The sequence below is a fragment of the Chamaea fasciata genome, unplaced genomic scaffold (assembly GCF_029207755.1).
Source record: "Chamaea fasciata isolate MVZ Bird 193981 ecotype frontalis unplaced genomic scaffold, bChaFas1.0.hap1 SCAF_14, whole genome shotgun sequence".
NCBI lineage: Eukaryota > Metazoa > Chordata > Aves > Passeriformes > Sylviidae > Chamaea > Chamaea fasciata.
Window position 1 is genome coordinate 3,604,609 of NW_027094099.1, and position 138,118 is coordinate 3,742,726.

Genomic DNA, 138,118 nt, shown 5'->3' on the forward strand with positions numbered 1-138,118 from the left:
TATCTTGAAAAACTTCCCCAAGAAAGCTCAAGAAATTGTTTTGCACACTCACAAAAAGAGGGACAGGACTGTAGATGCTGGCACAAGGTCAGTACATGGTACAGGCATAGCTGAGGGGTGAGTGGGATGTTTTTCCCAACAGGAGGAATAGGCAGCCAACATGACCATGTTTAAGGTAAGGTAAGAAAAGTCAGTAGATTAAATTCTTCTGCTTCAAATTATCTCACAGAGCTAGCAGAGGCATTTAGGAAAATATATGAATATGTTTCCAGATGTTAAACATGGATTAAGGGCAATATAGCCCCAGAACAAGGGGCTAATGTACGGAAGCTGGTTACACTGCTAGAGTACGGACAAAACAACTCAGAAATGAGGGCTTCTGGTGAACAGGCTCCTCCCCTCACCGCTTCATCCCTGGCCCTTACACACTTAAATACCTTTCTTCATGCTTCTGGTTGTTGAAATGTCCTCTGGCACTTTCCCAGGTGCTCACAAGGAGCCCTGCTGATCCTCCCTGTGGCACAGTAAAAAGGTCATGGGGGACTGTGAGGCATCTGAGCAATTTATTATGCAGCTGGGCGCGAGTGGGGTGGGTCCAGCCCCAGGCAGGGTGGCACATGCTGAGGCTTTATCCCACGAGCTGTGCTGAGGAGCTGAAGTTTAAACTGTTCCAAATCTGGGGCAGGGGTTTTTCTTCATAACTGGGGACAAGACGATAACTAGGAACCAGAGGATTTTTCTTCTTGCTCTCCAAACCTTCAAGTTTCTAGGAGTCCCACAGGTGAGGCAAAAAAATCCTCCGCGTTTGACTTCCACCCTGTCATATTAATGTCATACTAATGGCATACCAATGCATTTGGATCAGGAGCTGGGATCTACCTGCGTGGTGTCCCAATGCAGATCCCCTGAGCAAATCAGGGTGTGCTCCAGGGCACTCTGCTGCTTTCACTCCCTGGGTAATCCTTCCACCAAGCTCTCAGTCAAAGGAAAGACCAGCAGCTTGGAAAAACTGCTAAATTTTCAATTTGGTTTCGATTTTGTTAACACAAATGTTTTGCCTTCAACTTTGTGTCTTGCATTGTTTGACACATGAGGGCAGAGCCCCCCCTATCTACTGCAGGGGAATAAATGTAGACAAGTTGGTGCAGCCTCAGCCTCCTACATGTCCTGTGCCTCCTGCATCACCTCTGCCTCCACCTATTTCACCTGCACCTCCCCTTCCTCCTGCATCTCCTGTGCCTCCTGCATCTTCTCTCCCTCCTGTGTTGCCTCTCATTCCTGCCTTGCCTTTGGCCCTTGTATCACCTTTAGTTCTGCATCCTCTGTCCAATGGGGCAGCCCAGACTGGTACCACACAGGACACTGTTCCATGCCCCTGTGAAAGACTTACTGGAATTAATCAGCAGGAATTACTGCCCTGGAGAGGTCACAGCTGTCAGCCACATGTTGCAGGGCTGCAGCTCCTGAGAAGCAGTATTAGATGCAATATCTATTTCCTAAAAGTTAGAAAGTCATAGAACCCCAGAATAATTTGGGTTGGAAGGACCTTGAGGCTCATTTTGCTACACCCTCTGTCACAGGCAGGGACACCTTCCATAAGACCAGGTTGCTCCAAGCTGCATCAGTGCACAGGATATCATAAGAAGTGCAGGCTTCTGAATACTTTCTGTTCAAAACAAGCTTTGAGAGAATGGAAAAAAAGATAGGAAAATATAAGGGAGTGTGACAAATGGGCTTTTCAGGAAAAAAAAAACCAAACAATTGTAAGACTTGTTAAGAAGAAAATTCTTTTTATGCCCTGAAAACATGATGGACTGTGCATCTGAAAATGAAGTTTTCCACTGTGGGCCGCCTTTGGCCCCATTAACTGCGGACATTAGAGCATTTCCATGTCCTTTTTTATCCTGTTAGGCATCCATGGGGCCTCAGTTAAGCAGGGCTGTCACTCAGGACACTGAGCGATGGGCTGTGGTGGCTCTGCTGTGTCAACGAAAGATGTTTAACTGTAAGACAAACAAATGTCTCTGGCCTTCAAGAAACAATTTTCCAAAGGTTGAATTCATATTGACTCATGCCAGCCCAGCAGAGAAATGTGCTCAGCCCTCTCATTGCAGCCTACCGGGAAACAGCAGCATTTCCTGTGAGGGAAAATAGTGGAGAGGAGCCAGGAATGAATAAGCAGCCTTATTGCATTGTGGGTCATAAAACCTCTTCCTATGAAAGGGCTAAGTAGGGCTTGTTAAAACATTGATGAAGTCAAAGAATGAAATTACAATGAGGTATACAGGATAAAATTATAACCTCCAGGTAGGTAAGTTGGTTGAGGTAGGAAGGAAACAGGTAATAAAGGAATTAGCCTCTTTGGGAGGTACCATATGTCATCTTCTCCTGGAGGATCTTTCCATGTCACAGAATGTCCAGTGAAGAAATCTTTCCTAAATCCAACCTAAACCTCCCCTGGTGCAACTTGAGGCCGTTTCCTCTGGTCCAACTGCTAGATTTCACATTCCTCAAGACGGACATGCATCACACAAGGACCTCAGAAAGAGCTTCTGCACTTCTGCCCATGACACAGGGACCATGTGCGTCTGGAACAATCTTTTGTTCCAACCACTGAAGGAAGGTTGCTTGAAGGAAGTCACTGGAGTTTGCTGATGTGCTGGGGGTTGTGATACGTTTCTGAATGTCCTATGGGAGGAGCTGAGATGGGCTGACTGGGCTGATGCTAAATCATTGCAAATGGATGAGCATTAAATAGGGGCTTACTTTGTCTCATGGAGTGTGTGTTAATTTGGCACAGCCTGGTTTTTGGTAGTGGGGGAGGGCCACAAGGGTGGCTTCTGTGAGAGGCTGCTGGAACCTTCCACCATGTCCGATGGAGCCAGTCTCTGATGGCTCTGAAGGTGGATGTGCTACTGGGCCAATTGGAGAGGTTGGTAACTCCTCTGTGATGACATATTTAAGAAGAAAATCAAAATCCTGCAAGGATTTTTGAATTAGTGGAACTTGTTGGCAATAGTACCTACAAACGGCAGGTTTTTTGTTAGTCAGAGAAGAAGAGGAAGTGAGAACATGTGAGGGAAAACAACATGGCCGCTCCAAGGTCAGTGGGGAAAAGGAGGGGGAGGAGGTGCTTCAAGTGTTGGAGCTGAGATCCCTCTGCAGGCCATGGTTAAGATTGTGTTAAAATATTACTGTCCCCCTGTAATGCATCAAGTCCATGGGGGATGCAGAGATCCACTCACAGCCCATGGGAAAAGTGCTCACACCAGAGTAGGAGTATGTTAGAGTAAGCTGTGGTCTAGTGGGAAACCAAAATAAAGAGAGAAGGCCTCTGCTTCCAGAGACAGAGAAAGAAGGCCCTTGCTTCCAAACTAAAGCAGCCCAGCCTTTAGAGGACTGCAGCCTGTGGACAAATGACCCATGCCACAACAGTTTTGGGATGACCATTTGCCCATGGGAGGGACTTCATGCCATAGCAGAGACAAGACTCCTCTCCCTGAGTGAACAAAAGATCTCAAGTGACGAACTGACCAAAACTCCCACGCCTTGTCTCCCTGTGCTGTTGGTGGGAAAGAAGGAGGGCCTGGGGGGAAAAAAGTGTTTCAAAAGCTTATTTTACTTCTCATTATCCTCCTCTGATTGCTAATAAAAAAATTTGCTTTATACCTTTAAATCTGAACCTGTTTTGCCCTTAGAGTGTTTTTTCTCCCGGTCCTTATCTCAACTCATGACCCTTTCATTAATCTTTTTCCCCTCCCATCTGCCCAACTCTCTGTAACAAGAGAAGATAAGTGAACGACTTCTGTGGGTGCCTGGCGTTTGGCTGGAGTCAAACCACAACAGAGTGAAAGGCATCCATGACCCAAGGAGCTCCAGACCTTGACAGACACAGGCATGCAGATCACTTAGAAGGGTTGATCTTATGCTTTCAGTAAGTCTTCTCTTCTGCCCAAAATCCTTCCATTCTTCCTTCCAGATTGATTATAATTTTCAGCATGATTTTTGATGTTCTCCATTACATCTTTGGCAGAACTGTCCCAAACCAGTGCAAAGGCTGGACCCTCCAGGTGAGATCTCACTTTTGATGCAAAGTTACTAAATCTGACATTACCATTTCACAAGCAGCAGATGCTTCATTCAAGGGCTATAGCACAACAGGGCTGAAGAAATCTGTGTATCCAGAATTAAGGCACTGGCACAGGTTGCCCAGCCCTTGGAAGTGTTCAAGGCCAGGACGGACAGAGCTTGGAGTAACCTGGGATAGTGGAAGGTGTCTCTGTCCATGGCAGGGGGTGGAATAAGAGAAGCATTAAGGTCCCTTCCAACCCAAACCAGTCTGTGATTGTGATTCACCAAAGTTCAAGTCCAGGCTGGGGCTTCTCCCTGCCCGCAGTGGAGCTGGAATTTGCAAAGTCCATGGTTACAACTGTGGGTCATTCTGCTTCTTCTCGTGATTTTGGCCACCACAGTGGGGCCATGGCGACTCCACAGCTTTCAGGACAGGGAGACTGGGGGCAGGCAGTGTCAGGGGCAGCCCAGCAGCAATGCCCATGTGATGGTCTGTGCAGGTGGGCACCCACGAGGCTGCAGCAGCCCTCAGCAGGCCCAGGAGGGACTCCAGAGGCTCCATTATGCCAGCAGTGCACTGAGAAAGACTAACCCCAAACTGGAAATGGTATGTTAATGATTAAATTGCAGATTTTCCCTAATTAACACAGATGCCAGAGAGACGTTTTTAAAAGCATGTGAGAAACTCAACAGCTGTTGAATTTGCATAGCCAATGTGCATGCAAAAGCCCCATTGGCAAGAGAACACGGTGTTCCAAGAGGAGCTGCTCTGCACTGTCTCTGACCTCTCAGGCACGACCCTCCAGGGACACCTGCAAAATAACCTCAAAAAAGACAATTATATCTTTGTGTTATTTGCGTCTCCACCCAACGCAAGGGATACACCACCTTCTCTGCCTCTTCTCTTGGCTAAATGCTTTTGTATTCCACAGGCAGTGACAACCACCTTCTCTTCCCCCAGTAGCTGTGAAAGACGTAAACCTGCTGTCTCGGCTAACCCACTCTCTGCTCTCCAGGAACAATTTCTCTTTCCCCTCCAATTACTCAATCCATTAACACAATAAAACTATGCTTAGAAGGATTTTTCCTTGTGAGAGTCGTGAGACCCTGGCACAGGTTGCCCAGAGAAGCTGTGGCTGCCCCATCCCTGGAAGTGTCCAAGGCCCAGTTACATGGGACGTGGGTGGAGTTCCCTGCTGAGAGCCAACTCTTTGCTGATGTTTCTTTGTTAGAAATTATGACAGGCTGCCTCATTCTACATTGGTGCTCTGCTTTGCTCTGGAAAGCAGGGAGGTTATCAGGCCACCACAAGCTCCCTGCACAACATTGGAGCTGTTTGGGACACAAGGTATAGCAAAAATCAAAACCTGGGGAAAAGACCAGTAGCAACAAAAAAATTAGAGGAAATCATGGGCTTGGGAGGAACTTCCCAGGGGACAGAGTGAGCGGAACGTTATTTCTGTAGCTTTCTCTGGATCATGAACTGTTTCTTACCCAGCTAGTCACGCCTGCACGGTGTGGCAAAGGTCCCTCTGGACTGGAGGCTGCAAACTGGCTGTGCCACACACTGAGCTCCTCCTGTGTGCAGCCTGGCACAGGCTCACAGGCAGGGGACTCGAGGGAAGGACACAAGCAGAGCTCCACGGGTGCACTGGTGCTCACTGCTGCAAGCACTGCTGCATAGACACAGTGCAGGAGCTTGTTGGACCTGTGGGTGCAGCTCCTGACCCTCCCGCTGCAAAATACACAAGCGCATCAAAACCTGCATATCAAACCCTTGCCAGACTCCCAGAGTGCTCCACCACCCCAGCTCTCCTCCAGACTTCTAAAATCTTGGGCACATTTACCTTCCTCAGGAAGTTTCCACAAAAAAGCAGTCCAAGGACTTCCCAGAGGATCACCTGAAAAGATGCAGTAGCCTCAAATAGCTGAAGGTAAAAGCAGTCATTAAAAAGGCATAAACAAAGGGCATCATGATTGTTTTGCCACGTCTCCAGACTTAAAAGGAGGCTGAAATAACCTTTATATAATCCCATTAGCATTTTCCAGCGAAAACAAGGCATTTTAGGAGGCTGAACAATATCTTTTCTTATCATCCAGAAAGGTTAGAGGTATTTATCTGATTTAATATTTTATAATTTATATGAAGTGACATAGAAGAATAAAACAGGCAGGCTGAGAGGTGGCTGCAGTGACAGAGCAGAAGCCACCCTCTGCTCTTCCAGCAATGCTCAATGGCCTGGGCATGAGCCAAGTCTGGGAACAACATCCCTTAACCATCAGCTCTTCAGAAAAGTGGATTTTGTGTTGTGCCCTGCTGTGTTGAGGACCCCAGATACCAAGGTCTGCTCCCCGACACTTAAAATACTGACACTTGACCCTATTTCAGTGTCACATTTGCAGGAGCTGGTGCTCTACCATTGCATTCCCAGGGGATGAAACATCTTATAGAATCATAGGATCATGGAATTATTAAGGTTGGAAAAGCTCTCTAAGGTCATTGAGTCCAGCTGTCAGGTCCACCACTACACCATGTCCTCAAGTACCACATCCACATGTTTTTTAGAACACTTCCAGGGATGGTGACTCCACCACTGCCTTGGAAGCGGTGCCAATGTCTGACCACTTTTTCTGTGAAGAACTTTTCCCCAATATTCAGTCTAAACTTCCCCTGGTACAACTTGAGTCAGTCTCCTCTCATCCCATCCCTTGTCCCATGAGAAGTGTTCAATCCCCACCTGGCTGCACCCTCCTATCCAGGAGTCATGGAGCACAAGGTCCCCTCTGAGCCTCCTTTTCTCCAGGCTGAGCCCCCCAACTCCCTCAGCTGCTCCTGCTGCTCCAGACCCTTCCCCAACTCTGCTCCCAGCTATGGACACACTCCAGCCCCTCAATGTCTGTCTTGGAGTGAGGATGTCTTGCAGTGACTGCATCTTCAGCCTGCCTGTCCCCTGTCCTTTCCCTTGCTGGGAACACAGCCTTGACCAAACTGCTGCATCCTCCACAGAGGGAAGGAGTGAAATGCCCCTTCTGTGGAAGAGGGAGGGAGAGTGAGAGAAGCGGGAGGATATAGGGGTCAAAAATAGGTTCCAGTTCCCAGGAGGGCCCAAGGCAGTCACCACTCGTGGTCAGGCACCGATGCTCTCCACAACGGTGACTTTGAATCTGGAGGAGCAGCAGGTCAGCACCAGCACCCCTCTCTGGGACCCCAAACTGCCCCATCTCACATGCCCTGAGGGCAGGTGGGGACCAGGGACCTATGGGTGTCCCATTGCTCCAACCATGCGGTCCTTGAGTATTGTCTATTTTTCATTCTGGTAGGGAAGGGAATTTAGGAGGTTATTCTTTGCTGAAACATTCTGGAAAGTCATAGCTGAAATCTCACACTTGTCTCTTCCATCTGTTTATTTTTACCACTTAATAACACGTCTGTCTCGTCAACTATTCCTGACACTGGAAAGAAAATCCAACTCATTGAAGACAGATTTATCAAGGAGACATTAGTTCTTCCTTACTGTGTGACACCACGTCAGTTCTCCTGCGCATGAAGTCTGGTCTGTAATTTCAAAGTGTGTCTCCTATGTTTTTGAGGGGGTGATATGACCAATATATTTGAAATTGTTGCTTGTTATGCAAAAGGTTATCCAAACTGTGAAGATAAGAAGCAATTTCAAGCGCTTCAAGGCGCCTCCTTTTTTTGATGATGTGTTTTTCTCTTCACTGCCACATGCTGTTACAGACCTAATTTCAAGGGATTTGTAACAATGGCAAAAGAGTCATTGAAATAGTCTGTGATAGAGGACAGAACTCTGGGACAACATGAGAAGTCTGTGCGATAAATAATTACTAAGAAAATCGTGGTCTGCAAGTTTCACCGTGACACCAGACCTGCTCCTGCCTCTGCCTTCCAAAGAGGTGCCCCAGGTCTCTGCAGAGGTGCTCAAATGAAGGTCAGCAGTGTGAATCTCCTTATGAGTCATCGCGGGCTTACTAGCTTGACACTGGATGGCTTCACTCACCTCTTTTGTTTCAAACTGTGCTCCTGGTTTCATTCCTGACCCATCAACCCCATAGGGAGGCCTGGAAGAACTGAATCTGAACCATCTGACATTTTCAAATGAACTGTTTTACCACTTTTTCCTTATTTTTTTGCCCTGCCATGAGTTTCGTTCTGTAAGTTTTGAATCCAGCTAAGCTGAACCAATGTCCTTGTTTGCTTTTTGGACAGGGAGCAGGGATATTTCACTGAAACAGTCTTGAAACTCCCAGTTTGGTGTTCAGAATCACGCAGAACAGAAGCACTTCTCTGGGCATATTCTGGTAGCGCAACCCCAGCATTGGTTGGGAAGGACATAATCCAATGTTCTGTTGGAAGTGGACAGTTGCCAGCCTTAGGAGAGGAGAGCAGAGCTGTGGATGTCTCCATGTGCAAAACATGATGCATAAAGGCTGTCTGTGACACACTGGCTGTGAGAGCAGCACCTGGATTTAATGATTCCCTCCTCACTGGTACTGAACCTGTGTCTCCCATTACTGTCTTGTGCATGGTCCTGTTGTGCTCAGAGAAAACTGACTTCCAGTACCTGGTGTTCCAGAAGTGACCCTCAGCTAATGAAAGCAACCCTTAGCATTCCACAAAACAGGTGATTCCAATATCATATCAGTTCACAAGATCATCCTCTTCACTCCTTGTGCCCATGAAAGGCTGCATTAACTTCTAGAGAACATGGTAACCTGCCCTCTGGGGAGCTCCTTCCTTTCCTGGGAGTGAACAGCCCCTGAATGCCTTTGGGATCTCTTCTGCCTGTATGAGAAGCTACTTCCAATAACCAAGGAAAGACCAAAATTGTATTGTTGAATCTTGGAATTTCCCTGCGTGTTCTCCATATGTTTTATTACACTGCAAGCATATTCCATCAACAGCACCATGCACTCTGCCCTGTAATGTGGAGTAGGAAATGATCTGGCAGGTTCTGTACATCAGAAGCCTACCAGTTTCTGAAGAGTAAATTCAGATTTACTCCTGTGAGGGAGAAGGATTTGTTCCAAAAAGATGGAAAGAGTTAAGAGAGCTGGTAAATGAAATTAGTCAACATTGCCCCATACTGATTTCTTCCCCGCTAGAAATGACTCCTGAAATGAAGGACCTGTCTTGTGTTTCTCTCTTTGGTTGAGGCTAGAGTGTGGACGATGTGAGACAAATCCACCTTTTCCTTCCTTTGATCACAAAAATGCCAACTGAAAACAAACCTTCAGGAATCTGGTGCAAACAGAAGGGTGCCAGGTTGGGGTGGATCTGCCAGTGCACATGTAACACACCCCTTGACTGCATTGGGCTCAGGGTTTTCCAGTAACAGACTGAAATGACATTTCCAAGATCCCCTGATTTCTCTGACTTTTCACTGCCTCGTTTTCTCAATCCTTTTGGGTACACTTGTCTTGTTTTGTCAGGAACTGCCAAACCCCACTAAATGAGCCGAGAACTGCATCCCAAATGAATTCTGTAGCAGAAGAAGAACCTATCAGGATGTTGTCCAAGGTCCTTCCCTTCAACACATCTGCCCTAGCAGAGAGGAAAAGAAGGGCATCTATCTAAAAATAAAATTATTGAATATTTAGGTGCTGCTATTTTTGTCATATATTGTTTTAAGCTTCAGTTCACTTGGTGCTTTTTGAAGACTTGGGTGAAGGAAAGCACCGGTATTACCTACAAAAATTGTTCTAAGAGTTGTTTGTAGCCTCTGGGCACAGAGTGGCCCAGGAAGAGAGGAAGTGGAGGGCAATGGCTGTGGAAGGTAAGGAGGCAGAAAGGGAATGTGAACTGGAGTTGATGTCTTGATCCCACTTTGTCTGATGCTGCCTGGGCACTCCTCCCTTCCCACCCTTCCAGGTGACCCAGTGGGTTGTGGAGCCCAAGGTGCAGAATGGAAAGGATGTGGCTAAGAGACACATGGTAACCTTGGGATGCCTTGTCTCTCCTGGATGCTGGGAGATGGAAACATAAATTTCCAGGAAAATTTACTGGCACTAAACAGTTTAACCACCATGAGGGAGTTAGGATTTCACATGTAAAGTGGGGGTGAAGGACCCATAGTTCCATCCCCTCCTACAATGACTCCAGCTGAGGCTCAGGGCACCAAGTCCACCTTTGCAATTCAGCAAGTTCCCAGACATGACAAACCACCATCTCAGGGAATGAACCACCACGGGAATGTGGTGGTTCCCCTGGGCTTGGCTGCAGGGTCTCCTTGGAGGAGCAGCAGAACTGATGACAGGGACAAGTGCTGTGGTTGGCACCAAGACAGGAGACCTCGTAAGCCACCCAAGAGCCACACTTGCAAAGCAGATGGACAAATCACAATGAATGAGGACTTTTTTTTCCATCTACACATTTCACCTGACATAATTTCATCCTATCTAGTCACTTGATCCAGCTTCTAAATTCAAACTTCAGTATTTTTAGTTACCTAAAAAAAGAAACAATGCTCACCCAGAAGAGCCTAGAAGCTCAAGCTGGAAGCATGAAACCCCAGCAGACCAATATTAAGTTACACCCTGGCAATTAGAGGGAAAATAAACACAGTTAACTCAGAGCCACGTGGAGCTTTGTGCATTAAAAACACCAATAGTGTTTTATTCAAAAAAATAAACAGCCTTGCTTTGAGTGAGAAAAATAGTCACATTAGATGACACTTGGCATGATAATGTGAGCCAGGAACAAGCCGTGCCTCAACAGCACAGGAGGGTGTGAATAATCTTCACAGAGGTGAGAGCCCCAGCTCCTCCCAAATGCCTGCTGAGCCATTCCCACTGACCTGTCCCCAGTGGCTGCTGGTGTTGAGTTGATCTTTGGTTCTTCTTGAAATTAGTTTATTTTCTGGTTTAACTTCTCTATCAGCCCATCTTATTTAAACTAACATCCTCTGAATTTTTTATTTTTTGAGCTCTCTAACTTTTTTCTAGGAGACTTTCTAGTCTGCAGCCAGCTAGGGCCCATCTTCTTTCCCTTGGCTCTACTCACTGTGAGAATAAAAGCCTCCTCTGTTCTCTTTGGACAGGTTTCCAGCACTTGTAGAATGGTTTATCTGGAAGCAACATTTCAGATTTTTCTATGCTGCAACTGACACGACAGACAGGGATGTATCTTCACTGCTGAAGGAGAGCAAAACTAAGAAAATTCTGCCTCCAACCCAAAGCAAGACAGAGCTCGGGCATTCTCCCCACCCTGCTACCCTTGACCTCTCAAGAAGCTCTGCCCTCCAACCTCTTCCTTCCACAGGACCACAGCAGCCAGAAGGGATTTCCAGTGGTCTCTGGTCCAGCCCTCAGCCAGCCTGGATCAGGTCATTGGCACTTTCTGCAGTCCAAAGTTAACTGTCCTCCAAAGATGGAGAGCCCACGCTTCCCTAGGGTCACTGGCTATCACTGAGCAATCACCTTTATCAAGTATGTTAGGGAGGGGCCTGTGCCCACCCAGGCTGTACTTTGGGCCCTGTTCACCTGTGGCTCCCCCTGGACAGCTGGCTCTCCATGTAGTGCTTGAGGTTGCCCACAGCACAGACAGGCACACAGACAAAACAATTTGTACTAATAATAACATTTTTGAGGTTATCCTTTCTCAATCCTGGTACGTTCTATCTCTCCTGTAGGCCATTCTGCTCTTGAAAACTCAGAACTGCAGAGGGCTGAACACCCTTTAATGCCCCTGTACCACGCTGGAAGGGGCAGGTGTCAGTGCACCTGCCTGGACACTATTCCTGGCCAGTGGAACACCAGCCTCCAACACACTGGATAAACACACACTGCACGGAACACCTGACCTTCCTTTTCCTGGCAAGCCCTTGTCTCCCCTCCCCATGATAAATGCATGCTTCAGAAATACATAAATGCTTAACACCTGCTTTGACACAGGCATGGGAAGGAATCCACACTGGGACTCTGTGCAGAGCCTACACTATTTCACCTGCTCCCCAAGGTGCAGCCCTGTGTCCCCTGCACAGGTTGGTGAGATCCAGCAGTCGTGGCTGGGATTTGAGCCAAAGGGGTCTGTAGTGTTTGTGGACTTCTCATCACATTCAATGCAGCAACATTTGTTTTCAGGCAGAAAACATCAGCCTGTGCCCGTGCCTTGCAGCAACACCATTTTTGCCCAGCCATGTTATGATTGCTGGGTGCCCGTGTCCTCTGCCAGACACCACAATGACTCCCCACTCATGCCGACACTCCCATGGGACAGGGAATATTCCCCATGGGAATTGAGGCCCTGCACATCACAGGGTGCAGATAGGAGAAACCTTTCCAAAAAAGCAGCCTCGGCCTCATTCAGACAGGGCGATGCCAAGGCTGGGAAGCAGCTGATGGATTCTGACAGATTTAGCACTCAAATCGAGGCCTCAGTTAAAAGAGCAGCTCCCCAGGCTGAGGTTCAGGGCCCGTCCTGCCCTGGGCCAGCCCGAAGCAGGGCCAAGCAGAGCTCGTCCAGGTCGCTCTCATCGTTCTCTTCAGGCTCACTGCTGAAGGTGGAGGGGCTGCTGCTGGGCAAGCTGTGGCCAGAGCCTGTGCTCAGGGATCCCTGCCCCTTCGGGTCTGTGCTCAGCACCAACGCATCTTGCAGGCACACGCTGCCTGTGCAGGCAGGAGCTCGCTGGGAGTCTGGCTGGGAGTCATTCCTCTGGCTGAAAAACTGTCTCAGCAGGGATTTGTGGAGGGTCACTTGCAGGCTTTCACAAGTCCTCTGTTTTGTGCTTGGCTGGATGTAATGCAAATCCAACTGCAGGACCACATCTGTCTGGAAGGGGAGAGCAAAGAAGGCAAAGTGAACGGGAGAATTAGATTGGAAACAGAGCTTTCCTACTGCTGCTGCCAAAAAAAAGCCTTGGCTGGCTGCTGTGCAGGCTCACAGCCCCATGCTGTGGCACGATGGAGCAACACTACTGCCAGAGAAAATGAGCTGTACATACTCATACAGCTCACAACGCTTGCAGGCCTCAGCCATGGATTCTGGATTTTAGGACTTCTCCTGGAATCAGGCCATGTGGGATCCCATCAGCTCCATCAGGGCACTGTCACTGTGAGCATCCCCCCTGGGATTTGGGCACAGGGGATCAGGAGAAGCTGCACCACAGCCAAGACTACTGCACTTGGGAGAGGAAAGCATGAACCACTTACAGCCCTGGAAGTGTTCAAGGCCAGGTTGGATGGGGCTTAGAGCACCCTGATCTAGTGGAAGGTCTCTCCACCCACGGCAGGGAGTGGAACGAGATTTAGTTCCACATGAGCTTTAAGGTCCCTTCCAGCCCAAATCATTCCAGGATTCTATGAACTAAAACACACCTCACACTGTAAAAGCCAACAGCTTTAACCAGCAGTGCTCCACAGGGATCTACTCACAGCCTAGCACTATTTTAGAATTTTATAGAATATGAAGAAATAAGAGAATAACCACATTCATTGCAGTCAAACCCCTGAAAACAGACCCCCAGCATAGCACTGTGCCTGAAACAGCTGTAAAGAGCAGGAACATGTATAATGGAACAAGATGATTCTGGCAGGCAATGCCTGGTCCAGGTCTCCTGTCTGCACTTAAAAACAATGCAGAACAACTGAGAAAGGTTAAGAAAAGACCTCCAAGAACAATCAAGAACTGAAAGCACTGCCATATGCTGAAGCACATCACATACAGACCAAGCAGAACTTGCTGTAGGCAGATCCAGACAGCAGCATGAGAGCAGCACTTGGTGTAAGATCCACTGGTTGTGTGTTAGGGGAAGAAGAAAAATCCAAGTATAAACAAGGTGCATACTGCTGTTTGAGGAAAGACAAGCCAGGAGACAAGCAATTCTGCTTCTCTCATGGTCTTTAAATAGTTTGAGGGTGTTTTGAAATGTGCCAAAGAGGCACAGCTTGGACCAGGCTTGGCAGTGTTACTCTGATGACTGGAGATCCTGGCCAGCCCATGAGCTCATCTCTCAGGCAAAGCACACAGCCTAGTGAGACATTCCTTCACCTGAAATAACTGGGCAGGTCTGACCTCCCCGTGGTTGATGGGGCAAAGAGCAGCCTCCCTGGCCAGGCAGCACAGAAAAATAGAACAATCCATGACCAGTGACGCCTCTCTCTGCTCCCAGCAGAGGCTGCTGTGGGTCAGCTTTGATAGGAAGGTCAGGCAGGGGAGAAAACACAAAAGCAAAGAGCATCCACACTCAGGTTCTGCAGCCTGATTGTAAACCAAAGATTTTGCTGAGGTGGAAAAGGTGAGGTGAAAGGACAGTGCTCTCCTATGGAAACATGCTGGGAGAGCTGGGTGTGTCCAGCCTGGAGAAGAATCCAAGATGACTTCAGAGCCCCTTTCAGTGTCTAAAGGGATCCAGGAGAGCTGGAGAGGGGCTTGGGACAAGGGGCTGGAGTAACAAGACAAGGGGGAATGGCTTCCCACTGCCAGAGGGCAGGGTTAGATCAGATATTGGGAAGCAATTCCTCCGTGTGAGGGTGGGAACGCCCTGGCACAGGTTGCCCAGAGAAGCTGTGGCTGCCCCATCCCTGGAAGTGTCCAAGGCCAAGTTGAATGGGGTTTGGAGCAACCTGGGATAGTGGAAGGTGTCCCTGCCTATGGAACGAGATGAGCTTTAAGGTCCCCCCTTTACCCCAAACCAGTCTGTAATTCTGTGATTCTGTAAATAGGGTGGCTTTTGCGCCTTGGAGATCAACAAGCTCCTCTTTGGTCTGGATGTGACACTGACACAGACAGGTGGTCAGAGAGGCATATCCAGCTCCAGCCACGCGGATGGGGACACCAGTTCCGTGAGAGTGCAGGAGAACTGTGGAAATTTGCACCTGGCTACTCTCTACCTGAATTTTCTGCAGTGCACAGAGCTGGAAGACACAGTCCAGCTCCTCCCGCTTGTACACAGAGGCGAGCAGAGTCTCCACATGGTCCAGACAGCTCTCCCTCTGGATGGCCATGTCATCCATCTCCTGGGTCAGGAAAACAAGAGGAAATGCAAGGAAATTTCAGCATCAGCATGAAGCACTGAGGCACAACTGCCCATCAAACGTGCTCAGGGCTTTGATTAACACATTGCCTGGTGGAAATGCTGTGTATCCTAATGGAAGCACTACAGAAAGCAACAGGAATGCAGAGGTTTTACACACATGCCTTGTGCATATCAACGAGAAGATCCTGAGTACATCTTACTGTGAAAAATGGGGTACAGTGGGATTTTCAGCAGAGAAGGAAGCAGCACCAGCTGTATCACAACCACCGGTAGTGCCAGCAGTGCGTCATGGAGGGAGCAAGTTTTCCAAAGCCACAGCTGGAAGCTCTGAGTTGTGCTGTGCTGATTTAGCCCCTCACCATCTACAGAACTGCCAATTCTTGCTGAGTTACTCAAATTTAAGCAAAACAGCACTGTGTCTATGAGATACTCTTCAGTACCAATTGAATTGTGGAGCCACTCATACCCCAGGATGAGACCTACAGAATTAAGGCCTTATGAAGTTATAATCATGGAATATTCTGAGTTGGAAGAAACCCACAAAAGTCATTGAGTTCAACTCCTTGCCCTGCAAAGACACCCCAGCAATTCCACCCTGTGTTTGAGAGCATTGTCCAAATGCTCCTGGGAGCTCTGGCAGCCTTGAGGCTGTGACCAAATCCTTCTTGCTTTCGGTTTGAGCCCTCCAGAATGGGTGACAGACCACAGTCTACCAGCCCCTTGCAGAAGGCTTCCCTTTGCCAGCCAGCTCTGGAAACCATCCTAGTGTGATCCTTAGCAGAAGTTGTGCTAGGCATGCTGGTGAAGGAGGCTGTTAGGGTATTTGGGGAGGTAGAAGTTGGAGAAGCCCTGGAAGCTCTTCCTGGCCTTCCCTGAACTGCTGCCTGCAAGCAGCCGAAGCGATTTGGTTCTGGCCAGCAGAGTATGAGGAAAAACATTGGATCCCAAATGCTGTCTGGGATCTGCAGGAACCAGGATCACCCCTGCATGCAAGGCTGGTGGAACAGGAGTAGAACCATGGATGATGCAGTGGATCACTGGAGGCTGAGGAAACATCATTTATCTCTGTGCAAGAGAAAGCCAAATCCATCTCTGCACTTGGCAGCTCATTACTGGAAAGATAAACTGGAGGGAGCTTGGGGAAGATCAGGCTAGTGAATGGAGACTAAACCTGGAGACCAAAGAGGCAGGAAGCAGATCAGCCAGATGCTGTTGACACAGGGCTTTGGCAGCATGGCTGCAGAAAGGAGGGCGTAGCCCTGCTGTATCCAGCCAGCTCCACGCTCCCGCACATGCTCTGACCTGCACTGCTGCCTCCAGCCCAGGGTCCAACAGCAGCAGGACGTGGAGCTGCTAGAGCGAGTCCAGAGGAGGCCACAGAGCTGCTCTGAGGGCTGGAGCCCCTCTGCTCTGGAGCCAGGCCGGGAGAGATGGGGATGTTCAGTTGGAGGAGAGGAGGCTCCAGGGAGACCCCAGGGCCCCTTCCAGGGCCTAAAGGGGCTCCAGGAGAGCTGGAGAGGGACTTGGGACAAAGACCTGGAGTGACAGGACAAGGGGGGAATGGCTTCCCATGCCCAGGCGGGGTTAAATTAGATTTAGGGAGAATGTCATCTCCCTGCAATTCAAAGCATGACTTACTTGCATGTTGGAAACAACTTTTTATAGATTTTAAGGCCCCGTAAAATCAGCATTTTTGCTTTTCTTGCATAAACACTACAATTGCCTTGCTCCTTCCTTTCATTACTTTGTCTGTGTTTTAGTTGGCACACTTTTTTTTCCATGAAGCATGGACCCAAAACTGAACCTAGTGTACCAGCAATAGCCAGGAGAGCCAGACAGGATCTCACACAAATCTCAGAGCTCTTGTTTGCAACCTTGCCAGAGTTTTGTGCCCTGTTTTTGTTGCTTCAGCTGTTTTGGGGTCTGACCAGAACTGGTTCTCCACTCACTCCCCATCCCATGCTGACACTACTTTTTATTCTTGCTCATGTTCAGGAACTTGCATCTGCTGAATAACAGCCTTGGCCTCGAATTGTACCAATTGTACCTTCAGTTATCCAAATCCTTCTAAAATCTGCTTTGTAACACCTTGCAGAGGCACTTGGTGCTATGGGACCTGTGTATTTAATAAGAACATCAGTGAAAATAAAAACCAATCCCACAGCCCTCATTTTCCAAAAAGCCCAAGCATATTCAATCACCCTCCAAGAAAGAGAGCTTTCTCTTAGTTTTAAGTGGAATTTCCTGTGTATCAGTGTGTATCCATGGCCTCCAGTCCTAGCACTGGGCACTACTGAGAAGAACTTGGATCCTTCCTCTTCGCACCCTCCCAGCAGGTATTTGTAGACCTGGATGAGTTCTTCCTGAGCCTGTCCTTCCACAGGACAAACAGCCCCAGCTCTCTAAGCTTTTCCCTACAGGGGACGTGCTTCAACCACTTCATCATCTCCGTGACCCTTTGCCAGAGTCTCTCCAGTATGTCAACGTCTCCCTTATGCTGAGGAGCTGGAATTGGACATAGATGGAGGATACACAATATCCACTGCCCTTGCCTCGTCCCCTGAGCTCATCACTTTGATGCAGAAAGCATCAGGTTATCAGGCATGGAGGCCCTTTGCAATCTATTTTAGCTGTTCCCAGTCACCTCCTTGTCCTTTCTGTTTAGGGGTTATTGGCTCTGTCACGTTCTCCGAGATCACAGTGAGGTTGACCCTCCTGGAGCTCCCCAAATCTTCATTCTCGCTCTCCTGGAAGGCAGGAGTGACACTGGCTTTTTTCCAGGATGCAGGAAGACCATGAGGAGGTGGAGAGTGTACTCACAGTCTCATCTCCAGCTTCCTCAGCAACTCATGGGTGCACCCATCGGGTCCTGGGTGTTTCTAAACGTCCAGTTGGTTTGGCGCTCCCCTGACCTCGTCCTGCTCCTCCTCCAAGTGTCTACCTCGCTCCAGACCTTCTGCTTTGTTTCAGGGCTCTGGGAGTCCTGAAATACTCGTAGAAGCCCTTCTTGTTGTCCCCAGATCCTGCTCCATGTGGGTTTGGCTTTCTGAGCCCCATCTCCATGGTCCTCTTACACTACCTGCCCCTGCTTCCACCTCTTGCACACCTTTTCATGTGTGAGCTCAGTTAGGAGCCCCCAGCAAATCCATGCAGGCCTCCTGATGCCTTTGCTCGACTCCCTGTTCATCAGGATGCTTGAAAATACATCAGCTCCCCAGGGCTGTGTCCCACACACACATGGTTCTCCAGCCTACTGACCTTCAAGACATTCACCTGGAGGAGCAGCCTGGTGTGCCTGCTTTAACAGGAGGGTTGGACTGCATGATCTGCAGAGATCCCCTCCAAACCCAAACATTCCATGACTCTGATCTCAAGGGATCAATTAAAGCCCTGACACCTGAGATTCAAAGCCTGTCAGCTGACAGCAACTCATTATCCACAAGTATCTGCAGTCTGCTAAATTCCCAGCCGCCACAGCCTCCTGTTCCACAAACTAAATCCCTACCATACTCCCCTTTATAATTTTTAGCTGTATAGGGAAAAATGGAGAAAAGGATTTTCTAAATTAATTTTTTAGACAATCCATAATTATTCATAAACCTTTCCCCATGATGGGATGTGTTTTTTAATGAAGATAGTGCCCAGGAATTGGCAAGGCCAGGTTTTAGCTGGCCCAGAAATAGGGATATTCTAAACAAATTGGGGGAAGGTTGATTGGCAAGGCCATTATGTCAAACAGTTTCAGATCAAGTGTCTGGAACACAAGGAGATCCAACATAAAGGTTCTTAAAAAGTAAGGATTCAAAGGGTATAGAGGAAAAAAAAATGGGAACACCTTGAGTCATACACTAGAGCAGCTTCTCCCTCTAAAGGCAGTGCTTGTCAGGTAAAAATGGAAGTCAGGCAAAACACAGGATAGGAGGGAATATGGGACATCTAAAGAAAATGGATCAGTGCTAGAAAATTCCATTGTAATCATTCCTGGCAAACCCACAGTAAGCCCATTTAAGTCCCTTTGATAACTAGAATGTGGAAAATGGTGGGAAAACTCCCATTTCCTACACTCCCCGTTTCCTCAATGAAACAGTTCTCTGGGATCAATCCCCAGGGCTTACAACCTCACATACAGCCTGGTGTGGTTGGCCTTCAGCCTCCAGCTCCTGCAGCTCAGCCATGCACGTGGGGTTTAGGGGGCCCCCAGCAGCCCTCAGCATCCCCCAGGAGCGCTGGCAGGATACTAGAGGGAGCCCAGTGCCCCCCATGGCATCTCAGGGATCCCACAGGGGTGGGGTGGCTGCTGTGATGTCTGAGGTGGGGCAGAAAGGACATGTTGCTGTCTGCAGACAGCACTGGAGCTCAGTGTGAGCCAGCTCCACCATGCACTAGGACAAAAGAGGGATCTGGCTGTACTGGGGTCCCTTTTTGTCTCCCTGATCCCCCTTGTGACAGCTCCAGAGGCAGGAGCAGGCAGCTGGGTCCCCCCTTCCCTCCAGTCGCTGACATGGGGCAAAGCACACAAATACAGGCTCACACACACAGACACAACTTTCATGCATGATGCTCACAAGGGGAAGCGATGCTGCAGCTTAGGAATCAGGAATCAGGGCAGGATCAGGCTCCAAACCTCCTGGATACACCACACTGCGTCAGTGACCCCAATGTGCTGAGGTGCAGTGTCCCTTCACGAGAAACAAGGGCCAAAAAATCCACCACAAATGAGCTATGCTTCAGCAGAAGGACTACAGAAAACAAGGAAGGTGGTTACAGAAAGGAGCAGCAAATTAAATCCGTAGAAGTGGCATGGAGACCATCAGTAAAGCCCACACTGGGCACTTGGTCTGTGAGGAAAGGTTTGAGAAAGTGTTCAAGGAAGCTGGTACAGCTCAGCTGGGAACGAATATATATTGCTGCATTAAGATATATTAGCACAGCAGGCTAAAGAAGACATAACTCAAAAAGCCAGACCTACTTTCTAACACAGAAAACAGAGTAGCTCTTGGCCTCAATCAGATTAAATGCAATAATTTAATCAGGCAGGCCAGAATCAATCTGAGGAAAAACTGGTTAAAGGCATCAAACTGCTGCCAAATCTTTTTTGTGATGCATGAGGAGCAAGGTAGGGAATCCACTGAGATGTGGAAGGAGCCTCAAAGAGGTGTATGCAGGGAAGGGGATCCTTTTTCACCTGGGATCAGCTATTCCCAGCCCTCAGGACTCAGCCCAACCACCCTCCCCACCTCTGACCTGGGGAAAGCAGCCCAGGAAGGGGCCTGGCCAGAGCACTCACGGCAAGCTGGTGGAGCAGGAGCTGGGGGTCAGTGATGTGGGCCAGGGGTGGCTGTGGCTTGGCACACACGAACATCAGGTTGGAGAAGAGCCGCAGGAAGTGGAGCTCCACCTGTGCCCCACATGGAAAGGTCACCGTTTTGCTCGGTAGCTCTGGAAAGGAAATTCAAGCACAATCAACTCCTTGGAGGGTCCTGTCAACACCTCCCTGCACAGCAGTGTCCCTCAGGGGCACAGGCACCCCCAAGTTCCCTCCTCTCCACACCCTGCATGGCTCACCTTGGCCATGTCCCCAGTGCTCAGTGGCCGCTCCCGAGGGACAGATGGGGTCCGTCAGGGACCGAGCTTCCTTTAGAGTGTGCTTGATCTCCATCACCTGCTTCCCAGTGACCAGGGGATCACGGCCAATGTCTGTGGGAAAGAGTTGGAAGCACAAGAATCACTCCAGGTTCCTTATTGATCTCCCTGCCTTTCAGGCCCTAGATGAATGTCTCCATGCTGCTCGCAGGCTACTGAAAGCTCCCATGGGGCATGGCCTGTGTTTTGGACTTTAGGGAAGAACGGTGGGCTGGCTGGAATGGGATGGGATAGGATGGGACGGGATGATGTGGAGCCACTCAGTCTCTTCTGTCTCTTCTGACCCCTGCCACTGAAGTGAGTGGTTTCTAGCTCCTTTTACCTTCTAACACATCCTCCAGCATGTGTGTAACCTTCTTCTCTTGCAAAATATGTTTCTTCAGGTATTTCATGAAGATCCCAGAGCTGAACTCTCCATCCTGCAATTCATAGGCTTCTGCATCTTCGCTCCTGCAAGAGTAAGGAAATTTCTTCAGAGTCCTTGCAGTTCTTCATTGGGCATGAAGTCCAAGGTGAGTCTGGGGTGGCCAACTCTATCCAGACTCTATTGGCTGGGTCTAAGTGAGCTTCTCAAGGAATAACACAAAGTGCTTTGGTTGTGCCCCAGAGAGGATGGGCAGGCCACAGGATGGGAAAAAGCAGTAGAAGAGAATGGGATAGGACAGCAGAGTCTCCTTTGCCAGCCCAGGAGGGTGATGAAGGTGAAAAGCCAGTGCAACCGGCACTAGACCACTAAATAACACCCAACATCTCAGGAGGCTTTGGGTGGGCTGCTCATGGGACATGCACCTGGGGTATCAGGCAGAACTGGTGACAGGAGCTGATGTCATCTTCACATGCAACTTGTAACTGAAGCATAGGCTGATGGCAGCAAGAAGGACAGAAGTGCCTGAACAGCAAACCCAGCAACGGAGGGTGAGAGCCAGATAGAGCATGAAAGAAGCCCCCTCCACCATCCTCCCCATGCATGAAAGATGAGAGGAGACAGGGCTGTACCAGAGTCTGGTCTCGTGTGAGGGTGTGGGGATGGTGAAGTCACTTACGTGGAATAGCCATAGACAGTGTTTCCCCGGGGCTCCAGTGGCTGCACCTGGGACAAGGCACATCCTGGGTTGTACCTGGAGAGGAGGCAAAGGCACAAGTCAATGTTGAGGACATCTGACAACTGGAGGGGACAAATCCCACACACTCCTCATGTCCATCTCTTAGGGACGACAGTAACATCAACTCTCACCTCGGATATAACCAGAGAGACTAAGGCGGGGAGTCCCCCAAGAACCCAAACCACAGGGAAAGGAGTAGGTATATCCAGCTGTGATTTATCTGCACTGGTAAGCTGCTCCCTGCCCTGAGCCTGAAGCTGTGGTACAACCTGGAGCTGTGAGTGCATGTCGCCACCTCCCTACAGAGGCTGGATTTTAACAACTCCAGGCAGCACCACAGTGCAAAGAACACACAAGTTCCCCGCGGCCCAATGGACAACTCACTCTCAAGAAGTCAGAGGTACACAGCACCATGGTTACGGCTCAATTGTCTTTGCTGGGGGTCTGGAACACCCCACGGGCTCTTCCAGACCATGCACACACTTTCACCTTGGGGAACCAAAGCAGATTATGGATGATACACCCCCAGATCTCCCTGAGAGACAGGATGAGGACACACACATGAGTCTCAAAGCCAAAAATTGCTCCTGGCACCTCAGTCCAGATGCAGCTGAATGAGCACAGCCCCTATATTATTTCCAAAATCAGGTAGATCCCTGATGACAGGATCTCATTTCCAACAAAAAAAGACATCTTGGTTGCACTGAATGGTTAAACCTTGCCCATCTGACTGCAGCCAGACTGACAGGTGGGGACAGGCTGCCTCCAGTTCACACCAGTGACTCGGAGCTGTTCCCAGTCACATGGCGACAAGAACCAGGCACAGAGGCAGAATTAGTCCATGTAATTCATGCGTGTCATTCATCCAATTCCAGTGTCCTGGGGCTGGAGCTGGCACACTAAGGAGAGCAGAAAGGACAGGGGTATTGCCAGCAGCCAGCATGTCACCTACTGCTGGTGGCATAGTCTGGACATGTTTAATGGTGGAATTCAACCGGCTTGTCTAAGTTGTCCTAAAGATGATCAGAAGAGAAAATGTGAGAAAGGAGACATGTTTCTAAATCTGAATATTGATTTATCTGCTCTTCAACTGCTCCTAATTTAATGCAGAAATCTTTGGTTCCAGGTCCAAGGATAAATCAGGGAGCTCCTGGAAAAGGCAATCACATCCGCCCAAAATCAGCATATAAATGTATGAGGCTACACACAGGCTCTGTGCTCTGATTCCTCCCCGGCTAAGGCTGAGCATCTGCTCCCACTTGGCAAAGGGAGATCTGTTTCTCACCACCCTGACATTTCTGATGCCAACACATGGGGTGAGGAGAAACTCTGGGTGAGCTCCCTGTTAGCACAGACACAGCTTCATGAATGAGCTGCTGACAGACCTGCAGCATCAGTCTGACCAGGAGGTGTTGGGACTGGTGTAGGGAAAGGTTGACTGGTGTAGGGAAAGGAGGCCCTGGGAGCTTTATCTTACACAGTGGTGTGAACACACAGAGCTATGAAATCCAGATGCCTTCCTGAGCTGAAATGGTGACTTCTCGAGAAAAAAATGAGCTCAGGAGAGAGCTCCTGCCCCCGCAAGATCAGGGTTAATAACATCCACTGCATGAAGTGCTATGCTTGCTGTGGAAAAGGGGAGGTGTGAACTTTGGGGAAGAAGGGAGAAAACCAGCTGCACGACTTTGCCTAAATATAACAGCAGATCTCACACTGCATCCTCTTCCAGAGCACCACTGAGACTCCACTGAGCAAAGGAACCAATGGCAATGCCAAGGAAGGAGACAGCACCTCAAAGGAAGACAGCAGCTCAAAGGAAGACAGACAGCAGCTCAAAAGCTGTTTTATAGATTGTTAACACTTGCACTGGTGGACCCTGTGCAGCCTCCATACTGCCTCCCCATCACACACCGCCCTCAGAGGCACACCAGCAGCCCAGAGCTGCACCAGTCCAGCTCCAGCAGAGTATCCATGAGAGCCAGGTGTTCCTGCTTGGCCGCAGGCCATCCCCTGCCTCTTATCATCCCGGAGAGGTGTGCCAGGGAAGCAACACACTCCGCTCTCAGCAGCCAGCAAGAAGGGAGAAAGGGGATGCACCACTCTGGGGAGTTCAAGGCAGCATCAAGGGACATCAAGCTCCTGCAGAGCTGTGGGACAAGTCCCAGCACAGCCAGCTTTAAGCTATTCAAAGCAAGCAGTCCCACAACTGCAGCTAAAAGGCATCAAAAATTTATCATCTCTCCAGGGGCTGGCAGCTCTCTCAGGGTATCAAAAGCCCTGTTGTCTTTCCAATTCTTAGGGCAGGAACCACAGCACAAAGAGAGAGATATTCTCACATTTGCTCTCCAGGTCTTTTCTGACCTGTAAATCTGCCTCAGGGGCACAACTAAATGAACTAATGACAGCTTCTACTGCAATAATCCACCCGCCTCTGCTGAAATTGGACAAGTAGTAATTTCCTGCAGCAGGACAGAAGTCTGCAGGCCATGGGAGGATGATGGGTTTTCCACAGAAAGTGGGAAAATGCTGATCTCTGACCTCAGCAGCAACAGCTTCACAACATGACCACTTCAGAAGGATTTAAGGCCAGTAAAAGACAAGTAGCGGGGCTTAAAATACTTTCCCTGTCATGTTCCACTTTTCTCACACATATTAACAAGAACACAGCCAGAAGAGAGGTGAACTGAACACTCCCAGCCTGAGCATGTGGGAAATATGGACCAGGAAAGCACACAATCAGCAAGATCAGGTCAGATGGGTCAGGCTTGAAACACAAAAGACAAACCCTGTGCTGAGTTTCAGCCAACAATGCCAGGCAACTTATGCCAGGTAGAGCCATCCCTCCACAGGCTTGAGGAAACCTGCCTGTATTTGCCAGGCTTCTTCACCTCAAGAAACCAAAGGAGGGTCTCCAGTCCCTTCTCTCCAGCAGGTCTCAGACCAGGCCTGATGTCCTCTGCACTAATACATGATTGACCCATCCCCCAGGACACCCTGCAGGACCTGACAATGTGATTGATTTTATGGCACAGATCAATAACCTCTGACAGAGGCTCAGCAGTACCACGGGGCACACGGCAACCACAGGAGCTGCCAAAATCCACAGCTGAGGATGACCACCCTCCCCCAGCCCTCAGAACACCCAGCCCAGATGAGGAAGGGGGAAGAGGCCCCTACCACTTCCTGCAGGTGTCCAGCAGGATGATGTTCAGGGCTGTCTGCTGCTGCTGCATCTTCTGGAGGATCCTCTGCACGCTGATGCAGTTCTCAGGGGCATACGGCTGTGGAGCATCAACAGGCACCATGTAGTTCCTCCCCAGATGTTCGTACCCATGGCCAGCGTAGTAGAATACAGCTGGGAACAGGGAGAGGAGAGGATGAATCAGGATGCAACCTGCAGGTCTGTAACCAACTCCCCATGGCCACGTCTCACCTCCTGTCCTGAAGGAATACTGCTGCAGGGCAGACCTAGACCAGTAGCTTCTATGGAGCTTGAGCTACACTGACCTCACAATTTCAACTTTTTCCCAATTTATTCCCTTCATCAGAGTTGGAAGCAGCCCCAAGACACTCTCCCGTACTTGTGGATTCCTGCCTTGTTTGTGTCCTGAAGGCCCTGGGTTTACAGGCTTCCAAACCCTCTGTGCTACAACATCCAGGCTCAGTACCTGCCAGGCGGAATTTCACCATTGTACAATGTTTACAATGTTTTGGCTGGTGCTCAGGTCTTTGAAGGAACAAGACAACAGAATGGATGGAAAATACATCAACAGCCATTAAAATGAGAAGCTCCTCAGTTTCTTAGTTTTGGAGAAGAGACTTATAACAGATTAGGTGATGGGAAACATTCTCAATTTCAAAGGTCTGCCTGTATTCACACACCTATAAGCTGGTGAAAAATTAGACACAGAGAGAGATGAGTTCTTCAGATGTCCAGAACAGGAGGATCATGGGCTTCAACAACCTCAAACCAGGCACCAGCCCTGTTAGGCAGGGGAAGAGTCAGACTCATGCAGATGCTGACGGGAAGCCCAAGACTGAACAAGAATTTTGAGTTTTACTCTTAAGCACATGAACCTGTAGTAATAGTTTCTGCCTTCCCAAGAGATGGGAACACAAGAGCCATCCTGGTGGGAAGCCAGCACTGGGGAGCTTGGCATGGCCTAAGCTGGGGCTCCTCTCCAAGCCCTGTGTTCAGCGCAGGGCTGGCACGGGGATCCCCAGGCAGGCTGGAGCTTCTGAAAAGGAAGCTGCACAGTGGCTGGCTACCCCTCCCAGGAACCAATGACACTGCCTGCAGGCTGTGAAAGCCAACTTGAGGAATTGAAATGGGTTAAAAATAGCTCTGCGAGGTGACGCGGAGTGCTGTGCAACTGGGGGACAGTGAAGAGTGAGAGGTCAGAAATGGAAAGAAGCAGCTAAGAGCCAACAGCAGGAGAAATTCTTCACTCGGACTCAGTGCCAAAGCCCACACCTCAGTGAATAACCTCTCCTCTATTCTTCCTCCACTGTTCCTGCCCCTGGACTTGGCAGGACACTCACTTTGGTCTGATTCTGAAAGGATGCAATAACAGGGGCAGAAGCTGAAGGGCTGAAAGCATGATCTCATCATGTGGAAAGTGGAAAACATGATCTCATAGTCAGAAAGACCTTGAGTCACCTTTGGTTTCTATTCTCAGGGGACAATGGAAAATTTCTCAAATGGCCATTTTCACAGGTGCCATGAGATTTGGGTTCCTCTTCTTGCGGATCGCCAGCCAGAGACAGCAGGCTCTGATTTGCAGAAGCTTTAAACTTTCATAACTTGCAAACCAAAGCCACAAAACCCTCCCCTAAGAGGAGAGCAGGAAGCCGTCTAGAAAAATTAGATGCAGGTTGGCGCCCTTGAGCCACTGAGTGTAGCCCTGGTTCATGCCTAAGATGTTTTGGTTTTCTAAAATTCTTTTCCCAGGGAATTTTCTGTAAACAAGAGAAGTGTTTTTGTAACTACTATGTTTACATTCTTTTCCCTAGGAGGGACTTCTTGATGTCCCTCTGGTCTGACAAATGCAATTGAAGAAGTTCATCTTCTTGTCACCAATCAAATTGGTCTATGTAAAAAAAGTATATAAAGGAGACACATCCCAAAACAGAAGAGTCATTTTCAGCCTTCTGAAGTCGGAGTCTTGTGCCGTTGTAATAAACAACAGCATCAACTGAGCACTGGTGGCTTTTGTCCCTCTGCCTGTACATGCAAGGGAAGTGATGACATCTCTTACTAGGCAGCACCACTGAGGCTTGGAAAAAAAAGGAAATATAACAGGAAAGCCCACAATGAATGATTAAATCCTTAAATCTTCTAACTTTTGAGGTCTTGTTGGGTACCTGAATGTACCACCAAGTGCTCCCTATGCTACATAAACCACAAAGACTGGTGTTCAAATCAAAAAAAGTGAGTTTCACATCACCTGAGCAACTTCTCCAACATCTCCTGGACTGAATCTCTCCTCCTGAAGAGGAAAGTCAACAATTTGCCCAGAGAAGGAAAGGGATGTTTTATTCTGAGTTCTTCCCACATTGTATGAGTCAGAACTGCTCATCACAGAAAAACTTCTGAGTACCAAAATAAAAAGGGGAAGCTCTAAGCATTGCTTAAAATGCAAGAAATGTCAGCATGAGGCTTAATAAAGGCATGACTCCATATTCCTAGTATTCCACTCACAATTTTCTGCTCTCGTAGCATTTCCAACGTAATTTTTTTTTGATTTGTGACTTTTTAAGATGCTCAAAATAACATCCACGGGGATTCCTCATTTGCCTGAGGGTGGAATAATTTAATCACTTGGAGCATGTTTGGGCCCTTCAAATATTCTATGCAGCTTTTCTGAGATAAGATCTGGAGGAAAAGCAGCCCAATAACCCACCACCTCCATACAGTGAATTGAAGAAACCTTTGGATTACAGAATCATTAGGATTGGAAAAGACCCCCAAGATCATGAAGTCCAACCTTGGACTGAACCTCACTAAGCCACATCATGCTGTGCCACATCCACTTGTTTTTTGAACACTTCAGGATCCAGGCCTGGGAGCTGCACTGGGATGGTCTGGAGATGTGGAAGAAAGTCTCACAAAAACCTACACTTCCTGGAAGGACAGTCAGAGAGATCAAAAAGCCCAACTGCTCTCATCAGCATAGACCATACAACAAGGAGCGATAAGCACCAACCCATGGAGGTTCATGTTCACCAGTCAGCCCTCTCCTCCCTCTGCATGTCTACACAAAGCTCTCCTGACTTCAGCTCTGCTGGTTACTACACAGGAGGTGGCACCTCCAGATTCCTCAAGCAAGAACACTGGGATGCCACAGGAGCGTGTCCAACACACACATGGATGTACAGGACTGGCTGTCACAGGCACCTCTGGGGTCTTTAACAGGTTGGTCCTGGAGCTGCTATCTCACCACAACTGGGGCACTCAGTAGGCACCCTGAATTAACGTCCCACCATTAAATTAGGATTCCAGCGAACGTGGCAAGAATCTTGAACTCAATCACTGCTGGATCCAGCCCACACTGGGGTTCACTGTCTTCAAAGAATAGAACACCACTCAGCCTGCAGAGCTGCTAAGAAAACCTCAACCTAAGCAGGCGTTGCCTCACAAATACTCAACTCAGCTGTTAATGTTTTCCCTGACAGCACACAACATCAATTTTGTCAGGATCAGAGACCATGAATACAGAGAAGCTCTAGAAGTTTAAATAAGGCATGACAGTATGAAAGGTTTTCTGTTTCCAAGCATTTTTTTTTCTCTCCAGTGCTTAGGAAGGACCATGGATAAAATGCCATTTGGACCTCACATGCCATGGATAGAGGGTAAGAATAGCAGCTGGGATGACTCTGGCCTGGGAGAGAAGGTAAAGCCTGGGATACAAGAGGATTTCAGAGAGCAACTACAAAAGGAAGCTGCAGGTGAAGTCATGGGAATACACTGTCATAGGTGATGCACTCATAGTGCCAGGACTGTGCATGGCCCTTCCTACCGGCTCAGCTTCTCCTGATGAGTCACTGCTTCCCAGAACAAGGTGGTTGTGCAGCATTTACCTCGTGGCCAGGTCCCCATCCATTGCACAACCTTCAAAACTCATGCTGAATGCTAGCCTGAAGTCAGCCCACACTGACTTTCACTGTCTGGGTGGCACCCAGCTGGCATGTAAGCCTCACACTGAGGTTTGGAAGCAAAAAAATAAAAACCACCTGCACGGTGTTTTCAGGCTATCTGTCAGGCTGGGACAATCTCAGGGACCCCAAAGATGCTACTTTCACCACGAAATCTGAACACCTGTAATCCACAAGATCTGGTTGGGTCTCTGGTTGACGAACACTTCCTTACTGAGCACAGTGCACAATTAAGCACAAAGCCCAACCTCAAAGCCACCTGCAGCTGGGAATGCTCTTCTGCAAAAGGGTTGTCAGGGGCCCAAATTAGACCTTCGGGAAAGAGAAACAAGGAAATCATGACCAGATGCAGCAGTCAGGGCTCAAATGGAGCTCCCGTCCTCACACATGAGTGGGGGGCTGGGAGGGGAATCAGTCAGTCTCCTCAATTCTTTTATCTAAGGAAAAAATCAGAACCCCCTTTTCCCATTCACTATTGGAAGCACTGGCTCCCCAAAAACTCAGTGTGAGCCAATGCTGTTGGGACTAGAAGTGAGCCATGTGTTGGAGAAACATCCACTTCACCTGACTATAACCTGCCAAAACTTAACTACACTTATTCAAGGGCTCCTGCCAAGCCTGGTACTGATGCCGGTCTCCCCTGAGACAGCAACGTTCAATTTCTTCTCTTTTAATTCAATAACTGTCCAGAAAATTGCCTAACCCCTACTCAGCACGGGCAGGTGGCCGAGCTGGCTTGGCCTTACCATAGACTCCCTTCCCCAGGAGCTGCAGGAACCGACTGACCGCTGTTGCCATCTCAGCCTTGTTCAGATCCAGCAGGGAGACAACCTGGAAGCCCAGATGTTTCAGAAGACGACTCAGCTCAAACACATCCCTCACTGGAGCCATGAGGTTGGGGTGATGCTGGTAGCGGTTGTTGCCCACTAAAAGTGCTATTTTGCCTGTAGCTAAAACAAACACCAAGTGAAAAAGCTGAAAATGCTCAGTGGGAGGCAAGATCTCACCTCCTCCTGTTTAAGTCAGGATATGGGCCATCTAAGGGAAGAGGCAGCAAGGATAGACCCTAGGCTGCTGCAAGCCTGGAGCACTCAACACTTTGACAAAATACACAGTCATTTTGACAGAAGGGCTTGAAAAGTTTTCACTTGACAACCAAGAGCCAGGCTGAGGTGTCCTTTCCCTCACAGGGCTGAAGGAGAGAAACTGATGGCTCCCGCTTTGATTTTATCCCCACCTCCCACTGTAAAAAAAATGGGATTTACATTGCTCAGCGGTGGTGGGAGCAAGGAACTTTGCCCTGCTCTGAGGAGGTATTTCAAGTAGGGATAAGTTGCCATTTGGACACTCTTAAAATCATTTCACAGGCACAGAGCTTAAGACTCAGTTACTCATTAGGAATAATCTTACTCCACTTGCTGAAAAAGATCAGGGCTTGGCAGAGGATGGAACTCATGCTGTGCAGCTCTAATCCAAAAGTGCAGAGCCTGTGGCAATGTGGTCATAAAGGCTTTTCTCTGCAGAGAAAGCACTCCCATTCCTTGTCCTTCCATCCACCCTGGAGCCTGGCTTTTAATTAAGGGAATAATTGCTCAGGAGGAAAAGATGATAATACTCACCAAAAAACTTTCCAGAGCCACACGTACCTGGGAAAGAAAGGGGGAAATTATAAGCCTGGGTTCAGTGAGCCTGGGCCCAGCACCCAGTGCCAGGTCTGAATTCTGCTCTAATATCCCCAACAATGCACAGCTGGATCAAACACACAGAGGATCTGCACAACCAACATTCCTCAAGCAACTCCTTCATAGCCTGACTACTAACCTTGAAGACACTGGTCTGATGTTAGGAGGATTTATGAAATCTAGCCTGATTTATGATATCCTGAGCAGCTGGGAAGCAAAGCCTGGAGAAGTGGCAGACCAGGGAAGGAAGGTCAACATGGAAAAGCTCACACCTGATGTGATTCACCTGCTACCTCGCTGCAGCAAAAGCAAGCACAATGACTCAAGGTCAACAAAAGCTCCAAAACAGAGTTTCTCCCCAGAAATGTCCAGTGCAGAGAAAGTTGCCCTATTTGCTTTTGATTGCAATAACATTCCCGGAGTTTTTCATCTCCCTGTTCTGCCTTTCCCTGTTGTTTTAGCAGTTCCGGCTCAGAAAAGCCACTCACTTTGGTCCACAAGCTCTCCTGCCTTGGTACTTCCAGCCTCTTAAAATCATTATTACCCTAACAGCTCCAGCTTTTCCTAGTTCCATCAGAAACAAATTTTATAATCCAGCCCAGGAGAAAATTCTAGAACCCTACATGCTGTAAAAGAAGAAATTAAGGATAAATTGCATAAATCTCATGGGTCTTCAAGACCTTTAGCCTCTGAACCAGTGCTGCTGATGCACAAGAGATGCCTGAAAAGCTGCACTCATCCTTTTCCACCTCTGACAGAGGCACCTGTAGAAGTTCCCCAGCAGTAACACATTGAACTCAACCCAACCTGGTGTCCTTTTCTCACTGTCTGTCTCCCCAGGATGTGTCTCCCCAGCTGTGAGGAGGCAGGCAGAGTGTTTCCTGGATACACAAGACCAATTTGCACTTTGGAGAAATTTTAAAGCCAGCCTAAAAGGCAGGATAAGAAGCTTATGGCATAGAAAAATCTCTAGGTGGAGTAAAGAGCCAGCAAAGTCAGCCTGAGCTATTCCTGCCTCACATAAGGTAAAGGCAGAGGGCCAAAGCAGCCAGAGGTGGAGCATGCCTGAAGCTGTGGGAACACATTCTCTCCCTGGGATCCATCATTCACACAGCATCAGCCCTGAGCTGCCAGCCCAAGGGGCCTGAACCTTCCCAAATAAACACCATCCTCTCCAGCTCTGTATCCGAGCACATCCCTTCACGTCATTGAGACTGGAAATGAGTATGGCCACAGGAGCCCGCTGTGATTTGGCCTGGAACTGTGAAAGCAGCACCTTGGCATGGCAAGAAAACGGCAGAGAGCAGCTGAGAGCACTGAGCCTGCCCTTACACAGCAGGTGTCAGACACACTACAGGGCCCAGCAGCTGCCCACCTGTGGGACAGCACATCACTGCATTTAGGGGGTTCTCCAGCTGCTGCTCCCTTTGCTCCCTTAGAGCCCCAGTATCAAGGAATCCTGCTTATCATGGTCCTTGTTCACCAGCTCAGCACCTCCAGAGAGCATCAAATTCCTCTGACCCCTCAAATTACCTCTCACACCAGGTGATTTGCAGCAAAGTGATGTGGGCTGGCTCTGCTCACCAATGTGAACATTCACGGCGTCGGTCCAATGCTCTCCATGCCTGTTGGAGGCACAGCAGAGGTACGTGCCAGAGTCACTGACCTTGGTGTGGGTGATCTAGGCAGATCAAAAGTTAAATCACATTATTTATGGTGAAAGTTTGAAGCACCCTGCCAAGATGTGCTGAAGGCACTCATGTTCATGGAATAAAAAGTATTTTTCCTGCTGTTTGCAGAGACTTTGCCTCACAAAGAATCAGGACAGGGACAAGAACCAGAGCAGTACCAGCTGGCAAAGATTCTGGTTGTCTAGCCCAGGATCCTTCTCAGAGAGGGACTAAGGCCATCACTGAGTCTGGGTGGCCATTGCTCTGCCTATTCAAGCCCTGAACACCTCCAAGCATGTTGCTGCCTTTCTGGCTCCAGCACAGCACCACCCACCTCCGAAAATAACCACTTCTTAGTGCTCAGACTGAACTTTCCCATCAGAATTGCAATCTAAGGCCACCATGTAATACTGTCTAAGACCATCTGTAATACCATTGACCACTACTGAGAAGAGACTTGACGTCTTGTCCTTGTGCCCTTCAGGTGATGCCCAGGAAAGAACTCTCCTTTCTTGATTCAAGAAGACATCACTGGTTTACACTCAGCCAGAGACACAAAACAAAGCCAGCCCCTCTACTGCCTTCCTGACTCTTTTCTGTCAGGACCAACCACATTTCCTTCTAGGTCTCCAGGAGGCAGACATCATTCCTGCAGCTCCATCAATCCACAGCCCCCTCTACACACAGACAGTAACTGTTCTCATGTCTCTGCATAAAAGGGTACAAGGGATGTGCTGAGAGCCCTTGATGCATCTATGGATTGGTTACCTCTTAGAGGAATACCCACAACTTTGAAAGAAGTCCATAAAAGATATTCCCCCTTCACACAGAGTCATTCAGCCAGCGACCAAAGCAGTGGGATGATACATGGAGGGCTTTCCCACAACCCTGCAATCAGCTTCTTCCATTGCTCACCTCAGCACCCAAAGCTCCTGTACTATCCCCAGAAAACCTTACCCAGAGTTTTCTTCTCTTCTGCTGCTCCAGCAGGTTCCCATTGCGGTACCACTGGTAGCTGGGGGCTGGGACCCCCATGGCAGCACACTGCAGCTGCAGCGGCTGCCCCACCTCCACCCGCTGCTCGCTGGGGTTGAGGACAATGACTGGTTCTCCTTGCCACAGCCGAGGGGGCAGACCTGCAAGGCAGCAAGACAAAATTGGTCCTCCCTCCATGGGAACAGCAAACAACACTATTTTCGACTATCAGTACCACCCCTTTCTCCTTGGGGAGCAGAAAAACCTTGGGAGTAATGCCGATGATAGTAAAGGCCACACCAAAGCTCTGCCTCTGGCTTCCCAAACCTGATCCTCGCCCTTTCCTGACAAAGGTGCAGTCAACATTCTAAGGTAAACCACACCCCAAGTTATTTTTGGTCAGCTTTGAAGAAGCCAGATGGTTTCTTCCAGTCCCAATATCCAGAATAACTCTGGGAAACCCACAGCAAGCATGAGGTGCAGGTGCATGTGGACAGGACTTGGAGCAACCTGGTCTAGTGAAAGGTGTCCCTGCCCATGGCAAGGGGTGGAACAAGATGAGCTTCAAGGCCCCTTCCAACCCAAACCATTCTGTGATTCCATAATACATAAAGAAAGTAAAAGACAGCCTTGTACCTCTGGCAACACACTGATGGACCTCTACCTTCACCCAGTCGGAGAAGACAGCATTTCTGTGGAGGTCATTGACTCTGCAGGTGTACAGCTGGGTCTGCTTTGCAATGATGGGCAAGTCTTGGTTGGTTGCTCCAGGAATCAGGCGGCAGTCAGACTAAAGGGAAAACAAAGGCAGTGGGGAGCAATTCCCTCCTCACTGCTGGCAGTAGAAGGCACTAGGAAGCCCCTTGTAAGAGCAACAAAAGTGGAAACCCCTGGTTTCCTCCCTTCCTTCAGTTCCCACACCGTGTGCAAGGACCCAGCCTGGTGCCTTACACAGGGCCACCCCATCCTTACCTGGTACTGACAAAACCACTGGTACTGCAGTGAGGTGCGTCCCTGAGCTCGGCACCGCAGTGTGAAGGAGTATCCCACCGGGACAGAGACGGAGACTGGTTGCTCGGTTATGGCAATGGCTGTGGAGAAACAGCATGCGGAGGTGGGAGCAACACCGCAGTCACAGCCCAGCATCTCACTCTCACCCAGTGGCCAAGCACGGTGGGCTTCAAGAGGGACACCCATCCCAGCAGGCAGGGAAGATTGGAAGAACAGGGATGCTCTAGCTCAGAGAACGTAGGGAAGGATGGATGGTGGGTGTGTAGGTGGATGGACAAGAGGATGGGTGGATGGATGACATGGGGCTCTTCTGGGTAGTCTCGCAAGTGCCTGGGGGCTGGCACGGTCACTCTGCCCCGTGGCCACTCACCTTCCTGCATCGCTTCTCCGGCGGCTCCTCCCCGGCCTGGGCGGCCGCCGGCCGGGCCCGCGGCGGTTCCTCTCCCCGGGACGCGGAGGCGGCACCTGCGGCAAGGGACGGCGGCGCTGGGGCGGGTCGGGCCCGGACAAGGGGCCGCTCACCCGGCGCGGCGGCCCATGGCGGGCTGGGGGCTGCGGCGCCGGGCCGGAGCCTGCCCTCGGCTGCCGCCGGCCCCGCGGCCCCGCACTTCCGCGCTCCCGGCCCGCCCCGCGCCCGCCGGCACCGGGGGCGGCGCCGCCACGCCACGGCACGGCACGGACCGGACCGGCTCCGCATGGCCCGGCACGGAACGGCACGGCACGGACCGGACCGGCTCCGCATGGCCCGGCACGGAACGGCACGGCACGGACCGGACCGGCTCCGCATGGCCCGGCACGGAACGGCACGGCACGGACCGGACCGGCTCCGCATGGCCCGGCACGGAACGGCACGGCACGGACCGGACCGGCTCCGCATGGCCCGGCACGGAACGGCACGGCACGGACCGGACCGGCTCCGCATGGCCCGGCACGGAACGGCACGGCACGGACCGGACCGGCTCCGCATGGCCCGGCACGGAACGGCACGGCACGGACCGGCTCCGCATGGCCCGGCACGGAACGGCACGGCACGGACCGGACCGGCTACGCATGGCCCGGCACGGCTCCACATGGCACGACACGGACCGGCTCCGCATGTCTGGCCCGCTCCGACGGGGACCCTGCAGAACGCGCCCCTCGCCAGGATGCCAAGGCTGCCCGCACCCCCGTGCCCATGAGTGACCTCTCCCCCTCCCCAGGGGTGTCGTCACGCCCACCCCCACTGGTGACCTCGCCCCCCTCCCAACCGTCCCTCCTTCCCGTGGTGTCCCCCTCCCACACTCCTTACAGGTGACCTGTCCACCCCCACTGCTGACCTCACCCTCATTCACACGGGGGTCCTTCCCTCCTCCCTACAGTATGTCGTCCCATGTCCCCACCCCCCCCCGTTATTTGTCCATATCCCACAAATATCCTCACCCCCCTCCCCACGCATGTTTTCATCCCCGTCCCCACTGGTGACCTTACCCAATCTCCACAGTAGTCCTTGCCCCTTTGCCAGAGATGTCCTGGTCCTCAAGTGGTGACCTCAACTACTTACCAGGAGTGTCCTCCCCCCCTCCCCATAATGCCCCCTCCACTCTTTACAGGTGTACCTGTCCCTCTCCTCACAGATGTCCTCCCCTCCTCCCCACACTTATGGGTATACACACCTTGTGGGTACACTTGCCCATATATCCCCACGGGTGTCCTCACCTCCTTCCCCACTAGTGTCCTCCACCTCATCCCCACAGTCATCTTCTCCCACATCCTCAGTGGTGTCCTCACCGTGTCCGTCCAGGTGTCCTTGTCCATCTCCCCATGATCACCCACGCTCTCATCCCCACAGCCACTGTTGCCCCCTGCCCACACCCACCATGCCCACGGCCCTCACCCCCCCAGGCTCCACGGCTGCACTCATGTCTCTCCTGAGGACCACGACCTGAAAGATTCATGGTGGAGCCAGCACTGCCAGGGGTGGGAGAACCCCATTCCTCTGAGAAGTCCCCGCCAGCTGGGCCCCAGGGGAAGTGGCGCTGGGCCAGCCCTCCAGAGGCTGCACAAGCCCCTCTGGTAGAGAAGGGACGGGTGGAGGAGTGCACAGCGCTGTGCCGAGACTTGGACTTGCAGGGTTAGGGCAAGGTCAGGCTCGTTAATCCAAAACTCATCACCTTTTCAGAGGCAGCAGGACTACAAGGAAATTTGCTGGAAATGGTGAATGGAGAGGACAGACGGTGGCCAGGGAGTGACTGTCATCCCCAAACTTTGAAGTGACTGGGAAGGAAGTGTGACAGAAAGCTCAGAGGAATGAAGCAGGTCTGGGCTTAGGATGTGCAGCGACAAGGTTCCTATTCTCAGGGCAGAGAAATTTGCATCTGGCTGGCTTCTCCCCATGTTAACAGTCCTAGGAAGCAGGTTCCCATGGTGCCAGGCAGGGACCAGGACTTCAGCATGAGGGGGACCATGGGCCAGTTAGAGAAGAGGCTGTGAGAGACTCTCACTCTGCTGCTGAAATTTCTCTATCCTGTAGCTATGGGCTGACCAATGAAAAGTGAGGCCATCAGGGATGTCACTTCCAGGGGGCAGCATGGAAGGGCGCAAACAGGGGCATCGGGATGGCAGAGAAGCAGTTGTGGCCAAGTGCACATGGATCCCTGCCCTATGGAACCCAGGGTAGGCCTGAGCTGTGCCATAGGGTCAAGGGACCTGAGCAAGGCTGAAGGATGCACCTATAACTGCTGCTCTTCTTTTATAACAGATGGGGAGGAAGGTGATAGGAGAAAGCCAAACCCAACACAACTGGTGGATCGAGGAAAAACTTTCTCCCTCAATGTCCTTTCCTTTGTGCAGAATGGGATAGTTACATTGCAAAGGCAAGAAAACCTGCTACACCTTGTCCATTCAATCTGACCCAGAACAATCCCTGCTCCAACAAGGACTAGTCCTCTCCTTTCATGGATACAGGAAAGGTGATGCAATGCATAGGACCTTCCTTTGTGCTCATCTCCCCACCTGTCAGATCACACAGACCCTCCCTTTTCCTATTTTCTCCAGGGTCCAGCTAGGCATTTGGAAATATACCCTTGCAAGTTGAAAACCTGTGATTGTAAATGAAGGTTCTGGCTGAGTATGTGCCAGCAGCTCAGTGGCACAAGTATGCTGCAGAGTTATTATCTATGGAACACACATAGCTAATAAAAATGATCATTAAATTAACCCCAGCACTTTCCCATAGCTAAAGATGACACTTCTGGTTGATGCAGAATCTCTTCAAACAGCTGGAGCTTGCTGTGTTCCCTGTAGACTATTTCTCCAGGCTTGAGAGGAAGAATCTTCCTCCAAATACCTCCTCAGAAAGCCCATTGTGCTCATCCTCTGTCAGAGCCCTGCCCTGTCACCATCTGCTAATATTTGGGGAAGAACCAGAAGTAAGAGTTTGTTGGTGGAATGCAGGAAGAAGCCTGTCATTTTAGAAAGGGAGGAACTTAAGGGTGCAGGATGGGAAAGGGAAGGATAAATTGTGCGAGAGGAGTGAGAAAACATCTGTGACTGTGTGAGTCAGTGCTGGATTTGGAGGCAGAGGAAGAAAGCTTTGCTAACAAGGTCTGAAGCTTCATTTCTGGCTGGCTCAGGCTCCAGCAGCTGAACACGTTCCCCCGGAGCCAGGAGCAGAGGGCACTGTCACTCTCTGAGCAGACTGACGGGAGAGCAGATGCTGTGAGAGGAAGCTGTCTCAGCAGGCAATGGGCACAAGAACCATTCAGAGCTTGAAAGGGCAGAAAAAGAATATAACCCCTGTGCATCTGGGGGGAGGATCAAACACCACAGCAGGCTCTTTCTCGTCACATCTGAGCTAAACCTGCGCTCACCATCCAGGCTTCTCTCCACTGACGAGGTGCAGCACTGAACCAGGGCATGACCAGGGTGGGAAGGGAGCTCTGGGGATCCCTGGCCCAGACCCCCACTCTGAGCAGAATATCAATCAGCTACTCAGCACCCTGTCCCATCCACAGTCAACTGTTTCACAGAATGGAGACTGCCCAGCTCTTGGGTCCCTGTGGTACTGCTTGATTCCCTTCATAGGGCGAGTAATTTTCCTAATACCTAATCAGAACTTTCCTCCTTGCCTTTTGCATTTTGGTCTCTTTTTCCATCACTCTGCACCTCTGAGTCTGTGCCCTCCTATGAGGTAGTGAAGAAAGCAAGGAGGTCTCCATTTAGCCTTTCCCTGAAGCTTAAAACCCAGTTTCTCTCATCCTCTTCTCCTATGTCAGGTGTGTGAGCTCCTTCAATCTTTTTGGTGGCCTTCACTGGACTAGATCCAGCATATTGGTGTCTTTCCCGCATTTGGGACTCTGAAACCAGACACAGTTCCGGGCCCAAAGCAGAAACCTGCCTGTTCTGGACACCCTTCTTAGCTAGTCCGGACTCTGTTCTGGGCTTCAAGAGACTGGGCCCATGCTTTATTATGTGTAATTCGTATGCTGGGATTTCAGGTTTCCTGAAGCTGTGGGACCTGAAAGTCCTCTTTCTCCTTCCAGAGAAAGGGATGGGAGCAGGAGAATGCCAGCTTGGGTCCTCCCAGCCCAGCATCCTGCCTCCCACATTTGGGCAGCGGCCAGGGCAGAGCAAAGAGTGTGAGATCAGGGCACACACACACTGAATGTTCTTATGCAGCTCAAACATTTCTTGAACTGAAGGTACTATCTTCATACTGCATGAGCCTCAGGAGATTTTTTTTCCACAGATTTGTCCTGTGGATTTTATTAATCCCTGTTGACACTGAACAGCCACAGCCATGTGTGAGAGTAGCCTAAAGCCAAGGGGAGAGAGAAAGCATCTCCCTTTCACTTATTTTACCTCCTGGTAATTTGACTTGTTCTCCTTGTCCGTCTCAGATGTGTATACCTCAGCCATGGGCACCTCAGTAGTTTCTTCCAGCCCCCACAGTTACTCTTCACGCAGCAGCCAGTCTGGACCTTGGATTGTCCTTGCTGCCCTTCCCTGAGTTCTGTGTTTGGGGTTTTTGGGGGTCTGCTGTTTTCTGTTTGAGATGGATTATTTCTAAGTGACATTAGCTGACACAGAGCCCACTGTTGCCTACTGAAAATGAGTATTGTGGTTTCCCCCATGGATCATGCTATATTTGTTTTATGCAATTTCATCTGCTATTTCACTGCCTGGTGAAGGTGGGGCCTTTCAGTCAGCCCTCTGGGACCACCCTTCTCCATATTTCCTAGGACCACTTCCAAATGTCTTAGGAGGTCCATCTCCTCTGCATTTGCCAAGATCAAGTAATGTGATCACCTGCCATGATCGCATACCTGTTGTGTCACCTGTATGGGTGATGCACACACTCTGTGTGTCTGTGCATACCCTGGTGCCAGTCCCTATCCAAAGTCACATTCCAAATCACAGTATTTGCTGAGGAAAAGGAATCAGGAGTGTCCTGCACCAACTGATCCATCACCTGCCCTGCTGCCTGCTGCCCATCTGCTGCCTCTCCTGCCCAGTGAGAATCAGCTCTAAACATGTTGTATTTCCTGGAATGGAGCAATTTGCCATCATTTCCCTGCTCCTGCCATAATCACTGCAGCCATGGGCAGGCAGCTAATCCACAGTGAATCTGCTCCATCCATCATTCCAGTGCTGGAGGGATGCAGTGCCACCAGTGACATGTCTGCAGCACATGATGCAACAACTTGACAGGCAAGAGAAAGGTAGAATAAGAAAATAATTCCATTTTGTTACTCATTATATTTTCATTTGGTATTAAATCACTGCTAGTAATTGTTTGTGACATGCCTCCACCTTTTACATCTCTCTTTTGTGCTGTGTTTTTTTACGGAGACTGAATAAATACCATCACAGACCTCCTCTTGGGCATTCTGGAATAAAAAACAGGCTGCCAGGCTCCTGATGTGAGGATGTGACTGCTATGGCCACACTGAGTAGTGCAGCCAGCCAGGGTCGGAACCTTGTGCCTGCAAGGAAGTAGAGGATGTTGTAACTGATCCTAAGAGATCACAGAATCATGGAATAACCTGAGCTGGAAGGGATTCACAAGGACCATCGAGTCCAACTTCTGGCCCTGCACAGGACAGTCCAACAATCCAACCTTGTGCCTGAGAGCGCTGTCGAAAAGCTTCTGGAGCTCTGGCAGCCTTGGGGCCATGACCATTTCCTGGAGAATGCGTTCCGTGGCCGACCATCCTCTGGGGAAGAAACTCTTCCTGATACCCAGCGTAAACCTGACACAACTTCACTGCCGCACCGTCGGATTCTGTCAGTGGTCACCAGAGAGATCTTTGAGGTGTGAGAAATCCCCCGTGGTGGGGAGGTTATTATAAGGAAAAGTTCACTCCACTCTCAAAAGCTGGACTCGAGCTGGCAGCGACGGCAAGAGGAGGAGGAGACGGCCGGGCAGCCGGCCCGGGGAGGCCGGGCAGTGGCCGCTGCGTCACGATTGACAGCGGCATGTGCGGAGCGTCTATAAACGGCGGCGGTGAGTGACAGGGCGGGCAGCGACGGCCGCGGGGCAGGGCAGCCGTGCTGCGGCCATGAGCTCGACCCGCAGGGCCCTCGCGGGCCTCTACGGGCGGGGAACGAGCCACATCGACGGGGCGGAGGAGGCCGAGAACGCGGCGTGGGCTTCGCGGCCGGACCGACGGAGTTACCTGCTGGGCATCCGGCCCCAGAACAGGTGAGCGCCGCCCCAGGGGAAGGCGCTGCTGTGGGTGCTGGCGCCGAGCTGGCCGCTGCCGTGGGTGCGGGTGACAGCGGGCGCGAGGCTTGCGGGGGACACGCCGGCGACAGGCGAGGGACGGGGGCGCGGGTGCAGCGGGGAGGGCGGGCTGGCCCTCACCCAAGCCGTGAGGCTGCGCCGGCCTCAGAGGGAACTCGAGGCCGGCCGGCTGGAAGTGGTGTTGCCAATGGGCCTGGCCATCCCCGGGAAGCTGCTCCAGGGGACAAAACCAAGCCGTGGCTCGGGCTCTCCAGAGGAGCTGCTGCGCTGTAGACCAGTCCCTCGCCTCTCCAAAGAGAGCTGGGGGTGTCGCAGCTATTGCCGGGCAGGGCCTGTCGGCATCGCACATTGTGTGTGGCTGGGCAGGTGTGTGAAGTGGTGGAATCGTAGAATAGGTTCATGGAATATCCTGTGCACAAGGATCATCGAGACCAGCGCCTGCACGGGCCACCCCAACAACCCCACGCTGTGCCTGAGCTGGTTGTCCAAACACTCCTGGAGCTCTGGCAGCCTTGGGGCCATGACTGCTGCCCTGTGGAGTTTGTTCTGGTGACCCACCACCTTCTGAGTGAGGAATCCTTTCTTAATATCCAATAATCTAATCTATTTGAACACCCCTTGTACAGCTTCGTGCTGGTCCCTCAGGTCCTATCACTGGTCACCAGAGACCAGAGATGATCGGTGCTGCCTCTCCTCTTCCCTCCATGAGAAAGCTGCAGACGCCAGTGAAGTCTCAAGCCAAGCTGTCCTTATGAAATCCTGACAAACAAGAGTGTCTCTAGTTAAACTCAGGGGACAGCTCTGACCTTCCTGCCTTCATTGTAGCGAAGTGGCTCACCAGACAGAGCGAGGGGCCCGCTGGGCTCTGTGTGCGGGTGCCTTATCTTATTGCCAAAAAGGCATTTCTGCTCTGTAGATAGGGGCTGAGCAGCAATGAGATCAGCATTCCTGGGTCAGGAATGGCCTCCAGCACAGGGTCTGGGGTAGGAATAAGGCATTGTTCACAGGGAGAAAGTATGATAAACATGCTGTCAGCTGAGCCTGTCTGAGGTTAGCAAACACAAAATTACTCGGTGATGTGCCAGCAGTGCCCGAGGTGTCGGTGACTGTATGAGGTATTCAAAAAAGCCTTGAAATTGCTTTGAATTCACTGGGAATGCTCTTCAGTCTATAAGCTCTCCAAATGAGTGTGCCTTTTCCTTGCTGATGGTTTATAAATAATCCATTTCCAGCATGTCAAGCACTGATGCCTCAAGGAGTCAGACATTCATAAAAATAAACGCAGGACCAAAAAAGATAAAAAAGTGCTGCTCGGAAGTCAGGTGTTAAAACTGGGGCAACGTCAAAGTGAAGTTGCCTGAATTCAGTTCCTTTGTGGTGGTATCATGTCGTGCTGGGGTATGAGCTGATGGCAGACTGGCCACACACAGTGACATCTTCAGCACCATCAAATGCCCATACAGGGTCCTCAGTCTGTGGCCTCAGATCATACCATGAACTGGAAATCACTTAGCAGAGTCCAGTGACTCCATTCTGCAGATTACAAGCAGAGGGAGGCTTTATTAAAGAAGATATTGAGGTGCTTGAGTTGCCTACAGCTTAACTTTTATTTTCCTTGACTACGCTCAAATTGCAGTTTTAATCAGTTTCACCATAAAGGAGGGTTCATCTATCCTGCAAGTAATACCTTCAGTGTTCCCAGCTGGATTCCCAAAGTTTCCTCTGTTGAGGAAGGCATGGAGCAATGTGGCACCCACGCAGGCAGTGCGCCTGGTGTCTTCTGGCAGCACCACCACTTGAGGCTGTGGCTCAGGCATGGTAAATCTGGCCCATGGCTGCAGGGCTTTGTGCCCTGAACCTCTTGAACTTGTCAACCTAATTCTGCCGTGGCTGCACCCCAATTTCTGTCTGTGGGTGCCCAGTGCTGGCAAAGGGACTCTGTGCTGCCCCACTTAAATCAGCAGCATGTTAAATTTCCACAAATTCTCCAATCATTTTTCCAACCACTTATGTACATGATTGTCAAAACCTGTGGCAAGGCAACTTCATTTTGTCTCTTAACTCCACTGTCTGCCCCTTCTGTTGTAAGAAGCAGCAACTAAATGATCACTAAATGGCAAAACTGACCTTTCCCTGAGCTCATGGCAACTTCTAGGTTTCCTAAAAAGTTAGGGAGGAGACATAAAAAAAAGTCTGGTTCCCTGCAGAGCCCTACAAGTGCTGAAGATTGGAACCAGGATTTTTGGAAGCTGTTGTCTAAGATGCAGGGCAGATGCAACTTGAATGAAGTGGGGCTTTTTGTGTTGTAATTAAATAATGTATCATAACAATTCTGGAAGGCAAGTGAGTGGAATGGTGTAGCAAGGAGACTGCAAAAGCAATTATGAGTTTAATTAAATCCAGGAACATCTGGAGAGCTTGCCTGGGAGAACTTGAAAAGCACAATGGGCAACATGCAGAACAGCAGATAACACTGAGCAGCTCTCTTTAACACAGAATGGGTTTGGATTTGCTGGGTTTGAAGCTAACAAAGGCAATGTGACAAGTGACACAGATACAGGATTGTTTTGGGAGAGTGCTGTAGTGGTTAGAAAACTAAAATGGATATTCTAATCCATAGAAAATATGGGTTTTTCCAGGTTTCTCTGTTTCTGTCTTTATATGTATATTTCGAGTATGTTTAACCAAAATATTTGCCTTTTCCCTTCACCGCTTCTTAAAGCAGTAGAAAGTGTAGCAACATGGTAGAAATACACAAAGACATGGAGAGATCTTTAAGAAAAGAAGCTGAAGTTGGAAATCCCTGCTTCTGGGGTAACTTATGAACACATTCTGCTCTGCAGTTCCCAGCACAGGAATGGAGCTGTTGGAGCAAGTCTAGAGGAGGCACCAAGATTGTCAGAGGGATGGGGCACCTCTGCTATGAGAAAAGGCTGGAATTGTTTTTCCTGGAGAAGTTTTTGGGTAACCTTGTCACAGCACAGCTGGTCTGTAGCTGGACAGACACATTTAACGATAACAGAAAATCTAATTCAGCTAAGCCTAGTTTGTTCTAGAAAAGTAAATAAGTCCCTGAGTGAGCAATGATAGGATGGATTTGAACTCAAACAGGGACCCTAACTAATTCTATTTAATCCTGAATGCAGACATATCACTGGCTAGAGAGCTGGGTGGTGCTGAGACCCTGACTAATCAGTTGTCCAAGCTTGGGAATTTTGAACTTTCTATAAAAGGAGGCAACCATAATAAGGCTTTGCTGTTTGGCTCATGATCATCAGTGAGTCCAGTTGTGAATCTGTCTCCAACCTACAACCATAACGTAATATAACTTAATTGTGGCCTTTCAGTACCTGAAGGCAGCCAAAAGAAGGATGGAGAGAGACTCTTACAAGTGCCTGGAGTGTCAGGACAAGAGAGAATGGATTCAAACTGCCAGAGGGCAGGGTTAGTTGGACTATTAGGATGAAACTCTTCCCTTTGAGGGTGGTGAGGCCCTGGCACAGGTTGCCCAGAGAAGCTGTGGCTGCCCCATCCCAGGAAGTGTTCCAGGCCAGGTTGGATGGGCTTTGGAGCAACCTGGGCTAGGTGAAGGTGTCCCTGCCCAAGGTGGCTGATAGAACGAGATGAGCTATAAGGTCCCATCCAACACAAACCATTCTGTGATTCGATGCTGAGGGCAGTTTGGATGGTCTTACTTGGTGTCCCTGATCCTGTTGGAGGAAAGGGATGTTATGTAAGTTAAAGGACATGAATTAGGTAACCAAAACATGATTTTTCTGTGTTTTAACTTGTAGAATTTTCCAGAGGTGGTGCTAAGAGGGCCAGAAGAATAGAGGTGTTGAAAATGACCATAGAACATAATCCTTTTATTAAACAGAATATTCAGGATATTTACTCTTCCATGTGTCCTTGGGAACTAGTCTTTTGTAAGGATTTTCCCTGTGAGCAAACAGCTCAGTTTCTTTCCTTTGCTGGTCTTTTAACATACCTGATATTGGACAATGTGAGGAGCAGCTTATGGCCACAATGACTTACCCTCTGCTCTATCTGCTGCCAAGATTTTTTTTCTTTTTTAAACAAACCTGTTATGTCTCAAAGCACTTGGCTATAATTATTTCACGAAGTGAGAGGAGGAGCTGTCAGTCCTGTCCAGTGTCTGCCTTAGACACTGTCTTGCATTCACGGGCCACAACTCTCCAGACATCTTTTTAGGTGTCCTTGTAGTGAGTCTGGAGAGTGTATTGTGCAGAGAGATGCAATTTTATATAAAACTATCATCTGAGTCCTAGGCAAACCTCTCTGCTGGAAGCGATGTGCACCTCTTACCCCATGCAGGTGTCTGCTCCTCAGTCTCATTAGAGCTTTGCTTCCTTGCTTAAATATCTTTTTACTGTCATAGCTGTATCATATACAGATATTTATAGAGTGTAGTGACTTTGCCTCTGATCTTTTCTTGGACAACTCTGCTCAGGGTGGCAGCTGAGCTCAGGAGAGGGCCTTGCCACCTGGCTCTTCTGGCAGGAAACCATTCCAAATTTTGTCCCTCTTGCTTTGTATATAATATCAAATGAAGGAGAAAGATCTGTTGCTATAATAAAGTGTGCTGGAAGCTGAGGAGCACTTGGTTCCTGAAAAGCAGGTTTAGTTCAGTTGAGTTCCCTCTTTAGCAGCTGGGTGGGCACCTGTAATGTCCAACGGGACTTTGCTTTTGGTGAGGAGTGGTGTAACCCCCTGGTCAGATGCCAGCTGAGCCACCTGAGAGCACTCAGTGAGTTTGATTTGTGGGATGGAAATGTCCCAAACTCTGGAAGGAGGGACAGGCATTACCCACTGGAAAGGCGAAGCTAAAGGCATCAATGACTCATCTCCACACGCTGTGACCTGTAGGACAGAGGTATCTGTTTCCCATTGCTGTGACTACCTGCACAGCGGTGTCTGGTTTGAGTGGGGCTCCTCAGCAGTTGTGCACTCTGAATAACAATCCTCAGCAATTCCAAAGGGAGATTTTTCAGCTCCCTTTCTATAGCCTCCTGTTCATATGTCCATATCCCCTAGAAAGCCTAGTGGAGCTTAGTGTGTAGGCTGGGGAGCTGATGCCCTTCAAGGCCACTGTTAAGGCTTGGACTATATCATATCTGAGTACTGTGCTCTTCTCAGGAAACCTCATAAAAGGGGATGTTTCCTAGGCCAGGGATACCATTGTGTGGAGGGGAGAGTGTGGTCATCTCCAAACAAGGCACCTCTCATGCCACAGCAGAGGTGGTTCCCAGGAGATGGAATTAAAACCTGCTCTACCCTTGTTCTCTTTCAACAAGGAGGGGAAGATCTTGAGTGGATGACACACTGACTGAGTCTCACACTGACTCAGTCTCACACTTCACAGCATCGCCTGGTCCAAGAAGAGGAAGATGGAAGGGCTGTTACACGCAATTTTATTTTCAACTTTTTCTTTTCTCTGCAGAGTGAACTGCCAGGAGGATGTCACCTTTCCTGGACATCTCATTGCCCAATATTTACTTTGCCTTTTTTTGCCATTTCTCATTCCTTGGTGTGTTTCTGAGTTTCATTTGGCCGTAGAAGCAGCAATAATTCAGTTAAAATGCACAAATCTGAGCAATCTTCAGAGCATTACAGAGGCTGGTACAGGAATTTGTAACTTAATTTATTGTTGTCCACCTTCTCTGTTAATGAAATCTAACCTGAATTGTTACAAACAAGTCCTTGTTCATCTTAGCAAAAAGTAAATTACCTGCAGAAAAAACCTGCCACATTTCTGCATCTCTGACATCGATTCGGTCTGTGACCTTGACAAGCAAAGACTCAATACATCTGTTTTCCAGTCAGTGAAATAACAATGTGTTTTGTATAGCAACACAGCACTCAGAGCTGCTTTATCACGGGCGTGCTGATAGCTCCTGCCATGGTATATGAACACCAGCACATTCATTCTGTGTGTGCAGGGAGTGCTTGATAAGGAGCAGGACACATGGCAGGAAAGCAGCTGTGAGCAGAGCCATGCCTACATGAAAGCCTCAGTATTTGCTTTTAAATGTTGAAAAGGGTTCACTGCTGACAGCTGAGGCAGGATTCCGAGTGGCTTGTATTTGTCTCAAGTAGTATTAATCTTGAAGGCAGGCAAGTTCATAGGAAACATTATACATGGAAGTCTTCATGTGCAAAACTTGCCCAATAATGCCGTGGATCAGAGAACCAGCGAGGGGGAATGTCTGTAGGAAAGTGCCAGTCCCTCTGTCCAGCGCCCAGGATGGACAGGCTACCCAGTTCAGCTCTCCATGGGCTTCCCGAGGAGCTTTGGTGCAATGCTGATTCCCTCAGAACATAACTTGAATGTGTCAGCTTTGCTGTCATGGACACGTTTTGCTATTTTTTTCCTTCACTGGACAGCTTGTGTGGGTCAATTTTCATGCTGTGAAAGAGCACTGAAAAATATTGATCACTGCTGCAGCTCAAGCAGCTCAAGTCCAGGTGCTTGTCCATATGAGGATGGAGACACTGTTAAGCCTATTTCAGGGTCTCCTGAGCTCTTGTTCAATTCCATGTGAGGGATGAACTGGAAGGAGAAAGATTTCTTTATCTCAGTGATCAGAAATACCGAAAGAGAGTAATTTCATGGGTGATTGCGTGAGAGGGTTAAAAAAGGTGCCAGACTGAAAAGCTATGTTTTTCAAGCAGTTAACTTTTAGTGCTAGTGGATGCCAGCCCAGACCATCAACTTGAGAGGTTAAAAAAAGTGAGCGGTGTTGACAGTTCTGCCTCCTGCCCTTGCAAGACTGAAATCTGGCAAGTGCATGAAAAACGAGGAAGGCTGTCTTCACTTCCAAAGAAAATTATGAGTAGCTGAAGGGCTAAAACCTTTAAGATGATGATAAATGGCCAAAGGAGATTGAAAGCATATGATAAAATGGAATTTAATGAAGAACTGAGACTGATAGAAGGGACGTGGTGGAGAGGTATAGTGCCATGGTCCAGCACTTAAGAACAGTTTTAGTATTTTTAGAACTAGCTTATAAAAAGCTGAGCTTCTCTTTGTCAGTGGGAAGTGCCTGAGGAGGCTTCATCCCACCAGTGCTGGATATGCCTGGAGCAGACCTTTTTGAAGTCCACTTTTCCAATAGAAGGAAGGGTTATACTTGAGGCCTTGATTGCCTACTTTAGATGTGTTCCTCAGGATAACATAAGCATTTGCATTTATCCAGTAACCGTAATGGCCCCGAGCTTGCCCGGGGGAGACACATCTGCTGCTGATGCTGCATTTCATTAGCAGAGCTCTGTGCTGTGTGTGCTTATAAGTCCCTGGGGTGCCTGGGCCACAGACAGCCCAGTCCCAGAGAGGATCAGACCAGGCACGCTGCAGCATCTGGTGCCCTGCTCAGGAGCTCCATGTTTCCAGCAGGGTAGGTTGGGTTCTGATGTAGCTGTGCTGTCACAACTGTACATGGATATGCTGGAACGTAATTGAAGTGAAGCGCCAGCTGCCTGCAGGCAGGGCTGTGCTGGCTGCAGGATCCACAATTTGATCATGCTCTCTGGGGCTTAAATCTCTAGTCTGAAAAGCAAATGTAGCATATTGAGGTTAAACTTCAATTAATGCATGATGGCCTTTTTCTTCTGATAATATCAAGAGACCCTCAAGAGACCCTCAGTTCAGTGTTCAGCACTTTCTCAGGATGTGCAGTGAATAAAGCCCATGTTGTCTTAATACTGGGGATTAAAAAAAAAAAAAAAAAAAAGCACTGTCAGTGCTTACTGTTTGATCACATCCGTGAGCACAATGGGTTCAAGGCACAAGCAGCCTTTGTTCTGACTTCTGCTATTTTCTTTACGTCCAAGCCGAGACACATTCCAATTTGTCTTATGCAAGAAATCTTGATTAAGACCACAGTATTGCCTGCACTAGCATTCTAGCAAGGATTTGGGGGACTTCCCTTTAAGAAGGTCTTTAGTATTCCCTGGAGGGTAAAAAGATGTTTTTCCTTTGCAGTGGTAAGCAAAATGTTTTGAGACAAGTTAAACCTGCGCGTTGTGTTGCCAGACAGACGGAGGTGCGCGGGAGCAGCGCAGTGATACAGCTGCCCCTGGGATCACTTGGGGTGGTTTTGCTTGGGAGGAGGAACCTGGATCCCCAGGAGGTCAGGACAGGGTGAGAGCAGCACGAGGTGCAATTTGAACTCTAGAAGCTCTGAGAATGTGAGTGTTGAGGACAAGGTGAGGTGCTGGTCAGTAAGGCAGGTAGTGCAAAGTTGTGCCTGGCAGGGCCAGAAAGGGCACGGAGCTCACAGGGATGTTGCAAGAGGTGGAAGGACACAGCTCCTCTGTCTGACTTCTCCCATGGACCAGCACAACAGATGAAAGATGGATCAGGTGAGTGACTGATCCTCAGCCTGTTATTGTGAGCATTTGATTTTCCCAGCTGGATCACACCCAACCTGCACATCCTTTGGCTGCATGACTAGCAGTCGGCACTGGGAATGGACCAGGATTGTGTGGCTGGGGGTGCAGAGGGTGAAGCTGCTGCCAAAAGGCCAAGCGCCACCCATATTTGTTGGGTTAAAGCTGCTCCTGAGCAACAGTCCAAAACTTCTGCTGTCTTTGCTCTCCCTGAAGGAGAAGAGTCAGTGAGCCCTTCAGGTATTTCTTCTCAAAGGAAATATGCAATTATTTGTGTAGACTGTTAGGACTTCAACCTGAACTACTTTTTTTCTTCATGTTCACATGGTGGTTCTGCCTCCACAGGTGGAATGTACAGTTGGCAGGAGCAGTTTTCAGAGTCTCTCTGTGATCATTTTTAGGGCAAGACTTGGAGTCCTGCTGACTTCCACGTTACTGGGACTCACACGTTGGGGTAGGAGACATGAAGAGGTGCCCCTTCAGGTGGCCCTCCATGTGGTTCTTTCTGCTGTCTTGTGCAGCACCATCCTGAAGTTTGGGGGTTCACTGATCTTCATAACAGAGTCTGAGAAGGTTTGATCTCTCTGCATGTAAGGATGTGGTAGTCTGGCTTGGTACATCCCAGAGGGGATGCTCATGCTGCAGTCAGTTCCAAGGCCATGTGGTGAGGTTGTTGCATAGGCGTAACATGTACCTCAGTGCAATTAAATCACTGAGCCTACATACTGCTGACTAGCTTGTCCCTGTTAGTTTTAGACTTTTTGATTGCCATGTGGGTGAGCTCAAGGCTTGAGGAACTGTTCCTGGCTGCTGCAGGTCAATGCACAGAGGTTGTTTCCTACAGCCTGCAGAGGGCTGCTGCCACAGTCCGGCAGTGTGGCTCTTTGGCTAGGACATGAGTCCCTGAAGACACTCCTGTGGGAGGGCTGGTGACCACTGGTAAGTAGCTCATCAAGATATCTTGTGCAGGACTTGTGTGTTTGATTTTGTTCCCTAAATTGGTGAATGCTACTACGTGTTCCCACAAAGAAAGCAAAATGTGTAGGTTCTTGTAAAGTTTACTTCTATTATTTTATTTTAATGTTTTGCCAGACCTTAGTGATTTGATTGGCAAGCAATGTGATCAGAGAGTTTTCAGCTTCTCCCAGGAGCTGTCCTTGGAAGCACAGAGGGCACCCAGCTGAGGCCACCTGCTTGCCGGCAGAGAATTGGGCTGGTCTCGTCCGTACTCCCACCTGCGTTTAACTGGACGTCTCCTGTGGTGGAGTTGCCTGCTTTAAGCACAATGCTGCGGATGGTGCATGAAAGGCTCAAGATGCTGCTTCTTGGAAACCTACTTGTATAAATGTCCTGACACTGATTCTCTGCGGTTAGCGACCATTTCATTTTTACAGCCTTTGATTTCAATTGACAATGTGGCTTGCTCGTCCTGGCAGGCAGCCTAAGGCAGCTGTACCTTCTTTTAATAGGAACTCTGACCTCTGCAAAATGACTCATCATTAATATGTCTCTGTAATGGTTTGTTTATTTCAGCTCCTTTCCGTGCTTCTCTCTCTAATGGTTTTTATGCTGTTTTTTGCTTAGCTTATCAAGCAGCAGATTCTCTCCCTCCAGTTTAGGAAGGTAAAACTACATTGCATTAAATTGCTCTGACCAAACACTTTTCTGAATCTGTCTGCACACGGTTAACCTGTAATGCTTTGGTACTAATTAATTAATCAGTCGAGAGCCCTGAAGTGATCTAACAGCCTCATTCTGCATGATTTGATCCCTAATACTTGCTTGAACTGCAGAAAGAAAAGTAAATGTTCATTATAATTCTTGTATTAAGGTGCAAAAAATATTCCTCTTTCTTAGCTGAAGGATGGGTGTTCAGCTACTTCTTTATATTAAAGTGAGACTTCCATACAGAGACATTAAAAATTGGATGTGACTTCCCTGAGGCATCCAGAGAAAAAATTTTCTTCCCCCTGCCATTGTTGTGAGCATCCTCATTCACTTGGACTCTGCCCCAAGGTGCACTTGTACACCTGTACTTTGCCTTTGGCAAAAGAACACATCTGGAAATCAGTTAGTATTTCTGGTTTACTGGAGTGGCAGGTAGAAGAAGGACCGTGGAGGGAAAGGCCTCTCCAGAGCACTTCTATAGCTCTGGGATTTCTAACCAAAAAGTCAGAAAAAGAAAATCATGACTAGAGGAATACAGTTCTCAAATCTCCTTTTCCAGCAGGCTTTTGTATGGAAATCCCTCTTTAATTGAAAAGGCTACTGAATTGCCAGGGGTCTCTTCTAGGCTCCAGGGCTTTTTCTGCCCCAAAGCTGCAGCTTCAGGAAGGCCCAAAGAAAAAGTGGCTAGTGTTTTTGTGTCCAGTTCCTCGAATACTCTGAATGACTGGTTTAGAAAGCAGTTTGAATTGGACAAGCCTCCTTGCAGCTGGAGTGAGTCAGCTGAGAGCCCCACAGTGCCGGAGCCTTCAAATTCTGCTGTGGCCAACACAATGGTTTCTTTGAAAGACTCAACAGACCTTCCTGCCAAGTGTCATTGGGCAAGTCTCTGATTCATCTGCCAAGCCTGTGGAGTCCCCAGCTGCTGACCACAGCTGCTTTCCAAAGCCATTCAGTAGCCTTTGCTGTATGTATTTCACCTTGTTATGGGATTTGCACTGAGTGGACCAGACTTATTCCTGGTGCTGCCTGCTGGTGCTGGTGGCATGGTGCTGGGATTAAACTGGGTCCCAAGAGCCACTTTGTGTGTGTGCATCACTTGATTATAAGATGCTGATCCGGTTGCCCACCTGCTGGGGTATGAAGTGTTGGTTGATGCTTGGGAAATTCTTTATGTGGATCTGAAAGGCATTTACTGGTATGGGGCGGGGGATTTGTATTGAAAGGAGCATCAAAGCCCTACCAGTAACTGCCTTGTACTGGATTGTCTGCCTTGCTCCGTGGAAATGGGCATTTTTTTCCTGGGAATGGAATTTAGAAAGGTTGCTCTGGTTTGAAACATCTTTTGACTCTCACAGCCTATTCCTGGCCCCACAGTTAAGCGAAGAGTTGCTTGCCGGGGCCAGTGTCCTAGTAATCACTGATTTCCACAGGAAAGAGTCTGAGCTGTGGAATCTGTTATTTTTATACCATCCGACATGTGTTTGGAAACAGACCATGGTTATAAACCTCATTCAGTGGATGAATCAGGTTTGCAACATCCTGAGCTTCCCCTGTCCTGACCCTCATACAACACAAGGTGCCTGGGAGCTGGGTGAGGTTCCTGCTGAGTCCCAGTGGGTTGTTACTCAGGGTTTCATCTCCCTGCATCTCTTATGAACCCATTCTAACAGAAGGCAGAGGGAAAATAATGACATTGCCGCCTCCAGGTAAGTTTTCAAGGTGGATGAAACAGGCAGTTGCTGTGGCTGTAGCTCTCCTGACGCCTTCAGCCATGTGCGCTTAGTCCCTGTCAGTGCACTTTCCCTTGCTGGGTCATGGTAAATGTGGGGTTTTTTGGTTTGCCCTGAACCACTTTGCTTTCTTAGCAGGTGGAGCATTAGTGGCAGCAGCAACAGCATCCTGCCTGCAAGCTGGGGCTACTTGTGAGGCTGGGTTCCTCCTCATGGAACCCTCACCACACACTGAGCCCTTCTGCTCATGGTAGAGCTGTGTCAGGAGTGATTTGGGCATTTGTTCCACCCCTTGCATGTTTTTGGAAGCTGATCACTTGTTTAAGGAATGTCTTTCACTGCTGAAAATTATATAAATAGAGCTGCCAGCTACCAGGTCTCTTGCAATGTTAGCTGCTTCTCCAAATGTCTTTGCACTTGAGACCTTGGGATCCGCTCTCCTATTGTAAATATGTAGAGTTTTAATTGCGGAGGGAAAAATTAAATCAGAAGCTCTTCCCTTCCAAGAGCCTCAGCATTATCTGAATGAAAACCCAATTTGGAATTGAATGATTTCCCTTTATTTAAGAAAGCCCAAATTTTCTGGGATCTCTCTCAGTGATGCTGCAGCAGGGTTGGCAGTGCTGGATGGATGTGGTGGTCCATTGCACTCATTTAACAGTGCTGAAATACCTGGGGAATCCATGGTCTGCTTTTGAGCATTAGAGATTGCACTGTTAGGTTGGTTCTGCCTATTTAGGTGTCCCAGCACAAACTTTGGGGTCAGAGCCTGAGCCCCTGGAGTAGGGAGTGTGCCTACCTGCAGCAGTAAGGGGTTAACCAGGGAACTCCTTCCCAGCTAATTCCTGGGTTCAAAAACCTACCCACACTCAGATCTTCCTCAGTGAGCTGTTCCACAGCTGGCAGGTTTTCTTCATTCTGAGAGGGCTGCTGTGTTCAGGAGACCTGTTCAATTCACACTTGGCCTGAAATGACACAAATTCTTCACAAACAAAAGAAAATTCCAGTGAACAGAACAACTCTTGAAACAATTATGGTTCAGAACTGGGAATTGACTTCATTAGGCAGAGCTCTAAGCTTGCTGGCTGGCCAAAGAGATGTTTTGGTATAATTAAGAACTAAAATGGGTCTTCATTCGTCGAGTGGGTCAACATTCATTGCCCTGATAGCCATAAGGGCTAAGACAAAGGGAGTGGCTCCCAAATGTCACTTTAAATTGACAGTCATCTTAGGAGGGAGAAATCATTCAAATGCTCTGACGCTGGACTGGACTTGAGAGCAAGTACAGGGATGATGGGAGGGGAGAGGGCATGGACGACAAGAACACAGGCTGCTGAAGTGAGACACAAGGTGGACCCTTTGATTTTTCTGGTGCTTTTATCTCTAAGAAATGCTTCTTGAATCTTCCAGGAGCACCTTCTGCGCAATCATTTCTCAGCTGACGGAGGAAACACAGCCACTATTTGAAACCACTATCAAATCCCGTGCTGTGTCCGAGGACTCTGATGCTAAATTCACGTGCATAGTGACAGGTAACAGTGTCTTCAGTGAATAACCTGGTCCTGCCTCACCTGCTGGACTTGTGCCAGTTAAACTCTGCAGCAAGTGATAACAAGCCCACTGTTAGAATGCCAAGCAAAGGTTCAGCAGTTGCATGGTGATTTTAGCTTCAATTTAAGGGAGGTGGGAAACACATGAGAGTGTCAAGAGGCAAAGGCATAAGCTAACATCTCAAACAAGGCAAATGAAAGACCATAAAATGGGATATGCTAGTTACTGCTTCGACCAGCTACATTTTATTGTCCTAATCTCTGCTTCTCTAATCCTGTACTCCATAACTCAGGAACGTGCAGTTTTGAAGACAAAGGCTGTTGTGCTGGAATCAACACTGCTGGCTGTAGATGGTTAAAGCACATCTAAATTTGAATCAGTAGTAAACTTCTGTGTCTGTCAACATCTGCAATAAAAACTGGTCACTGCACAATGAGCTAAAATCTCCCATTGGGCAGGAAGTGGTTCAGTCAAGAAGAGGAGGAGGAGGAGGGAGAGGCCAAAAAAGAGGGCTGGTGGTAAGGCATTGTGGCATAGCAGCACACTGGTGTAGAGGCAAGTAGCTCCTTTGCTGATGAGAGTTTGTTCTTTAAATGTGGAGACTCTAAAAGCTCTTCTCTCAATGTACTTATTAACAACTCCATGATTCTTCCTGACTTCACTAGTATTAATTATTCCAAGACATTACTCAGTGAGAGACATGAAACAAGTTTGTAAGTTTCATAAGAGTGTATCCAGTGAGCCTCTCAGGCACAAGGACCAAAGCTTTTCTAAGGAAATCTGGTTTGCTGTCAGAAACAGGCTGGAAATAAGGAAACACAATCTCAGTCCATCCAAAAACTGCCAGCTGTTAATTCTTGGCTTTTCTCTTATGGATTCCCTTGTTCTGAAGGCTGACCTTCTGAACTTGAAGGCGTACAACTGATGTGTTGATTTTATTGAGGCTTAACTTCAGCAGACCCCTTCTTACTGCTTCTAGAGCCAAAGAGGGCAGCTACGAGATGCCTCCAAACGACTTAATTTGGGAAGTCATTAGAAGGGTTCTTCCCAATTTCAGTTTTCTGAAAGCAAAAGCTTGGCAAATTGTGCAGTACCATAAAACGCGCCATTCTGCAAGTGTCAGAGATGAGAAAATGTTTAGGTGTATTGGGAAACCCAGAGTAAAAGTCCTGGCTTCTCTCACTGGCTTAAATCTTCACCAGCTGCACCTTTGAGGTTGATAGTTCCTTCTAACAAATTCCATCTCTTGATGTGTTGCACCAGGCAGGCAACTTGTCCTGATACTGGCCTCATTTCCTGCTCGAGTGAAGGAAATTGTCAATGAGTCTCTTTCAGCATGTGTCACAATATTTTTGTGCTTGGTAAACTAGGTTGGGGGATGTCTCTATGCGCTTAGAAATTTTCATGGAAATGTTTTTAAAATCATCCTTGGACCGCCTTTGCCAGATAGGCATCTCCTGTATGTGGTCCTATGGACTGCTTTTGGAGCTTGGGATCTCTTTGGGAGAGAGGGACAGGAGGTGGAAAGCATACTCTGACTGCAGAGTCTGGTTGGTAGGTCAGGTAGCTTGCCCTGCCATGATGTTTGTGTTCAACTGGGAGGCGTTGCTGGGAGCAAGGAAATGGCAGTGATATCCCTGGCCAGTGACCAGAGTGGAACCAGTTCAGTCCCAGCACTGTGGCTGGAGTCCAGGGACACTCTGATGGAGGCAAAGGGCAGACAGTCACCTGCTCCTGTTTTGACGGTCAAGCCACAAATATGGATACGTGACCTACAATAGCATCTTACTAATTTTTTTTTCTGCTTCTTGACCAATAATGAGAGTTACAGGCTAGTTCCTTATCTGGGAATACTTGGACTAGGACTTGCTGGGCCTGTCTAGGAACGCAGAAAGATGCAAATGTTTGAAGAACCAATCTCCAGAATGTGGTGAGTGGTGCAGGCAGGGGAAAAGCAGGTCAGGCAGAGGCAGATTTCTGTGTGTGGAGGCACAAACCTCTCTTTCCTCCTGATGCCTAATTCAGCCTGCTACTGGTATCCCTGCTGTGTCTGATTTGATTTTTTTGGGTCAAATCCTGCATCAGTTATGAGATGTTTTCTCTTTTCAGACAAAATTAGTTTCATCGTTTTTTCTCTAAGAGATGTGAAAAAGGAAACAAGAAAATTTCCGTTTACTGTGCAGCTTCATCCCACATCCTCTGCACCAAGTGCTTTCCTTGGTTGATCTGTCTGGAGTTCAGGGTCTCAAGGGTCATGGATACTGGGCTTCTCTCTTCAGAGTGGCCCTTCATGGAGGTGCTGCCACAAGGATTTTCCAGCTTTTTGGTCGCTTCTGTGTAGCATTGCCTGGAAAGAAGAGATGTCAGATGATGAAATGGGAGGAGTTGGATGAAGGGGCCTAGGTCTCTGGCTGCTTGTTAGAGGGTGAATCCAGCCAGGACAGGTGGTGGCTGGATACAGCCAAGACCATTGTATGTCAGCACCAGCCCACTGTTGTACAGCTGCCTCTTCAGTGCTGTTTCAGCCCTCCGTAGCCAAGTTCACCCCCTCTGATCTGGCTTCACAATCATCATCTCAGGAGCTTGATCCCATCACTGCCTCCATGGTTTTGTTGCAGAGTACAGAGGGGAAAGGGCTTTGCCCATGGCTTGGGGCAGATAGTTGGGGTAGGGTGAGCAGACGGTCACATGCTCAGTGGATGTTGTTTTTGATCAGGTTAAAGGAGTTCCACTTGCTGCATTTGTGGTGACCCTCTGAGGGAAGTGTTTGAAGGATGAGACTGAAGTGCTTGGATGAAGAATGTCTGGAGACGTGCAGGGGCTGTGAGAGGGGTTTGGGGGTGGCATAGTGACTACAAGAGCAGAGAATAGGCTGCTGGGAGATGAGGAGGTTTGGCTTGGGGGTGGAGGACAAAGGAAGGATGGTGAATGAGCACTGCTCACAGTGGCTGGGGAGCTACTGCTCTTAGTATCTGTCCCTCCTGTGAGCATGGCTAGAAGCTTCCTTGTCCTTGCATGCTGGAGGGGTTTAAATCCATGATGCCAGGAAGGGTAACATCTTACTATGAATTGTATTCCCAAGACTGTTGAAGCCCCTTCTCCATGTAGCTTGTGTAAAACAGAAACTGTGGATATTTAATTGTTCTAAACTCTTAGCACCTTCCCAAGTTTCAGAAGACTGAAACTTCCCTGCCCCCAAAAGATAAAAAAAGAAGAAAGTGACTTGAAATAGGGTTTTTCTGGGTGATTTTGGATAGATATATTCAGAACTGTTTTGGATAAATATTTTAAGAATTGTTTTGGTTACAGTCACCAAGCTTTGAAGACTTCTCAGATTTTGACAGTTTTCAGAAAAAGAATGTTTGATCTAAACCTGGCAATCTCCATGAAAAAAAAAAAAAATCCTTGCTCTGAAAAGTCTCCAGGATCCTGTGGTGGCTGGCCATCACACTGGAGCAATGCTGCTGGAAGACACACATCTTGAAGATGTGGAGGGATGCCTGCTCTCTTCCCTGGAGTGCCTGGCACCACTCTGTCTGCAGCTGCGGGGCTCTGCCTGTGGGCTTCAGGGGCGCAGCTGCCAGCAAATCCCTCTGGGCAGCAGCTGCACGGGGAGGCTGTGGCAGTGGCAGGTTTCAGAGGGATGAGTGCAGGTCCATGAGTGGCTGCTCAGGGTGTCTCGTGCTAAGGGTGGGCATCTGGTGCCTGCAGCAGGGCAATGCCCACAGGTGGAACCCTCAGTTCCAGCTCATCCCACTGTGCCTGCAGGGGATGTGCCATGCCAGGAATGATGCCTGACTCCTCTTCACCTCCACCCCAGAACGGGGGAATTTACTCACTCAGCAGCCCAGAGATGGATGTCAGCAGCATCAGCAGCAGCTCCCCTCCCCGTGCCAGGGAGACTCATCCTTGCACAGGCATCTTTCCATCCACTGCTTGGCTCTGATTACAGCCCCTGGGAAGGGATGGATGGTATTTGGACAGGCAGCTGGGGCCACTGTACCTGCGTGGGAGGTGGGAAGCCTTTCAGCATCCACCTGCCAGCAGACTTCCAGCTAGGACTTCCCTGCAGCCCTCTTTGGCTGCAGGCTAGGGCTTGCAGTGTGAGCTGGTCTTGGCACTGGGCTAGCTGGGCCATAGCTCCTCAGAGCGAGTGGGCAGCCTCAAGGACACAAGTGCTAAAGGTCAAAGCGAGTTTAAGCTTAGCAGGAGGAAAAGCCTTTCCTCGAGACACTGCATAGCTATGGAAATTGCAGCTCTTTCCGGCAGATGTCAGCTGGAAATGGAAATCAGCTGTGGAGGCCACGGGGTTGGGTGGGGACGGGACATCACAGGGCTTCTTGGAAACTATCCACTGGCAGTTCCCAGAATGAAGGGCTGTGATTGCTGTTTCTGAGGATGTCAGGAAAATCTACCTGCCAGATCCCTGCAAGATGGACTGTGGGGGTTTTCTGAAGGTCTTGCTTGCAGAACAGCCCTTGAGAAGGGTTGGATTGCTCTGGGCAATGTGAACTTGTGTATGGAAATTGTTTTGTTCATCATCTCTGGAGCAGAAAGAATTCACCACAGGTTCATTCAGTCCAGGCTCCTGCTGCCAGTAGTTAACATTTTATGAAAAATACAAGCAGCAGTGTCAATCCCTGATGATCCCACCACTGGAATGCTCTCATGGCTTTCTCCAGTTCCCAGTTCAGGGCTCATTTTCTTCAGCCAAAGGTACCTGAGGGCTTTGCATGTCGCTGGAAACTGGTTTGGGGGGATCAGAACAGTAACAAGGAACAGGCTGTGACAAGAGTGGGGCAGAGGGGGAGGACAGAGAGCCTTGCAGGAAGGGTGTTGGGCAAAAGTCATGGTTTGGTTTCCTGTAAAAGAGGAGAAACCAGTCACTACTCAACAGAAAGCCAAAGCTGCTGATGGCAGCACTCTGGGAGGGGATTGAGGCAGCAAAGCATGTGGGAGATGTGCAGACAGTGAGGATGGAGAAGGGGGATGCTGGAGCAGTGCAGAGTAAGAGACCTAAGAGAGGGAGGAAGAACAGAGTGAAATCCAGTCTGTGAGGTGTCTGGGCTATGGGGCTGGATGCTTCTCATAGAGAAGAGGAAAGAAAAGCTGCTGAGACTTACCTTCCCAGCCCTGTCTGGTCCCAGTGGGCTAAATCCCTTGAGGAGCCAGTGGACACTGAGGAGCCACCGCAAGCAAGGGGTGGGGACAGGAGCCAAAGCAGTACAGGAGGAGAATTGGCATATGCTGCTTTTCTAGGCAAAGGCATATTGGATTGGCCAAAACCTGGGTTAATTCCTGCTGATGAGTCTCTGCTTCTGGACTCTCAGTCCTGCTCTAGGACCTTCATGAGAGCGGGAGTAAGCTAGGCTCAGGCATTGCTATGGGCTGACAACATCTTTGGACTGGTGCATGGAGGACACTTGAGGTCCTTGGTTAGCCTTGAAACCTGGTAAGTATCCAGAGAGCACCTTGTCCCTGCTTTCTCATTACTCCAGAGCCATTGGGTTGGGACACTTTGGATATTTCTGGAAAGCCCTCATCAGCCCCATACCTGGGATGGTCATGGGAACTGACTCTTGCTGCATTCTGATCCTTGGGGTCTGGTGGAGTTGAGGAGCATGCTGGACTCCTTCCTTTGGTCCCTACGGGGATGTTTGCAGCAGATAAGCTCCTGAGCAATGGACTGTAGCCGAGGCATGATGTGATCATTGAAACTTTCATCCCATGCCCTGGGGGTCGGCTTGGCTGGGTGGTGAGCCCTCAGTGAAGTGGAGGAACCCCTGCTGGCTGCTGGCTTGAGCAATCTTTGGATGAAAACTGCACTTAATCTGAATTAGAGCTGTTGTCAGTGAGCAGTGAAGGCTGTGGCTAGCACTGGTCCATGTGGGACTCACATACTGATCCAGCACCTCTGCTAGTGGTGGAGAACATGGCTGCATGCCCAGCCTGCCAGCCAGCCAGTCACACACATCATGATGTCATTCTACTGAAAAGGCAGGTGACATCTGTTGTCAAGTGACATTTGTAGGACACTGAGCTGACTGTGATGCAATCAAGGTTGTTTCTGTTCAGTGGAAAGTTTTGGATCAGCTTACAGGCTGTGACACTGTGCAAAATGCTGAGAGCTCCATGGAGGGACGAACGCCTGTCCTCCAACCATAGCCTTGGCCTCATCGAAACATCCCTCTTCACATAAAAGTGATGGCATGCTCACCTTCTCCCAACCAATGTTACAGGAGACGAGCGTGTGATCCACTCCCCTCTGTTCAGGAATGAAGTACTGGGATTTTTTTCTTAAAAATAGCCCTATTCCTAGGAGTGATAAAAGTCTGAGATAAGCCCATTAAGTTTCCACTGTTTCTGTTGTGCAATTTAGGAATGTGGTGAGCCCAGAATAGCATCTGTCCTGGTGTGCCAGATAGTTTTGCTGCTGATACCATGCTGTCTGTGCTCCTGTGAGGAGTGTTTCACTTTCTGATGTAGCTTCCATGTCCTCCTCAGGGTATCCACAGCCAGAGGTGACGTGGTACAAGGATGATGAAGAGATGGATCGCTATTGTGGCTTACCCAAGTATGAGATATTCCGCCACGGAAACCGCCACACCCTGCAGCTCTACAAGTGAGTAAAGGAGCTGGCGAGCGGCTGGGTTTGGTGATGGGAGCTCTGAGTGTGTTCTCAGTGACTGGATAAGCTGTCAACAGTGGTGTCCCCCCCAAACACTTGGCTGGCCCCTTCTGCTCCCCACTGTGAATTCACCCCTGGCCCTTCCCCTCCAGCTGTGGCTCCCCAGTCACACTGGTGTGAGATCCGTTACTCTATCCAGGGATAGCTGCCATGCTGGAAGCAAGAGGAAGGGAAGAAGTCGCTCTCTCTGGAACCATCCAGTGCTGAGCATTAGGGCTGACAAATGTAAGCACGAGGGTAGCACTATCTGCCTCCAAGATGATGTTCCAGGGAATCAGGTTTCTGGAGAGCCAGGCATACCTTGTCCCCAGCAGGCGTAGACCCATTGCACCTTGAGTCCTGGATTTGGGATGTCAGACAAGTGTGACACGGACTGAAGATGCAGAATATCAGTGTTGCTGATAGTCCCACCATCCCTGTGCTTCCAGCCTGAGCTTTTCTGTTCCCCCAGCTGTGCTCCAGATATCCATCAGAGGCTGGCTCATCTCTTCCAGGAGCAGGGGCCTCTGTGGGTCAGGTGTCCTCAAGGGGTGACAATAGGGATGCAGGCAGGTGCTTGTGCTGGTGCCTGTGACATGGCGTGGGAAGACTTAGGTAACACAGTAGGGTAGAGGAAGAGCAGGAATGTCCTGTGGGCTGTGTAGAGATGAGGAAAAGATCCTGCAGAGGATTCTGTCCAAGAACAGTTGCGAAGCCTGGTGCCGCCTGTTCCTTCTCCATCACAGCCCTCATACCAGAGTTACAGCCCAGGGTGGAGCTAGAACAAATTTATCATCAAACTTGCTTGTCTGTTAGTGCGGAGAGCAGGCAGAGCCAGGGAGGAAGGCCATCCCAAGGCCTCCAGATGTCCTGTGGGCACCTCATGTGCCACATCTTCTGGACTCGGCAGCAAGAAGTAGGAGAGCATGCTTGTCTGTGCGTTCAGTGGGCATCCTGAGGAGGCTAGGAGGTTTCACACACAATTTTTGTTTTCCAGGTGCCGAGAAGAGGATGCAGGCATTTACCAGGCCTCAGCTAGAAATAACAAAGGCATCGTGTCCTGCTCAGGTGTGCTGGAAGTGGGAACTATGACAGAGTTCAAAATCCATCAGAGGTGGTTTGACAAAATTAAGAGAAAAGCTGAAGAAAAGATGCAAGAAATAGAACAGGGCAAGAAACGAGGAAAAGAAAATGTGGAAGTGGAGAAGTTGCAAGGAATGAGCCCTGAACGGCTCCAGAGGAAGCGGAGGCTGGCTAGAGATCAGAATCTCCGGTCAGGAGACTCTTCATGGGAGAAGGAAGACGCAGCAAAAGTGCACGTTGCAGATTCACAGTCCAGGTTACACAAGGATTCTGCTGAGACAAAGGAGCAGCCACTCAGTGCAGTGCCAGGCTTCCCAAACAAACGGGTGGCACCTCTGAAAGCAGAGGTGACCACCAATGGAGATGCCACTTTAGAAAGTGGGGAGGAGAACGGGAACAGCTTTCTCACGTACATCTATGACACAGTGGAGGACTTGGCAGCTAAGCCAGGGGCAAAAGACTCTGCAGCTAAAAAGAAAAAGAAGGTGGAAGCTCCTTCAGCAGCAACACAGGAAGTTTCTAAGCGAGAAGAAAGCGGGAGAGACAGGGCCAATCCATCTTCAAATCCCAGGTTTGCTCCTCCTGTCCCTTTACGCCGGAATGCACGTTTGAGGGCAGCAAGTGATCAAGAAGTGGAAACCAGTCCAAAACTCAAAGAGCCTGGGAAAGCTGTGAAAGAGGACATTAAACCTAATGATGACGTGTACTTCTCTTTAAAGGACATGTATTTTGATAAGCAAGTGAAGCCAGTGGCAGGGAAGGAGAAGGTGGGAGCCAAGGATGAGGCCAGGACTGAGGCTGCCCTGCAGCCTGTGGCAGTCAGCAGACAGACAGAGGATGCTCCACTGGCCTCTGAGGTGTTGGAATCAGGACCTGTGCTGTCCGACGGCCAGAGAGGCCAGCAGCAAGAACAGAAGTTGGAGGGAAACAAAGAGGTAACTGGGAGAGACAACAGCCAATGCAGGGGTGGCAACAAGAAAATACCTCTGCTACGCATTTGTATTGTGTCACTGGGCCTGGGAGGCTGCGTGTACACCATGGGATCTGCTGCCGAGGCTCTGCAGGTCTTCACTGGTGAAAGCACCCAGAAGGGCTTTTTGGATTTTATGAGCTCAGACAGCAGAGCTTCCACCCCATCTCCAAGCAAATGTCAGCTGAGGTGGTGAGAGATGTAAGTCGGGGCCATTCGAGCAGCTGGTCTCGGTGGCCTGGGGCTCTCTGGTTTAATCGGCACGCTGACCTCATGCAAAATGTTTTCACATCAGGTCGTCAGGGAGCACTAAATGAGTATTTATAGCTGGGAGTGGGTGCCTTGTGATGGCATCTGTTCAGTTTAACAAGGGAGCTTTAGTTAAGGAGCCCCACACACGGATGAGATACCATGTGAGCTGCACCCTCAGGGCCTTGAGTTTTGTTTACAGTGCAACGTGTATACAGTAGATCTGGACTATTTTTTGGCCCATCCCTGTAGGAAAAACTTTGTCGGGAGACTCATTGTGGTGGTGGTGGTGAAGCGCCGGGGCACACCACCAGCTTCTGACCCTCAGAGCATCTTTTAGTCAACTGCTATTTCTGTCACCTAACCTGAAGTATTTGCCATGAAAATATTAGACTGGAAGCTACCGGACAATTTCCCCCCATTTTTCTTTAGTGACCCCTCCTGCTGTAGAAGGTTCTCTGAGTCCAGTTTGCAGGTGCTATCAGGTTTTGGAGTTTGGGCTGTGGTAGGTGCACACTTTCAGTACAGAGAAGGTTCCAGGTGCAGCACCTCTCGCTTGGTAGGTAACTCACATATTTCAGAATATGGAAAAATCCACAGTGCATAAGGGACTGATGATGAGTGCTCCAGTGGAAAAAAAATACCCTTTCTTCCTCTCTTAAATTTCTTTAGCCATTGGTGGGTGCAGCTTTGCTGGTAAGAACTTGCTGTGTTACGCGCTGCACATCTGGTTTCTGGCCTTGCTGCTGCACAATGCTCTAAACTCATCTTCATATAGACCCACCAGTATCACATACTGCTGCAGAAATTATTGCTGTTCAGGCCAGCCCGTGGCAAAGCCATTTGTTTCTTCCCTCTCTGCTCATTTTAACACCTCTCCCTCTCAAAAACCATGGAAAGATGCTGGTGCGCAGCAGTCAGGCTTGGGCTGTCATCCCTGAGCAGTTGACACGCATCAAGATTTTTTTCTCTTTAAAAGCTCCACTCACAGAGGGAAACCTGTAACTTGTCAGCTGGTATGCCTTTGAGGAGACAAAAGGGAATGCTTCTGATTTGAATTTGAATGCTTCAGCTTGTTGGTGCTGCTGGGGAAAGTCTTCAAGCTTTTGTGACAGCAAATAAGCTGGTTTAAAGCCGTTTAAGGCCAATGCCAGGCATGTTTCAGGATATTTTTATTCCCAAGGACAGGGGTTACTTGTCTTTTTCTTTTTTATTCTTAAACAAGAAAGGTCATAGCATGACTGTTTTCCTGGCTTTGGGACATAGCTGTGCCTTATGCTCAGGACTTCTCTTCTGAGCTGGATTTATCTGTAGCAAAATGCCAGACAGTAGCCAGGCTCTGGACATCCTCTTCTATAAGACCAGAGAAGAAACTAGATTTGCATGGTAATCACTCTTGCCTAAATTTTAAACTGATGATTTGATTATATTTCTTTAATTTTATGGATAGGAACAGCCTCTAATGGTGCTTCCCCCACCCCAGCCCTTCAATACTCATATTGCCGTAACAGTTAGAGAGGCACTTTGGACAAGGGCATGGAGTAACAGGACAAGGAGAAATGTCTTTCCACTGTCAGAGGGCAGGGTCAGATGGGAGATTGGGAAGAAATTCTTCCCTGTGAGGGTGGTGAGTCCCTGGCACAGGTTGCCCAGAGAAGCTGTGGCTGCCCCATCCCGGGAAGTGTTCCAGGCTAGGTTGGACGGGTCTTGGAGCAACCTGGTCTAGTGGAAGGTTCCCTGCCCACAGCAGGGATGGTAATGAGATGAGCTTTAAGGTCCCGTCTAACACAAACCATTCTATGATTCATTTATTTGGTTGGGAGGGGGCATGCTGAGAGAATGCTGCTTTCCTCTTTTCCCCAAGCTACCAAATGAAGCAAAAACAGCACAAAATAGAGGTCTGAGTGCCACAGCCCTCCTTTCCCATGGCGTTAATTTTGGGGGGCTTAGCACTCAAGTCAGTGACCTCAGGAGAAGATCCTTAGCAGCAGATCCTCCAGGATGGAAGGGGGACCTTGTCCCCGTGCCTTGTCCCCATCAGCCAGGCAGAGCAGTATCGCTGCCTCCCCTGCAAAAATGGGGGCTGGAGGATTTGGGCAACTCTCCTCGGGATAAAGCTTGGCTGTCACAGCAGGCAGCTTGCTGACACGTTTGCTGGGTGCAGCTGCGGTTGGAAACATTTGAGCTTCCCAAACGTCAGAGAAACAGAATGGTTGAATAGTGCTGATAACGTCAGGGTGTACAGTTTCTCTATAAATCATTTCGGCAGCCTTGTCCTGATAGTGTGTGACATGCCGACTGCCCCTCTCACAGTGGAGATAGGGGAGCACTCAGTCTTTAAAACCATCAAGGGAATTATGCAAGGTGTCAGCAATGGCTGGTGAAAATGGGCAAGTTTTGCTCTTTGGGAAGGCGCTGAGTCAGAGGAGATTGGATTAAAAGCCACTGAATGATTTAGAAAGGCAGATCTCTTGCCTCTGTGCACAGCAAGGGTGTTGAAAGGCAGAAGGACTGGAGCTGATTAAAAGAGGAAACATTTTGTACAGCCTGACAGGTGGGACCCACTCCTGTGGGATGATGGTGAAACCATCAGACCCTGGATGACAGAGTAACACTGGTATCAGGGTAATTCCCATGATTCAAGAAGAATTTGGGCAGTGCCATGTAGTACAGGTGGACCACAAGTATGACTGCACAGACACAGGCAGTAACATGATGCTAATTTCGGTTTGTTTTTTTTTTTTTTTTTTAACCAGGTTTCAGCAAGAGTTGGGCAATCTCCTGGTGACCTAAAGCATCCAGTGTCCAGTCCAGCGAAAGAGACCAGTCAGCAAGCTAGTAAGCTAGAGGAGGTCAGGAAAGAGGTGCCCGTTTGCCAGGAAGCCAGGGGGGCTGTGATAAGGACAAATCCTCGGTTTAGACCTCAGGAGCCACCAAAGCCACCAACACCTTCTCCAGATCGTGTACAGTCTGGCAAGGAGCACGCAACCCCCAGGAAACACGCAGAAAGACATTCCGGTGTTCCAGAGGACAGAGAGGCTCAGCAAGGACTGTTAAATCAAGAGAACAAAAGCCAAGGTGGGGAAGAGTCATTGCTAAAAAAATTGGCTCCTCCAGAATCTGGAGAAAACACTCCTCTTGAACAAATCCCATGTCAGACAGTCAAGGATGGGAAGAGCAAAGAGGCAGGAGCAGAGTTGTCTGGGAGCCATCCTGGTGCGAGGACAGGAGGGAGTGATGTAGCAGAGCCATGCCTTGGGGCTGTGCACAGGGAGGCCGGAGGGACACCTGTGGGCCATCAGAACACTGAAATGGCAGCTCCTTCCTCAGTTCCTCTTGCCAAGGAAGAGCTCCTTCCTGCTCCTGCAGTGAGGCCATCAGTGGCTCAGGAGGCACTGCTGGCAGCTAATGGAAGCCCAGGGATGGAGGCTGCTGCAGGAGAGGTCCCGTCTGGAGCCCAGCTGCTGCCTCCTGCGAGTGGGGAAACGGAAATCACGACAACAGGTGGATCTGCCCCACGAGAGATGTTTTCAGGCATCATGTCAGAGGAGGAGAATGCCAAACCAGTGCCTATGGGACCTCAAGGGAAGGAGGGAGGAATCCTGACAGCCACAGCTCCATGCCGGGAACCAACAGCATCTTCAGGGACTTGGGAAGGAGTCTCTGAGGTTCAGCCACAGGTACCGCTGGTCCTGCCCGGCTCAGAGAGATCTCAGGAGATGTCTTTGGAGGAGAAAATGCAGCACAAAAACCTGGTTTCCTCCTTAAAGAACTACCTGCTGCTACTTCTAAAAATGTCAGATAGCAGTAAGGATGCCACAGAAGGGGACACTGACTCTGGGGACAAGGAGCAGCCAAATGCAGGGGAAGGCATGATCCCAGAGATAGGCATTGCTGGCCTTAGCCCTCGCACCTCAAGGAAAGTTTTGGAAAAAGTAGAAAACAACCAGCTCTTCCAGACAGCAGAGAACTTGCCTCTGACCCCCAGGACATCTAGACGGATCACAGGAATGATTAACGAGGAATTTGTTACCAGCAAGGAGATGCTGGCTTGCAGGCCTGTGCCACCAAAGAGACGTACCTGGGGTGCTCCTGAGGCCGAGGGGCCGCCCCTGCTCTCAGTACCCTCCATCGTGGTGGGCAGCATGCCCACAGCAGGAGTAGCTCCTTCTCTTTCTGATTTGTCTCCAGGGAACTCTGAAGAGAGCCCTGCTGACACTCTGGCAGAGCTACCTTGTGCCACACCAGAAGAGCTTGCTTTGGGGGCCCGGCGCAAAATATACCTGCCAAAACCCAAACAAGTGGGGGTGGAAGAAGAGGCAACCCCGGAGAGCCTGGGGCACACAAGAAGTCCAACTGTTTCACCACGGCAATCCAGGAAAAATGCATCCCTGTTGCCTTCTCCCACCCCAGCTTCATCCTCTCACTCAGAGCAGTGCTCTCCAACCCTGATGAGGAAGATGGCCACATTGGAGGTTCCTAAGCTGTATGAGGAGCCTGCAGGTGACACCTGTGGTGAGGAAGAAGTCCCTGGAGATGCTAAGCCAGAATCACAACCAGCAGAGTCCCAGAAAACAAATAACCCATTTAAAGGTGAGGGAAGAGAGAATCCCCATGAAGCGCATTCCCTTGTTGCCACAAAGGGAGCCAGTGATAGTCAGCTGGGGCCACATGATTTTTGTGCTTTTGTAGGGTTTTCAGCATCAGCCTTTGGCTGTGTGAAAGCCAAAAGTCTCCCCCAAGACTTCTATCCCAGTGCAGGGAGAGATGAGGAATGCAAGAGGCAGCAGCTCTGACATCGGCTGTCTCCACAGCCTGGGCTTCCCCAGCCCCAGGGATCATAGAATCCTCTTAGTTTTGGTCTCTGTGTTCTGTTCCTCATCAAGCCTGATGCTGGTTGGGGATCCTGAGCTGCCTGGTCGAGTGGAAAGTGTCCCTCCTCATGGCAAGAGGGTTGGGAGGAGGTGGTCTCTAAAGTCCCTTCAAACCCAAACTGTGATTCCGTGATTCAGTGGGCATCACAGGGCACACACTCCTCTTCTACATCTGTGGTCAATGCTAATTTGATTCCTTGTGGCAGCGCATTAAAAAAGGCATAATCCTGGGGTTGAAGGAACCAGGTGACACTCTCATAGGAATCGGCTCTCTTGCAAAGTAAAGGTAACCATGATAAATCCCTACTTCAGTAGATGAATGTTTCCTCCAGTATTCCATAGTGTTTTCTCCAATATTCCACAGTCTTTTTCTGCCTTTCCTCTGACCAGGCCTCACAGGGTATTGCAGTGCTGCACGGCGGAACAAATTTGTACCACTTGTATCCCATCTATTTATCGCAGTGGAGCTCTGAGACCTTCCTTGGGAAGGCAGTGTTACACGTGCTGACACACGTGATACTCAAAGCCTGGAGCAGCAGTGTGGGCATGGGCTGGCCTGTCCCCAGAGCTGTGGCCAGCACTCTGTGTCTCACCACCCGTCTCTTTGCACCCTGTCCTTAGCTCCACAGGTGGTCCGTAAGATCAGGGCAGAACAATTTTCTGATGCATCAGGAAACCTGAAACTTTGGTGCCAGTTCTTCAATATACTGAGTGATTCTAAGCTGACGTGGTACAAGGACGAGATCCCTGTAGCTGAAGCCCAAAGAAGGTAACCTGTCGGCTCCGCAACAGCACAGTCCTTGTCACCTGTTACATCCTGCTCCTTGCCTTGACTGGGTGAAGGTGCCCCTCTTGCTAAGGCAGCATGGGAAGCTCAGTGCATGGCACAGTACAATGTGTACTGTGTCATCATATCAGTGCTCACGGAGGGAAGGATTGCCCAGATGGGGAGTCGCTGCCAAATTTATCTTATTGATGCTCCATCTGGAGTGTCTGCTTTGGGTACCCAAACCTTGGGGAGGGCAGAGAAGGTGTTATGCCCATCACAGAAATCAAGAGCTGAGTGTGAACTGCAAGACTGGGACCCCAAAGGATCCATGTGAGGGTGGCAGCCTTCCAGCAGTGCTGGGAAGGTCTTCCATGCAACAACTGCTGGGAGAAGGCAGCTCTGGGTGTGCCCTCTCTACCCTTGGGACTGCCCTTGCACAGGGAGAACATATTCAGACAGCTGGTTGTATCCTTTGGGTCTACTATGGAGAGCAACTTGTTCTCAAGCTCAGAGAATTTCTGTATGGACATCATCCACATCAGTTAGGATTTGCCTGATACCGTTGGTGTCCCCTGAGCTCCCTTTATAATGGGCGGACAGTAAGTTAGATGAATCTGGGGCACAGATTGTCCCCTGGGGCAGAAATTTTCTCCTGAGGCAGATATTTGAACTGGGCCAGACGGGCTGGAGTGGTCATTGCCTTCCAGCAGACCAGAGCAGAGCCTGCTCAGCCAGTGGGTCTCAGGATGAGGGTCCCACCTCTTCCCTCTGTGAAGCCCTGACCCAGCCTCACTCAGGGGCAAGTATCTTCATCAGTCTGTAGCCCAATCCCAGCTAGATTTTGCAGGGCCTGCCTGGAGGATAAGCATCTCTGTTGGTACAAACCACAGGGCAGGACTCCTGGTGGCATGACATGCTGGAGGAGCAGCAGGGCTGCCCATGGGATGGCTTAGTTTGTAGCTTTCTTCCATCCCCCCAAGGGCAGTACATCGCCCACCCACAGTGCCTGTCACAGGGCTCCCATGTGGCCTCCCACCACCACACAGGGATGTGGCCATGCTCCATTTTTTTTCCAGTGCTGGTGATGAGAGCCAGGCAGCTTTGGCTGTTGTGCAGGCATCCCAGAAGGATTGTGGAGTCTATCGGTGTGTGATCAGCAACGAGTATGGCACCGACTCCACAGATTTCCTGCTCAGCCCAGAAGGTGAGGAGCCCTCTCACAGCTTCCTGGGTGTGCCATGGGGTGGTGTGGAGAAGGGTTGGTGCCAGGTTGCAGTGGGAGAGCCTTGGCACATTCTGTAACACCACCTCTGTGAGGTGCTTCTGCCTCTGTGCGCCAATTGATTCCCACCACCCTAACCTGCGATCCCTAGCATGGGGCAAGGGATGGGATCCTTGCAGGACCTTGACACCTCTTTGGTTTCTGTCTTCTCTAGTGTTGTCAGGATTTATCCTGCGGGAAGAGATTGAAGGTAAGGGCCACGTGATGAGCTGTGACTCTGCCCCTTTCTGTGTGGGGCAGGCAGCTCTGGGGCAGAAGCAGGACATGCCCATGTTGTCCCCTCCTCACCAGCTCTTCCCCCCACCAGTTGGAGAGGAGATCGAGATGACACCCATGGTGTTTGCCAAGGGTCTGGCTGATGCAGGCTATTGGGGGGATAAGCTCTTCGGGCGCGTGGTGAGCGAGGACATGGAAGTGGGAGCTGGTTTCCTGCGCAAAGCCTGCTGTGCCAGAGCCATTTATGGCCTGGAGCCTGTCTTTGAGTCCGGCCACACCTGCATCATCAAAGTGCACAATTTCATCGTCTTTGGGACCAAGAATGAGAACAGCCTTATCGAGAAGAACTATGATATCACCATCCAGGTGGGCATCCTTGTGAACCACCATCCACCTTTCTCCCTCCAACCTTTGCCACCTGTGTGTGAGTTGGCCCCCAGACAGTCCCCAGCTCTGTGCCCACTTTTGCTATTTCCTTCCACTTTTGGAATGCTCTGGAGTGGTCTAGCCAGGGGGCTAGTCATGTCCTTGCCATTCTTGGCTTCAGCTCTTCCATCTGAGCAATGTGGAGCTGCTCAGGACTTTCCCTTCACCCTTTGACCACAAGGACAGGGAAACAATTGGCAGTAGTCCCAGGGAGGCATTGGTGCAAGATGGGACAGGTTCTTGACTCTTCTGTTTGTACTTCCAGGAATGTAAAGTCCAAAACTCCAGCCGTGAGTATTGCAAGATCTTTGCTGCTGAGGCACGAGCCGTCCCTGATTTTGGAGCGGTGCCTGAGTAAGTGATGTACTGCAGCTCCACTGGCTTGATGCCCTGGCAGAGCATTGCAGGGGACGGTGGGAAGATTTCCTGTGGGTGATGGGGCATCCCAAAGGCAGTGCACTCCACTCCCACAAATAAAGGGGTATTGGGAGGAAGGCAAAAGTCAGGGTTGCAGACTGTGGTGTAAATCTTCAGCTGCAGAGGAGGGAGAGGTCACCATGCTGACATTGTCTGTGAACTCCCACACAGGATAATTCCTCTGTACCTGATTTATCGTCCGGCCAACAACATCCCTTATGCCACAATGGAGGAGGACCTCGGCAGGCCCTGCGAGCAGTACTGTGTCACTGAGAGGGATGGCAGCTTGGTGGCACGAGGCACCTCGGAGATTGTGCTCAAATGCTGCACCTTCCAGCACTGGGTTTACCAGTGGACAAACGGAAACATCCTTGTGACTGACATGGAAGGTAAAGGGATCTCCTGTGTGGTGCCCATGGCCCCTCACCACCCTCCAGCCTGGGAAAGGGAGAAAAGCCTCAGGCTTACCCTCCTGCCTCTCTCTCTTTCCCATGCCATGGAACCCTCTACCCAGGGCAATGACCTGCCCTTGGTGCTGGTGGCTTGTCCTTCTTTGGACAGAGACTGATTGTCCTCATAAATTACAGGAGTGGGCTGGAAGTTGACCAACGTGCGGATCGCAACCAACCTGAAAGGGTGAGTGACTTCCAGCTCTGGAGCAGGGTGCCCTGGCTGTCCCCAGCTCTGCGGCTTACCTGACAAGGGCAATGGTGATAAATGTGGTCAGGCTCCATCCTCACCTCCCTGCTCTTGTGGGACATCTCCTGGTGCAAAGCAGGAGCTGAGGATAAACTCTGTTGGCAGGTACCAGGGGCTGAAGGAGAGCTGCTTCCCCTCCCTGCTGGAGCAGTTCCCGGCCGCTCACAAGTGCAATCATTACTGCGGCATCCTGGGCCTGAAGATGCTGGAGCCAGCCAAGCCCAAGGGCTCCAAGAGTCCGTGCCTGGGCAGGAAGTCTGCCCAGTCCAGCCCCCAGCTCCAGAAGAAGGTGCTGACAAGTCCTCAGGGCACCCGCAAGGCTTCTGTGAGCCCGAAGAGCTCCCGGAGAGCTGCAGAAGCAGGGGAGGCCCCAACAGCCTGCAAACCCAGGTCAGGAGAGGGCAACAGAGCTAGCTGCCCACAGTAGTCAGAGCTGCTGCAGCTGAGATTCCTACTCTGGCCCCCAACCTGGGCCCAGAACGTGACCAGTGTGGGACGGGGAGACCCTGGCAGCGGCCTTCTCCATGGGGCACCTGCCTGGCCTGCAGCGTTTGCATTGTGTGGTGTGTGCTAATCGTGAGCAGCTGGGCCAGGGCTGCAGGGGCTGTGAGCCACAGGCCACCTCCGCAGTACCTCTCAGCTGGAGCCTGTGGAGCCATGTGCCTCTACACGCTCGGACTCGCTTTCCTCTCTCAACTTTCCGTAGGCCTTCCTTAAGGCAGGGCAGAGCTTCTCCCTTGGGCTTTGCAGGCACCATGTCCTTGCCTGGCTCCTCAGCAAACCGGGAGGCCTGGACTCTCCTGACTCCCAGCACCTCATGTCCCTCTCTGTGTCCCCAGGGCAAAGCTTTGCCAGTGCTGTCAAGGATGAGAACCCCACCAGTGCCCAGGCAGTCCCCTGTGCCCTGGCACACCTTTTTTCCTGCAGAGGGTTCCAGCAGTCGCTGCAGGGCTCCTCTGCTATGGTGTGGGGCTCTGGGATGTTGGCTGGTTCCAGGGCGGGGTGTTTGCACTGGTACCAGCAGCTGCACAGGGATGGGATTTTGCACCCTTGCTCTCGCCTGCTTCCCAGGGAAGTCTCCCACACCATTGCTGGGTGGCTGCTGAGGGTGTCTGTGCTGCTCTGGATGGTGGCCAGTGCTACGGTAAGGATGCTCTACCTCACATGGGATACCTGGGAGCAGGGCAAAGGAGCAACTTCTCCTCCATACCAAACTCTGCCTTGGCACATGGGGGTGTCTAGCCCACAGGACTTGCCCTCCTTGCCCCCGTGCCATACCTAGACCCTGTATGCCCAAGCCACACAGCACAATCTGGTGTTCAGCATCACCCCTGCTTGGCACATGCTGGACTCCAGCAACAGCTGGCAGTACCCACTCCAAATCCTGCTACCCCTGGCTCGAGGCAGTGATGGACAGCCACAGGAACTGTCTGCTCCATCACCCTGCAGAGCATCCCCTTCCTCAGGGCATTGCAGGAGGGTGCTGGGTGCCAGTGACATCACCCTGCAGGGTGGGGTCCCAAGCAGTGGCTCAGTGCAGCCTAATGGAGGGAAGGAGCCAGGTTGGGAGCATGGCGTGCTCTGGGCTCCTGGTCCTTTGTCGTTGGGTAACTGTAAAATACCAATGTACATAATGTGGCTGCGTTGGCAACTGGGTGCTCTCAAGTGCAATAAAGCAAGGACTGGCCTGTTCCCTGGCACTGTGGTTGCTCTGGGAGAGGTGCACCCAGTGGGATGCGTTGGCTTTGTGTTTGGGAGAAAAACATCTTCAAGCACTGGCTTTGGGGGGTTGGGGCCAGAGCCTGAGACTGGCAGCAGACTGGTGCTCAGCTTGCAAGGTCTGCAGTGGGCATAGGGTGCAGCCCCAGCAAAGGACCTTGTGCTGTGTGGGACAGCCATAGTCGGGCCAGAAGGGGTCTGAGGGCAAGCACACAAGGGTTGCCTTAATTTATTTGGGAGCTGCTCCCTTGTGTCCATGGGGCCAGCACCTAAGGCTGCAGGTTGCAAGGTATATGCAGCTTCCGTCAGCACGAGTGGAGAAGACCAAATGCTCAGGTTTCTGTTGGGGTTTTTTCTACCTTTGGAGATAGGCCTTGTTGGCCCTGGTGTTCCCCCAGTTCTAGATTGTCCCTGCACAGGACGTGTGGTTGTAGTACATGCAGCACTCTCTGAGCCAGAGCACACTCTCTGCCTGTTCAACCCAGGATCCCGTGAAGGAGAGAGTCCCATTCTGGAGCACAGAGCTGGAAGGAGAGACACAGGGTCAGGACAAGCTGCTGCCCCACTACCTGGGTCCTTGGGCAGGGCCAGATGGCTCCGAGGTCCTTCACACCCACCTGGCAAAGAGCTGCTTACAGCAGGTGTACATAGTGTAGCTGGTCGAGTTGAAGTTGGTGGTGCTGAAGAACATTGCGCAGTCACCCACCTGTGTTGGCACATGGAGGAGACCTGGGGGACAAGGTCTCCTATTGGGACTTAAGAGGTACCATGGATCCAAATTCCATACCCCAAGCAAGCTGCAAGTCCTGTACCCTATACCTGTTCACAAGTGCGACACCTTGACTATATTTGCTTGCAAATCTATACCTGGGATTGTGCAGGTCCCGTGAACCATCCTCCCTCACCCCCCAAGACTTTAGGGAGCCCCTTGCAATACTCCAAAAGTTGCCTATGAAATGTTCCAGCCCAGAGAAGGATGGGGGGCCCCAGGAGCCCTCACTGCACTTGGGCTGCCCTTGGCAGAGCCATGAGGGGAGAGCAGGGCTTTAAGGCTCTGGCAGAGCCATGGGGGACAGGCCAGCCACCTCCATCCTTGAACACTGCATTTATGGGATCTTCAGCCCTGTGCCTGTGCTTCCCTGGATCTCTCTGGCCCTGCTGGCAGTGGGCAGAGACCTACCTGCCAGGCAGGCATTGAGCATGGAGACGCAGATCCCAGTGAGCAGGGCCCGCAGCACCACGGAGGCAAGGTCACCCTTGCGCTGGGGCACCATGGAAGCTGTGGGGGCAAATAGACACTGGGGTGAGTCAGATCCTTGCTCTGGCTCTACAGTGGGTGGGGGACAGGTAGGAACGTGTCCTCAATCCTGAGCTGGCTCTGCCACATAGTGCCCTGTCCACCCCAACTCCTGCTGTCTGGAGGATGTGGTGATCCCAGCCAGCACCCAGTGTGCTGTCTGCCCATCCTGGCAGAGCACTGTGCCTGCCCTGCACCTATGGGTGATGCACCAGAGCTCTGAGCACTCCCAGCACTGGAGTCTCTGCTCTTTCCCCTGTGGCTGGGTGACACCCAGGCTTGAGGGGACATGCATATGCTCTGGCCCATGGGTACAGTGCAAAATCATCCTGGTCACCTCATGGAAATCCTGCTTTTTATCTGGCAGAGACTGAACGTGGAGGCTTGAGGGCAGCAAATTCTTCCTGCCTCAGCTGAGCTCTTGCTCTCTGACCCAGGACCCCACTCCCTGAGTGCCGAGGTACTCAGGACATAGGTCACACTTACCCAGGCCTCCCAGAGTGATGCCAATGGAGCTGAGGTTGGCAAATCCACAGAGGGCAAAGGTGGTGATGCTCTCGGCTCGCTCCTGGAGGGCACAGCAGCAGGGAATGGTCACCTCTGCCCAGGAGCAGCCAGACAGACATGACAGAGGGAAGTCCCCCACCCCAGCCCTTCTCTGTTCGCCGTTTTTGGGAGCAAGGATGAAGGCTCTCCCTGGAAGAGGCAGAGCTGGGGGGACAAGGGGCCCTGTAGCACCATGATCTGTCCCATCAAGGAGCAGGATAAATGGAAAAGGTCTTCACTGACTCCTTCCTCCCACACCCAGCCATTAGCAAACATCCAGGTCTAGCTGGACATAGGTGCCCGCCCACTCCCAGCACCACCATCCTGGTCCAATGATCTTAGAGGACTTTTCCAAACTAAATGGTTCTATGATCCTCTGCCTGCCCCCCACCTGTCTGCCTGGCCAGGTCCCATGCCCCATTCCAGCTGGCTCTATCCCTGCCCTGTGCCTGGCAGGGTAGTGGTGCCCCTCACAGATATCCACTGCTTCCGGTTCCCGTCCCACTCCTCCAGGCCCATCAGACGGTTCTTCTTGTACGTGGCCAGCTGCTGGTACGCCACAAACTCGTTCAGGAAGATCTTGATCCCCAGGAGCTCAGCCACCACCGGTGAGTCTGCCCAGTCTGCCCCCATGAGAAAGGCCACAGGCATGAGGACATAGGAGCAGATCACCTGGGAAAAGCATCCCAGAAGGGAACAACTCAGAGCTGACTTGCACAGTCCCCGGATTGGACATCCGCTGCCAGGATATGCCAAAAACCCAGCAAGGGTCTCAGCAGCCCACTGAGGCAGCAGGCAAAGGTGGGGATGGGTGGGGGATGCAGGATCTGGCAGCTCAAACCAGCTCTTGGGGATACCTGGAAGGTAAGACCCTCGATGTCTACCATCTCCCCGATCCAACGGAGGGCAGCATTGATGAACTCCAGCACAGCCAAGAAGGCGATGAGGTTGGCTGCAATGTTGGCCACAAGCCCCACAGAGGTGGCAGCCCCATTGCTAGCAGCTTCCAGGATGTTCCGCTCTTCCCTGCATGGAAAAAGACCGCCATGTACTCATCTGGCTGGGCATCCCCCATGCCAGGTCAGCGCTCACTCCATGGATGTGTGAACACCACAGGCTCTCCTGGCCTTGGGCCACCTGCAGTGTCCACTTGTGCCCCCAAGTGCCCTCACAGCTTCCCTGCAGTAGGAGGACTCATGCAGGCCCACTCCACTGCCCCTCTCCTCACACTCACCCTTTGGCGAGTCTGATGCTTGCTTTGCCCTTGAACTTGGACTCCTCCACTTCAGGGTAGACAAGTTTGGCCATGGCGAGGGCACAGGGCGCAGCCATCACAGAAGCTGCGATCAGTGATGCTGCATCTATCTGCAACGTGCAGACCAGAGGCATAGGCACCTTTGTGCAAGGCTGTGCCCCATAACCTGCCACCCCAGGGCATCCCAGTACGTGGCTGGCATCAGCCAGTGACACTCAGAGCAGTTCAGGCCTCTCCACTTGCTCAAGGTGGGAAAATTGGCTGGTTTTCCTATCTGAGCAGCTGTGCATATGGGGCAGCTCGCCTGGATAGAGGCATTTGCTGGAGCTGCAGCAAATGTAGCCTTGGTGATGTTAATCTCTCCTGCTGTTTGACTTAATCATAATGGTTCTTGTCCCTTCCTTGTTCCTTTTTACCGGTATCAGAGCAATAGGTTGGATAACACTGTTAACTTCTACCTGCTAATGAAGGGCCAAGCTCCCAGCCTCACCCCTCCCCTGGCAACGTCTCATTTCTCTGACCTTCCACCTTTGATTCCCCATTTAAGGAGACTAATTAATGTTTAAATAGCAGGAGCTCAGGCAGCAGGTTAAGGGGAAGGTTTATTCAGAGCACTGATGAACTGGAGAGGGCATCCCTAGGGGCTTGGTGCCAGCAGTGCCCAGGCAATGCTAGAGGAGCAGGGATTGTTCTGTTGGGAGAAGAGGGAGGGGGGTGAGTATTGCTGTTTCTATTTAAAAAGGGGTTGGAGGGGAGACACTGCTCAGTGACAGCCAATGAAAAGGTGAGAATCACAGTTTCAGTTGGATATAAGGAAAAATTGTTTCTTGCATCTGAGGCACTTCTGGGGGAAACGAGATTTTGGGGAAGATCTCCATCCATGGGATGTTCACCACCAACCTGGACAAGGCCCTGGGCATCCCCTCAGTTGCCATAACCTCAGCTGGCAGGAGGATGGACTAGAGACCCCCCCCACGAGAGTCTTTCCAGGCTATATTATCCCATGATTCTGTGGGATTTGCCCTGCTTGCTGTGCAGTGACACATGGTAAGGGTCCCACAGCACTGCCCTCTACCTGGCAGAGCTCCAGGGTTCTGGCCAGACCAGCAAAGGTGGGGCTAGATGAGGTGTCTTTGGGACAAGGTAAGTCTGGACACCGTGCTCTCATCCTGCTTATGGAAGGGGATCATGAGGCACCTGCTGGGGGTCTTCTCTCATCAAGTCCAGGGCAGTTCTTGCATGTCAGTACCCTGTAGCAGGGAGCGTGTGGCTCCAAATGCTTGTGCACTCACCCCAAAGGATATGTAGGCCCCCATCACGCTGCCTGCGATGGTGGAAAAGCCACCAGTCATCACGGCATGGATCTCTGACAGGGTCATGTCTGTGAGGTATGGGCGGATGAGCAGTGGGGCTTCGGTCTGTGGAAGAGAAAACCCTGCTGTCCTTGGGACGGAGCCATACAGGGCCACAGGTCTCACAGGGAGGGAGAAGACCCTTTCTCCAGGGCAGGCTCAGTTGCAAGCACTGAGGAGCTGGATCTGCTGCCCAGGACCTTACCTGTCCCACAAAAATGTTCCCTGCCACACTGAGAGTCTCAGTGGGAGTGGTGCCCATTGAGACTTGGAGCAGCCAGGAGATCTGGGGAAAGACAAGGCCACCGTGTTGACAGAGACTCCTGACACCCTGCCACCATACCCATGAATCCAGGCACTGTTTGGCCTCTGCATGGAGGTGATCCTGGGAAGCACCTCCAGACCAGGTGGAAACATCAGCTCGAAGGTTCAGGTTTTTTGGCATTCTGAGAAGGGGCTAGAAAGATGGGGCTTGCGTCTATTCTTAAAGCAGGACAAATCCCCCCAAATTAGTACCATCGCAATTTTCCTGGGACATCTCTCAGCTGACCATAGTAGACAGAGAACACAACAGGTTCTTTTCCTTTCCCCTGCCATCCCAGATCTAGGAGTGAGGCCTTACCTTGAGAATAAGCCACTGCATGACACCGAGGTAGTAGAGGATGGACATCACACAGCTGAAGAAAACAATGATGGGCAGGGTCTGCAGGCAAGGCACAGGGTTAAAGCAGAGCTGAGCCACACATCCCAGCACCCGTGGGCACCAGGCTGGGCATGGTGTGGTACTGCACAGCCAGCCCACACTACTGGGGTGCCACAACATTCAGCCAGGCTGGCAGGAGGGACAGGGACCAGTGCAAATGCTCCATGGCACTGAGGAAGTCCACAGGTGTATACACAGCTTAGGGAGAGCCATCTCTTAGATGACTGGGCTCTACCACAGCAGATCTGGCTGCATTTAGCTCTCTGCTCTCCAGGACCCAGGAAAGAGGCAGAACAGAAGAAAACCTCCCCATGCCCCATTCCTTGGCTGACCTGGAAGGCAAAGACTTCTTCAATGAGTGTGTTCCCAAAGACAAAGCTGGAGCCAGCTGTGGTGTAGCTCAGGAAGTACTGCAAGGGAAGAAATTACACAGGTAGAACAGAGATCTCCATCAGGTCCTTCCCTGATATCTCATTCTGCCTAGTGAGGGGCTGTGCCCCCAGTCCCACAGCTCGCTTCACTGCACACCAGAGAATGACCCTCTGAGACCTAAGATGGGGATACTGGTGGGCTGTCCCAAAACCACAGGGCTCTGCTACAGCCTGGAAAGAAGAGCACACAGAGGGCTCTGGGCTGCTGCAGAAAACCAGGGAAGAACTGGCTTCCCTCCAGTCCTGAACAAAATCGTGAGCATGCAATCCCCGCCCCATGCCACACTCTGCTTTTCCTGGTAATCTCAGGGTTACAAGCACAGGATGGGATGAGTAGATGCAGTACCTGGACCTGGTCTCCCAGCCATTGGAAAGCTTGGGTGCCAGGAGTTGTTCGGAGGACAAAGAGTCCGAGTAAGAACTCCAAACCAAGACCCCAGAAAACGGCTCTCCAGGACACCTGGGGACAAAAAGCAGAACAGGAGCTGAAATGTTTTCAAGGCCTACAGGCTTCCCCTTCTGGTTTCCAGCTGCTGCAGCAGCAGCACATGACAAACACCACACACTGCCCTGGGTGAAGATCATGGGGAGACCAATAAAGTGTCACAGAAATAGACAAATGTGAGTTGGTGACAGCCAGAAATGAGTTGGTGAGACTCTAGAATTGGATGGAACATAACCTGCCAGGCTGACCTGGGATACAACCGCAAAGACCTTATGATGATTGGTAGGACAGACCTGCCAGACTGAAACTGTTCAATAACCCTTTGGAAGAGCAGGATGGAGGGACTGCCCAAAGCATTGCAGCAGTTTGGGCTGGAAGTCACCAGGACTTCAATCACTTCTGACCAAGGCTCCCAAGGCACCTGAAGCCCAGGCGTGGGTCTGGTGCTGGGTTTCCGGGTCTGACCCACTATGAGGGACATGGCAGAAAACAGGACAGAGGCAATGCAGGAGAGCCCTGGGATGGGAAGTAGAAGGAGAGCAATGGGAAGAAGAGCATTGAGGTAGCTTTGGGGTCTATCCACCCAACCAGTTTGGCTCCCCAGGCTGCACCCAGCTCTACCCAGCTCTGCTGGGCTTCTGCTTCCTCCAGAGAAGGGAATGCCAGGGGGAACAAAGTGCATGTTCTCCAGTGTGTGTGGCCACCTCCTGTGAGGGGACTGATGGTCAAGTCACACCTGAAGCACGTACCGCACTGTGATGCTTGGAGCAGGCAAACAGGAACAGCACCAAAAAGCAGAAGCCACCTAATGAGATGAGCTGCTCTGGGTTTCTGCCAGTGTCCAAAACCAGCCACACAATCAAGCCTGCCAGGAGGGCCACCCACAGGAGCCTGCAGAAGAAACTCCAGACTGTCAGCAAGATGATGTCCCCATAGGGAGAGAAGGTCATGAAGGGCAGGAGTCGGTTGTGATGGAATTGCCATGGTAAGGTCCATGTATCTGAAGAAACCTGGAGCTCAGGCACAAGCAAGGGGTGTGACCAGCCACCACACTACTGAGGCAGAGCAGCAAGACATTTCTGCAAAGGTTTTTAAGTGGTTCCCAGGCTGGGCCATTCTTGCAATTTGTGAGGTGCCAGCACAGCACTAGAGCACAGCCTGATGCCATCAGCTGTGCTTGTGCTGGCAGAGCCATGGGAGTGAAAACAGGTGCTGGGAGGGATCTGGCCCTGCCTTCTCCTGACTCACCATTTCAGCCATGGCCAGCACTTTTGGAAGCAATTCCCAACAGGGCGGAGGAGCAGCAGAACCTTTGCCCCACAGTGCTTCTTGAAGATGTCCCAGCAGATGAAGAAGGCAACCACGGCAGTTATGACCACCAAGGCAAGGGCTCGCTGGAAGTTGAGGTAACATGCCGCAATGAAGTAGCACAGGTAGGCTGGAGAAGGGAGTCAGAAACATCAAGGCTGTAGGATCACGGGTTCATAACTCACTGGGGCCAACCATGAGGTTCATTTCCTCCCAATGTCCTTCCCTGGCCACCCTTGAGGATCCCATCTTTGCGTGAGGAGACTTTAAGAGCACCACCCCAGCAGAGAGCAGAAGGCGCACAATAAGCCCTTTGGGCAGGTAGAGAAAGAGCAGGGGAAAGTGAGGTGAAGATAGAACTGGGCAGCAGTGGTGGGGTGAAGAGGGGGCTCTGTGGCTGCTGGCAGCGCATACAACCTCCACACACTTGACAGTGTTCAATAAGTAGAGTTTGGAGGCACAGCCTGCCAAAGGGGTGGGGACGTGGAGTCTCAGTGACAGGAAGTCCTCACCTACTCCAAGGAGCCCCAGGACGACTCTTCTCAACGCCTTGGCATGAGTCTTGCAGAAACGCTTTGCTTTGGATGCTGGCTGCAGGGCCTTCCTGGGGAGAGTCACATGCAAGAGGCATGAGAGACACAGAAGATGGATGTGAAAGATCTGCCCAAGCCAAGCCAAACTACTCCAGCTGCAGCCAGCCCACCAGAGCCAGGCCATGACCATGGCTCCCGCTGGGCAATTCCAACAGCAGGAGGTGGTACAGCTGGGCCATGGTGAGAAACCCCAGCATGCTCAACATCACCTGCTGTGGGGACAGAGACCTGCCAGTGGCACCCTACAAGGCCACATAGAGCCATCAGACACTGCCCCCCCGTGTGCTCAATACCACCCTACTCTGCTCCCAAATCAGGTTTGTATCTGGCAGAGCTCACACTTCTGTGCAGATTGTCCCACCTGCAGTAGGAGGAGAATCTCCCTTTCCCTTTTCTTCTCTCCTCTTGGCTCTCACTGAGTGGACCACCACATTCCTCATAGTGTCTCTCCTCTCCCTGGAAAACATCATTAACTGGAGCACCCTGTACTTCAGAGGGAAGGGAAGGGAAGGGAAGGGAAGGGAAGGGAAGGGAAGGGAAGGGAAGGGAAGGGAAGGGAAGGGAAGGGAAGGGAAGGGAAGGGAAGGGAAGGGAAGGGAAGGGAAGGGAAGGGAAGGGAAGGGAAGGGAAGGGAAGGGAAGGGAAGGGAAGGGAAGGGAAGGGAAGGGAAGGGAACTTACCTTGAAGCTGAAAGCTGGGTTATCTGTACCCTTCTCAAGGCTGTCCAGGGTTATCTGGTTTCCTTCCATCTCCAGAAGTTCCTTTGCCTCAGTGCATATGGGAAACAGCACTGAGAGGCCCCAATGCTGGCTGGGGAGAGAAATACGGAATCACCTCTGGGAAGCTCAAATGTCCCACTCTGCTTTTCAGTTTTGGGTCTCTGAGAGGATAAGGCCTCTTGCAGTCAGTATTCAGAGCAGGTCCTGCCCCAGCACATCAAGGGACCATCCTATGAGGTCCTCAGGCCATGGTGCTGGGGTGCAGAATTCCTTATTCTCCTATAGCTCTGGAGAGGTCTTTACTCTTCTGTGCTTCCAAGGATTTATAGGAGAGGACTATATGCAGCAGGGAGTGCTGGTACTCCTCCTCCAAGTTGGTGACAGTGTCCACCAGCCTCTGTGAGCCCCTTTGCAAGAGGTATTTTTCAAAAAGTATCCTTCCTCATCCAAAGGTCTTGGTACAACCAAGTAAGATGAGGAAGAAGGTCCTTTCATGCTGATAATAACACAGTGAAGGAACGATGGGTAGGAATGACTGATAGTTTGCATAGGGGCTGGTCCTAAAGGAGAATCATACTGGGAGAACTGGTCCAGCAAACCCAGAAGAACCAGTGTTATGCCAGGGCAGGAACCCTTGCAGCATCATCCCATTTGGACACCCTCCCGGTTCCTCTACCTGGAGAAGGATGAGGGAAGAGCAGAGAGTCACAGGCAAGGCACTGATCAACTATAGGAGCACTTCTGTGTGAGGACAGAGGCAGTAAGATGTTGTCTTTGCTTTGAGGAGAATTGTAGAGATCTGTGCAGAGAAGGAGATTCCAGGGTCATCACCAGTTTCTCGCAGTGTCCACTGAAGGGAAAGACTCAGCCCCAAATGCAACAGGTGAAGGGGGGGAGTTTTGGAGAACATGCTCCTCATCATGGGGCCTCATGACAGCTGAAGGTGGTGTGGCCAGGGCTCCACAGGCCAGCAGAGCCACCATGGGGAGCCACTGGGGTGTGCTGGCCCCTATGTGTCCCTGGGTTCATGGCTCTTCAGCAGCAGGGCAGCACCCAGAGCCACGGTGGGAACCCAGGACCTCACACCCCCTTCCAGGGCCTCCATCATCACTGGGGCTTCTGGTGCTCAGGGATGTCTCTACAGGACCCCGGCAGAGATCAGGAGGACCCCCCCTCCCCAAGTCCACCACCACTTCAAGAACACTCCCCAGAACCCATCTGGTCTCAGTGACCCCTCCAGGATCTCACAGAGTTCCAGGACCACCCCAGGTTCCTGGCTGTGCCCCCATCTCAGGCTCGGTGCCTCCCAGGACCTCCTTGTCCCTAGCCCCACCCACCCCAAAATCTCTTGTTTTGGTGCAGTCTCATTGGCTGCCATCCCCTCAGGAGTGGGACTACATGGACAGGCAGATAATGAGGGAGGGAGCAGAGGGGTGCCCCAGTGCTCCCCGTGTACGGGTGTCCCCACGCACTCCTGTTCCTGGTGTCCCCCGCAGGCTCTGGAGCAGCGTGGCCACGGGACCCTCTGCCCCGTGTCCCTGCACTCCGCGCTCTCACACCCCCGGTGGCCTCATCCCCCGCGTCCTCACACCCCCGGTGGCCTCGTGCCCTCCGTGTCCCCACGGCTCTCCCGCCCTGGCACCCGCCGTCCCCCAGCACTCACCCGCCAGCCCCGGCGGCCCCGCAGCTCCCGGTCCCGTGCCCGGTTACCCATTAACAGCTCGGTCCAAAGAGCTGGGCTGGGCACTGCGGCGCCGGGGCCGCCCCGGCTCCTCCCGGGGCTCACACCCGGGCGTGCGGGGGGGCCCGGCGGCGTGGCCGTGCGGGGCACCGTGCCATCCAAAGAAAGGTCAGCCGGGAGACTTTCCCCCCAGGCAAAACGAGCCTTGAGGAGAGATAATGAAAGTAGAAATCAAACTCTTACCCCACCCCAGGAAATGTTTTCCAAAGGAAAGCAGAGTGGGGCAGACGTGGCGTCCAAAGCTTCAGTGGCTTGAAGTCATGTCCTCTGGTCCCTCAGAAGGACGGGGTGTAAGCCAACAAAAGTGTCCCCTTGCGCTGTGTGTTGGAAACCACCTTTTCTCTCGGGATGATGGGAACTGCATGCCCAGGTTTGTGCACTCTACTGGTACCTCACGCTCTTTGTTTGCACAGGGAGCGGTGAAGTGATGTGGCTCCAAGGGTGGCAAACCAAGGTTGGCAGGAATCAGTTGAGACGACGGTGATTAATGATACCACGGGGCAGGCAGGGCATCACGGGCACTCCGGGCACCACGTGCCACACGCTGCCCGTAAACACACCACTCTCTGTGCCAGCTCCACGCCTTCTGCCTGTGGATTTTGGCCAATCCCGCCGCTAAAGCTGGCCAGGGTTGGGGAGGGGAGAGTGAACGATGGCGGAGGTCAGTGTGTGGGTGACAAAGGGGGAAACCGGGAAAGCTGCGGGTGCGGCGCTGGTGTAACCTTCCCCACGCGCCTGGGCGAGGGCCACCAGCCCCGCACGAGCCACTCACGGAACACCGGGAACGGCCCGGCCCCGCCACACGTCACCAGCGCCACCAACAACAGCCGCCGCGCCGCCCCGCCCGCCCAGAGCCCCGGTAGCGCGCCGTGATCGTATAGTGGTTAGTACTCTGCGTTGTGGCCGCAGCAACCTCGGTTCGAATCCGAGTCACGGCATCGCCCGGCGGTACCACGGCACACGGGCTCCGCTTTTTGCCCTCGCTGTTCTCTGCCTTGTTTTATTTCATAGTTCAGTTTCGTTGTTTTCTCTTGTTATTTTGAACTGAACTTTATTATTTTGCATTTATTTTTCCGTTTTTATTTGGTTATTTTATTTTCGTTTATTTAATTTTATCTGTTTAATGTAACTTAATTTTCATTTCAGTTTTTTATTTTTACTTTGTTTTATTCTTATACTCAATAATATTTTCTTTAATTTATTCTATCCTAATTTAATTTTATTTATTTATTTATTTACCTTTATGTCATCGAATGTTATTTTTTGTTTTGTTCTTTCTATTTTTTTTATATTTAATTTTATTTTAATGGTTCATTTTATATTATTCTAAATTTATTTATTTATTTACTTTTATTTTACTTAATCTAGTATCGTTTTTATTATATTTTATTTTTATAATATTTTTAAATATTTTATTTTAACTTATTATTTAGATTCTATTTTTATTTCAATTTTACTTTTACTTTGTACCTCATTCTCTCCTCTCCTCTCCTCTCCTCTCCTCTCCTCTCCTCTCCTCTCCTCTCCTCTCCTCTCCTCTCCTCTCCTCTCCTCTCCTCTCCTCTCCTCTCCTCTCCTCTCCTCTCCTCTCCTCTCCTCTCCTCTCCTCTCCTCTCCTCTCCTCTCCTCTCCTCTCCTCTCCTCTCCTCTCCTCTCGTCTAATTTTGGTCAATTTTAAAATTTAATTTTGTGATTTTATTTATTATTTCTACTTTGATGTATTTTTTTTGTCTTACGTTATTTCATTGTTTTCTGTCCCTCCTCTCCTCCCCCCGGCGCCCGCGGAGCGAGACCAGCTCGGTCCGGCCCCGCAGCCCCGCCGGCAACCGACAGAAAAAGAGAAAGAAAAATGAAATACCGGCGCGACGTGACAAAAATAACGGGATGCGGTGGCTGAGGCGGGAGTGGCAAAAAGCGGAGCCCGTGTGCCGTGGTACCGCCGGGCGATGCCGTGACTCGGATTCGAACCGAGGTTGCTGCGGCCACAACGCAGAGTACTAACCACTATACGATCACGGCGCGCTACCGGGGCTCTGGGCGGGCGGCGCGGCGCGGCGGCTGTTGTTGGTGGCGCTGGTGACGTGCGGCGGGGCCGGGCCGTTCGCGGCGCTCCCGCTCCGCCCTCCGCGGGCAGTCGCTCGCGGCAGCGCCGGAGCCGCGTCCCGCGCTCCCCGGGCACGGCCGGGGCGGGGGCGGTGGGCCCCGCGCCAGGACCCCCGCCCTGCGCCCGCCCCGTCATCCCAGCCCGGGCCGTGGCCCCGGTGCTCTCACGGCCCTCGCCCACTCGCTTGCCCCAGCCCCCAAGTGTCGCTCCGTGTCTGACCCCACCTGCGGCGCTCACCCCCTCACCTTCATCCCCTGCCCTTGGCCCAGCTCCCTGATCTGACCCTGATCCTGCCCCTTCCCCTCATCCCAGCCCTCTGTATCCCAGGGCAACCCCGTTCACGGTGCTGTTACGTCACCTCTCGCTCCCCTGCGTGTTTCTCAGGGAGTAAAGATTCTTCCAGCCACAGGATTAATGAACGACTGGGCACAGAGGAATGGGAGAAGAGAAGGGCTAAGGATTTTATGCCCCTGAAACAGCAACAGGTATCAGTCTGTGCTGGACTCCTTGTTTCTCCTGCTCAAGCACCTATTGATACCTAATGACTCTGCTCTCACCGCTGCTGTTGCTTTCCTGCTCCCAGTATTGAAGGTTCTTTCATTTTCACAGGTATGCAAAGAATTCCAAACACCTGCGATCAAAAAGATCTCTTGATAAAAAATATTTTAGAGTGATCGCAGCATGACTCATTCCTTCTGAAGAGCTGGTCGTAGAAACAGTCTCCTTCCTATGGGCTGAGCTCATCACTTGTCACACAGATGCAGCTCCCATGGGAGGGGGTACAGGGAGTGGCAGGGGACTCCTACAACCCTGCTGGCCGTGTCCCTGCACCCCATCCGGCCTTGGGTATCTGCTGGAGCTGGAAAATCCTAAATCTAAAACAGTCTTCCTGAGGCTTGGGGCAAACTGGAGAAATGCCCTGTGCACCTTGATTACTCTCTGAAGTAATTGCTCCTGCCACTCTGAGCTCATCCTGCTCCTAACCGGCCCAACAGAGCTGAGTGGTGGAGGAAGACAGAATGTTTTTTTGCCATTTTGTCCTCCCTTTGTCTATGCCCACCTCATCCTGTCCTCAGCAGTTTGCTGGTGTGCACCAGTGGTCCTTCAGCAACGGTGGGATCCTTTGCAGTGGGAGCTGCTCTCCCATGTCACAATGGCTGACCAGGAGATGGTGAAGGAATATCTGAATGACCTGTGTTTCCATTAGCTACTGTCCTGCTCCAGTCCCACCTTTCTCTTGACCACAAGCCAAGATCACATGCCAAGTTCATGCCTCTTATGGGACTGCAGGGATACAGCTTTTGTTCCTCTGTGTCCAACCCTGTCACCATCTGTGTCCTTGTGCTGGAACAAAGTAGGTGCAGTGACACTGGAAGGAGATATGTGGTTCTCCTCCCATGCCCAAGGAGTTTGATACATCATCATCCCCTTGACTGCACCAAGAACACAAATCCAACCACCAGACACCTGCAGGACAGGTGTAGCTGAGCTGTAGAGGTGGGATCACTGCAACCTCTCTATCCCAGGTCATGAGCTTGTGAAGGGAAAAAGTCTTTGTGCTGCCCTGTGCCTGGTCTCTTGTGCCTTCCTCCATGCTGGCACAAAGCCATGAGCTGGGCCGTGTCACTGGTGAAGGGATAAGCCCAGCTCCATGTTGGCCTGGACAACTGCCATGTTGGGTCAGGACCCACAGGAGATTGTGGGACATGTTCTGGTAGGACATGCTGTCCATGGCTGGTGGGGACAAAGAACCTACAGTGACACACAGGAGGACCAGGAGATTCCTCCTCAGGGATTCCCATGGGCAGGCAGAGTGGGACCCCTGAGGCTGGTGTCACCACAGCCTTTATCCCAACTCCTGGCCTGGCAGGATGCAGAGCCCATTTTTGGGTGGGTGGGTGGATGCTGAGCGCTGCTCACACAGTGTGGACTCCTTGGTGGCATGGAGGAGGCAGTGGAGCTCATGCTTTGGCTGCTTGGCAGATGTCTCCAGCATGTGGAAGTTGACAGAATTACAATTACCTCAACTGCTGGAACAGGCATGGCTGAGATAACACTGCAGCCATACAGGAGAGTCAGCCAAACATGGAAGCGAGCAGAGAGGTGGAAAAGGACACAGAGCTAAGGTACCAGGTGTAGATGAGAAGGAGGAGGCAAGAAACTGCTGCCACCCATCGCTGGTGGTGGTGGCCTGTCACAGCACAACTTTCTGCCACAGGCTGCCCTTCCCAACAGAACTGGGATGTGAGCACTCCTAAGGAAACCTTGCCAGGTTGTCAGGGCCCCAACCGCCCTTTGCCACCTGCTTTTTAGTCCAGATGGTTTGGACCTGCCAGGACATGTTCACACAGCATGAAGCAAAAGAGATGAGCTTGTGGGAGCATTGAGAACCCCATCTGTCTCCTGGGTAACCTGATCCCTTTAGGATGCTCAACACCGAGCAGGATGGCTGCTCCAGGCAGTCTCCTCTGCTCTTCCCACCCTGCTCTGTCCCTCGACGTCTTTTCTCTGAGCCCTCTGATGCCTGTGGGTTGCATTCAATGGGATTTTAAAGGTGCCTGGAATGTCAAAACACCAGTGCAGCCAGACAGAGAGTGCTGCTGCACCCAGACATTGCCTCTCTGTGGCACAAATATAAATCTTGCAGCTGGCACACGGACAAGCACAATTCATCACTGTGTGGCTGTCTCGGCTGCTCTGCCCCTCGAGCAGCCTCTCCAGCTGTTCCCTCACTGGGGCAGCCCCTGGCCTTCTTTCCCAGTCTCAGGAAGGCAGGTGGGAGGCAGGGGAATCCTCACCACCTCCTCTTTTTCTTGCAGCTTGCTAAAGCAGCCACAGGAGCAGCGCTGGTGCTGGGGAGGCAGAATGGATGCCAGTGCTGTGAGGAGGTGCTCCATGTTTTACTGGTGATGGAAAAGCAGTGGTGCAAGCCAATGCTGTCCTCTCTGGCTGTTCAGAGGACATTAATCCAACACGGAAATTGCTCTGCTGCAGAAATACCACTTTCCTTCCTAAGGAAATCAGAGCAACCCTACTATCTAGCCCAGCATCCCACATACCCACAGGCACTGCTGGGGCAGAGCTGGATGCAGGAGGAAAAGCAGGGAAGGTTCTGGGGCTGGGACAATTTGAAGGTGAAGGTTTGTGTGGGTTTTAGGAGTGAAGGACAAAACACCGGGAGACAATTGCAATCAACCTGACCTCATACAGTCTCCACCATCCTCTTCTAGGGCCACAGAGATGGTCTGAGGGCTGGAGCCCCTCTGCTTCTCCTCTGCTGGGAGAAGTGGTGGACTTAACCTGGAGAAGAGAAGGTTCCAGTGAGACCTTAGAGCCCCTTCCAATGTCTAAAGGGGCTCCAGGAGAGCTGGAGAGGAATTTGGGACAAGGGCCTGGAATGCCAGGACAAGGGGGAATGGTTTCCCACTGCCAGAGGGTGGGGTTAGATGGGATATTGGGAAGAAATTCTTGGCTGAGAGAGTGGTGAGGCCCTGGCACAAGTTGCGCAGAGAAGCTGTGGCTGCCCCATGCCTGGAAGTGTTTCAGGTCAGAATGGACGAGTCTTGGAGCAACCTGGGCTAGTGGAAGGTGTCCCTGCCCACGGCAGGGGCTGGATTGAGATGAGCTTTAAGGTCCTTCCAGCCCAAACCATTCTATGATTGTAGCTCATGAGACAGGGGCCGAGGATTGATGAGCATTCCTTGACATGAGTGTTCAGCTGTGATGATCTCCAGAGGCTTGATGGGCCCACAACAGCACATGAGGTGGGTCCTGGTTCTTCCAAAGCCTGAACTTCAAAGGACATTTTCCAGTCTGCCAGCAAGAAAACTGGAAGGGAAGACAAACAGGATATAACAGAATGATTTTCTGCTCGTTTGTATTTTGGGATGCCCTTACCTGGCTCCAGTGGTCAGAAATCAAAGAAAATGGAACCCAAAAAATGTGTGGAGCAGGGATTTATCAAAGCCGTCCTGTCCAAAACCCAGGGAGCACAGCCCAGAGCAGCCTCTGGAGCTCTTTCCTTGTATGTCCAGCATGCAGCTGAAGATGGAACTGAGGAAAGTATCCCAGGGGAGAACCAGCCATCCCGCAGCCCTAAATAAATGCTGCCACATGGTCTGTGAGTGCCCTGCCTGATTCCAGCTGCCAGCCCCAGCTCTGACTCTGCCTTTGTCTGTGCACAGCAGGAGCCTCCTCCCGCTGCAGGGATTTATGGCCTGCACACAGCCACCTCTTAACCCAGCTTTGTGCTGCTGAATGGGCAGAAAACAGGCCACCGTGAGCTGCCAGGCAGCCTGCCAGCCCTCACCTCTCCAGTTCTTGCACTCGTCTCTGAACTCACCTTCATTTTCTGCCTCTCAGCCCTTTCAGAGAAACTGGACTGGTGGCAATAGCAATTGATCCCCTCTCTGTGGGAGGAATGCCCACTGTTTTGCTCTTGTGCACTGAACCCATCTTCCTGACAGCTGATGACAGCCCAATTAAGAGATATAAGGGGGTACCAGAAGTGGTTCACACCCCCCAGGCAACATAAAGCTAGTGAGTCTGTCTGGAGAAGGACCCAGCTGCGTGAGCATGGCTGTTGCAGCTGGATTAATCAAACCCACCATTAACCCCTTCCCGGGGCACTCAGGTCCCCTGCCAGCCCCCCAGCACAGGCCCCCACAAGTACATTGCTCTGATTGAGCTGCAAATGCTCCAGCTCCTTAGTTTGCTCAGCCTCAGATCGATGAGTGCAAGCAGCTCCAATCAATTCCACTTTACCACTTGCTATTGAGTTCAGATCCATGCTCTTGCAGCTGGTCCCGCTTCCTTCGTTCATTCAGAAGAGAGATTCAGGCATTTTATCCCAGCTGGATGCAGGTTTGCCCTTGTGGCATCAAACTCTTTGGTAGGAGCAAATAAAACCCCATGGAGGGCCAGCAATGAAGGGACTGAATGTGTGCTATGGTTGAAGCCCCAAGAGTATCCACCTGGGTGTCAGAGTGTGGAAATGAGAGGCTGGATGAGGCCATGCTGCAATTTGCATGATGTAATAGAGCTGTTGCCACCAAGCCAGCATCTGTCATGAGGTTTTCCTGTCATGATCCTGGTGTTGCTGCAGGAAAGCTCCTGTGTCTCGGTTCCCCTGTCCCCATAGGAGCTGAGTGGGGAGAATTCAGCTCTCTGGGACTTAAGCCCACACAAAAAGATTTTGCAGAAAAAGAAGTAACGTCAAAGAGTTTACATAATGGCTGTTTGGAAATTTCCCTCAAACCTTGCATTTGTCAGTGAAAGAAGTGTTTCTCACCCTCTGGGTGTCAGTCCTGCAGTTATTTTTCTCTCCTTTCTTGTCATCCAGCTCTCTCAGTGGCCTCTCTCCAGGATGCTGCTGAACCTGTGGAAATGAAGTGTCCCAGGGCTCTCCACACCTCGTCAAAGTGTTAATGAAATAACAGAACACACCACAGAGCACTTGTGACACTCGGGGTCGTGATGTGCAGAGGGCTGTCAGCACTGAGAGCAGAGGCAGGGACCAGGCTCGGTGTGGCTGAGGTGATGACTGATGGATCAGTCAGCAGCAGCCCCTGGCAGGGAGGGCTACTATGTGCTGAGTCTCCTCCTTGTGTCATTGCTGTTATTTCAGCCTCTCTCACCTCCCCCAGCTGTGTAGACCTCTGCTCTGTGATTCCAGCTCTTTCCTGTGCCAAAGAGCCCTGGTCTTTCACAGACTCCATGTGCAGAGACCTTGGATCCTCCTGTTGCCCTTCTCTGCACATTTTCCAGCTCTGCTGTATCCTTGGAATAGGGGGATCAGAAATGCATGTCGACTGGGAGTGGCTAGGGAATAGTGACACCTCCGATTTAATCTCTCCTTTTTCCTGACCTTCCTATCAGCTTGACAGGGAGTCTTTGAGGTTTTGACTTCTGCTGAGTGCTGAGGGGACAGTTTCACAGACTGTCAGAGCTCCCAGTCTCAGAACACATCACTTTAGACAAGAGCCTGGGCCTGGTTTCCCCATGTGTGTCACGTCCCTAACACTGGCTTTTGTCTCATTTTATTGCCAACTTGCTCAGCCTCTCAAAGTCCTCCTGCAATTCTAAGCATGCATCCACAATTTCCAGAATAATTCAATATTATTGCAGATTTTGCTGCTGACCTCATCTTGCCAAAAGACCTGCATGTGGAAATGCAGGGACCTCTGCTGGATCACCCTAGGGACCTGCTGGCTTTTTCCAAGAAAGCCACTAGCTATAGAAAAGAGAAATTCACTGCAAGAGAGCTGTGTCGACTCTTCCCCAATATGTCATATTTTTCCATCTGTTCCCTAACGATGCCAGTTTCCTCCTCCGTATGCCAATTTTTGTTCATTTGCAGAGAACAGATGTGTCATTTATCAGTCTAGGACTCTCTGGCTGCCTCCCAGGAAGCATTTCTGGTGTCACAGTTGCCACCTTCCAGTCCTCATGTCTCCTGCTGTACCCAGACCCGGGAGGTGGTTCGGCTGTCACCCAGCAAATGTGACATCCTCTTGGTCCCTGCTGTGCTGCAGAATGGGGTGTATGTGTGTTGCTCCTGGGGAGGAAAGGAGCAGGCACGCAGGTATTCCAAAACTCCTGCGAATGGCTTTTATTTGAAGCCGTGGAAGAAGTACCTGGAGATTCAAGGAGCTGCAGGCTTCCCTGCAAGCCAGGGTCCCCATCAGGGGAAAGAGCCGACCCAGCACCTGACTCAAGTGACACGTTGGCAAGTGTCAGATTCAGCCCCCACATTACCTGGGGCTGAGTCACCCGGGAGTGTGCAGGGGCAGAGACCTTCTCCTCTGAGTCACCGGAAGCTGCTGCCTGGGGGACGCTGGGCTGTGTCCGCACCACCCAAGGTTAAACTGGAGGGGAAGGTTTTTTATGAAGACGTGGCATGATCCCTCCTCAGCCCAGGGAAGGTCCTGTGTGCTGTTCTTGGCCCAGCTGCCAAACAGGGCTCTTGTCCCCAGCTGGGAGTGAGCACCAGGAGCACTTAGAGCAGCTGACGTAGCTCCTCAAACCCCGGAGGATGGATGAGGGCTTAGGATGCACACAGATCTCCGATGGGCTGGCAGGAGCCCGGAAGATATTGCCTGGCTTTTTCTTCCTGGTGCGTGCTCTGACCTGTCTGGATTTACCCAGGCAAGCAGCTCCTTTAGTAAGAGGAAGGGCGATGCTGCGAGCACCAGCCCAGAGATCACAACAAAGAGCTCCTGGACCCTTCAGAGGTGGAGAAGAGGGTGGGAGCAGAGATTCCAGTGCAGAGGACCAGGTCTGGCATCCTTGCACACAACTGCATAAAGTCCTGCCTCCCCTATTCCCATGGTCCCTCAGGGTGAACCGCAAATCACTTCTGCACAGCCGTGGGTTGTTCTCTTCCTGTCTGAGCACTGTGTGCAAATGGCTTCACAGCCATCTTCCCCTCCTTCCTGGGGGCTCCACAGGCTGTGGGCAGTGCCAGCAGCAGGCAGCCCCCAGCGCTGCACATCCTACCTGGGGATGCTTCCTGCTGTGGCTGCATGAGAGACAAGCTGAAATGTGGAGTCTGGCACACAAGCAGTGCAGAATGTGCTCCCTGATCCTCTCCCATCTGCCAGTCTCACCCCATGTCCCTTGCCAGTCCCTACACTCGCAACACTCCGTGACAGCCATCTGTCACAGTGAGCCACGGTGACTCGCAGGCAGAGTGGCACCACAGCCACTGCTGTGGCATCCGGGTCAGTCTCTGCAGTGCAGGCATCACACCTGGGTCCCAACGTGTGTAAGATACGGAGCGTGTAAACAGTTGGGACTGGAGCAGCACCAGCTGCAGCAAGAGCTCCAGACAGATTCTGGCTTTGGCGGTGGGAATGCAGAAATCTGCCACTGCTCCTCCAAACCTGAACTGAACCGCTGTGATGTCACCAGCTTCTCGTCATGAAGAATATGAGCAGCCTGAGCCTGTGCCAAGCCATGCAGGTGGTAAGGTCTTTTGGTCTCCTTCTGGAGGCCTCGTAAAGCTCCCCAAGCACAAAGGAGTCTCCCAAGGTAGCTCCCACCTCAGCTGCGTTCTCTTCACCTGCTGCCTGTGTTGCTGCCTGGGTGGTTTGGCCAAGGGGAAGCCAATATCCAGGGGAAGCTCAAATCCGAGGGCTTAGTTGAGTCCAGGGACTTTGATGCCCCTCCAAGCTCCGCTGAAGCCTGAGGTGAGAAGGTGATGCCTCAGAGGCACAGATCAGAGAACAGGGCTACATTGGGCCAATCTGGGAGAGAAACAGGCCCAACAAATGGTGAGGAGGTGCTGGGATCCTACATGGGCACAGACTACAGACCTTTGTCAAATCCCAGCATGGACCCAGCACAGCTGCTTCTCCAGGGAGCGATGTGAGGGATGTGCCAGGACTGGATGAGAAGGAAGAACCTCTGCAATTCCTTTAATATGGTAATATTTTAACAAAACAAACACCACCACAAGCTGGATCCCTCCTCGGTCCCCTCTCTGGAGACACTGAGCGTGTGTTTTCCAGGCCTGCGGATTTAACAAGAGCCATCTCCTACAGCTGTTGCTGAACATCCTCCTTGGTAACTGATGGAGGGTGGAAGTGCTTTCTATTTCAAGTGCCATTAGCCCTGCTTCCTTCCAAATGCTGGACAGGCAAATTTATTGAGAATCTCTGTCTTTTCTGCATTTTAATAAGTCTCTTCATCACCATCTGCTGGGAGCGAGGTCTGTTGCTAGACCACAAACACTGTCTGGTGATCACTTTGTTCCTCGCAGATACTTTTTCTCCTGGTGCCTTTTGCATCTTGCAGTCCCTATGCTTTGAAATTTCCAGTGCTGTTTTCTGGGTTTCATGGCTCTCTTTTCCCTGTGGAGGAAGCTCCCTTGGTGTCCAGTTGGACCTGGCAAATCTGGATGGTTTTCTCAAGGAGTGTGCTCAAGGAACCAGCAAATCTGGGACTCAGTGGGCTCCCTGGGCACATGTTGAGCACTTAGTGTGCCAGGCTGGCACAGCAAGCTCAGTTCCTTGACAGCCCCATCCTCACTCTCCCTCCTGCACAGGACTGGTGGGAAGGTCACCAAGAGAAACTTCTCTCCCCAGCTAGGCACCCTGACAGCAACATCCCAGTATCTGTCCCCACACTGTGCTGGACCATGGCTCATGGTGTGAGGACATGCAGGAACACACTGTGGCCTCTATCCCTGCTCACTGGATGCCTCTGCACAGATCCACAGTGGGACCTCTGCACAGCTCCTGCTCTTGGAGCATCCTGTCTCTGGCCCTTTTCTTTCTTCATGGCCTTCAGAGGATTCAGCCTGAGAGCCTGGAAGCAGGTTTGGGTGACATTGTGTATTTAGGAAGGGATGTGAAGGATTTGGCGGCACAGGTCCGGCGACAGGGCTGGGGGACACAGTCGTGGTGGTGGGTGAGCCGAGAAGGTTGCTGGCTGGTGCTGGTTGTGTCCAGGGGAAGCAGGCAGAACGTACATGCTTTTTGTTGCTGCAGCGGCCTCGGGCTCCAACACACTGCTCCCAGTGCCACGTTCCCGCTGCATCCCAGGGGACGTCCTCCAGCCCGTGCGCTGGGGATCAGCCCTGCATGCTCACTCCAACGTCTCTGCACATCCAGCTCGAATTGAACACATCAGTGTTCCTCCCAAGCGCTTTCCTGCCTTGTCGCTACTCACCCCTTCTCGCAGTGTTTCTTGTGGGGCTCCACAGCGCCAGCCTTGTGTTTCAGTGTCTCCCTGGAACGAATTGCTCCGGGGGTCCCGCACGGGGCTGCTCCCACCAAACACCTCCCAGGCAGCGGGTATGCACCGACGAGTTGGGCTGGATGACCCTCGTGGGTTCCTTCCAGCTCAGGACATTCTGTGATCCCACGAGGGACCCTTTACCGCCCTGCCTGGCCGGCTGCCTCCCCGGTGGCCCTTCCCCCGGTGCCGAAGTACGCTCCGGGGTGGCTGGGGGCAGCGCCGGGGCCGGATCGGGCCCGAGGCCGCCGGGAGCCAGGCGACAGCCCGCAGCCGCCGGAGCGCAGAGGGCGACCCGCAGCGCCGGGGAGGGCCGGGAGCGGCGGAAGGCGGCGGGGAGCGGGGCGGGCCCCGGGGGAGGCGGGCCGGGGAGGCCGGGCCGCGCCGGGGGGAGGCGGGGCGGGGAGGCCGGGCCGCGCCGGGGGGAGCGGGAGCGGGCGCGGGGCCGCGGCGCGGGCGGGGCGGGGGAGGCCCCGCACCCGGCGCTCCGGCAGGTGGCACTGGCCGCCTCCCCCGCGCCCCCCCGAGCCGCGCCGCCGCGCTCAGTCCGCCGGCGCCGATGCTGCTGAGCGGAGCGGCCGGCTCGGAGCGCGGCGGCTGCAGCGGCGGGGCGGGGGCCGGCGGGGCCCCGCAGTGCGTGGGCACCATGGCCCGCTGGCTCCGCGAACACCTGGGCTTCCGCAGCGCCCGGCCCGCGCCGCCCGCGCCGCCCAAGCCCGACTACCGCGCCGGGCCGCTGCCTCAGCCGCCCCTGCCGCCCGGGGGCGCGGCCGAGCCGCTGGCCGCCGCCCAGCCCGACATCGTGGCGGCCTACCGGCTGCAGAAGGAGCGCGACTTCGAGGACCCCTACAGCGGCCAGCCGCCAGCCGCCGCCGCCCCCGACGGGCCCCGCTACGTCTCGCCCAAGCACCGGCTCATCAAGGTGGAGGCGGTGGACAAGGTGCCCGCCAGCCCCCCGCCGCCGCCGCCGGTGCCGGCCCCCTCCAGCTCGCCCCCGGCCGGCCCCGAACCGCCCGATGAGCCGCCGCAGGAGGTGAGTGACCGGACACGGGGCCCCGGTGCTCTCCCCGCGGTATCCCGCCACTTGCGATGCCGCGAGTGACCGCGCCGGATCCTCAGCCCTTGCCGTGAGGAGCAGGACCAGGACCCCAGGGACAGTGGTGCCTGAGCGCATCTGTCACGGAGATGCCCTCGGTGGTCCCGCCAGATTGTTGGCATCCGCAATGAGGAGCAGGGTTAGGATCCTCGAGCACCGAGGGGGGCCCACGGCCAGGCTCCACGGGGCTCCCGTGTCGCGTCTCCTCCCGCGCCCCGGCAGCACCGGCGTGCCGGGCACACATCAGCGGGAACGGGGACGGCCCCGGCTTCTCCTCCGGCTCCTGCGGGAGGGAGGTATGAACCCCAGCGGGAAGCGCGCTCGCAGAGGAGCACAGGACCCTCTGCGGTGCCCTCCGACGCTGGGGCCGGTGACCCCGGGCCTCCCACCGCTCCGAGCCTGGCGGATCTCCGTCTGCCCGCTTGCCCGGGCTGCCCGTGCCAGCGGCGGTGGCCGGACCCCCGGAGATGCCGTGCCGCTTTGTCAGGGAGCCTCAGCGCCTCTTTGTCTGCCGCCCCCCCACCCCGGCTTCGCCAGGGTTGAGAGCAGAGCTCCTGGCAAGGAGGCGAGAAACATCCCCGGGAAGAGGTAGGAGCTGGGCAAAAGCTCCCCGTGGGGGGACGGGCTCTGAATGGATGGCAGAGACCTGGTAGAGGATAAACCCAACGGGGGCTGCGGCCGTTGGTGCCGGGCCTCCCTCTTGCAGGAGAGGCTGATGCGGGGACTGCGTAAATAAAGGCAGGAGGGGGTAATTAGTGCCCGCTAGCGCTGCTGCCTGCAAGACGGGGCTTGTCAGGCGAACTCGACGGGATTGCAGATCTGGCTGGCGGAGGGAATCGTGGATACAGTCAGTGATGCCATCCGTGGTCCTGGCACTGCCGGGCGCCACAGTGAAATGAGTACCCGGAAAAATCTGCTAGAGAATGTTTAAAGCAGATAGAAAAACTTGTTGCTGGTGGATCGTGGGAAGTTGCCTGTACTGATTAATTGCTTTGGGGACGTTTCTGGAGCGGCCCAGCAGAGCTCCCCTTTTGAGCTGGGTAATCTGGCTGCTGCAGGCAGCAGAGGGGCATGAGGAGGGTGGCACTGGTAGTAGGGACCACAGGTGCCACCATGGTGCCGTGGTTTGCTGAGGCGGTCTGGATGGCTTTTGCTCTGGAACATGTGTTGCAGGATCAGAGCAGGAGCGTGTGGACTAAGGCTGTGATGTGCAAAGGGCCGAGCCAGAGCTGTGGGAAGCAGGGACTGCTGACAGGTACAGCCAGGCTTTTTGGGGATCCAGAGGCTGGGGAGAATCTGAGAAGTTTGGAGAAAAGTCAGAGGCTGGGATACATTTAGGGAAGCTGTGCTAACCAGCTATAGGCTGAAGAAGACCCTTCATCTTTCCCAGATAGGTGGTGATTAGATTACTGATAAATCTCCTGCATGCCACTGTAGGGAGGAGGCTTCTAATTCTTTAGGGCTCTGGTATGTGATGGACACAGAGCTCCAGAGCCTGGCAAAACCGGAGTTAAGGTAGGAATATTTGATAGTACTTGCAGCTGTAAATTAATACAGTTTTCCTGGAGGAGCCAGGGAGCATCCACCATGTGGAGCAACTCCATTGGGCTGAAAAGCCCTTTGCAGCTCTGATCTACTGGGCTGAGCAGTGAGAGGGTTCCCCAACTGCTCCAGCATCAGGGTGGCTCTTCCTGGAGGTGGTACAGGAGGATGGAAGTGCCTGCTGGGGAGTTACTTCTGCTTGTGACCCTTGCTGTGATGGCTGTCCTGGAACCGGGAAGGGATACTGGAGCTGGGCTGCAGCCTCTGCTCAGATGATGGTTGTGCAGGGCGCTCAGTGCTGTGGGCACGGTTCCCTACCTGCTGCAGGTACTGACACCGCAGACTCCTTGGGTTGTGGTGATACTGGAGATTAAAGGAGAAGTACAATTCTTTGTACAGACAAAGCTTCTGGAGCAGAGAGGGGTTTTGTTAATGATTGGTGGGAAAAATCACTCTAATAAAATGTGCAACCCTTACAAGTGGGGACATTTGGGATGGAGAGAAGTCGAAAGAGCAGTCACTGGTTCCTGATTGTGTGGTTTGGCCAAGTCCATGTGGTTTTTTGTGGCTGGGGGCTGACTACATTCCCTGGGCACCCTGTGCCTGCTGTAGCTGACGTGCCTGTTCTGGAGAATGGAACAAGCAGGAACGTCTTCCTGCCTGTGCTGCACGATGCTTTGCTGCTGTAGCATGAGCCGTCACATCTTTGCACTTTCTGTGGGCTCTGGAGCATCCTGTGGGAATGCATTAGAGTGAGCTCTGCGGTGGCTTGTGCTGCTTTCCAAACTCTGCTGGAAATGGTGTGGACAGTACAGGTCCTCCTCAGTCTGCTTGGTCTGCCAGGCCTTTCCCCACAGCAGTGGACTATGGACTGGCCCTGTGCAATTCATCTGAGCCAGGTAGATGCTCTGGAGATGTCTTCCCTGCTGCGTTTGGATGCAGCACAAGAAGCAACACCTCTGGGATGCAGTGGGGAGAGGTGTGATAAGGGACCTTCTGCTGCCTGCACCCAGGGCATGCTTGACAGTGGGCTTGGGGATCTGCCAGAGGACACCTTTGTCCTGTGTCCACCGGGACCAGTCGCTGCTGTTCTTGCTGGGAGTGCAGGGTCAGTGCCGCAGGGTGTGGGAACAGCCGGCCAGGAAGCTCTTGGGTGTGTGTCTTTCCTGTGAGAGCCTCCTTGAACTGAGTCATCTTACGCGATGCTGATGCTGTGCTGTCCATCCCGCGTGCCCTCCTCCTGTGCCTCGGGTGCAGCCCCAGGCTCCCTGCCTGGCCCAGCCGTCCCCTGTGGGCCATGGACCAGATCCTTCTTGGAGGGTCAGCGCTGTGTTTGCTTTTGGGTTTGGCTTCGGTGTCTGCCAAAAGCCAAGCTGCCAGATGTGTCAAACTGGAGGAATTTTGCACCTGACAGAGTTTGCTTGTTTTAACCAGTTTTCTGAGGAGACCCCAAATGCGCTTTATCTCCAGAGCGGGAAACTCGTTTTTAAGGTGGAGGATCTCCACAGGAATCCTCTGCAAACCTCTGTGTAGAGTGGAACATCTTGTTGTGGCAGAAGATGGTGGCAAGTCGAATGTTTCTGGGCAAGATGGGACAAAGAACCCCAGCTCTGCCGTAGGATTTTGGTGTCTGAACTGTGAATGCTCTTGAAGAGCTGTCATCTGTCACCTTCACTGGTGGGCAGCATAAAAGCTGTTTGACTGTGAGAACGCACTGACGATTTGGTTCTTTGCATTAATTTTGTTTTGGTTTTCTTTTTTTTTCCCCTTATTGGCATATATAATAGAACGAGACCAGCCTCAGTGCTTCAGCAGGGATCTGGGTGTGCATTGCTGTGGCGGACAAAGACGTGACAAACACTCCTGCTCAAGCAGGATGTGTGTCCAGGTGCCAGTAGTGCTTGGCTGCTCCCTGAAGGACTGGTCTGCACCAAGAGCTGCCCTGGGATGGTGGCTTTGCACGTCAGGCTTTTGCTTTTCACCCAGATTATTTCAAATCTAGCAAAGCTTGTGGTGCGTATAAGCAGGCGATGCCTCTGTAGCCGTGTGGTGGGATTGCCAGGCAGTGAGCAGTTCCCTCAGCAATGTGGAACATGAGCAAAGCGTGGAAATGCCTGGCCTTTGACCATCGTGGGGGGGGCTTAGGGCACACCTGGGAGCTGCCCTGCCAGTGGCTGTGGCCCCCTCCTGGTCTTGGGAGCAGCCATTTGTCCTGCAGCTGCTGCAGAGAGCCCTGCACGGCTCATAAAGTCCAGTACTCGGATTAGGAAATGTCAGAGATGCAGTTTCCTGGGAAACCGTAATACGGCCCCATGTGCAAGGGCATTAGGATGTGCCCAGTAACTGCATGATCCCTGCGGTTCCCCCCATTCCTGGCAATGGCTGGAGCCTCCAGCCCCTCAGTCTTGGGGCTTGAGGTACCATTCTCATGGGCGTGCTTGTGCATTCCGGGGTTGTGATGCTCCTGGAGGCAGTAGTTGCCTTCCCACCTTTTCTGTGGCTCTCTGCTGCAATAGCTAACCGTTTAAAAAACAAGTGGATTTATGTTCCCATCACCCTGCAGTTGGGAGACCTTGCTCCAATGAAGTGGCATCCTTGAGGCAGTGGAGAAGCAAACCAGCCTGGCAAACTCCCCCCGAATTCAAGGAGCTTGCCCCTCATCAGAGCCATTTGCTCCGGGTCCAAGCTGAACCCAGCAAACCACATCCTCTGCCAGCAGAGTCCATCTAATCTCTGCTGAGTGCCTCTGCAAACTTCTGCAGGCAAAATACCCAGTTTAGGGGTGTTGATGGAGACCTGTTAGGATTCCCCACCATCCTCTGCTTTCTAGACCTGGAAGCATCTGTGTGGGGGCCACTCTGTGAGCCTGCTGGAGCTTGTGTGTTCCTCCCTGGGAAGCCAGACCTAAACAGGAGGAAATATATTTGGAAATAAGGTTGGGCTTGATGATCTTGGAGGCCTTTTCCAACCTTAATGATTCTATGACAGTGACCACTGCATGCAGGGAATCCTCTCGGCGCTGTCTGAAGCTGCTGTGTGTGTATGGTGCAGAGGGAGGGTCCAGGACTGGCACCAGCAGCAAGATAGGTCTGTGCCTGTCTAGGAAATGTGGTTCATGGCAGGTCTGAATGTGGTCAGGTTGGGCTTGGGGCCTGAGGAACAGACAACTAACCCCAGTAGGGTCAGCAAACTGCATTTCACAGCTCCCCAGCATGCTTGGAGCCATGAGAGCTCTGCTAAGAGTTACCATTGGACATGGCACTGTCCATTCACCCACCTTGGCTGTTGAACTGGTGCGTTTATGTGTGTAGGGACGCTGCTGGCATGCCCATGCCTCCATTGTCTTGAGCACAAGTGTGAAGATGCTGTTGCTGTCACAGGGCTGTGCTCTGCAGATGTTGAGGTGCAGCAAGAGCCTCTGCAGCTTTCAAGGCAGGGGAGAGGCCATGGGATGTCCTGGCTGTTTGGAGCGGCTTCACTGAGATCTCGCAGGTGGGAAGCAGGTCCTGGTTGACCAAGCAGCTGTAAAAGTCACCAGCGAGTTTTGTTTCCCCTGAGGAATTTTGCCCTGGTGGTGGCAAGCAAAGGGCTGCGGACCCCTGGGCTCCGCACTGCTCCTTTGTGTCCCCAGTGCCTCACAGGCCCTGAGTGATGGATGCCACGTCACCCCTCAGATGACGGAGCTGAGAGCAGATTGCCTGTCTCCCTCTGCAAAGCCGGGGGCTGGCTTGCTCCCCCTTGCCTGGGGTGGACCCAGTACTCTGCCATCGTCTGTCCTCTGCCGCCTTGCTGAGGGGTGAGAGCATCTGCAACTCCCATGTCTGAGTCCTGTTCTACTCCTGTGGGGCAGCTGGGATGTGATCTGGGGATGAGCAGCTACTTGCTCGTGGACCTGGCTTGAAGAGCTGACCCAGTTCCCCATGCATTGGCTGCCCATGGAGCTGGGACATTTAGGAAGGAGGTGGAAAGCCGTGTGCCTCATGTAGCTCACAGGGATGCCAAGTATTGGGACTGCATGGAGGTGTTTACAGTTCCAGTTCCTGTTCCCTTTTCCTGCAGCGTTTTCTGTCACAGGCTATTGTTGGACATTTTGCGCAGGAAGGAGGGAGAAATCTTTTGTTTTAAGCTGATTATTGGAGCTGCAGAGGAATGTGTGAGTAGCCGTGGTCTCCGTGGCTGGCCAGAAGCAGGGGCAGCATAGTGGTGAGGATGGAGCCTGGCACTAGGTAGGATTAGGCAGCTGCTACACCATGCTTGGGACGTTTGATCCTTGCTGTGGGACATCTGCATAGCCCATTTTGTGGTAGCAAATCCCCCCAGGCCAGGGGTTTGCATCCTGGTAGGTGACCAGACCCTGCTAAGGTGCTTGGGTACACTTGGTGGCTACTGGAAATACTGCCTGGCCCCACTTTGAGAGCAGGCTTTGGGGCTGGAGGTGGGATGTACAGCTCCCGGCTTCTTGGGGGCTGCAGTGTCATCTGATGGAGTGCTCTGACTGGGAAGCTGCTGAGATGCTAGAGCAGGCACGTGGCTCCAGTGCTGGAGGGGATTGAGCTCTGGGACATGCCCCATATCCTACTGTAGGGTCCTCTCCTTTTCACTCGTAAGTGCAAATTTCAGGAATTTAGTGCTGACCCTGTGACATGGCACTTGAGAAGCTCCTGGTTGTGCTTCCTGAAGGAAGGTTTTATCTTGTCTTTCTTAACTTAGGATGTGTCTGGGGATGCGGTGGAGACCTGGGAAGGAGTGGAAAGGAAGCCATAGGCTATTCATAGCCCTTTTGTTAGAAAAACTCTTCAAATGACTACACAGGAGCTCTGAAAAATAACCAGTGAGTTCCTAGTTGTGCCAGTGCGTGCTGACACCCCTATTCTGGGATCTGTGCCCCTTCTCCACCTTGGGAAAGGAAATCTAGCTGTGTGCAGGAGAGCATCTGTGTGCCATGGAGAGGGACACACTGCTGGCAGCCCTGCACCACGGTGGGGACCTGGCCAGGGCATGTGTGTGATTGCTGGCAGTTGGGGCCTGATGGTGAGGGAGGGGCAGGGCTGCCTTCTGCTCTGCTTGGCTCCATCTCAGCTTTCAGGACAAAGGCTGCAGCATTTCCACGGCCGAGTGCTGGTGCCTGGAAAGCTGTCAGCTGCCTTGCAGGGCTCTGCACGGCTGCCATGATGTGGGTTTGGGTTCTCAGTGGCCACTCTGGCTGTTGCTGGAGGATCTTATGGTGAGCTCTGCCTTCCACCTCCCAATAACAGCAGAGAGTGCCTTAACCCTTTTCCCATTCTTCCCCTCTTCCAGCTGGCTGTCCTGGAGGACTACGCAGATCCCTTTGATGCGGCACAGGTGGCAGGTAGCCAGGCAGGGATGGAGAAGGTGATGGAGAATGACGGATATATGGAGCCTTATGAAGCCCAAAAGATGATGGCTGGTAAGGTGGAAGGTGCACACGAAGGCCACTCTGTACACCTCTGGTCCCTGAGTTTAGTAGCCACTGTCCTCTGTTCCTTGCAGCCTGCGTCAGCATCGGCTCCCCCACAGAAGGCAAACCTGAGTGATGGTTGTGGTGGGGGACAGCCATTTTGCAGGCAAATTTTCCCAGCTTTATCCTTGTGCACTGGGTTTGCAAGAGTGTGCAAGGACTTTCTGAGCACTGTGGGCACATCTCTCCCTGCGATGCTGTCCCCCAGGACCCCAGTTGCCAGGCTGAGCCAGGAGAGACCTGACATTCCATGCATCTGGCTTAAAACTAAGATGGATGTGGGAGCTATTTAATGCAGTTAGGACCGGGCCAGACCCTGCTGTGTCTGCTGCAGCAGCAGGGTCCCCAGCGAGCCTGTCCAGGGCTGGAAAGCTGGCGAGCTGGGAGCATGTGCTCCTGAAGGAAGTGTTCAGGGTCACCATGCTGGCTCTGGCTTTGGCTCTGCTTTGCAGCTCTGTGGTTTTCCTGCAGCAAGTTGTTTCTGGAAAGCTCATGGCTTTTTGAAGTAGACCATTATATTTCTTGGAAAAACCAGCAAGCAATGGAGAGGCTGCTTGTGCCTGTGGGAGAGACTTTGTTTTGCTTGAGGGAAGGGCGTTTTGTTAAACCAACCACTCAGGGTGTCCAGGGGACAAATCCAGCCTCACTGCTTGCAGGAAATCAGGCTCAGGGTACTCTGTCCCCATGGACCCCACTTTGCCAGGCTGCCCAGGAGTGGGGGTGTGGTACCATGGGGATCTTGGTGCTGCCAAGCAGCTCTCCTGCTTCTGGCACCTGCTCGCTATCTCCTGTTCTGCTGATGCTCCCTTCCCCATTTCACCCACGGGTGACATTGAGCCCTGTCATCTAGCACAGTGCTGGGGACCGTGGCTGTGTTGGGCAGAAGGCTCATGGTCTTTTCCCTCTTCTCTGGATAGAGATCCGCCAGAAGGGTTTACGGGAGGCTCCCGCCCGGCCGCTGCACCTCTACGACACTCCTTATGAACCTGTGCTGGACATGGACAGTGACTGCCCAGCTTGCCCCAGGCCCAGGGAGTCCCGGCTGCCTGAGGATGATGAGCGGCCCCCGGAGGAATATGACCAGCCCTGGGAATGGAAGAAGGAGAGAATCTCCAAAGCCTTTGCAGGTGAGTGATGGGAGCAGCCATAGAGCAAACAACACTTTCTGTGAAGCTGGATTTTTGGGGTTCCTTCATCCTCTGCGGGTCAATAATGTTGGTCTCTGCATTTCCATAGCTGAAGGAGTGCTTGTGCTCTTGCAGAAGTTGTTTGAGCAGGGAGCCAGGCTGGATAGAGCGACGGATAGAGCTGCCTTGGTAACCTGTCCAACACCTGTCTCCCATTGCCTCTTCCATGCTCCGAAGAGCCTCTGGCGCAAATTAACACCCTCAACCTTGCCTTGCAGGGGAGGTGCAACCCTGAGCTCAAGCAGATCTCTCCTTCCTCAGGGCAGGGGAATACCCAAGGAGCCTTCGTCCAGGCTTCATCCGGCCCCCCTGACCTATTTATCTGTGCTGTGGGATCAATTGTGTTTGTGTTTGGTAATGAGGAAATCCATGCTGTGCATTAGCGCTGGCTCCTTGCCGGTGCTGGCTAATTGCTATGCTCTTATCTAGGATGCATTTTAATTGCAGCATTGTGTGTCTGCTGCAGCTGCTGCTGAGGGTGCTCAGGCTGGTGGCACTGTGTGGAGATGATGGCAGAGAGAGATGTGGAAATTTGGGGTTGGGGAGTGGTTCACCTTTTGGGTTTGGACACTGCAAGCTGGAGGTATGTGTGCTGGGCTCAGTGCCATAGTGCCTGCTTGTGCTTGAGGCTACCAGGTCCCACAGCACCCTGTGCCGAGGATTTGGCGTGTTGGGCTCCATCATGGAACGCCATGCACTGCTGGGCTGGGTTTGTGCTGAAGTGTCCGTGCTCTGGGTGGATATTCCTGGCTGGAGATAGTGTTCCCAGGTCTGGCTCACATGTAGATGCATGTGGGTGCTGCCCAGGGTGCTTCATGCTTGCTCTGAGTCCCAAAGGAGTCAGGTTGCTGTTCCCTGTGCCATGCTGGAACCTGCTGCCTGTTTTTTTCTGAAGCCAGAGCAGATCCTGCTGTTCCTCGTGCACTGTGTTTTCTCTCCAGTGATGCCAAAATATGTCTGCTGGCCTGTTCTCCTATCTGGGGGTCCATGGGACCCCTGCTGATGGGCAGCTGCTACTGGGACAAGGCTGCAACCCACTGGTGCCTGGCAGGGCAATGTGGACCCTGTGGGTTGCTGGGAGGTACCTAGGGCAAGACGGATGCACAGGCAGGACAGATGGCAATGGGATCCTTGTCCAAAACCCCTAGACAGACAAATACGTGGAACGCCCAGACAGACAAATATGTGGAATAGGGTGATAGCAGGCTCTCCCAGACCCCAGAGAGGGTTGGCTGGAAAAACTGACGGAGGAGCAGGGTCTCTCCATTGGGAATGTGCCCCACTTCAGGCCTGTCCCTACTTGGTACTGCGGAGGGGATGATATGGCCAAGCTGGTGTAGGGCTCCCGGGAATTTAGTCCTCAGGTCTTTCCCCCCACAGCTGCTCTCCTTCTCTGTGGGCCTCTGGTGTTGCTGATGGTTTTTTCTAAACCCTTTCTTTCTCTCTCTTTCTCTCTCTTTCCCACACCCTCCCCACCCCTCATCCAGTCGAAATCAAGGTCATTAAAGACCTGCCATGGCCCCCGCCGGTGGGACAGCTGGACAGCAGTGAAAGCCCCCTGGATGGGGAGGCTGGTGCCCCCGTCCCTCTGCAGCACAGCTACGAAGACGCCAATGGTGGGTCTTGCGTGACAGCGGCGTGTCCGGGGGGGCTGCAGCTGATGCTTGCTGTGACTCTGGACCGCTGTGATGCCTCGGGGCTTACCCTGGGCAGTGCCAGACACGACCCTCCTCCTCTGCTCTCCCCCAGCTCCTCCTGGCCCCTTCAATTGTCATGTGCTGGACCCCAGGTGTTTTTCCTGCTGCACCTTCCTGCTGCAAAGAGGCACAAGCTCTTTGGTGCCTCTTTGCTCCAAGCAGCAGAGCTGCTCTGGGGGATTATTCCATGGCATGGCAGAGTCATTACTGTCCCTTTTGTTCTCTCCTCTTTGCCTCCAAATTTCCTACATTTTATGGCTGCTTTTAAGATCTTCTCAACAACTGCACTGAGTGTTTAGCTGATGTTTTCTTTCGACTTTTAATGCCCAGGTCCCTTACAAGTGTGTTAGCAGCTAATTCAGATCCCAGTGCTGAAGTTGGGGCTGTTTTTTCCCTTCATCATTTAGTTTCCTCTGCTGTTTTATTACCTTGCTGCTTAGTGTCAGGAGGTCCCTGTGGATTCTCCACTCTTGCTTTCACTATCATGAGCAGCCAAATCTCCCAGGTACACTTTGTCATCTCCGTTTTGCCTTATTGTGAAGCCTTTTTTTGTGTGTGCTGAGCACTGAGCCCCTGGGTAAATCCCCTTTGGATGCTGCTGGCAGTCTCACTTATGAAGGCCAAACATTGCTGCTTCTCTTTTAACCATTTATTAGTATTTTAAGGACCTTGCTCTTATGCTGTGGTGAATTAGGATTTTGCCAAGAGCATTAGGTGGGGAGAGTTTGTGGAAAGCCATGACTGGATTGTTACCAGTGGGGAACTGGGATGTGAGCTGTGCCTTTTCCTGTGTAGCAGCATGCCGTGCTTTCCTGTGTGTCACTAATGCTGTCCAGGTGGGCACTGCAATGTGCCAGGTGCAGATGTCTGATTTCCTTATCTGCAGTTACCCAGATCCCTGCAGAGCTTCATAGGATAAAGCCAGTGTGGCCTTTGCTGCCTCCTGGGTGGGCTTCAGCACAGGCTGCAGGTGATGCTTTATTTTGGTGCTGATGGTGGGGGCACTCGAGAGCTGCCCTGCCAGGGCTTTGTTGGATATTTCCCAAATCCGTAGGGATGCTGCACGCTGAGATCAGTCCTGAAGAAGAAAGGTCTTGGCAGGTGGGAACTTTCTGATCTCTTCTTGCAATGAATGCAGGTGTCAAGAAAAATTAATCTCTTTGTTATGCAGCCTCTTTTTTTCCCTCCCATCATTTTTTATTCTCACATTCGCTTTGACATGCATCCTGCTCCTGGTGAACACATCAGTTCGTCATTTTTCTTGGTTTAAGCAACACAGAGTCTCTTTTTTTTCTCCTCTGACTTGCCTTTTTTTGTTGTGTTAAGTTTATCCTGCCAGAGTTTTGTCTCATTTTCTATTTCCCTTCTCTGGGGGTGACCTGAGTGTCTTGAAGGATGTCTTCTTCCTCCTAAGGGCTTGTCTTTAATATCCTGTTTAATCATGCACATGCTTCTGTCTCCTTCTGACAGGTGCAATGCATTTCTTTTGGGCCTGTAACGCAATGACTTTGTGCCGCCAGCAAACACTTGGGCTGTTTGATTGTCTGGCTTTTTAACGATTGCCCCAATTTTTTAAGGTGATGAGTTGAAATTGAAGCCTGTGTGTGATGTGGAAGGGTGAGCATGGTTGGTGAAAAGCCAGAGTGCTGCAGAAGCAGGGCTTGTCAAGCCATAATGCCAGGCACCTTCTCCTTGAGCTGTGCCCAGGGTGGTTTATGCCTCTGCAGAGGATTTTGGCTGCGTTTGCTTTTGGCTGCCTTCCCCTCCTTGCAGTGCTGGGGGGACTGCATAGGGCCTGGACAAGATGCCACTCAAACAGCTGCCTTAGAGGATGCCCTGCTAGAGAGGAAAACATCCTTCTGGCTATTTTTTGCCTCCCCCTCCAGCAGCCAGGAAGCATGGAGAGCTGTCCTGTCTGCGGCATTCCAGTAGTCCTAGCGCATTTCTGGGCTCAGCCACCTCCGGGGTGACGGTGCTGCCACGGTGTCAGCCCCTGGCAGCCCCAAACCGTGGCAGCTCTGCCTGATCAATAAGTAATTTGTGCAAGGGGTTTGGCACTACAGGGAGCAATAATGAACTCTTGGGAAGAAGGAGAAACGATATTGTTAATGTTGAAATCATCCTGCCTGGAAATAACAGGCAGTGGGAGCCCAGGTCCCTGGGGCATGGCTCAGTCAATCCCTCCCGCTTATGGCCGTGGCTGGGCTAGTGACAGGCAGGTGGCAGTATCAGAGAGGTACCTGGAGTCAAAATATCCTCTTCCAACCTCAGGGAATTGTTTTTTCACCCCACGTTTATTTGTGCCAGCAGAAATGTGTCCATAGGTTCCAAACTGGACTGCTTCCATTAGCTCCATCTATCCCCTCTTCTTTTTTTTTTTTTTTTAATTTAATTTTTTCTTCTGAGATTGGGGAACCTCATCTTGCTGCATCTCACTTAACTCTGTACCACAGCCACTGAATCTATTTTTGCATTAGCAAAACCTCCGGAGCTTTTGAAACCTCCCTGGAAACGTCTTCCATGGGCTCAGCTACTGGCTCCAGGCCTGGCGAGGTGGGGACCCGGCCTGGGCTCTGCAGCGAGCAGCAGCCCAAGAGCTGCCCTGCCCTTGCCTTGACCAGGGGCATGGGGCAGTGTGAGGTGTCCTAGTGTGATGTAAGTGGCTCTGGCTCTTCCTCCCAGACAAAGTGAGGATCCCAGCCTGTGATGCGTGTCTGTCTCGCAGGTCCATCGGAGGGGCTGGGGTACAGCCGCACCTCGCCCTGCAGGGAGGAGAAGGCCAAGGCTGTCCTCAGGCATGGCTCCAGCAGCCTCAAGAGCGCAAAGACCCTGACCACTGAGCCTGGCCCCTTCGTCGGGGAGAGGATTGACCCTGCCCTGCCCCTGGAGAGCCAGTGGTGAGTTCTGCCTGCCCAGAGTGGCTGCCCAACCCTTTCACCTGCACTGGGGAGCCCTGTGGCCACACCACGAGGAGCCCTGGGGCAGACTTACTTCTTCCTTTCTTCCTCGGCTCCACATTTCAGCCTGTTTGCCCCTGCCCCTTGTCTCCCATCCCCTGTGGTGCTACCCCCTTCCCTCTCCCTGAATGTGGCTGCAGTCCCTGGGGAGGTCCCAGGGCAGACCCGCTCCCGTGGTGCCTGCCCTGTGCCCAGCACAGCCATTCCCTCTCCTCCTCCAGCTGGTACCACGGGGCCATCAGCCGGACGGACGCGGAGACGCTGCTGAGGCTGTGCAAGGAGGCCAGTTACCTCGTGCGCAACAGCGAGACCAGCAAGAACGACTTCTCCCTCTCCTTGAAGTGAGTGAGGGCTGGGGGGTTGTGCACCCATGGCAGAGGTGACCGGGTGTCTTAGGTGGGGGCCCCAAATGAATTGTGCCCATGCTAATTGGCTAATGAGATGACCACGAGTGGGCAGAAATGGCTGCAGTATGAAGTCCACACTTTTCTGTGGTGTGGCACAGGGTTTTGGTTTGGTGTCTGGCAAAAACATCTCTCAGGAAGGTCTGGAGGCCCACTGCTCTTCCTTGGCAGTGCTAATAATCCCTCAGATCAGATGATGTGCCTCACTTGTCAGTCAGATGTGTCTAGTTACAGCTTCCAGCTCTGTCTTTGTTCCCCCTTTTTTTGTAGCTTAGTTTCATGGGAAAAGAAAGTTTTTTATGAGCCCATTGTTGATGGAAATGTGGGTACCCATCCTTAACTCCCCAGCCCGCAGATCCATTGCACAGCTGTAGAGAGGGTTTTACCCTGCTCTGGTTTGCCACTAGGGAAACCTCATCCCCACACAGCATAGCTTGGTTTCTGCTTGGGTTTTGCTTGGTTTTTTGGGGAATCTTTACATGCTTCCTAAGTATTCCAGATTCCCTGAATGCCAAAATCGCATGAAGCATCTCTGCATATGTCCTGACGGGGGGAACTGCCCACAGCTCCTCATCCAGCTCTTTCCTGGCTCTTGGGGCAGCATGAATCCACAAAATCGAAGCTGTTACTGTCTGAAGATGATGATGGATGAGCAAATACCTTCTTGCTCTTCTGCTGGACAACTATATTAGCTCTGTTCCTGCCAGATGGGAAACAAGTATTCATTGAGCACTTCAGCTATCTCTGCCCAACAACAGGACCCACAACCCTAGGCTTTTCTCAGTATACTTTGAATTTCCCCAGTGGTCTCTCTACCTGCATTGCTCCCCAGGGGTTTCAGCCTCTCTGTTTATTTCCCAGCGGCACAATTGTGAATTAGATTTCCCCGTCTTTCAACTTTTTTTTCATTTTTTGTGTTGCCTTCAGCACCAAACCAGGGCAGGAGCTCCACTGAAAATACACTTTCTTCTGCATTTAGAGCTTTCAGATCAGCCAACAAACCCTTCTGGAAGAGCTCCCTCCTTTCCCTTTTTTTGTCAGAATTTTTACTGATGTTTTAATTTTCTGTGGTTTTTCCTTGCCCTGGCTTGTGAGCCATTTTGGAGCCATAGCTTCTTCTGGTTGGTGAGCTGCATTTGAAGCTGTGAGCAGTATCCCACCTTCCCCAGCCCATCAAGGAGAGAGTTTGTGGAGAACCTACAGCACCAGGCGCAGGATTTTTACTCCACTGCCTTTCTCTGTAGAGCCTGTTCAAGGAAGATCCCCTGGGATGCTTTTTATATAGCTGATAGCTGTAAGCTGGCTGTCTGCAGCTCTGTTATTTTTTTTTTTTAATTCTTTTTTATTTTTTTCCTTGAGGAAAGAGGCACAGCCAAGGAGATGGTCTGAAAAGCGTTCCAATGCTGACCTAAAGTTCTTTGGTGTTGCTTTACAGGAAAATATGCACAAGAGAGAGCAGCCAGGAGCAGGTCAGGTAGCTGGAAGGATTTAACCCTGCCGTGACAGTCCTGGCTGGTCCAGGCTAGGCAGCACCATGCTGCCTGTCAGGGTCATGTCATTGCCTCAGATGCTTGGAGAGTGTGTCCCTCCCGGCTTGTACCTCCACGAGAGTGGCTGAGGCCACACTGCAAAGCTTTGTGTCCTTCCTCGTGCCTGCAAAGGTGCTCAGCGGGAGCAGCAGCCGCCTCTTGTCCTGCCCGCTGGTGTTGGGAGCCTGTTCGCTCCCTCATCTCTCCAGGGGTGTGATCCCATCACATCCCTGAGCTTGTAACAAAGACCTGTGGAGCAGTTTGGGCAAAACACAACCGGTATCATCTCTCCGTGGTTCTGTGTGGCAGTGCTCTGGTTCATTGCCACTGGGACACAAGAACATGGCCAAGCTATTGCTTTTCCTCAGCCCAAGTTGGGGGCCTGTGGCTGTCTCCCAGGACAGCTGGCTCCTTGCTTCTGTCTCTAAATGGATTGCAAACCTATTCTGCTAATGCAGCTGGGCTGTCCATTATGGCCCGTCTCCAGCTGGGGGGATGGGGCCGGGGCCGGGCTGTGCAGCACTAGAAGCGGCTCAGCATCACTGATGAGGTCCTGTCTGCTTTTAAGTCATCAATATTTTGCCATAATGTGCAATCCAGACGCTGCAGACAGGCTGCGGCTCTCCTCAGAGACGCAAATTAATAGCAACAGGGCCGTTAGTCCATCACTTGGAATCAGCGTTTGTGGCAGGATCTGCCTGCGCAGCTTGGCGTGGCTTGGTGCCTGTGCTGTGCCGGGAAATGGTCTTGCTACGCTGAGCGGGTTTTATGGAGCCTGCAGCAGTGGCATGGGGAGAGGGGGAAGGAGAAAATCCTTTGGCTGTGTGCCAAAGGAGAAAAACCTGATTTGCCACGGTGAGGCTGGAGATCTGGGAGCTGAAGTCCGGGGAGCTGAGGGGCTCCTGTGAGAGCCGGAGCAGTTGCAAAAGGGGCTTTGTCACATGCAAGGAGCAAAAGCCACAACCCCTCTGTGACCCTACCGCAAGTGCCCCTCCTGCTCTTGCCCAGGTGATGCCTTCCGTACCCACATACACCCTGGATGGGCCCTACACGCCCCACTGCGTGGCCGTGCTCCCCAAGGGGACACAGTGCAGCATGGTTGGTCACGTCCCTCCTTTGCTCTGTGGGCTTTGCTGGAGGCTGCCAGGAGCAGGATGGTGCAGGCAGGGCCATGGCTGCAGACAGAAGCCAGCAGTGTCCCCCTCAGCTGCAGGGGCAGGCCGGTGTCAGGGGGTCAGGAGATGAGGGGAGGCTGGGACCAACTGTACCCCCTAACCCTGCCTTGATCTGTCCTTGCAGGAGCAGCCAGGGCTTCATGCACATGAAACTGTCCCGGACGCAGGAGAACAAGTACGTGCTGGGTCAGCACAGCCCGCCCTTTGACAGCGTGCCAGAGATCATCCATCACTACGCCAGCCGCAAGCTGCCCATCAAGGGGGCTGAGCACATGTCCTTGCTTTACCCGGTGGCTATCCGTACCCTATAGGAATCACCCCCACGAGCCAGGCTCAAGGCTGGGTGCACCCAAAACTGGCCCATCCACAGGGCTGAGCGCCGCCGTGCCAAGGGTGGGCTCCAGACCGTCAGCCCATGAGCAGCTCACCGGGCACAGCCAGTGCTGTTGGGGATTGCTGCAGCCAGGCCCCTCGTCCTGCTCTCCCAGGGGCTCCCGTGGTTTGCGTGCTGGCATGGCACTGGAAGGACCCCCTGTGTGAGGAGCTGAGTGGGGCTCGCTGGCTGTCCACACCTCCACACCTGCCTCCTTGGCAGAGCTTTGGATGCCAGGACTGGAGCTGGGACCTTGGAGAGTCCAGGGAGGGGGGCAGTGTGTGCAAGTACGGGGATAAATCATCTGGTAGCAGGCCTGAGGTACCTCCATGAGGGGGCCTAGCTCTGCCCATGAGAGACAAAAGAGCTGTGCCCGCAGGCAAGGAGGCTGGCAGGCATGAGCAGGACCTGCCTGGGGCCAGCAAGGCATGCAGGGTGTGAGGCAGGCTGCCCTCACCTGCACCGGTGCTCAGTACTCACTGCCATCCTTTGCCAAACAGAAACAGTGACCAGCCTTGGCTATGTGTGCAGCACCACTGCCTAATAAAGCGGTGCATGGTTGTCTCCTGCTTCATGGCACTCTGTGCCCACACGCCACCACGAGCGGGGGTCCGTGGAGCAAAACAGTGAAAAAGGAAATTTTGTTATACAAAAGCTTTAAGGGAATTGATTTTCCCTGCGCCGTTGCTTACAGTGGGATTGGCGTGCCCTCCAGCCAGTGCACTCCTCTGAGCCATGGGACAAAGAATGCTGGTGGTCATGTCCTTGCCGTGTCTTTGAGACCCTTTGTGGGCAGTGATGAGCTGATTTTGGAGTTGCCTGTTACTCCCCGTAGAAGAGGGTGCTCTTTGGGATCTTTTTCCATCTTGTCTTCCTTCACCTCCCATGAATCTTAGGCAAAGTCCCTGAATTTCACAGGGCTCCTGATATCCTCTGAGAATTTACTGGCTCCAGTCCTGTTGTTTGTCTTCCTGACACCTTGTCTTTGGCCCAGCTTGCTCCTCTTTTTTTTTTTTGGCTGAACATCTCTCTGGTGCTCTGTATTGTTTCATACATACCTTGCCTTTTAACTTTATTTCTGGTGTTGCTCCTATACCCATGCACATACATTTCTTCTATCCATGCTTCAGCCTAAGCTCCATCCTGCTGTTACTCCTCAGCAGCCCATTCCCTTTTCCCTCTGCTCTCTGGGTGGGGATGACAGCAGCAAATTCACTGCTGGACCAGCAAAACCTTTCCTGTTAGTGGAGCAAAGCCCTTGGGCATTGGTGGGATGAGTTAGCAGTGCCTTGATGAAGGCTTTGTGAAGAAGCATCATCCTCCCCTCTGCCTGTTGCCAAGAAGAAGCTGTCCCTGCTGGTTGCTGGAGAGGACTGAGCTGATTGATGGGACTGCGGGGACTTGAGGGGGTGAGTGCTGCAGCCACTGCAGGAGCCCTGCTCTGCCCTCCGTGGCTTTGGGGTTTTCCAGACTCGATCTTAGCCGAGGAATGGCTGTCCTGGCTGCCCTGCAGTTTTGAGCTGCTGTGGGGGCCACGGGGCATGGCCAGTGTGGTCTGTGAATGCGCCCCGTGACTGGGAGCCTTCGGAAGTGTGGTGAGTTGCTCCAGGATGCCTCAGCCTCTGCCGCTCCTTAAAAGGCAGCAGATTGAGCTGGTCGGTATCTCCTTACAGCCCACTTGGCTGCTGGCAGCTCTGGCTGCCTCTCTCCATCCCAGGGAGGCAATTTGTCCCGTGGGGGTGGAGATGACTCCAGTGGGAGGGTTTTTCTCCCAGAGCCTGCAGAAGGGCTGGACATGCAGAAATCTGCAGCGATGCTGCTGGGTATCCTTTTTGAACTTAGAAGGTTTCAAGTGCCACTTAGCAGCCCTGCTGTGCCCTGATGGCTCCAGTGAACAGCTCATCATGGGGGATCCTCTGCCTTCTTGGAGGCTGTGGATGGGAAAGAGGCTTCTTGTGTCTGTGCAGCTCCCCACACAGTGTGGGGCTGTTTTCTTGAAGAGCTCTGGCAGGGAGCAAACTGCCTGGGAGCCAGTGCTGGCTATGCAGCCTTGTGGTAAAATCCTACTCAAGCAGCCTGGCTCCATCTCGGGTGCATTCCTGCTGAGCACAGGGATGAGAGGAATGAAACCTGTGTGCATTGCACCAGTGCCCCAGAACCAGTCATGGACCAGCAGGACTGCCCTGCAGCTGCGCTGTGTGTCCAAGTGCTTCAGCAAAGTGGCTCTTTGCCACTTCTGATCGTTGCTATGGGAATGACATCCCTCCTGAGCCCTTCCTTCTCCAGGCTAAAGAAGTGAAACTCCCTTGTTCTGCCCCCGACCATCCCCAGCAGGATTCTCTTGACTCTCTTTCTCTCTTCATGTACTTGGAAACAGTATCCAGGTGTGGTCTCACCAATGCCAAATAAAGGGAAATAACCCCTTCCTTTGTCCTGACCACCAAAAATACATGACTCCAGTTCTAGCATCCTCAGTGGTGGGAGGTGAACAGCTCCCCAGAAAATCCGAACAGAGTTTCTCTTGAAAGGGTGTTTCAGTGCTGCCTTGCCATCCTGTGACTGAAGTGAGCATTGTTTGGGAACGGAGTGGGTGAGGGCAGACATCGAGCAGGGCTAGAGAGGTGACAGGGATCCCCATTGATGAGGATGCTAATCCCCAGGAGGGACAAGAGCATGAACAACCTTATGTGGCTTCAAGGTTAACCCTGTTGGGAGCAGAAAGTTAGACCAAAGACCTTTGTAATAGTTCCTAATCCTCTCGTCCCAGCAATCCCCCCATTCCTCCCAGCTGCCTGTGCTGTGTATCCCTCCTCCCGCTACTTGAAACAGCTCTGTCATTCATTGCCTGATCGCTAGTCCCTCAGTAAGCCCTCTATAATCGCTGGGCTGGTTTAGCATACTGCAGGTCCTGATAATGGAGCAAGGAAGTTTGTTTTGTAATTGGATTAGCACTGCTGGGAACAGCTCGTGCACGGTGTTGGGGCTGAGCTTGTGCGGCCCTGGCCTTGTGCCACTCTGCCTGGCTGTGGGTCAGCTTGGGGCTGTTAACCCTGCACAGGACTTTATTGACCAAAGTGATGCTCACAGGGCTGTCTCGCATGAAGACAGGCTGAAGGAATTCAGGCTGTTAAGCCTGGAGAGGACAAGACTCCAGGGAGACCTTAAAGCCCCTTCCAGTGCCTTCAGGGTCTCCAAGAGAGCTGGACAAGGGCCTGGAGTGACAGGACAAGGGAGAATGGTTTTGAACTGAAAGAGGGCAGGTTTAGATGAGATAAGAAGAAATTCTTAGCTGAGAGGGTGGTGAGGCCCTGGCACAGGTTGCCCAGAGAAGCTGTGGCTGTCCCATCCCGCAAAGTGTTCTAGGCCAGGATGGATGGGGCTTGGAGCAACCTGGGATAGGGGAAAGTGTCCCTGCTCATGGCAGGATATTGGAACAAGATGAGCTTTAAGGTCCTTTCCAACACAAACCATTCTATGATTCTATGCAAATATGTAGTTTTGCAGGATGGAGGCAACCAAGAGGGATAAAGGACTGATAGAGGGTGGAATTGGAATTTGCCCACCTGGGAAACTGGGGTATGTTCACTGAATTCTGTCCCTGATGTCTCCCACCTGCTAGAAATGAAGACCTCTGGTTAGTGCCAAGCCTCATGTCAGCCATCCCAGCACGAGTCATCAAGGCTCTTAAATACCTCAGAGGCTGGAGAGAACCAGCAACTGATCCTTGTGGGACTCGCTTAAACCCTCACATTGTCATCCATGCCCCCTTCCTGCCCCTCTGGCATGGAGAAGTTCCTTGAAGCCCAAACCTAGTGATTAGTTATAAACCCCAGCCCTGGCACGGATGCTTCAGTTACTTCAGTTTCCCTGAGAATGCTGTGCCCTGTGTTTTGCCTCCAACCACAGCAATCTACAGGAGGATCAGATAACTCAACAGCTCAGCTGCCAGAGTTTAGAGCAAAGGAGAGAAATTTTTTGCTCCTGATCCTTTCAGGCTGCCAATGGAATGTGCAGGGTAGCACATACATAGCACACGTGCACTGGCACAGACATGACCCAGCTGAATGTTTCCTCTCTACTCTTCTCCTATAGACCAAATGTTTGACCCAAAGGACAAGTTTCAGCTTCGGACTTGGAGACCACCCTCACTCAGTCCCTTCAGTATTGTTCCCAGCATCCTTCCAAACCACTTACTTGCTCCTGGTGTCCTGTTTGGAAATTGGCCCAAGACATCTCTGCACCTAATTTTGAGTCTACACCTGTGAGCAGTTCTCTCCTTTTCCTTACACAATTTTGGAGGCCTGTCTCCAAACCAGCGTGGTCAGGCACATAGAAGGGGAGATTGTTTTAAGCTAAAGGAACATCGATTTAAATTTGATAAGAGAAGTATTTTACAGTGTGGGTGGTAAAACCCTGATACAGCTTGCTTAGAGTAGAAGTTCCATGTGTGGAGACATTCAAGGCCAGGTAGGATGGGGCGTGGAGCAACCTGATATAATTGAAGATATCCCTGCTCACAGTAGGAGGTTGGACTATATGACCTTCTGACCCAAGCCTAGGATTCTCTGATCTTCCAGGTGAGACCATCCCAGTGCTTTGCTAGTGGTGTGGCTGTCCCCCTCCCCAAAACATCCCAGGCGTGATTCAGGGCAGTGAGGTCACCTTTTGACAGAGTCACAAGTTGCTTGGGATGTGGAGCGAGAGCATCTGTCTCCAGTGGCTTGGTGTAGGGATGGGATGGGGTCTCATGGCAATGCCGGGGGGACACAGTGACCCCTCTGCTCTGCTCTCCATTAACACCACAGCTCCAGGGCCTGTGTGTGCTGGGCTGGGGACAGCACCATCCCTCCCTAATGGCAACAGCTCATTTTCATTTAGATAGAGGAATTTCAATCTCAGTTTGACAGCTCTTCGACACGGTGCGACTCAAGACCCAAATTCCCAGTTTCCTCCCCCGTGCAAAGCCAGATGCTCTCTGGGCTCGGGGACTGCAGCGCGTTCGGGGCAGCTGCTGCCCGGCCCAGGGGAAGCTGGGGACGAGAACACGGGCTCTCCGTAGCTCCGCCAGGCCCCACGGCATCTCCGCACCCGAAGGCGCCGCCCCGCCCTTGGCGCGCTCAGCGGCCCTCGCTGGCTCCCGCCCTGCTCCGAGGCAGCGGGGCGGATCCGGGACCCCGGACATCGCACATCGGGCCCCGTGCCCCGGACGCTGTCACTACGCGGGCGCTGCGGCGGCGCCGGGCCGGGGCCCGGGGCGCGGCTGGAGCGCGGCTGCCGCCTGCCGGCCGCGCCGGGAGCGGCAGGGGGCGGGCCCGGAGGGGGCGGGGCCGGCGGGGGGCGGGGCCGCGCAGTCATGTCGGAGGGGGCGGCGGGAATGGCGGCAACGGCGCCGATGGCGGAGACGCGGCTGCGGCGGAAGCAGCTGCTGAGCGCGGAGGAGACGGAACTATTCGAGCTGGCGCAGGCGGCGGGCAGCGGGCTGGACCCGGAGGTGTTCCGGTGAGCGGCGGGGGGCGGCCCCCGCGGGAGCCGCCGGTGCCGCCGGAGTCTCCTCTGACGGGGGCTCCCGGTGCCGGATGTCTCCCCCGCAGGGTACTGCTGGACCTGCTGCGCATGAACGTGGCGCCGCTCGCCGTGTTCCAGGTGCTGAAGTCGATGTGCGCCGGGCAGCGGCTCCCGCCGGGGCCCGAGGGCGGCCCCGCCGCGCCGGCTCCGACGCCGATCCCCGCCGACACCCGAGGTACGCGGCGGGCGGGGGCGGAGCGGGGCGGGCGAGGGGCGGTGCCGGGCCCTTCCCCGGGGTGTTCCCGCGCTGAGCCCCCCGCGGACGGCCGGAGCCCGCCGCCCCCCGGCCCCGCGCTGCGGCCGCTGCGGCCCGGAGCGCGCCTGGCGCTGCCCCGCGCCCGGGCCGCGCCGGGAAGAGGCGTGCGGGGCGCTCGGCCCAGCCCGGGGGGCGGCTCTGCCCGGGGGGCCCGCTCGGTGTGAGCCCCGGCCGCTGCCCGCGCCCTCTTTGTCACGGGTTTTAGGCAGCGAGGGGGCCGCCGGGAGGTTGCTGCAGGACTTGTGGCGCCTTTTGTGGCCTCCTGGCTCTGCTCGCCAAGCCCTTAACAGAAAAAACCTCTTTCATCTACGTTATTATTCAGTACTGCTTTGTTTGTATATAACTCAAAAAAAGTTAAAAGTTTCCGGGCCGTGAGGAATCCCTGGAAAAGGAGGAGAGCTGTGTTGCTTCCTGTACTGTATTCCCATGTGCGTGGTGGCTTCTAACACTCGTGCAGCGATTTCCATCCTCTAGAGATGGCATTTGTGTTGGAAGATGAAGTAGAAGGCTGTGGGGGACTGTCAGCTAAAACAGTTACTGCTTTTGAATGCATTTATCTCACCTTTCTACTCTAATCTTCATGGACACTAACAACCATAGCCCTGAACTTGTGCCATTAAAAAAAAAAAAATATATATATATATATATAAATATAAATTATTTTATTTTATTCCTAACCAGTTCTAATAAAATTTCTATTTACTCCCTGAAGTGACTTCTGGCTTGCCAACTCTGTGGATTACTTCCAAAAGGTTTAAAGAGAAGTAACTAAAATAAGTGCTGTCACTAAGCCTGGATTCACAGTGGAAAAGCTCATTTCTCTTGTGCTCAAAAGTGTGTCAGAAAGGGGCAGTGGTGATGGTTGGGCATGTTTATTTTCTTGGCTGTGCTTGCAAGTCCTGTCAGAAGTGAAGTTGAGAGGGGGATTAATTTGAAAAGCAGTTTTGGAACAAAGGAGTTATGCCACAATTTGGCACCTTCATAATGGCAGAGCTCAAGGAGAATCCCCTCTTTGAGCAGCTGACAGGAACTCAGCAAGTTTGCTGAAGCCCAAATGGAGTGCGTGCGTAAAGTGTCCAGGACTCCTTGGACTCACCATGAACAGGTTTCCCTTTCTCAGGAGATGCTCTTGATTAAGAATTCCCTGTAAAGAAGGTGGTTGTGGTGAAGAGAACAGCCTCACATGTGACTGAGAAACGACTCTGAGTATGCACAGGGGCAAGGGAAGACACCTGTCTGACTACTTTTTCCTAAACAAAATGGGAGAGGTGCAGCACTTGGATTTTTCAAGGATGAAGCAGTGTGCCATTTGATATGGCATTAAGAGGAAACATCCCAAAAGAGCAGAGATGGTGAATAAGAAATTATGTTAAATTTTGCTCCCTCTGTTGGTGCTCCAGCTGTTACAGGCTGCTCAAACCATGAAGGAATGTTGCTGAGGTTTTTGTTCCTGTCTGTAATGTCGAACAGCTGTTCTTCTTTCATGTATGCTCTTTGAGTGGTACTTTCTGGACAAGTGAGGCTTTTTTTTTCTAGCACTGGGCTACTGCCATGAACTAATCTTAGCTAGTAGTGGACTAGTTCAGGTTTGAGACAGGCCAATGGCCACTTGTTTTTAATCCGCATTAAATTTCTCGAGAGGAAAAACCAGAAGCCTAAGGTAGAGTTGATGTGCCCTTAACTGTTGCCTTCTACCACACTGCTGCAGGTACCTTACAGAGGCTGAGATTGCAGGAGTTAGTAGCTGTCTTGAGATGTTAATTTGGTGCTCATTCTGCATCTTTAGCAGAGCAGTTCCTAGTCTGATTCAGATTTCAGTCCTAGTGTGTCCAGCAAGGCTTTTCTCTTTGTAGTATTCCTTTAAAATTGACCTGTTGATATCGTGGAGTGCTCTGGGACAAGCCCTTGGACCAAAGGCGAAGTGTAATGAAGTTCAGGGAAGGATGGTGTTGCTTGTGGTAAATATTTGCAGTATTATTTTGGCTTTCAGCGGCCAGTTTGGCAGATTGCTGCCTTATTTCCCGAGGTTAAAATACGTCCTCGCTGCAAGTTAATGCACTGGAATTGGTGAAACAGGAGGATTGTGCCCATCAAGCCACAGTTTTGCTGCAGATGTCATCAAACATTAAATACTAAGCTTGGATTTTGCCCTCTTTGCAAGCTGTTGCTTGGTAATGGTGATGAAGAGGCACTTGGGCCTCCTCTTTCTTTTCACATTCATCTCTGACCAAATTCTGATGGGCAGCACTTCTGTACCTTGTCGGAAGGCTTGGTCTTCTCACCTGTGTCAGGTTTTTTGTTTTCTCCAAGCTTGTGTTAAATTAGAGCCCTAACTCACTTTGAATGAAAGCTTCTCTTCTTAGTTTCTGCCAGCCCAGGTGACCTTGCTGTCACACAGCACCCACTAACACCAGCTCATTCCTTTGTGAATAAAATTATCATTGAAGAGCTAATGCTCAGAAAATGCTTTAGGCAGAATTTAAGCTCAGCAGGGGCTTATCACAACTTTAGTCCTGTGTTTTCATTTCTGTGAGTATAAGAAGTGCTGGTAAATCCTGTTAATATGAAGGATGTATTTTGTCCAGTCCTTTTAAGAGGAGAATGGTTTGTGTTGGAAAGGACCTTAAAGCTCATCTCATTCCACTCCCTGCCATGAGCAGGGACACCTTCCACTATCCCAGGTTGCTCCAAGCCCTGTCCAGCCTGGCCTTGGACACTTAGAGGGATGGGGCAGCCACAGCTTCTCTGGGCAAGCTGTGCCAGGGCCTCTCCACCCTCAGAGGAAAGAATTTCTTCCCAATACCTGGTCTAAACTTACCATCTTTCAACTTGCAAAGAATCACTTCTCTTTCCCTGAGCTTTCTCATTCTGGGCGCAGTCCAAGTCCATCCTTCAGGAGTTGGGTAAGTGTTAACAGGGTGTCTGGGGGTGGCCTCTGGGCTGGCTCTGTTCTGCAGGGGTGTTCGGTTTGCCTTGCCTTGCCTCCTTTCCCCTGAGGTGCTGCTGTAAAGAAGGGGAACCTGAGCGCTTCCTGATGTTGGCTCTGCAATCTCTTTTTGGAAGATGCTGCTTCCATTTAAGAGGAAGACAGTGCAGCTTCCATGCAGGACCAGGCATTTGGCTAGGGCAGATGCCTCTTCCGCACCACTGGGACTTGTGTGGTTACAGCCCAAGCTCTGTGCTTGTAACAAGAGCAGCAATTGTCCTGTGCAAGCTTCTCAAGCTGCTTCATGCCTTTCAGCTCAGCCCCCGCACTCCCTCCCCTGTCAGAAGGCAGACAAGTGACTGAAGGAATCCTGGTCTCACCAAAGATCACCCAAGCCTGCTCTCCTCCAGTTGTATCAGTAATTAAATCCTGGCTTAGGCTTCCCAGCACATCATGGTGCCTGGAGGCTTTTAAAAACAGCTAAAATAAGTCTGATGCAGCAGTTCTGATCAGCACTATTGGTGGTGGGGGATGTCCTGTAGTTATTTCAGCTTTTGTGCTGATGAAGCATCAGGGAGTCTGAAATGAGTAGCTCTGTATTTTCGCACAGAACACAGCCATGGCATTCTTTGTTGGCTGGTAACTGAATCCATGACAGCTGCCTGCAAATTGCTGTGTGTGGGTATTAAAGCATCCATCTGGCATATTTAGCTGGATGCAGCTTAATTCAAGCTATGTTCAACATGATCCCTCAACATTTCATTTGAGAGAGAAAGTGCTGGTTTGAAATAGAAAGAATTTCCCAGGTATCCTTTCTGTGTGTGTGTGAGTGGGAGGGTTCTTTTAAGGACAGCCCTGTTGAGTTTGGCCTAGACTAGACATTCGTGTCATTAGGTATCCCATTTTCTCACATACTATTTCAGTGTTTTCTGTTTCCATCAGCCAACCCTCAAGTCCCTGCTGGTTCCCTTGCAGTTTTCTACCTCTCTACACACATGCATATGTCAACGCCCTGCTCTTTTTTTAGGCTGATCTTAGTCTTTGATGCTTCGCTCTCTCTTTGCACTCCACCCTCTTTTTTCACATTCCCCACTTCCCCAGAAGGAGCATCTTCCCATAAAATTACTTCCTGAAGCTTTGCCCCAGCTAATTTCTCTTCTGAATGTGTTGTTAACATGAACTTGCTTTTCAAAACCTGTCTCCTTTGTGGGTCTATCACTTGGTGTGTGGATTTTAAGGCTACCAGGAACTAATTGACACGGGGGAAAAAAAGGAGTTGTGCATAGCAGGGGTCAGAATGCTCTCCTGCCCAGGGAAACTCTCACAAGCTCCAGTGCCTGCTGGAAAAAAACACTGAGCCCTTCACCAGCCATGGGTGCTGTCAAAGGTTCACACCTTTTTATGGTCTGTGTGGAAAAATATGCCGTGGACAATCCCAAGTCCTTTTCTGCCCCTGCATTTTTAACTACTTTCTTCCTGTGTAAATACTTAGATACACTCAAGGCCTCAGAATTGTAAGTGTTGCTGTCCAGTTGTTTCCTAAATACTCCTCTGTGTATTACATAGCTCGTTGCCAACTTTGTCCTTCTTCTGTGTTCTTCTTGCCATCTTTGCATTTTTTTATCCTTCCCTGTTTATCCCTTTTTCTCACTTGTTTCTTGCCCTTTGTGCAGTGTATCTTTAGCTGTGACCAGCCTTTTGGAGTGCTGACTGTCAGCACTCTTGGGTGCTGCTGGCTGGCCCTACCAGCTGCTTTGCATTCCTCTTCCACTCAGCCGAGTTATCTCAGGGTTCAGCCTGATGTGGGATTTGTAGTGTAGACTTCTGTATTAAGGAGATAAGGATAATGCTGACAAGGAGAATTCTGTGTAAAGCTCAGATATGGCAGAGGGAATCCCCTTGGAGATGCAAAGGATTTATCTTACATTTATTTAAGCTGGGGGTTTATACATCATACAGTGAATTTTCCTGCAGGTTATACTGGCTATTATGCTTTAATTGTAAATTAAATATCTCCATGGGATGTGAGTGGTGGTGATGTGTGCCTTGCACCTGAAAATATTCCCAGACACCTCGTGGTCTGCATGTCTTCTTCTCTAAAAACCAACTGTAGAATGACCTATAGGGCTAATTGAAGGACTAACAGAGTCCTGACCATGGTTTCCTTACATGGTTGCTCATACCCAGGTTTTTCCAGCACGCTGTCAATCCCACTCCAATGAGTGGATTTTCTGCAGTCACTGAGGAGCAATTAGGTTGCTTTCTGGATCTTACAGTGCAACTCTCACTCCCTCCAGCTTTTCCTGCCATAAACAATAGAGTTTAAGCCTTTAGAATTAAAGGCCTTGATTCATTTCTCATGAAATGATGGACATGGTAAATACATGGGACGAGTTCTGTGCATAGAGCATTCTTGATGTGAAGTTGTTGCTGTTCCTCTCGCTTCCCTCCAGGCTCACATTCCAAAATGAATTCTTTTTCTATATTGTAGGCAACCAACTCACTTCAGTTTATAGATCTCTATTATCTTCTGGTACAGAAATTATCATTACGTCAGTTATTTTAGAACTGACAAAAAAATTCTCAGCAGTGCTTTCTCAGATGGCTGAAATTGCCTTGATTAAAAGTTCTGTACATTTCCTCTCCCAGAAGGTATTAAAAAATTTTGATCTTCTCAAATACAGGTGATGGGTAGTCAAGTAGACTTTTCTACTTCAACAGAAACAGCAGACAAACAGCTTTTATTTTATCTTCCTTATCCCAGGAATAAATTGCAAAAAGTCTAGGCTGGCATGCTCACAACCTGCTGTGGCTTTAGTCCCAACAGAATAGGTGGCCATGGAGGTCTCTCTCCTGTCACGTTTTTCCTGTGGGAGATTTGCAGGGATACCTGAGCCTCTGAGCTTTCCTCTCTGCTGGACACCGAGCTAAATGCTGCATTGGGATAATTTTTTCAATATATCTTTTCAGACTGATTATCAAGCTTTTTTCCTCCCTCTTTTTCATTCTCTGCAAAGTAAGACCTGACAGAAAGGAAAGGGATTTAGAGGAATACTCTATATACCAGACTTGTCATGTGGTTTTGTTGCACAGTAATGAGATACGAGTTTGAATGATAATTCTGAGTGACAATTCATTCTTTCGCCCCACCCTCCCTCCCAAAGAAACACTCAACAAATCAGACTTAATAGAGCTCTCAGAGACAAGTGAAGGACTTCTTCCCCATCTTCTCTTTCTTTAATCTTACCTGCAAGAGAAAGAGAGGAAATGAGCTATCCCAAGTGTGGTGGTGAAAACTAACAAAATGAGGAGCAACCAGGGACACATGAGAATTTGTAGGGAGAAGGCTGGTGTGTTTCATGTTGGTCAGTGATGGGAGAGAAGCTCCTGTGGATCTGCTGAGCAGTCTTGAAGGGAGCCATTTATTAAAAGAGCAGGAGAGGTGAATGATTTGGTCTCTTGAATGATGTTTTAGCTCTGGAAAGAGCCCAGGTTACGTGTTAACTGTTGAAGATGTGACAGCAGCTTTGAAGATCTGAGAATTGTGTTGCAGAAGGACAGTTTGTGGGGTTGATGTCAATATACACTGCAGGAGATATCTTGAGACTGTTGCAGACCTGGTATCCCTGACTGTGCTACAAGTGAATGTACCAAGAGACATTTATGTATTTATTTACCAATGAGAGAAAAATCTGTAGTCCTTGTTACTGCTCAGAGGCTGGAAAGGATCCCTTAAGGAAAGAGGTAACTAGAGTAGAGAGGAAACTGAAAGAGAAGAGCTCTAAATTTCTACTTCTGAAAGCTTATTTGGGGTTGGGGTTCTTTTCTTTCCTAAAGCTGGCTAGTCTTCTCTTGCCTCCTGCTTGACACAAGGCACTGTTTCTTTCTCCTTCTGGTACTTAAAACTGCTTGTGTGCACATACCATTCTTCCCAAACTCTGCCTGGCTCTTGAGGAGATAAACAGCTCCTGCTTCTGAGGTCATCTTTGGGGAGGCAGGTTTTGATTAGTCTCTCTCTTGGCTTGCCTCTTGCTTCTGTAGCTATTTGGGCTGCAGTTACTCTGTGGCAGCCAGACACATTCAAGGTAAGGACCTTTTATCAGTCTCACAGGGAAACGACTTCTCTCCCTGAGCCAAGCAGAAGAAAACCTCAGGTGATGAACTGACCAAACCCCCCACCCCCTATCTCGCTGTGCTGTCAGTAGGAAGGAGAGAGGGGTTGGGGGAAGAAAAGGTGTTCTTAAGGCCTTAATTTACTTCTCTTATTTTGTTAGTAAGAAACTCACTTTGTATCTTTAAGGTGAGCCTGTTTTGCCCTTGGAGTGTTTTCTCCCGGTTTTTAACTCATGAACCCTTTGTTAAATTTTCTCTCCTCTGCCCAGGTGTAACATGGGAGGGTGAGTGAATGGCTTTCATGGGTGCCTGGCATTCGGCCGGTGTCAAACCATGACAATCACCAAGGAAAATATCAGTGAAATCCTTTTGTTCGTCTGTAGTACTTGAATTACAGAGAGTTTATGGTCGTTGAGCTGCTTTTGTGCTTTGTGGTAATTGAATCTGTTATCTCTGATAGTGGAACTGAGGGAAGCACAAGCCATGCTTGTCCCTGCACACTTCAGAAGCTGTCCTTGTCTGCTACATGGGTCTGCACTGGCTGCTTCCAAAAATATTCTGGGTATTTATGCAGTTTAACTGCTTTATTTTATTGTGATTTCAAGGCTAGGGGGATGGAGGGCGCATGCTTTGAGTGCAGCTTCTCTTCAGTCAAATGACTCTTTCTCCCCAAGTTGTTTTGGCTGAGTCAGAACATCGAGGGCCTGACTCCAGCAGTGCTTAGGGGTACCAGTGTGTGTGTGCACACAGCTGGAGTTGTATGTGGGTTGAGGACCTGCCCTCTCAGCAGACACATGCATGTGAGAAGGGGAGGACATTCACCTTAGGACATATCCAGGATTGCTAAAACCATCATGGTGAATAATGCTTTTATTCCTGCCACTTTTTCTCTCAGATACCGTGAGATCACGTATTACCTTTGCACTGCGTGTTTGTTTTCATGAACAGCACTTGCTTTAGTGAAGCTGCTTAAAGTGCCTGAGCTACAACACAGCTGGCAAGGCTGGCTGGCTGACATGGGATGGTGACTGCGGGCACATCGCTGCCCTGCTTGACAAGAAGAGAGTTTTTCAAGAGCACCTGACTTGGCTGGGATCAGTGAATGGATTTTTGTGCCACCCAAATTTTACAGATTACTAATGGCCACCTGCTCCTACTTGGAAGTTCTTGGATTGTCTTTCTGGTGCATCAAGGTGTTAACTGGTAGTACTGATGTGAGTCCTGTTCCCAGACAGGGAACTGCTCCAAGGAGACTGGATGGAATGGTAACTGTGCACTGTCCATAGCACAGATGATCCAAGATAATGATTTCCAAACCATGTCCATGGAGACTGTAGAGTGTAGAGCAGCTTTTGATATTGTGCAAGTTGCACTGTGAATGGTTGCCAAAATGTCACTCGTTTTAATTGCATGCATGTAACTACAGCTCACTGTATTCCTGTTTTGTTTTCTTGCTGCTATTATTAATTTTTATGATGCTTCATGGAGGTTGCCATCTTCAGTAAAAGCTGTATATTGTATTCTTTTTATTCTCTTTCCTAAAGTGAGTCCTACTTCTCACGTGAGGGCGTGGTAGGAAAAGTCAGTGTCCCTCATCCCCTCCTGACATTTGTAGTCACTCTCTCCTCTGACAGGATTCTGTTGCCCCTTGCCTCCCTCAGCTCCTACCTTTGTACCCACTGCTGCTTCCTGCTCTCGCCCTGCCTCTTAGAGCCCATCAGTTGTGCCTCCAGGAGGGGAACTCTCACCTCCTGAACTCAGAAAAAACACCTGGAAGTCCTGTGTAGAAGTCTGATTTCCTGAAAACGCCAGAAAATTACAGGAGATCCAAATCTGCTCATTGAGTGGTAGAAGTGATATGGAGAGAAGTGTGTGTGAACTGATGATGTGGCAACATTCTCAACCAGTGGACACTGGCACATTCTTTCACTTATTGAAAGAGGTGTTGGAAGCTCTTGGTGTTCCAGCAGTGCTGTTTGCTATGCTGCTGTTCCTGTGTGGAATGACTGGAACAAAGTGGCTGGTTACTTTGTGGATTAAACCTCATGACAATTAAAAATGCTTCTACTGTAACTTCTCTGGGTTCCGTTGCACCGATACCTGTTGGGCTGAATTCACCAATTTGCTTTCTGCACTGGATGCTGAAGGCGTTTGTGAGATCTAATGGAATTTTGCCTCTTGCATGGTTCCTGAAGGAACGCTTGTGGCTAGCTGCTGTGTGGTGATGCTTGGGTTGGGATGTGAAAATTAATGGATGTATTTGTTTATTCAGGGAGAAATAAAACCAGCTCTGCTGTCAGCGGGTCACAGATTATGGCCGAAAGAAGCAGCCGGGAAGGATCTGCACAGAGGATGCCCCGACAGCTGAGCGCGAGCCGGATGCAGAAGGCAGCAACCTCTGGGAAGAACAGCGGGGGAGGCAACAGTACCTAAATAAGGCCTTAGAACAGATGGATTTTGATGCTTGACAATGTATATAAATTGTTCTTGTTAAAGCTGCTTGTGTTGTATGTATTAACCTAAAAACACGATTTGTAATACAGGGAACAGAGCTGTTGGTTCTTATTTCCAAAACTTCCTTTGGCCACGCAGACTGCTAGGAAATGTTCCTGCCTTTGGCTTGCCCTGTTTCCCCATGTGCCTGTCTACAGCGTTCTAGCACCTATATCTGAAATCAGATTGATGTCTCCCAAGACATAATCCCATGTTCAGTCCTCCACGTGGTGCTGATGTGATTATTCATTTACAAAGTGTTACAGCCCCCTTTGCTTCAGGAGTCAGGTCAAATGAGGAGGTTGTGCCAGATAAGGGAGGGAACAGCTCCATCACCCTGGGCAAGACACTTAAAATACCTAAAACAGGTACGTTGGTTTCTTGGAGCTCAAGTGTAACCATGCATGGTTCCAGAGGCTCTCCAGGCAATAGGGTGCCTCCTAATGGCTCTGGGAGCTCAGGGGCTGTTGATGAATTCCATGTCCCTAATTAGGGGAAAGTACCTCCATTCTTTGGGAGTTAGATGATGATTCCTAAACTCAAGATCTACCTCTCACAGGCCTGCTTTAGCAGGTGCTAAAATGAGATTTGCAAGGTCTGTGTTTCTCCTACTCTGATCAGATAACAAAGTGCAGCTGCTCCCCTCAGTAAACCTGAGGTGGTGGAGTTGAGAGGCCTGAGGGGAGGTAGCCAGGTGAAGTTATGGTCACAATGCTGGGCGGCAGGAGAGCATACTTGGGCCTCTGTGGGCATCTGCTTGATACAGTCCCATGGGATCGAGCCCTGGAGGAAAGTGGCACCCAAGGAAGAAAGCTGATATTCTAGAATATCAATGCTCAAGAATGGTTCCACCTGAGAACCTAGAGCTGCATCCCATGCCTGAGCTCCAACTACAGCCCTGAGATCCCTTCTTGGAGCCACGTCCCTGGCCCCTGTCACCCCCCACCCCATGTTCAGCCCCTCTCAATAACGTCAGCCTTGTTCCCTCCAGGCTCTGCAGAGCTGGAGACGCTGCTGGGGACTGCAGTGACTTGGGGCTTGGCGGGGGTGAAGCACCTTGGGGCAGGGGCTGTTCTCTGTGGCACTTCAACGCCCTGGGGGTTGTAGGTCCCCTGAGGTTGCCAGGGACACTGGAAGGGACAGGGCAGGATGTGGGGTGTTTTTGAGGGGTGTTAGGGTCAGCCAGGGCTGCAGGGAACCCTCCTACCTCATGAGACAGCATTAAGTTATTTGATTAAAAGCTCATGTCGTGGAATGAGGACAAACAGGGGGAGGTGGAATAGCCCTGGGGACCTCTGCTGTGCTAGGGATTCTGTCCCAGCTGCTCCCAGGGCTCTTGTTGGGCTCAGAGGGTGGCTCCCATCAAGAGGGTGAATGCAGGTCACTTTCTCCCTTTCCTATCTTCCTTTGCCACATGGAAAAAGGTCCTTGACCTGGTGCCCCTGAAGGACCAGGCACTGCCCTCCCATGTCTTTACAAAGGTGCTATTTCACCATATAGGCTATTTCTATATGGTCCATTGCTAGGGGCAAAGGTATGGGATACAAAGGAACAGCATTGTTGGATTGAGGCTTATGGGATGTTCAGGAGAGGAAAGTGGGGAAAAGGTGGGATCAAGGTGGTTTTGGGGAGCCATAAATGTGCAAAAATAGAGGGATAAGAATATGATGGCCTGCGTGGCATCTAATGCCCATCTGCCTATCTGGGATTACAGACACAGTCTGTTCCTCCTGGGGTTACACACTGAGCCTCACTGGTGACTGAAAGTGGGGGACATGGACATTTGTCTCTCTTAGGGCGCTTAATCAGGTGCAGGGGCAGGACACTGACTGATGCACTTTCTGTGCAAACCTGATTTCTGACAATTATTCACTGTTTAAATGGGCAATGTTGACTGTAGCATTGCCAAGGAGGCTATAAAATCCACAGATAATTTTACGAGATTTGTTTTATAAAGCAGTTAAAGCAGATAAGCAAATCAACATAATTAAAGCTCTGTCAATATTTGCACGGAGATGTGTGATGTCAAGTGGAATTCGTACTACCTGAGTGACTTCAAAATTTTCAAGATTTTAGAAGGGTAACACAGAATGTGCAAAGTTTGACCTTGGCAGAGCAACCTTGGGCAGCATCCTGACTCAAGGAGGGAGACCCGAACAGTCCTCTCAGGACAGCTGACTCCATTGCCCTGCCTGCCCACCAAAGCTCCATCTGAACCCCAGCTGATTCTTACCTGTCATCAGATGGTCACAATAAACCTTGCAGGCCGAGGTCTGACCTTCAGCCCCTCCGCAGCCCCAGCAGGTGCAATGGTTAGTGCCGCACACCTGAATCCAGTCATGGCACGGCTGAGGTCAGTCCCAGGTCTGGAGGGCTGCTGGAGCCAGTGCAGCTGCCACAAGCGCGCAGTGAAGTTTATCCTTAAACTAGAATGAACACCTGCAAAAGCAAGAGTAGGGAAAACAAGGGGAGAGCCTAGAAGCTCTCTCTCAGTGGACCATCCGCTAGGACTGAGCAGCACAGGCAAAATCCTTGTTTTCCTACAGACTATTTCCCTGCACCATCATTGCCAAAAAAGGGAGGACCGGACCGGGAAAAAAAAAAATTTGAAATTCAGGAAAATACGAACTGGCCCGTACGGGGGTCGAACCCGCGACCTTGGCGTTATTAGCACCACGCTCTAACCAACTGAGCTAACCGGCCGTATTCCGGCCCTGGCCGCGCCGCCACCTCGTGGCCGGACAAAGGCCCCTCCGCCCGACAAAATAGAGCAGTAAAAGCTCATAGCAGAGGATGGTTTCGATCCATCGACCTCTGGGTTATGGGCCCAGCACGCTTCCGCTGCGCCACTCTGCTGTTGTTGGCGTAAGTAATCCACAAGCAGATCTGTAATTCTTCCCTGCCCTCGGCACGCGGCAGCAGCGGCATCACAACGCCGGCGGCACCAACAGCCCACGCAGGGTGACAGAAACACCCCATTAGCCCCAAAACGGGGGACAACGAATGAACGCACTGTGGTGCCCCACTTCCTGTTACAGCTTTGACCTCCTCCTGGGAACCACAGGCGAAGTCCCCACTGTGCTGCTGAAAGCGAAACAGAGACAAAGCCCATCTGGTAGCTTCTGTTTTTTGACTTGCTTGGTAGCAGCTGCCATTCACCTGTCATAGACAACCACCCGTCCATCAGATTTTAGGAAAACAAGCAAGCCTCTTACGAGGAACATATAAGAAGGCAGGTGGGTGGATTTTTCCACAAGTTTCTCACAAATTCAGAAGCATGGTTTCCCAAACTGCTGTCAGTGGGAGATATAAATATTTTGGAAAAAAACCTAGATGAAAACATAAAGCCTGGGACTGGGGCTACTCAGCACATTACACACCATGTGTCTGCCTTGGACAGCACCACTGTGTACACAGCAGCTCTGTGACAGCAGGACTCAGGCACAAAAAGAGGATGTGCTGTCAGCACTGTGATGTGACTCCTCGTTTTGAGGAGAAGCTGAGGATGTCACCCACGTGCTTACTCAGCACGGAGCATGTTTTGCCCTGAGGGGTTTCTGGCTGTGACTTCGTCCCTCTTCAGTCCCACAGCCTCTTTCTAACAGACACAAGGAAGTGGGGTGTTTTGGTCCTGGGGTGACTATCCTCCAAAAGTTGTCGACTCTATTGAGATGTTCCTGATTTGTATCATCAGTATCTTGTCCCCCAGGGTACTGAGGTGTGTACTACGGCCATGCTTAAAGAAAGGGACCTCTTACTTCTGAGACAATTTTAGGTCCAAGAAATGGACCACTGGAAAAACCACCTTCATTGTCTTGGTTTGAAAGACAGGTGTCTGCCAAGGAAGGTGGGAACCTCCCTTGGAATGGAAAATATTATTGTCTTCCTTCTGAATTAATAAAACTTTGAAATTAAGGGTTTTTCACACAGAGGTATGGGAAAAGGATTAACAGTTCTTTACTAGACAAACAAACAGCCCCGGCAGCAGCCCCAAACAGAGCCGGGAGCCCAGTCCCAGCCTGCTCCCGGCCGCGGCACTTTCCCCTTGGGTGCAGTTCCGGGCACGGCCGGCAGGGGCGCCGGTGGCTCCCGGCCGGGCAGGGCGGGTGCGATGATCCCCCCGCGCTGCAGGGGGCGCTGTGGCGCGAGCCCGGCCCCTCTCCACACCGTTGATGGCAGCGCCGCTGGCCGGAGAGAGAGCGGGGCTCTCCTTCGCAGACTCACGGAGGCCGCCGGTGTCAGTGGCACTTGGGAAGCTGACTGTACTGCAGCAGGAGAGCTCAGGGCAGCAGGCTGGAACAGCACAGGCGGGCACGCTCATGGTAGCAAAAAAAGTGTAGCAAAAACACAGGAGCCATGCCAGGAGCTGCTGAGTGCCTGGGCAGGCATGGGGTGATGGGTTAAAGTGTAGCAAAAAAGCCCGAAGCAGCAGCAGAACACAGTGGGGCTGGGCAACAGTAGGTGGGCTTCTACACGCAGCCGCTGGAAGCAGCTGGGAGACACTCCCTCCTGAGGGGGCGAGGAGTGCCCTTCCCAATGACATTGTGTTAGAGATGGGTGGTGTGGTGATTGGCTCTCTCAATATAAGAATGGATATTATGTGTGTTAAAAGAAGTTTTGTTAAGATTTAAAGTTCTTTTGATCTGTAACTGTTGTTATAAGTTGGTTTTGGACCCCTTTTTGTTCTCCCTTTAATCCTCTCTTCTCCAATCTGTGTGGTCGTCACCAGACAACTCTGGTCATCAGAGTTGTCAGTGACATGGAGGAGGGTGTGCCCCGTGCCCCTTGCATGGGGCAGCAGGGAATGGGGGGACCTTGTCACTAGGGGGACTTGGCATGTCCAGTGGGGTGTTGTGGTCAGTTCATAACAGTTTGCCTTTGCTGTTTCTTCCTCCTCCCATTTTTCCCCTGCTCCGTGCACATCCTCTCTGGGGCAGCAGTCCTTCAGGATAAATCTGCTCCAGTGTGGGCTGTCTCCAGGCCACAGTTCTTTTGGGAAATGGTCCATGCACAGGATCCAGGTAGACAGAAGTGTCCTTGACAGGTCAAGGGCTGCACGTGCTCGACTCATATAGCCTGTCGTGCTGCTAGGCCTGGCAATCTTCCACACTCATCAATACACAAGCTATGTGAGCACAACGCTAAAATTATTTCTGCCTTGCTCTAGTTCCACATTTCTGTAGGTACAACTGGTTGTTCTAGTTTTTGCTCTTTTGTCAAAATAAAACAATGAGCACCTGCAGTTTCCTTTCATATTGAGATGATTTGGGGGTTTTTTGCAATAGCTGTGAAGCATTGCTCCATCATTCTCCCTGAGCCTCAGGGCTCCTGGCCTCAGCTTGTCTCTTCAGAGAATTCCTGCAGTGTGTGGTGCATGTATGTGCATGCCTGGGTGTGAGTGGAAGTGTTTGGATTGGCCACAGAGGCATATACCCTAAAGCATCTGTCTGGCAGTTTACAGGACAAAAGTGCATAAGCTAATTAGGAATTATTATTTTTCAAATCTTCATGCTCTGTCTGAGCATGCAGAAATGCAGTTATGAAAGGCAAAGCTGAAATGGAATTGCATCTAGTCAGGGACATCAAAGACAACAAGGAGGGTTCTTGTAAGTACCCACCTGACAGAAGGCACACACATCCCATTGGTGAATGAGCTGGAGAACTTGATGATGCAGGAGATGGAAAAGGTAAAGGTAAGAGGGCAGAGGAGACCTATTAAGAAGGTCTCATGATGTAATAGTGTGCACTCTAGGTTCCACATCAGTGATCTGAGTCCAAAACATAGTAGGACTGCAGTCTTTTTGTTCCCTCAGGCTTTCCCTCAGCATGCTGACAACCCCACAGCCCTTCTTCAGGTTCTGTCTCAGTAGCCTAGAATAGAAGGACACTAATTTTGTCCTTAGGGAATCCATATTGTCTGTGATCATTCATCTTGTTTTCTATGTACATTAACAAAGTTTCCCAGTAGATTTTTTTCCACAGTCTTACCAGGCACCAAGGTGAGACTGATCAACCTATAAGTCTTCAGGACTTCCTCTTTTCTCATTTTAGAAATCATGGCTATATTTCCCGTTTTCCAATCACTGTGAATTTCACGTGTTGGCACAATTTTTCAAATTTTAAGGACATTAGTTTAGCAACTTCTGCCAGTCTCTCTTAACCACAAGCTGTAAGAGAAATTAGGCTGTTATACCCCTTAGTTACCAAAAATATTATCACACTGAATTCCAGTAAACTTTAGCATATAACTGTGGTGCTGGAGTCTGGAGAGAATAGGTCAGCAGCCCTACAAGTGAGTTGGTGACATAGGGTGTCTGAGACAAGCAGTCATGATTGTTAACCAGGTCATTTCAAATGAAGCTCCCATATGTACCACAGTCTGTTTTCCAGAAAGAGTCCTACATACGAAATGACTCTGTGTTACGAGCAAAGACATTGTATGTACCAGCATCCCCTCTGAAGGGGAATGACAAAGCATTTGACCAGCTGGCACTGCAGAGATGGAAAAGGTGAAGGATGGAGAGCAATTTCACTCCAATGTGACACTGAGACATTATATAAAGAACAGGCCTCCTCCCACTATACCCCCAAGTTGCATAACTGGCCTCATGAAGTCCACAGTTCATGCCTTGGTCCCCAGCTGGGCATTGTCAGTCTTCTTCATTACCGTGCCACAGCAGCATGCTTCTCTTGCCAGGTGCAACCAGCTGCAGCAGCAACACTGAAAATCCCTCTCATCCAGCTCCTGTACCAATGGTGAGGAGCCCAGCCCAGAGCCACCTCAGCTGGAAAAATACACTGGTGAAAGAAGAATGTCCTGCAGGGCCACAAGAGGTGGTGCTGTATGAACATTTTTCATCACCCTCATCTGAACCCCTGGGAACGGTACTGGGGAGAAGCAGGCATCCGAAGAAACCTGTCCATTAAAACAAGGTGTGTCACGGAAGGGAATAGAGGAGTGGCCTAGAAGCTGAGGTTTGTCATCCAGGGTTACAGAGGCACAACACAGCTTGTGGCCTCCGTGCTGCTAAATGGGAGCAGGTGAGACAACAAAATTTGACCTGCGTTGGCCGGGAATCGAACCCGGGTCAACTGCTTGGAAGGCAGCTATGCTCACCACTATACCACCAACGCAGCTGCACAGTGGCACCCTGCCTGCTCCCACAGTTCACATTCCAGACTCCAGGCACAAGCTGGCTAATTCCAATTTTATGTGTGCTGCTACAAACTGCCACAGAGTACGAGTGTTTCTGTGTGTAAGATATTGGCTGGGAAACTCAAGCTGGGCTAGACACTGACTAGAGAAGATCAGCACAAGGGATTGTCCAGGTGCTGGACAGGACTCTGGACAGATCAGGACTGAGCTGCAGGTACAGACTGCACAGACCAATGGCATGTGTGTGCGAGGGATGGATCTGTTTGTCCAGTACCAATCTCCAGTCCCAAGCAGCTAGAGAAGAAGAAAAGGATCAGTCTCCCTTGTTTATGTGAGTGCTGGTGGTGCTCGAGGGGACACCGGTAATGGAATCGCTCCCCACCCACATTGTGCCAGTGCAGGTGCATTTGTGAGTGCATACCTGTGGTGGGGTAAGCACAGCCAACCACCCAACCAGCTGCTCACCCCTGCTCCACCTTCAGTGAATGAGAAGCATAGAAAATAAGACAAAAATTCTTCCAGAACAAAATAAACACTGGGACATGACTTTGCAAAAACTGTTGTTGTTGCCAACAATAAAGCAGACTCAACTTGGGGAAATTCATGTTTGGCCAATTGTAAAAGGTTCACATAGTGACTAACAACAACAACAAAAAAAACCACAAAAACATTAAACACAACCTTTCCTTGCTCTTATCCAGGATCAACTTGTCTGCTTCACTCAACATTCTTTTAACTGAAGCAGCATGGCATTATGGATTTTCTCTCTGCTCTTCCTGACCCTTCTTTTTTCCTCCCCTCTCTGTCTGGCATTGTCTACCCTCTCTGTGTTATGTTTTCATGGAGGCCACAAACTGCTGATAGCTCAGCAGTCTGACATGGAGATGGAACCATGTGTGTGCAGCACATGGCAGGCCTTACCTCTTCCCACAGAGACCACCCTGCAGCATTCTGTGCCCGCTCCACTCCCAACACCCAGCCACCACTAGCCAGTACAGTGTCCTATGGGAATACCTGCTTGACCCTGATCCTGGATCACCCTATAAATGGTCACAGCAGCAAACTGATTAGGACAGACAGTGGTCCCAGGTCTTTGAGTCAAGCACACGCTGGGAAGCTGGGAATTGAGCTGCCTGCAGGGAGTTGAGGAAGACCTGTATGCTCATGATACACAGGGCTTCGTGGGGGAGGCTGTGCCTGCGTATCCACAGCCACCTGTGGGCTGTGCCAGGTGGCAGGAGTGGAGGGTAGAGGAGGGCCAGGGGTGCCCAGAGTCAAGTACTCAGCTCTTCCAGATAGTTCCCATAACACCAATAAAAGATGGAAGTGTCAAGACTGATTTTCCTGTGCTTTTGTGAAGAAGCTTTGACAGGACTGAAGAGTTACTAAAAATACCTCAGCTCTCACAAGGAACAAATTGGCACCTGGCCCTGCAGGTCTGTGATCTCCAGGTTACAGACCCAAGCTCAGTGACTGAGGCTTTGGCGCTCTGGTGTAATCTCTGGGAGTTCTTTGTGCAGCTGCTGGTAAGCTCAGAACAGCAGCCAGTGTTCACCCTGGCAGAGCAGGTAGTTGAGGAAGGAGGAGAACGAATGACCATGACTCTCCAGCAATGCTGCACAAAGGCTTTAATGAGAAGGGCCACAGAACAGAGACCAAGAAACACATGTGCAGGGGTCAGGGAGGGAAAGAGATCGGCCCCTTAGCCAGGGACAAAGGGGATGATGCGCCAGCTTCAGCAGATCTGACCGCAGCGGGGGACAGGCAGACACAGGCCTGAGCCCCCCAGGCCAAGGGAGCCCCCAGAAGAGATGGGAACCCCCGAGGTGCTGAGGGAGCTGCCCACAGCAGCTGACAGAGAGGATCCCACGGCTGTGCTCTGAGGGAAGGAGGTGAGGATGGGGCCCGGCAGGGTCACCACCACCGGCGAAGGCTCGATGTACACCGTGGAGTCAGCGCAGCGGGCCAGGCAGGGCTCACTGCAGCTGCTGGCAAGGGGCGTTGGGCCACAGGGGCCGCAGGGCCGGGGGGAACAGGGTCTGCTGCAAGACATCTCTCGGAGCAGGGAGCACCAACCAGCCTCAGGATCAGTCTGTCTCTCTGTCCTTCAGAGCTCTCCAGGGACACATTTGGTCTTCAAAACACACTCTGTGCCTACAGCTCCCACGACTCTCCTGATGC

General features: G+C 51.4%; 6 protein-coding genes and 5 non-coding genes across 15 annotated transcripts; 4 read left to right on the forward strand and 7 right to left on the reverse strand.

Annotated features, from left to right (window-relative positions):
- Positions 1-10,666: 10,666 nt before the first annotated feature.
- On the reverse strand, positions 10,667-34,753 carry LOC136296916 (mucosa-associated lymphoid tissue lymphoma translocation protein 1 homolog). Of its 3 annotated transcripts, none has more exons than XM_066196454.1 (14): positions 34,675-34,753; positions 34,266-34,384; positions 33,930-34,083; positions 33,276-33,454; positions 32,233-32,329; positions 30,586-30,612; positions 29,713-29,916; positions 24,989-25,166; positions 21,752-21,826; positions 21,031-21,158; positions 20,631-20,762; positions 20,353-20,504; positions 14,920-15,045; positions 10,667-12,859 (listed from the first exon to the last, which is right to left on the reverse strand). In XM_066196454.1, exons 1-14 carry the CDS (start codon positions 34,682-34,684, stop codon positions 12,497-12,499), a joined length of 1,944 nt encoding a protein of 647 aa, XP_066052551.1. In that variant the 5' UTR covers positions 34,685-34,753; the 3' UTR covers positions 10,667-12,496. The 3 variants fall into 3 exon arrangements, with proteins under 3 accessions (XP_066052551.1, XP_066052550.1, XP_066052552.1); XM_066196453.1 differs by having other exon boundaries at positions 32,182-32,329; XM_066196455.1 differs by lacking the exon at positions 14,920-15,045 and having other exon boundaries at positions 32,182-32,329.
- Positions 34,754-40,820: 6,067 nt separating this feature from the next.
- ALPK3 (alpha kinase 3) lies at positions 40,821-73,726 on the forward strand. Of its 2 annotated transcripts, XM_066196234.1 has the most exons (14): positions 40,821-40,986; positions 51,022-51,060; positions 54,246-54,367; positions 60,891-61,008; positions 62,051-63,071; positions 66,112-67,948; positions 68,851-68,998; positions 70,075-70,202; positions 70,435-70,470; positions 70,588-70,862; positions 71,188-71,276; positions 71,511-71,728; positions 71,927-71,975; positions 72,144-73,726. In XM_066196234.1, the coding sequence occupies exons 1-14, from the start codon at positions 40,844-40,846 to the stop codon at positions 72,463-72,465; spliced, it is 4,545 nt and encodes a 1,514-aa protein (XP_066052331.1). In that variant the 5' UTR covers positions 40,821-40,843; the 3' UTR covers positions 72,466-73,726. The 2 variants fall into 2 exon arrangements, with proteins under 2 accessions (XP_066052331.1, XP_066052332.1); XM_066196235.1 differs by lacking the exon at positions 51,022-51,060.
- A 294-nt stretch (positions 73,727-74,020) lies between these two features.
- On the reverse strand, positions 74,021-82,498 carry LOC136296785 (sodium/nucleoside cotransporter 1-like). The gene is made up of 17 exons (XM_066196197.1): positions 82,368-82,498; positions 82,049-82,143; positions 81,607-81,698; positions 81,035-81,224; positions 80,536-80,677; positions 79,688-79,801; positions 79,243-79,320; positions 78,830-78,910; positions 78,413-78,493; positions 78,148-78,273; positions 76,835-76,965; positions 76,458-76,626; positions 76,075-76,272; positions 75,541-75,622; positions 74,938-75,036; positions 74,375-74,486; positions 74,021-74,281 (listed from the first exon to the last, which is right to left on the reverse strand). The coding sequence occupies exons 1-17, from the start codon at positions 82,434-82,436 to the stop codon at positions 74,158-74,160; spliced, it is 1,983 nt and encodes a 660-aa protein (XP_066052294.1). The 5' UTR covers positions 82,437-82,498; the 3' UTR covers positions 74,021-74,157.
- Positions 82,499-85,013: 2,515 nt separating this feature from the next.
- Positions 85,014-85,085, forward strand: TRNAH-GUG (transfer RNA histidin (anticodon GUG)). The gene has a single exon. It is a non-coding gene; the product is annotated as a tRNA-His (tRNA).
- A 1,009-nt stretch (positions 85,086-86,094) lies between these two features.
- Positions 86,095-86,166, reverse strand: TRNAH-GUG (transfer RNA histidin (anticodon GUG)). The gene has a single exon. It is a non-coding gene; the product is annotated as a tRNA-His (tRNA).
- A 10,411-nt stretch (positions 86,167-96,577) lies between these two features.
- On the forward strand, positions 96,578-115,875 carry SHF (Src homology 2 domain containing F). Of its 2 annotated transcripts, XM_066196294.1 has the most exons (7): positions 96,579-97,022; positions 103,926-104,055; positions 105,024-105,233; positions 106,781-106,909; positions 109,716-109,887; positions 110,169-110,288; positions 113,180-115,875. In XM_066196294.1, exons 1-7 carry the CDS (start codon positions 96,636-96,638, stop codon positions 113,364-113,366), a joined length of 1,335 nt encoding a protein of 444 aa, XP_066052391.1. In that variant the 5' UTR covers positions 96,579-96,635; the 3' UTR covers positions 113,367-115,875. The 2 variants fall into 2 exon arrangements, with proteins under 2 accessions (XP_066052392.1, XP_066052391.1); XM_066196295.1 differs by lacking the exon at positions 106,781-106,909 and having other exon boundaries at positions 96,578-97,022.
- A 2,899-nt stretch (positions 115,876-118,774) lies between these two features.
- On the forward strand, positions 118,775-128,835 carry LOC136296978 (mitotic-spindle organizing protein 2B-like). The gene is made up of 3 exons (XM_066196552.1): positions 118,775-118,927; positions 119,020-119,168; positions 128,561-128,835. Exons 1-3 carry the CDS (start codon positions 118,782-118,784, stop codon positions 128,719-128,721), a joined length of 456 nt encoding a protein of 151 aa, XP_066052649.1. The 5' UTR covers positions 118,775-118,781; the 3' UTR covers positions 128,722-128,835.
- Positions 128,836-131,410: 2,575 nt separating this feature from the next.
- TRNAI-AAU (transfer RNA isoleucine (anticodon AAU)) lies at positions 131,411-131,484 on the reverse strand. The gene has a single exon. It is a non-coding gene; the product is annotated as a tRNA-Ile (tRNA).
- An 81-nt stretch (positions 131,485-131,565) lies between these two features.
- TRNAM-CAU (transfer RNA methionine (anticodon CAU)) lies at positions 131,566-131,637 on the reverse strand. Its single transcript has one exon. It is a non-coding gene; the product is annotated as a tRNA-Met (tRNA).
- Positions 131,638-135,843: 4,206 nt separating this feature from the next.
- TRNAG-UCC (transfer RNA glycine (anticodon UCC)) lies at positions 135,844-135,915 on the reverse strand. Its single transcript has one exon. It is a non-coding gene; the product is annotated as a tRNA-Gly (tRNA).
- Positions 135,916-137,672: 1,757 nt separating this feature from the next.
- LOC136297019 (feather beta keratin-like) lies at positions 137,673-137,990 on the reverse strand. Its single transcript, XM_066196609.1, has one exon. The coding sequence runs from the start codon at positions 137,988-137,990 to the stop codon at positions 137,673-137,675; it is 318 nt and encodes a 105-aa protein (XP_066052706.1).
- Between the last annotated feature and the right edge of the window lie 128 nt (positions 137,991-138,118).

Bases quoted from the DNA above. Each gene is read 5' to 3' on its own strand.
- SHF (XM_066196294.1), top strand. From the start codon at position 96,636: ATGGCCCGCTGGCTCCGCGAACACCTGGGCTTCCGCAGCGCCCGGCCC. The intron at 97,023-103,925 runs GTGAGTGACCGG...CCCCTCTTCCAG, and splicing joins CCGATGAGCCGCCGCAGGAG to CTGGCTGTCCTGGAGGACTA. The intron at 104,056-105,023 runs GTAAGGTGGAAG...TTCTCTGGATAG, and splicing joins AGCCCAAAAGATGATGGCTG to AGATCCGCCAGAAGGGTTTA.
- LOC136297019 (XM_066196609.1), bottom strand. From the start codon at position 137,990: ATGTCTTGCAGCAGACCCTGTTCCCCCCGGCCCTGCGGCCCCTGTGGC.
- LOC136296978 (XM_066196552.1), top strand. From the start codon at position 118,782: ATGTCGGAGGGGGCGGCGGGAATGGCGGCAACGGCGCCGATGGCGGAG. The intron at 118,928-119,019 runs GTGAGCGGCGGG...TCTCCCCCGCAG, and splicing joins CTGGACCCGGAGGTGTTCCG to GGTACTGCTGGACCTGCTGC. The intron at 119,169-128,560 runs GTACGCGGCGGG...TTGTTTATTCAG, and splicing joins GATCCCCGCCGACACCCGAG to GGAGAAATAAAACCAGCTCT.
- ALPK3 (XM_066196234.1), top strand. From the start codon at position 40,844: ATGAGCTCGACCCGCAGGGCCCTCGCGGGCCTCTACGGGCGGGGAACG. The intron at 61,009-62,050 runs GTGAGTAAAGGA...TTTGTTTTCCAG, and splicing joins CACACCCTGCAGCTCTACAA to GTGCCGAGAAGAGGATGCAG. The intron at 70,203-70,434 runs GTGAGGAGCCCT...TGTCTTCTCTAG, and splicing joins TTTCCTGCTCAGCCCAGAAG to TGTTGTCAGGATTTATCCTG.
- LOC136296785 (XM_066196197.1), bottom strand. From the start codon at position 82,436: ATGGAAGGAAACCAGATAACCCTGGACAGCCTTGAGAAGGGTACAGAT. The intron at 78,911-79,242 runs GTCAGCCAAGGA...CCTTGCCTGCAG, and splicing joins AAGAAGTCTTTGCCTTCCAG to ACCCTGCCCATCATTGTTTT. The intron at 74,487-74,937 runs GTAGGTCTCTGC...CTTGTCCCCCAG, and splicing joins GCTCAATGCCTGCCTGGCAG to GTCTCCTCCATGTGCCAACA.
- LOC136296916 (XM_066196453.1), bottom strand. The intron at 29,917-30,585 runs GTGAGTATTATC...TGTTTGTTTTAG, and splicing joins TGGCTCTGGAAAGTTTTTTG to CTACAGGCAAAATAGCACTT. The intron at 21,827-24,988 runs GTAGGGGCCTCT...CCTCCTCTCCAG, and splicing joins CTGGACACCTGCAGGAAGTG to GTACAACCCAGGATGTGCCT.